The sequence below is a fragment of the Nymphaea colorata genome, chromosome 10 (assembly GCF_008831285.2).
Source record: "Nymphaea colorata isolate Beijing-Zhang1983 chromosome 10, ASM883128v2, whole genome shotgun sequence".
Classification (NCBI taxonomy): Eukaryota; Viridiplantae; Streptophyta; class Magnoliopsida; order Nymphaeales; family Nymphaeaceae; genus Nymphaea; species Nymphaea colorata.
Window position 1 is genome coordinate 10241256 of NC_045147.1, and position 144179 is coordinate 10385434.

The 144179-nt window shown below is 37.2% G+C and overlaps 8 protein-coding genes and 1 non-coding gene across 9 annotated transcripts; 6 read left to right on the top strand and 3 right to left on the bottom strand.

The window, feature by feature from the left end:
- Positions 1 to 27125: 27125 nt before the first annotated feature.
- LOC116263455 (U6 spliceosomal RNA) lies at positions 27126 to 27228 on the bottom strand. Its single transcript, XR_004174663.1, has one exon. It is a non-coding gene; the product is annotated as a U6 spliceosomal RNA (small nuclear RNA).
- Positions 27229 to 33256: 6028 nt separating this feature from the next.
- On the top strand, positions 33257 to 40865 carry LOC116262599 (probable WRKY transcription factor 9). Its single transcript, XM_031642090.1, has 5 exons — positions 33257 to 33502; positions 34589 to 34744; positions 34843 to 35208; positions 39664 to 39777; positions 40170 to 40865. Exons 1-5 carry the CDS (start codon positions 33278 to 33280, stop codon positions 40863 to 40865), a joined length of 1557 nt encoding a protein of 518 aa, XP_031497950.1. The 5' UTR covers positions 33257 to 33277.
- A 13191-nt stretch (positions 40866 to 54056) lies between these two features.
- On the top strand, positions 54057 to 57729 carry LOC116263275 (peroxidase 1-like). The gene is made up of 3 exons (XM_031642947.2): positions 54057 to 54413; positions 56267 to 56899; positions 57444 to 57729. The coding sequence occupies exons 1-3, from the start codon at positions 54198 to 54200 to the stop codon at positions 57627 to 57629; spliced, it is 1035 nt and encodes a 344-aa protein (XP_031498807.1). The 5' UTR covers positions 54057 to 54197; the 3' UTR covers positions 57630 to 57729.
- An 11015-nt stretch (positions 57730 to 68744) lies between these two features.
- Positions 68745 to 69444, top strand: LOC116262961 (Bowman-Birk type proteinase inhibitor-like). The gene is made up of 2 exons (XM_031642511.2): positions 68745 to 68959; positions 69104 to 69444. The coding sequence occupies exons 1-2, from the start codon at positions 68827 to 68829 to the stop codon at positions 69301 to 69303; spliced, it is 333 nt and encodes a 110-aa protein (XP_031498371.1). The 5' UTR covers positions 68745 to 68826; the 3' UTR covers positions 69304 to 69444.
- A 10038-nt stretch (positions 69445 to 79482) lies between these two features.
- LOC116261992 (peroxidase 5-like) lies at positions 79483 to 81154 on the top strand. Its single transcript, XM_031640964.2, has 3 exons — positions 79483 to 79770; positions 79957 to 80580; positions 80713 to 81154. Exons 1-3 carry the CDS (start codon positions 79555 to 79557, stop codon positions 80902 to 80904), a joined length of 1032 nt encoding a protein of 343 aa, XP_031496824.1. The 5' UTR covers positions 79483 to 79554; the 3' UTR covers positions 80905 to 81154.
- Positions 81155 to 87233: 6079 nt separating this feature from the next.
- LOC116261863 (peroxidase 1-like) lies at positions 87234 to 89482 on the top strand. The gene is made up of 3 exons (XM_031640772.2): positions 87234 to 87601; positions 87837 to 88451; positions 88996 to 89482. The coding sequence occupies exons 1-3, from the start codon at positions 87389 to 87391 to the stop codon at positions 89185 to 89187; spliced, it is 1020 nt and encodes a 339-aa protein (XP_031496632.1). The 5' UTR covers positions 87234 to 87388; the 3' UTR covers positions 89188 to 89482.
- A 1806-nt stretch (positions 89483 to 91288) lies between these two features.
- Positions 91289 to 94668, top strand: LOC116263161 (probable beta-D-xylosidase 5). Its single transcript, XM_031642777.1, has 6 exons — positions 91289 to 91615; positions 92066 to 92371; positions 92646 to 92815; positions 92931 to 93031; positions 93117 to 93869; positions 93965 to 94668. Exons 1-6 carry the CDS (start codon positions 91322 to 91324, stop codon positions 94579 to 94581), a joined length of 2241 nt encoding a protein of 746 aa, XP_031498637.1. The 5' UTR covers positions 91289 to 91321; the 3' UTR covers positions 94582 to 94668.
- Positions 94669 to 95056: 388 nt separating this feature from the next.
- Positions 95057 to 103538, bottom strand: LOC116262819 (triacylglycerol lipase OBL1-like). Its single transcript, XM_031642326.2, has 5 exons — positions 103134 to 103538; positions 101207 to 101406; positions 98897 to 98930; positions 96874 to 97484; positions 95057 to 95671 (listed from the first exon to the last, which is right to left on the bottom strand). The coding sequence occupies exons 1-5, from the start codon at positions 103447 to 103449 to the stop codon at positions 95414 to 95416; spliced, it is 1419 nt and encodes a 472-aa protein (XP_031498186.1). The 5' UTR covers positions 103450 to 103538; the 3' UTR covers positions 95057 to 95413.
- A 1519-nt stretch (positions 103539 to 105057) lies between these two features.
- Positions 105058 to 110160, bottom strand: LOC116262030 (triacylglycerol lipase OBL1-like). The gene is made up of 5 exons (XM_031641037.2): positions 109670 to 110160; positions 108242 to 108441; positions 107841 to 107874; positions 106430 to 107040; positions 105058 to 105626 (listed from the first exon to the last, which is right to left on the bottom strand). Exons 1-5 carry the CDS (start codon positions 109989 to 109991, stop codon positions 105342 to 105344), a joined length of 1452 nt encoding a protein of 483 aa, XP_031496897.1. The 5' UTR covers positions 109992 to 110160; the 3' UTR covers positions 105058 to 105341.
- Positions 110161 to 144179: the final 34019 nt, after the last annotated feature.

Consider the following 144179-nt stretch of genomic DNA (forward strand, 5'->3'; position numbering starts at 1 on the left):
TACCAATTTTTCAAGTGATCTTGGGCATGAAATTCTAGACAGCTAGCAAAGTATTTCCAATACCACAACTCAATGTTGTGAGCTTCATAGAATAAGATGCTCCTTACACCAAATCTTCAGCTACGGTCTCAAGTTGCAGACTGTAACCTCTGCCTACTTACACGTAGTCTAAAAAGAGAGATCATTTAACACTTACTAGATGCATCGTGCCAATATTATCGTTATGGCAGCACTTTTTATCTTTGTTGTGGGGCTATTGCAGCATCACAGTACCTTGCTATAACTAGGTTAGACATCTCTTTACTATCAACTATGTGTTTGCCAATATATATGCAAAATCCTACTATTGAGCATTGGAAAACCATGAAATGTATTCTTTGATCTATCAAGCACGCCTTGGAGTATGTGCTTCTTATTCGAACCCACCACAATTTTCAGTTGAATGCATAAGCCCAAGCAGATTGGGGCAGTTTTCTCAATGAATGGCATTGAACAAGAGCAGATGCAATCCTAATTTCTTGGACTAAACTTTATCAGAAGCTCTAGCTTGCAAACTGCCATGGCCTGATCGTCCATTGAAGCTCAGTACTGTGTAGTTGCTAATACCACTGCTGAGCTTTTATGGTTATGCTATTTACTTATGGATCCCAACATTTGTCCTCCTAAAGTAATTCAGAAAGTATGGCATGGTAACATTCCTAATCAGAAAAAGAAACACATTAATGAATTGGACATTCACTTTATTCGAGATCTTGTTGCACAACTACACGTACACATCCACACACATCTTCCAATTGTGAACTGAGTGAATAAAAGCTCGCGGCGTTGTATGAGGACCAAACTTGAAATAATTTTGGTACGTGGTATAAAGAAATACGACGTATAAATTTGAAGTTACGACACGACCAAATTTCATGACTTTCTAAAGTTTTATAAATTTGTGCATTATGCGGGTGTGGTGACTATTTATGAAAGTTTTAACGATGACTTATGGCTTTTTTACCGACAAACTTTTTAAGTTTTAATCGTCCAGCAAACATTTGGCAACATTGACTTTTCTTTTATTTAATGAATCCAAATAAAAGATTTTTCATTATCAATTCAAATGATGACCCTTCGATGAGGAGGGTCATCATTTTAACTAGTCCCAGTGTTCCTCAAATGGATCTCTTAGTTGTTGAGAGGGTTGCCCAAAGGCGGTATATAAGGCATACCCGTAAAGCTTACAAGTAAACCAGATATAAAGATGGCGTCTAGAGTTGCAGTTTTCATTATTAAGTGATTTCAAGACCACGATGGATCTACGATAAGATAGTTTATTTATAACGGAATCGTATACAAAGTCACCAGACAAACCATTGAGGGTAGTTCCAGATCTGGGCCAAGATTCTACCTATGTAGTCATTTCCCCATCTAAACATAAATGTCGATGGATAGTTGAGAGAAAAACAATGAGAAAAAAGCTAGATGATAAAAATAACTATTACTTTTTTCTGTTTGTTTTTCTATTAACTGCCTATCATGTTGAATTGGACATCTCTGTTATGGTTGAATGAATATATATATATCCAACAAAATGAGAATTCATTCAATAAAAAACAGTGACAAGGGTCATCAAACAACAAATAATAAAAGAGAAAGGAAAAAACGGCAAAAGAAAAACATGACAAAGGAAGCATGCAGAAATAGAAATCTGAGCATGAACACAAAACAAGAGGAGAGAGAGAGAGAGAGGCAGAGGTTTTCTTGATAGTCACCAAAATTGCCATGTATTCATCACGCACAATCACTGGTATTGAGACATATTTAACACGCAAATAGATGAGGAAGGTTTCCAGGCGAGTAATCCTGAGTTCCAATACTCGGTCAACGAGATCCCCAATTTAGAGGACCATATTTCAAACTTCGAAAGAACGTAAATGAATACATCGATCTCTAGACTTGATTTCTTCTGTTCTATTCCCGCACCGAACGAATAACATAGACTGCAACCCTTACTTTTTTATTCTACAGAAACTGCAACCCTTACCTTTTTATTCTACAGGAAGTTCTTCTGCCATCCACAGCATCCGAAATCGCTTTCACACATGTCTAATCAGAATCATACCGTCCATGGATCTGTTTGCAAGATGCTTAATGGTGAAGGTCTCTGCACCTCAATATTCTTTAGCGTTCTGTTGCCAGACCTTCTCTTCCACAGACTGCTGTCACTACCTTCCAGCACCACAGGCCCTGAACTGGGCACCGGCTGATCGGCCATAAGACTCGATGCAGCGCTGCCCTCAGTTTGCTTCGCATCAAATTCCTCGGCGGTCGCTTTCCTGCGGGACTTCTTGCAGGAAGTTTTCCCGTTTCCCGAAGACTTCTTCCATGGCCACATGGCGGAAAACATCATCTTGAGGTTCACAAGAGGGCCACCTTTCCCACGACGATCCGCACTTGGCCTTGGCTTTGAGGGTATAGAAGCACAACGTTGGAAAACAGGTGGGTACTTGACCTGGCCCATGCAGCCTACTTGAGGTGATGTAGGCTCAGCGTCGGCCAGCCGTCCGCCGGCAGACTGGAAGATCTGCATTCTTCCGGCGGTTTGCTTAGTATCCGTTTGAGAGACGACGAATAGCGACCGGAGCTGCACAATTGGCGAAAGCATAACATCGCTGGAATATGTATCGCTGGTGATGCTCACTGCTGGTGCTGCGTCAAACGTGGATCTGGTGCACTCCTCTTTGCAACTGCCATGAAAGAGATGTCGAGGTCGTGAGGGAGACATCAGCCGCATTCACAAGGTACCAACGAAGCGCGTTTTGGGTATCAGTTTGGAAGTTATAGTTGCATGGTGGGAGGGATGAAACCCTTTCAACCTTCAGAGAAAGGAAGGAGGAGATTCCAAATCCTCGTGAGGGACTGAATTCTTTTTCTTCTTTGCACGGGAAGAAGGGAACTTGTTGGGGAGATGAAATCTTTTGGGGAGCAGCTAAGTGATTTATGGCTGACAATCTTGTGGGGATCGGAGTCCCAGTTTGCCCTTTAGATGATCCAATTAAAGATGGTGGCAACTGATGCTTTTCCAAACAAATCTTTTTTTTCCTTAAAAGAATTTCAACAGGTCACCAATCCATTGATCCCCAGAATGGATGAGAAATTTGATGCTTTTTAAGGACTGCTCCTGCCCTTTGACTCGCCTGTATCATCATGAGTCCTGCTTGTATTATTGTGCTTCCGACAACTGATGCTTTTCCAAACAAATCTTTTTTTTCCTTAAACAATTTCAACAGGTCGCCGATCCATTGATTCGCAGAATGGACGAGAAATTTGATGCGTATTAAGGTCTTCTCTTGCCCTTTGACTCGCCTGTATCATCATGAGTCCTGCTTGTAGTATTGTGCTTCCGACGGATTAAAAGGCGCTTCAAATTTTTGTAACTGGTGCACAGACTTTAGTCTTCATGTTAATTTGAGGAAATAAAGTTTCCTATGGGGGTGCTTTGTCTCTAAATCATTAGTATGCTTTGCCTTATTGGTCAGTCTAGCTGGTTGATGAAAGTCTGATAGTGAGTTCCATTTTTGTGGGTGTTACTCATTTGCACCATAAATAGTGGATACATGATATTTTAGTTGACCGGTGAACTGCTCTTCACCCAAGTCCTCAAACAGTCATGGAGTTCGTGTACAAAAGAAAGGAAGAAGGGCTTGACCTGTTCAAATTGATCTTTTTCATTTTAGCAAGTGAAATTAACTTGGAGCAAACTTTACGAGGGCATTTAATAAAAAGGATCCATCGTGTTTTTAAATACATATTCTTGTATGTTTAAAATTACCATATAATTGTATCCAACATTTTATTGTTATATTTAAAAATTGATACTTTTATCATGTTTCCTAGAATCAACATGCATGATGTTCTCAATTCATGTGTTCTATGCATACATATTTCAAGAATATAGTGTTTTTTTTGCCAAACGCGTCCTTTATATAATCTATCTAAATTGTTTGAGTTGGGGGAGATCGAATGGTTGTATCAAAATGCCTTTGATTACTTTTTTTTTGAAATTTGAAAATAGTTGCATATGTTAAATTATAAATACTGCCTAAATTCATAAAATTGTAATTTACGAACACACATTCCTTGAATGCATTAAAACATATCGAAAAAGACTGCTTCACCATTAATAAAAAGTACTTTTAGATACACAGTTGTTTATTTTCACAGTTTTGTTTGTTTGTTACGTTCAACTTCCCCTTTTCTTTGTGTGATTGTAAAGACAAAAGACAAAAAGAGGAAAGTATCAAAATATTAAAAGTAAAGTAAACTTTTTCTAAGTGTCTTTTAATGGTTTTCATTGATAATTGTTGATTATATGCGGTTGCGAATTATGTTGCAATGTTAGGGTTATTTATATTGTGTAAAAAAATCTTTCAATTATTTATAAACATGCATGGGAAACATTGGGCCGTTACTTGTAACATTTTTTCAATTGTTTCTTCCCTGCCAGGACGAGGATTCTGTTTACTTCATCCTGTTACTTTTTCTCCTACCTTCTTTCCATGTTGCAAATAAGGTTATAAATATGCTTAAGCATGTACTTAGAGTAGACCTTAGCACCAGGCCAGGTCCAGGCTGCAGTACTTGTGGCTCATGGGCTGGCCTGACCTGTTAACATTCTAGGCCGAGCTTTGCTGGGTCTAGTACTGGGGCCCAAACCCATTAACACTCGAACTCATGAACACCCTTTTTTTCATTTGTCCCTTCCCCCCCCCCCCCCCCTCTCTCTCTCTCTCTATATATATATATATACACACACACACACTGGTTCCAATGTGCAAAAACTCATACTAAAACAAATAAGGCAAGATTTAACGTGGTTCTTTAGGTCTACCTCCACAAAAGAATTTGTTCTCTTGCTTATTATTTTCTCAATTCAAGAGATTTCATTATATACTTAGATTACACATTTATCAGCTCCCCAATTCTTGGGATTCACTAGATTTACACAATCGTGGGTTTCCGCATTTTGTGGAATAGTTACCAAACTGGGATTGTTTTTATCATCGTCAATCTTTCCTTTAATGGCACAGATATTATCTTGAGCAACAATATTGGATCTGATTTTGTTGTTGCTGAGTTTGTTGTCATGTGTCTTATTATCCCCCCACAAGATGAATGCTCGAGAGAGAGTGTTTAGCTTGAAGCAGTGGTTTTCAAAAGCGGTTTGAGCGAGAGGCTTTGTAAGAATGTAAGCCAGCTGATCAGTACTAGGAATATAGTGAACTTCAAGATGATTCTTCACAATATGATCCCGAACGAAATGGACGTCGATCTCAGTGTGCTTGCTTCTATTATAAAACCACATGATTTGCAGAGAGGGATGTTGCGCTTATATTATCACAACATAAACGTGGAGCGTGTGGCATGGTGATGTGCAATTCCTAAAGTAAATAGGTGAGCCATTACACCTTAGTGGAACAAGAAGCTAAAGCACGATATTTTGCCTCGGTAGTGAATCGAACAACAGTAGGCTATTTGCAAGTAGACCATGAGACAAGTGACGAACCCATGAAGATAGAAAATCCTCCAGTAAACTTTTGATCATCAACATTTTCAGCCCAGCCTGCGTCAGTATAAGCATCAATTTGAAAATTGGTGGCTGGTTTTAAGAGAAGACCATAGGATAACGTTGCCTTAACATAATATAAAATACGTTTGACTGCAGTCATGTGGACTGTAATGGGATGCTGCATGTATTGACAAACTTTGTTAACAGCAAAGGAGAGATCAGGCCTTGTAAAAGTGAGATATTGCAGTGCACCAACAAGTTGCTGATAGGGAGTAGGATTTGGTAAGGGTTCCCCAACAAGTTTAGACAGTTTGAAGGAAGTCGACATAGGCGTCAAGTGTGGCTTTGCATCAACCATGTTAGCTTTCATGAGGAGATCAAGCATGTATTTTTCTTGAGAAAATAGTGAAGGAGTCCAAGGTCTTTGATGTTGAATTCTTGATCTAGAATATGAATAATGGACTCAATCATAGTAGCATGGTTGTCCATAATAATGATGTCGTCAACATAAATCAAAATATATAGCACAGAATCTTGCCGAAACTGCATAAAGAAAAAAGGATCAACCTTAGGCCCAACGAAACCCAAAGAGACAAAAAAGTGGTGAGGCGATGGAACCAGGCGCAAAGAGACTATTTTAAACCATAGATGGCCTTATGCAACTGACAAACGTGGTAGAGAAATTTGCCAACATTGAAGCCAGGGGGCTGAGCCATATATACCTTAGTGAGAACTCCATGAAAGAATGCATTGTGAACATCAAGTTGACGAACATTCCATCCATAGGTGATGGAAATCTTGAGGAGGGCTCGTATAGATGTGTTTTTGACTACTGGACTGAAGGTTTCAAAGTAGTCAATACCATGCTCTTGGGTGTAGCCATTGGTGACTAAGCGTGCCTTATACCGTTCAAGTGTGCCATCAACTTTCCTCTTAATACGAAAGACCCATTTGAAACCAATGATATTAGCAGAGGGCATCAGCGAGACAAGAGTCCATGTTTTATTGTTGATGAGAGTTGCAATTTCTGCTTTCATGGAGTTGACCCATTGAATATGTTTCAAAGTTTGAGACACACTATGAGGTTTGGTTTCATGGTTTAGATGAGTGAGATGGATTTCAGGAATAGGATATTTGGAGATTGTATATGTCTTGGGCTTTAGAGAACCAGTTTGCGAACAAGTGAGCATGGAGTGGGAGCGGTGTGGTTGTGAAGGGACGATAGAAGGGTCGGGTGCTATTGGTAGTGTAGGTTCTATTGGTGGATCACGGGTGCAGGCGATGGTGGGAGATGAGGAAGAAATGGGAGAAGTTGGTTGGGTTGAAAGATGAGTAAAGTTGGGTGGATGTGGCACGGCTTGGGTTGGCATGGTTATGACCAAGGGTAGTGTAGGTGTAAGTTCAATGTGGGTAGGTTTGGCTATTGACGCCGTGGTTTTGAAAGGATATAAATTTTCATCAAATTCCACATGTCTACTAATAAGAAGTTTGCTCGTCTCCCGATCGAAGCAAATATACTCTTTGTGCTGGCTGCTGTACCCATAAAACACATATTGCTTGCTGTGAAACTGCAATTTCTGAGAGTTGAAATCACGTAGGCATGGATAGCAAGCTCATCCAAAGACTTTTAAAAATTTATAATCTAGGGATTTGTTGAACAGGACTTCATATGATGACTTCATATGAAGAACCCCAGTTGGCATTCTATTAGTCAAGGACACAACAGTTTTAAAAGCAAAATTCCAATATTTATAAGGCAAACTAGCATGTGCAAAAAGCGCCAGCCTTGTGTCAACTATGTGCATGTGTTGGATTTCTATGCTACCATTTTGTTGATGAGCAAATGGACAATCAACTCTATGAACAATGTCAATCTGTTTGACATAGTTAGAAACAATTCGATACTCTCCTCCCCAATCACTTTGAATGGCCTTAATTTTTCTATCAAATTGTCGTTCTTTGAAAAGTTTTAAAAATAGAGAGCACATCTTACTTATTTTTGATAATATATATCCAAGAAAATCGAGAGAATGTATCCATGAAATTGACATAGTAACTATAACCATGTAAAGACGAAGTAGCCGATGGTCTCCAAACATCAGTAACAATTAAATCAAGTGGAGCATCAATCTTATTTTGTGTCGGTGCAAAAGGAAGAACATGACTTTTTCCTTTTTGACATGCATTGCATGTCTTATTGTAAGTCTTGCTGCCAATTGGTAAGTCAAATTTATTTAAAACATGCATCACAGTTCGAAAGTCAGGATGCCCCATCCGGTTATGCCAATCATCAACTGAGGCCTGTTCTCCTATAAGTGTTGTGCATCACACTGCCTAACTTGTTGTAACTTCAGCTGATATAAATCTCCTTTATTTGCTTCTTTCGAAAGTTTCTCCCCTGTTGTCCGACTTTTAGCATAGCAATGATTTGCATCAAATTCAAAGACAACATTATGATCACATGCAAATTAATGCATAGATAGTAGATTCTTGGAAATAGTAGGAACATGCAGCATATTATTTATAAAAAATTTTGAGTCTAAGCTATACAGAGAAACATTACCAACATTCTTGATTTGAAGGCCAGCACCATTTCCAACTCTCGATTGATCTTGGCCACGATATTCTGAGTGCATGGATAAGTTGTTTAGGTCTGCGGTCACATGATGGGTAGTGCCGGTGTCTGGATACGAAAATCCTTGGTCGGTTTGAGGCATAGTTTAAATGTGATAAGCCTCTCGAGAAGATGATTCTTTTAGAAATTTGTGTATTATGTAGTTCAATGCACCATATCCTGTATTCTTGTAAGCTTGACATACAATTCACATTTAGAAACAAAGTGTCCAGATTGCCACAAGCATGACAAGTAAGCATTTTATCCTGAGGACGACTTCCTAAACACCCTCTTTACTACTCAGTTTTTCCTCGGTAGTTGTGATTCTTGAAATTCTGTCGATGCACTGTATTGGCTGATGGATCTTCAAAACTTTTAGACTTTGAAATTTCAGATTCGTGGATCAGAAGTAAAGGATATAACTCTTTCATATTTATGGGATCGATACGAGTACGCAAAGAAATTTTTAGAGTGTAGTATTCCTCTGTGGGAAGACTAGAAAGGATATTCATAACAAGATCTTCTTTGTCGATGGCTTTGGAGGCCATAGCTAACTGATGACCTCTACCTTTGGTCTTGTGAAAGTATGTGTTATAGAATCAATTCCCTTTTTCAGATTTTGCAATGCAGATTTGAGTTGCTGCACCTTTACTCTAGACTGAGCAGCGTAAATACGCTTTATGGTGGTCCAAGCTTTGTAAGATGATTCAAGGCCTACAACTTGACTATGTACAACTTCACTTAACGATGAGATGATCCAACTTAGTACGAGTTGATCACCTCGATGCAAAAATGTTGGATTTAGGATAGTTCCTTTGCCCTCTTCGATGGGCAAGAACTCATTTGGACACTTGAACGGTCCATCAATATATCCATCATATTGTAACTCTTAAGCATAGGTATAAACTAAGACTCCCAAAGTAAATAATTGTCGGAAGACAATTTTATGGATAAGAAATGCTGAAGACTGGTGGGAGCAGGTATGATGGAGGAAGTCAGACCTAAAAACGGCGGATTCATAGTGTCTAATCTGGATTTTGGTGAAGCCGCAACTGTGTTGTAGGTGTTCCTTTCTGGTGTTGATGGTTGAGACACCATTGATATATGCTGGTGCTTTGATACCATGCAAAAATTTATACTAAAAGAAAGAAGGAAAGATTTAACGTGGTTCGACCTTTAGGTCTACATCCATAGAAGAATTTGTTCTCTTATTATTTTCTCAAGCCAAGAGATTTCATTATATACTCAACTTACACATTTATCAGCTCCCCAATTCTTGGGATTCACTTGATTTACACAATCGTGGGTTTCCTCATTTTGTGGAATAGTTACCAAACTGGGATTCTTTTTATCATCATCAATCTTTCCTTCAATGGCACATACATTATCTTCAGCAACAATATTGGATCTGATTTTGTTGTTGCCGAGTTTGTTGTCGTGTGTCTTATTACGGTGGATCTCTAGCACCCTTCGAAGTACACAACTCTCTCTTGGTCGGGAAGGGGTACATCGCCTGTTCAATTCCTCTGAATGCTATTCTTACTTAATGTATTATACTCTCTCCTCTTCTCTCTCTCTCTCTCTCTCTCTCTCTCTCTCACACACACACACACACACACACACACACATTTCAGGGTTTGAAATGAATGTACTGTTTTTGATGACCATCCACTATGAAATCGGCTACTTGACTACCTCTTTTATTGTAGAAATAAATCTAACTATATGTTGCCATGAAACCATGGGTTTTATAACCCTTCTAATTATGGCTTACTTATTGATGGATATCACTTAGAGGAACGATGATCGATAATTTAAGCGTAGTCAACATTGTTGTAGCTCAGTGAAATTGGATCCATTTGGATTCTACTGTAGGATTTAAATTGACTTGGGACCATTTAGTTTGTTGATCCAACAAACGAAACCCAATAATTGCTTTCATAAAGTTCCATGCTTTTGAATGGCTTTTGAATGGTTTAATTTTGACTTAAGTTTTGATTCATCGAGATCATGTTGAATTATTCTTGTGGATTATATTAGTTACAAAGTTTGAATTGGCTTGCATCCATTTGGACCATTTTGTAAGGGTTGGATGTGCCTGGATTCTTTTGACAAGCAATCAAACAAAAGGAGCCAGACTTGAATCACGTGATTGGTTTAAATATTCAGAAAAATGAAAGCGTGAGAAAGTATAAAGTTTATAAATATATGACTTTGTAAGTTTTTAAATTAATATAATGGTCTGAATTGTTTTGTAACTATAACACATCTATATACGCAAAGAAAAGAAGATATTGTTTGCATCCTCAAAATTTTTGGTTGGTTTTGGAGTGCTCCAGAAAAATGAGGTTTTGTTTTAAAATAGAAAAGAAAGTGACTCGCCCATCGGTACGAGGATCAACTGTTCCCATCGCCTTTACTGGGGGTAATCAACCCAATGGCTATGTTTATCATTGATGCATTTTGTTTTAACTTAAACATCTTTTTTATTTTAAATACGGTGTAGAAAAATATTGAAAGTTTGATGTTTCAAACTTTTGAAAAGATTCTTGAAGGAACACTTGAGAATGTGAGACATTTTGGGAAAAACTAGAATCAGAAAATCCTTATGAATATTATTTAGAAAGCTTGAAAAATCATTTTGAAATCACTTTAGTATTCTCTTAAGATATTAAGTAGGTTTGAGATTTTGCTCAAATTCGGTTACCACCTAATTAGAGCTTCATCTTAAGTTTTTTTGGAGAGGTGTTTGTGATCATAAGTGAAATAAAGTAGGTGAGAATGCATGAATGCATTGATCCTATATGATTGCAAAGAAAAATCATTCATTCCTACCATAACATTCATCTAAGAGCATTCATACCATGACATTCATCTAAGATTTTTTGTTTTGATAAATATCATATATAAGAAGAGAAAGTTTTTGAAAATGGATTGGGGTTTGTAATCACCCCAAATTTTTCAAAAAAAGGGGGCTATTAAAATTTTGGTTCTATTATTTTTAAAATAAATTTTAAATCCAAATTTAGATCCAAAATCCAAGTTTAGATCCAAATCGAGAATTCCAAACTCAAATTCCAAAGCCGAATTCAAATTTTGAATTTTGGCTCTAAAACTACTTCCTCTCGAATTCAAATCTTGAATTCAAATTTTAGCTCTAAAACTCTTCACTCTTGAATTCAAAATCTAAATTCGAATTTTGAATTTTAGCTCTAAAAATCTTCCCTCTTGAATTCAAATCTTGAATTTGAATTTCGAATTTTGGCTCTTAAAAGTTTTCCTTCTTGAATTCGAATTTCAAATTTTGGTTCCAAAATCCTCTATAAATACCCCTTACTTCCCCCTTTTTAGACAAGAGTTTGCGTTGGAAGAAACCCTAGAGTATTCTCACTTGAAGACTTAGGGTTTCTCTTAAGCTCTTTCTCTCTCCCTTTTCCTCTTTCCATTTTTCTTCATCTTCAACATCTTGGGAGCTTCATTCAAGGTAAGTCCAAGATCATTCAAAAGAGGGCTTATTTCCAATATCAATCACATTCGAGGTATTTAATCTTCTTTTATTTCTATTTTCATTTTCTCTTCTTTCCATGGCATTTCCAATATCATTCATATCCGAGGTATGTAAACCTCAATTTTCATTTCATCCTTTTCTCTCTTCTTCCTCTCCCCATGGTCATATGAGATAGCTCTCAATCTCTATTTTTAGAGTCAAGAGGCTATGCTCAAGTGCACCGGGAGCATGAGAAGATGAGATGATATTTTATGTTCATGCTTATATCATGCAATCTTTCCTTTTCATATCATCATTTTTCTCTTGTCATCTCCCCATGGCCACGCAAGATAGCTCAAATGATCCGGAATCAAGAGCTACTCTTGAGTGCACCGGGAGTATGAGCAAGACAAACAAAATCCATATCTTCATATCTCCAAAAATATACTTGATATATTGTCTTCATTCATCATTCATGCTTGAAACGCCCTAGTGCGCTCCTCCAAACAAAGACCAGAATACCCTTAAGTTGTGATTAGACTTTTCCACGATCAGGGGCAGTTGGGACCATGCCGGAGTTGACCAAAATCCGGTCGGAATCACTTGAAGGTTCACCGGAGTTGCAGAATTCAGGCCGAGGCTAGAACATGCGATTAATCAACCGGATGAATCTCGTTTTTCACTATTTGATTCATCTTGATGGGGCGTCTTCTTCTTTGTAATCTTTTCTTTGTTCTGACGCCTTTTGATGCACTTTGCAAGCCCTTTTTGCTTGCTGGATTTGTGCATCCGTTATGCTCATACATGATATTCTAATCTTCCATTTATATGAGCCAATGCACGATGAGAGTGAGTGTTTGGGGTTGAGATTTTTTCTTGTAATTTTTGAGGTTGAGACTTGTCCAACTCGGGGAAACCTTCACAAAATATGTACATGTTAATATGCATTTGCATGTCATTTTGCGCTAGTTTCTTTCTTAATCACCCCATTAGGAACCCTAACGAGTACCTCGTTATATTGCTTGCTTTTCTTCCATACCCAATGGTGGAAGAAATATATCCATTGTGGCAAACCAAATCATAACATTTCATGTTTAGATATGAATCATATTTTCCAAAACATTTTCAAAAGAAACTTCTCTAATACGGCCTTGGAGACTTAACTTAGGTTCTTGCATGAGCCCAAGTTCCCCTCCGGCCTACATCAAAAATTGAAGTCGGCTATTTTCAATTCATTTCTTGATTTTAATACTCATGAAGACGTATGCGTATATACATGTTATATACGTATGTGTGCACATGAATATCTTTTTTTGTCATTCTCTCTTTATGATTTAACATATCCTTTTACAAACACTCATATACGTATATATAAATATATATACGTGTATTTCATATACAAAAACAAAATTCTTAGATGCATGTGAATGTTGTGGTAGGAATGTTTTACATTCTTCCAATCATATAGGATAAATGCATCCATGCATTCTCACCCACTTTATTTCACTTATGATCACAAGCACATCTCCAAAAGAATTTTAGCAAGAGGGGATGAAACTCTAACTAGGTGGTAACCGAATTAGAGCAAAATCTCAAACCTACTTAAAGTCTTAAGAGAACACTAAAGTGATTTCAAAATGATTTCACAAGCTTTTCAAATGATATTTACTAATTCCACTTTTTTCTCAAAATATTTCACATTCTCAAGCGATTCCTCAAGAATCTTTTCAAAAGTTTGAAACACCAAACTTTCAATATTTTTGAACACCGCATGTAGAATCAAAAAGATGTTTAAGTTAAAACGAAATGCATCAATGATAAACATAGCCCTTGGGTTGATTACCCCCGGTACAGGCGCCGGGAACGGTCGATCCTCATACCGATGGGCGAGTCCCTTTCTTTCCTCTTTCAAAACAAAACCTCATTTTTCTGGAGCACTCCAAATATCAATGAAAATTTTGGGATGCAAATAGGATTGTAGACCATCAAGCATGAATCCACGTCTGTATATCACTCCTGCGAGAATAAAGTATCTTGTTGACATACATTGAGTTGTTTTCTGCTCATTTTTAGGCATTTCAGCCGGAACTTCTCCGCTTTCAATGTACCTTTTGATGTCATGGAACCAAGGCGTATTCCCCCCTTGGATACGATGAACATGTGTCATTGTTTCAAAAGCAGGGTGTTCTAATCTTCCAATCTCAAAAGAACGAATTGCTTCATTGGTTCGAAAAGTGATGGTGGATCCTAGACTCGCGAGGCCATCCGCAATAGGGTTACCTTCTCTCTTTATGTGAGCCAGTTGCACTTCTTCAAACTGATGGATTAAGGAGGTAGCGATCTCTTGATATGGCACCAACTTTTCGTCTTTCACTTGCCATTCTTCATTCACTTGGATTATAATAAGCTGAGAGTCGCCGAAGGTATGCACCCTTTTCACTTGAAAACTCAATAACGAACAAAGTCCTTGAATGAGGGCTTCATATTTCGCCATGTTATGAGTACATAGAAAGTCAAGTTTCAAAGAATATGAGATCATTTCATCTTATGGAGTGATGAGTAAATTGCCTATACTGTCTCCCATCACGTTCCTAGATCCATCAAAGTACATCTTTCATATCGAAATTGTTTCCAATCTTAGTACATGTTTATCTGGAAACTCATCATTAATTCTGATTTCTTCGTCCTGGGGAAAATCTACTAACTGATCCGCAATTGCTTGTCCCTTGATTGACTTCTGGGACATATTCAAGATCATATTGCATCAATAAAACTTACCATTTAGCGATACGCCCATTAAGGAATTGTTGTTCCAAGATGTACTTGAGAGGATTTAGCTTGGAGAGTATGTTGACCTCACAAGCTAATAAATAATGTCTCAACTTCTGACACGTCCAGACCAATGCCAAACAAGTTTTCTCTATTGGAGAGTACTTCTTTTTGTACAGGACAAAAGTTTTGCTAATGTAATAAATTGCATGCTCGATACGACTTCCTTCCTCATATTGTGCCAAAAAACCACCACATGCTAACTCATTTACTGCAATGTACAACAATGGTCTACCCAACACTGGGGGTTTTAGAATTGGTGGATTTAGAAGGCATTTCTTGATCTTTTCGAACAACTGTTGGCATTCAAAACCCCATTCAAACTTGACACCTTTCCTCAGCAGCTGGTTGAATGGTTCGTATCTCATGGCTAGATTGGAAATGAATCGTCCGATGGACTGGATTCGCCCTTGCAACTTCGCAGTTCCCTGATATTGGTAGGTGGTGGCATATCAATAATTGCTTTAGCTTTGGTAAGATCAATTTCAATCCCCTTCTTACTGACCATGAAACCCAAGCCTGACTCAACCCCAAACACACATTTTTCATGATTCAAACGAAGCTTATACTGTAAAAGCCTCTCGAATACTTGGGCAAGCATTTCAATATGATCTTCTCTCGTCTTGGATTTGATCAATATGTCATCGATATACGCATCCATGATTTTATGCATCTGGTCATGAAAAATGGCCGCCATAGCTCTTTGATAAGTTGCTCCAACATTTTTCAATTGTGGCTTTGTTCAGGTCTCGAAAGTCGATGCATAACCAGACTTTACTATTTTTCTTGGGGACCACCACGATGTTAGCCAACCATTCGGGGTAATCGGTGGCACGAATGAATTTTGCCCTTAGTAGGTCCTCTAATCCTTCTTTTACAGGCCCTTCTAGTCGAGGATCAAGCTTGCACAATTTTTGTTTAACTAGCTTGCAACTAAGATTTAAAGGCAAACGATGTTCAACCAACTGGGGGTTCTAAGTCTGACATATCTTCATATGTCCATACAAAAGCTTCTTGGTTACTTATAAGAAAGTTCATCAATCTTTTCTTCTCGTCTACTGTCAAACTAGTACCAATTTAAAGGATTTTAGGGTCCTCACTGGTTTCAATATTAATCTCTTCAATTGGATCATTAACCACAGACGATGGATGTCTTGTTTCTGAATCTGAGTGAATTCTAGTAATTCTGACTCAAGTATTGTCATAGATTCCATTTCAATGACTGTTTGTTTGACAAATGCTTTCTGAGAGACTTTTGAGTTAAAAGAAGAAATTGAGATACGTTGAATTCCGACATCCTGTAAAGAGGAGGATAAAGGGAAAATTGAACAAAATTAAAATTGATAACAAATGATTACTTTGCATTGCATATCAAAAAGAAGTTCTTAGTTCATAGAGGGGTCTTCTCATGAGACCAGACAAAATAAGTTCAAAAGAAATTCAATATTACAAAATTCGTGGAAGGATTTGAAAGGTGAACACTATTATCCCACAAGATCTTCTTCAAGATATCATAGTCCTCTGGTGTTCACCTGAAAAGGGATACTAATCGGCTGTAAGATGTCATCTTCATTCTTCTCGAGGCCAATGAATGGATAATGACCACCTTTCAGAAGCAACTGAAACCCCTTAGGGTTTTTCATGAAATGAACATATAAGGGGTGTTTTTGGTAACTTGCACGATTGCTTGAAACAGTATAAGCATTCCCGGATGGTTCGCCTATCCCCATGTTTTGCATTCATTCTTCCAAAGGCCTGTCCTTCGTCTTCCTTATGTTGGGTACATCCACCTACTCAATCGGCTTAGGGAGCATTGGTTGCACTAACCTTTCAACCGGATTCTCAGCACATATGGTGATGACCGATGGGCAGGAAATCCATTTGAAGCACTGATGAAAAGTGGATGAGATTCCTTGTACTTGGTGGATCCAAGGTCGTCCCAAAAGTAAATTATATGTTGGCGACACATCCACCACATGGAATACAATGTGATGGCTAGTATTTTCGATGGACACGTTCATATCGAGAGTACCTTTGTTGTTCATGCCTCGGCCGTCATATCCATAGATCATGATATTATTAGAGCGATATTTGTCTTCCTGAAACCCCAAAGTTTTGGCCATAAGATTGGGGCAAACATTTAAGTTGCTTCCTCCGTCGATCAATACACGTGGCACAATCATTCCATTGACATGGATGACAATGTAAAGTGCATCTTTATGAAAGTATCCCCATTTTGAGAGGTCATTCTCTAGAAAGGTAATTGATTGGTCCTTAGAGGGTCGAATCCATTCTCCCTCAACCAAACGCTCTTCCAAGGGGAGATCATCCAAGTAGCATGGGTCTCCATCCGAGGAGTCCTCTGATGATTCATCGCCTCATAAGATAAAAGTCTTTGGAATAATGAGAAGTTTTTTGGGTGAACTTTCTGTTCTGTTGTTCATCATAGCAATGAAACCCAAAGGTTTCTTACCTTGGTCTGCCACCATGACTTGGTGTGAACCACTTTCAATACAAGGTCCGATGTGCTCTTGTGGATGATATGGGAGTAGAGTGCCTATGGTGGTTGTGGCTACTGCCGCCTTCCCGTGATCAGGAAATGGATTCCTTAATATCTCAGTGGTGTTATCATCACAAATCTTGATATCCTTGTTGATGAAGTCTTGAATAATATTTTTAAGGACAAAACAATCCTCATTGTCATGACCATGGGTACGATGAAACTTATAAAGTTTTTCTTTATTTCATCCCATCATTTTCGAAGGCTCTGAGACTTTCGACAAGACGTTCATTTGGCGATGAGGTATTCCAGGATCTTCTCACGAGACTGACTGAGAGGAGCAAATTTTCGGTCATAGCCCCAAACTGGGTGCTTGTTTTTCCTTTCATCATCACCTTTAGGAAACTGTGTATTCTTCTTGAGACTGGCTTCTTTGTCCTGCTTATAATTATTGTCATGGTCCTTTATAGGCATTGACTATAAAGTGTGTAGGCCACTGTGTCTTTCTTCCTTTCTTTCCATCTTCTTTGTACTTAGGAGTAATAATTCCATCAAAATCTCATTCCTTAATTCATTCTTCTATCGAGTCTTGTTCAATCAACTCAGCAAAAGTTTTGATCGAGGCATTGCAGATGAGACTTTTCAAGGGCTAAGCATGATTCTTCCTGACGAGTGACAAAGCTTGTGTTTCAGATATGAGCTCCTTCATTTTGTTACAATGAATTCTCCATTTTTGGACGAATTCTCGGGCTTTGTCTCATTGTTTTTAACAAAGACTGCAAATGGTACTGAGAATTGGAGCCAAGGGAGCATTTTGCTCAAATCTTTCGACAAACATGTTAATCAGTTTGTCAAATTCTTTCAGTTTAACTGGGTTGACATTTTCTTTGTACCATTATGCAGCGATGCTTTCAAAAGTTCTTAGAAAATAGCGAAACAAAGCTCTGTTGTTTGCCCGAATTTTGTAGCAATCATTGAAGAAGACTGAAAGATGAACATGTAGGCAGGTGGTTCCATCATATCTGGCGAACTCCCTGGGTAAGCCTTTCACGTCCTCGTCCCCTTCAATACCGAGGTAATAATCCTCACATGAATATGAGTGTTTCCCTTTTCCCCTAAGTTTAAGATTGTTCATCCTTTTCTCCATTTCATAGAACCTGCGTTTAGTTGGACTTTCATCGTCACTTGACTCGATTAATTTTGGCTTTGTTTTTTTCTTTTTGCTCTTGATCTCTTTTACTTTCTCTGCTGAACTTTCACTATCCGAGCTGCTGCTAGGGATGTATTTCCTTGCCTTTTTGCCTCTTTTGGTGAGCTTTTTCTTTCTTTTAGGTTTCTCTTCTGAACTTCCAGTGGTGATAGGACTATGTGAGCTACTTTCTACCATAATTTCTTTTCTCTTCTTGCTTCTCTTGTTTTTTTCTTCTTAAGAGAAAACAACACAGGTTTTTTCTCCTTGCTAGTTGCTAAATCTGAACTCAATTGAACTTCATCCCGATCTGTAGGAGAAGATTTGTTGTTTTTCTTCTTTCTCTTCTGCTTGGCAGCCTCTTCATTTTCTGGTTCTGGAGCAATCATCAAGGCCTTTTGTTCTTCTTGCTCTCTCATAAATCACTCCATGAACAACCGAAACATATGGTACCCTTCTGGCTCAATTGCTAGGAGGCCAAGTGTTTCTGGCCTAAGCTCGAAAGATGAAGCCTTGTTCTAAGGAGCCTGTTTAGCTTGCGATTTAGTTTCAACCATCTTGTTGGCTTTCAAGTATTTACCTTATGAGACAAGAAAATGAAGAGTCATTGGAAGAAAATGATGACAAACTGAAGGTTCATATTGCATTAAGAGTTTTTAAAAGTTACATCCAAAGAAAATACTAACAAAGATGACAAACACTAAAGATGACATAGGGAGTGCAAGATTGACAATATAAACTTTTAAGGAAGGATGAATGGTGGTCGGTTGGCATCCCATCACTCGGTATATTCCTTCTTTACCATTGGGCCTGCAAATCAAGTGTAAGATATCTGCGCCTTCCATTCTTGTCGGGCTACTGCAAACAATGCCGCCAATTGAGGAGAACTAAGGTCGAATTCGGGAAATGTTCCAATTGGTGTATGCACGGAAACCATCTTCTGTCTTTGAGAGAACTGTCTCATGCATCTATCAGCACAATAATCAGTTATGAAATAGGGGCCCAAGAGTGTAGTACGCCCATGAGGATGGTGAGTGTAATGAGGTGAGCTCTCAGGATGATTATAATAGTCCCAAATGATCTCATCTCCGTCTAAGCGTTCGATCATATAGCAGTATGATTCTAAGACTGTCAATGCTCCATCAACGTTCTTTAATAGACTGGCTTGGGATCCCGCATGCTTGAGAAACTACAATTTCAAAGCATATGTGCATCATTCTACGAAGTCAATATCTCCAATGGCGAAACGAGTAAGTCCTCGATAAAGGAAGGCTAAGGCTGTCATTGCTACTGACAAGTGTCGGGTCCCACTATGCCCTCATACCCAAAAAAGTTGGGTAATACAAACATCTATGAGGTCACTTCCATTGGTGAAAAGGGTCACTCCTACTGTGCAAAGCATCATACAATGTTTAATTCTTCCTATGGGTTTCCGAGGCAAAGTGGAAGGTTCAACATAGGCTCCAAATTTTTCATACAAGTTTTTCAGGTTGATACTTTGGCTCTCGTGGTTTTCTATTAGAGGCCAAGTTTTTCGTCCAGTAAAATTGGCTATAAGTTTATTTGAGTTACCTTTAGTCAGGTTCATGAGGAATTGTTTTTTTAATAGTTCATTGGGGTCACAAGTTGGGGTAGGAAGGTCTAGTGTTTCGGCAAATTCATCTAGTAATATTGTCATTTCTTCCCATGAAAACCAAAAAGAGGAGGTTCTTGGGTTCCAACGCTCGACGATTGTATGTACCAAATTTCCATCAACTGACTGCATTCCTTCGGCTGCAACTGTCTCTAGCTCACATTCTTCGAAGTAAGAAGGAAACATCCGAGAGAAGGTGAGATGCAAAGACCGATACCATTCGGGAGCCAAAGGTTTATACTCAAAAGAGATGTACGTAGACCATTCGGGTCCTTCCCCGAAGAGGATGTGATCATAAGGGAAGGTGACATCACGTTGGAAAGAATACATCTTGAAAGATGACTCTAAAATAAAAAGATTGAATTAGTAGAAAAGATTGTCTAGGTTGACAAAGGCACAAGGTTTTACGGACATCCATATGTCATTTGAAATACTTTTCGTAAAAAATGAGTACAGGTACCTAATTGAGATAATTTTATGTCACGATGGTCCAATGTCAAGTTATGCTTATACACCTTAGCCAAATGGCTTAGTGCTAGCATAGATTCTTCTTTAGGTAACTAAGGGTAGAGTTCATCAACTTCTTCTTGATCGCTCGTTGATATACCACAAATTACCACTCATGGTACTAACGAGGGGGCTTTTTCGCCCAAGGTGTGGTCTAGTTGTAAGGCTTAGTCTTGTGGTACCACCTAAGACTAGGCCCGACAACATGATGACCGGGACAAATAGGTACGAGGAATTTTGAAATATGAGAAATCATACAAAGCCTCTAATGCAATGTTGCATAAGATGATGATTAAAATAAATAAAAGTGCAAACATTGTCTTCAAACAACTCTTAAATTGAGAATGGTTGTATTTCATCCTAGATCTAAGTGAACATGATTGATCCTCCTCAATTAGTCTTATATACTAGAAAACAAATACAATCACCAAGAAATGTAATGAAATTCCAATCAGGTTATGGCCAAAGTAGGGACATGCTTTCTCATTGACAAAAGTTATTAAAAAATGCATCAATTATAATCATAGTCAAACGATGACGGGTCTCATCACGGTCGTCATCTGTTTACATCTCCAAAATTTTTGGTTGGTTTTGGAGTGCTGCAAAAAAATGAGGTTTTGTTTCAAAATAGGAAAGAAAAGGGCTCGTCCGTCGTTACGAGGATCAACTGTTCCCGGCGCCTTTACTGGGAGTAATCAACCCAAGGGCTATGTTTATCATTGATGTATTTTGTTTTAACTTAAACATCTTTTTTATTTTAAATGAGGTGTAGAAAAATATTGAAAGTTTGATGTTTCAAACTTTTGAAAAGATTCTTGAAGGATCACTTGAGAATGTGATACATTTTGGAAAAAATTTGAATCGAAAAATCCTTATGAATATCATTTGAAAAGCTTGAAAAATCATTTTGAAATCACTTTACTGTTCTCTTAAGTCATTAAGTAGGTTTGAGATTTTGCTCCAGTTCGGTTACCACCTAGTTAGAGCTTTATCTCATCTTGCTTAAGTTCTTTTGGAGATGTGCTTGTGATCATAAGTGAAATAAAGTAGGTGAGAATGCATGAATGCATTGATCTTATATGATTGCAAAGAAAAATCATTCATTTCTATCATAACATTCATCTAAGTTTTTTGTTTTGATAAATATCATATATAAAAAAGAAAAATTTTTGAAAATGGATTGGTGTTGTAGACTATCAAGTATGAATCCAATATTGAGTCATTACTTGAGTTATGGTCTTAGTGAAGTCGGTAAATGATCTTAAATAATAAGAGAAAAATATTGAACGAATGGAAGAGAAGAAAAACTTCTGTAGAGATAGAGAGAGAGAGATAGAAAATGATGTATATATATGTGTATATACCATCACATATGCATATATATGAAAATTTATAACAAATGATATTGATTTGAATATATAGAGAGATTTTTAAAGGAAAAGAGAAATATGTATACATACTTGTATGTGTATGTATAAGAAAATTTGTAAGAGAAGATATTTGTCTTGAAAAGAGAGAGAAAAGATTCAAGAGATAGAAATTAGAACACATATACACATGTATTCATGTATATATGAAAATTTGTAAAATATTGAAACATAGATAGAGAGAGATGAAAAAAAATCATCATGTGCACATATATGTACATAGCATGTATATATATATATATATATATATATATATATATATATATATATATAACTTCATGAAATTAAAAATAAAAAAATAAAAAAATAAAAAAAATAAAAAAATAAAAAATAACCGACTTCAAGTTTGATGTAAGCCAGATGGGAGCTTGGACTCATGCAAGAGCCTAAGCTAAATCTCCAAAGCCACATTAGAGAGGGTATTTGCTTTTAAAAAACTTTTGTAAAATATGATTTATATACAAGCATATAATGTTATTATTTGGTTTGTTACAAGAAAAAATCTTCCACCGTTGGGTATGAAAGAAAATCAAACAACATAACGAGACACTCGTTAGGGTTTCTAATTAAATGATTAAAAAGAAAACCATACATAATGACATGAGAATGCATTTTTAATGTGTATATATTCATGAATGTTTCCCCGGGTTGGACAAGTCTCAACCTTTGCTCTGACGTGACCTTCATCAGCTTCAGTAATTTGAAGTTGCAAGTGCTTTTTGAATGGACGAAAAAACGAAAATTGATATCAAGATAAAAATAAAGAATATCAAACCACACTCTCATTCCCATTATACATTCACATATAAATGGAAAACCAAGCAACTATGCACGAATAATATATAGACAATATTCATGGAAGGAAAAAAAGAGAGAGAGAAATGGAGAGGATGATGGAAAGAGAAAAGTTCAACTAGGAGAGAGGGCATGATCTAACTACGAAATGATATACCATCTCATCTTCTCATGCTCCTGGTGCACTTGAACATAGCCTTTTGTCTCTAAAAAAGAGGTTGGGTGCTCTCTCCTTTGGCCATGGAGAGATAAAGATGAGAGAAAAATGAAGAAAGAAACAATGCTATATTCAATAAAGAAAAAACATGATTTAATCATGAAATAAAAGATCATCTCATCTTTTCATGCTCCCGGTGCACTTGAGCATAGCCTCTTGTCTCTAAAAAGAGGTTGAAGGCTATCTCCTTTGGCCATGGAGAGATGAAGATGAGAAAAAAATGAAGAAAGAAACAATGCTATATTCAATAAAGAGAAAACATGTTTTAATAATGAAATGAAAGATCATCTCATCTTTCCATGCGGTCCGGTCCAAATCTGATTTGAACTGCGAGAATTCAGCCGTGCTCCCATTTGACTTGAGCATAACCTCTTGTCTCTAAAAAGAGGTTGAATGCTCTTTCCTTTGGCCACTGGGAGATGAAGATGACAGAAAAATAAAGAAAGAAACAATGCTATATTCAATAAATAGAAAACATGATTTAATCATAAAATTAAAGATCATCTCCTCTTTCCATGCTCCTATGTACTTAAGCATAGTCTCTTGTCTCTAAAAAGATGTTGAGTGCTATCTCATTTCGTCGTGGGGAGATGAAGATGGGAAGGAAAAAAAATAAGAGAGAAATGAAAGGGATGATGATTACATACCTCTAATGAGAAATGACTTAAGAAAATGAACAATAATGCTTGAAATGATCTTGGACTTACCTTGAGAGAATCTCCAAGAGAGTTGTAGCTTGCTCCAAGTTGGAGAGAAAGATAAGAAATTGAAAGAGGAAGATGGAGAGAGAGAGAGCTCAAGAGAAACTCTAAGTCTTAGAATACTCTACGGTTTCTCCCAAGAGCCACTCTTACCCAAGAGGGGGGATTGTGGGGTACTTATAAAGGATTTTGGAGCCAAAACCCACATTTTGAATTTTTTTGAATTTTACAACATTTTCATCCGAATTTCACATAATTTTGAATTATTTTGAAAAATGAATGGTTTGAAATGAGTATTTACAGGCCACTAGGCCTGTAAAAAGATTTTTAGAAGTGGGCTGGGTCTTTGCTCATCCAAAAAAACCAAAAACCGCCACCTAAAGGTCTATTTTTCGTCAAAAAGGAAGGGTGAAAGGAGAAGACGATAGCCCCGGACGCAATAACGCCGGGCGCTGTCGCGCGCGGGGCACCGTTGCCCGACCGCATGGTCAGGCGAAGAGAGCCGGTCGCGTGACCGTGTTGTCGTGCACGGTCTTGCTCGCGCACGCGCGATCGGGTGCGTCGCTCTTTTGTGCATGCGTGTGCGTGTTTCACGATGCGCGGTCGCGCGACTGTGTGTCACGTGACTGCGCGTCGCAGGACACGCTAAAACATAATAATTATTATTTTTTAAAAAAAATTTAAGAAAACGTAATTGAATAAATATGAAATAAAAATATTTTTTTAACATTCATTTTTAAAAAAGTTCTTTGTTTAAGAAAAATGGGCAGTCGACTCCATTTTGAGCGACTCCAAACTCGCTCCAAATTCTATTTTGGTTTAATTAGTTGTGGACTCGTTCGAGCATGCGACTTGGGTTTGAAACTCATTTTGACATGAGAAATGAGTTTTTTTTAAAACAAAGGGAAGGTCTTTTCACGCGCAATGCTCAAATTTTGTCGTTTTGAATGCGATTCGAATTTTGGATCTGAAATGTTCAATTTGGATCTATTTTGGATCTTCAAAAATTTTGAATAAATTTGGGGTGATTACAGATGCCCCTCTTTGTTGCTAAGCTAGTGTTAGCCGTGTTTAGTGACAAAGATAAACACCACAAATTTTTCAAACAAAATATGTGTAGAGTGATGTTTTAGGCTTAACCTCTCACCTGAATGGGTTGTCTGAGCTTTAATTGCAGGTTTCACCCCTTACCTGTATGGGTTTGCTGATTTCCAATTCAGATTTAACCCCTTAAATGGGTTGCCTTGACTTATATCACAAGTTGAACCCTTTAACTGTTTGGGTTGCTTTGGCTTGTAGCACAGGTTTAACTCATTTATCTGCATGGATTGCTTCAGCTAGTATTGCAGGTTTAACTCCTTGCTAGCATGGGTTGCCCTTATCTTGCAGGTTTAACTCTTTACCTGCACGGTTTGCTCTCAAGCCCTGAGCGATAATAATAATAATAAAAAAAACCTCAGTATAATTGTCATGTTTTATGATTGGGAAGAATCGACATTAAATAGTAGATGTGCAAACACAAATATTTGACATTGATTGGAAATGAATACAAGAGAATTAGACATAAAATTTCTTGAGGTGAAAAGCATTAACAGGATTGGCAAGTTCCACCCCATCAGCATCAATTAGTCAGTATGAATTGTGGGGCAAGGCTTCCTCAATGACATATGAGCCTTCCCAATTTGCGCAGGCCTTCCCAATTTGGTGCCCACTTGCCTCGTGGTCGTCTTCTGAGGTACACTGCAGATCATAGGACCATTAGGCCTGTAAAAACATTTTCAGAAGTGGGCTGGGCCTTTGCCCACTCAAAAAGACCAAAACCGCTCCCTAAAAGGCGGTTTTTCGTCAAAAAGGAGGGGGTGAAAGGGGAATACGATAGCGCTCGAACGCAACAGCATCGGGCGCTGTCGCACGCGGGCCACCGTTGCCCGACCGCACGGTCGGCCAACGAGAGCCGGTCGCGCGACCGTGCTGTCGCGCACGGTCGTGCTCGCACGGGCGCGTTGCGGGAACACGCGCGCATGCGCGTTTCAGTGCATCGCGGGATGCGCAAAAACGTAATTATTATTATTTAATTTTTTGGATAAAATTAAATAAAATTTATGAAAACGTAATGAAATAAGTATGAAATAAAAATATTTTTTTTTAACTTTCAGTTTTATTAAAAATATGTAAAAAAAAAAGCTCTTTGTTAAAGAAAAATGGGCGGTCGACTCCATTTTGAGCGACTCCGAACTCGTTCCAAATCTGATTTTGGTTTAATTCATTGCGGACTCGTTCGAGTGTGCGATTTGTGTTTAAAACTCATTTTGATTTGAGAAATGAGTTTTTTTAAAACAAAGGGAACGTCTTTGCTCGCGCGATGCTCAAATTTTGTCGTTTCGAACGCGATTCGAATTTTGGATCTGAAATGCTCGATTTGGATCTGAACTTAGATGTATTTCGGATCTTCAAATTTTTTTGAAAAAATTTAGGGTGATTACACATATTCATGTCAACTTTTGAAAAGCAAATCACATGTGCATAATACACTTTTTATGAAAAAACTACAAAAAATGAAGGATGTGGGCAGACCAGGCCTGGCAGGCCACTGTTTTTAGCCGTCTGGAGGCTGGTTCGGTCAGATTTCAGACAGTTTTATGAAATCTCACTTCGTCAATGGGTGTATCTGGAATTGTCGAATGTTTAAAAAAAAAAAAAATCTAAAATACAATCAAACTATGGAATTCATTAGGTCTGGAACCTCTTCCAGAGGTGGGAAAAAAAAGGCATGGATACTGTGTCTGACTTTTGGTATCAATCTCTGACATCTTTTTGCTGCCATTTTGTCGTCTGATCTACTACAATGTAGGGGTAGAGCAAAAAAAATTTCATGAGAAGGGCCAATTATAGTTTCAAAATTTTGATAGGGCTGAAATATCAATTTTCAAAAATTTTATATATGACAAGTGATTTTTTTTTTAAATTTACATGTTATTTTTTTTGGAGGGGAGCCCAGGGCCTGCCCGTACCCGCTTCTTCCGCTTCCTTAATGACCCTTGCAATTGAACAGAGAGAATCCACCTTCGCTTCGGCTGCAACGTCTCTAGGGCAATCCTCTTAAAAACCTCATATAGGTCACGGAGGTGGTGGCCGGTGTCGTGATATATATATATATATATATATATATATATATATAATCATCCATCATGATAAACTGGATGACTTTCATGAGTAACTAGATGATTCGGGATATCCAGCGTTATATAAGAAAATTGAAATGGGACACTACCTTTGTTGCCAAATGGGTATTTTTTTTTATTTTATGTTGTCAAAACCGTCATAAAAGGTGTATTCCATCATTAAATCTCTGGCCAAGCAATTGGTCATGGCAAACATTCAATGTAATGGTTTTTAGTAACACAAAATAAAAAATAACCATCTAGCTACATAGTTAGCCAATCAATTTCATTTGATAGGAGCATAACCCTTACATGCATGACTTCTAAGGAATCATCTTGCCACGACGGAAGGCTGAAATAAAATAAAAAATGAAAAGTTAAATAATGTTGGATGACTAAAATATCTTTATCTACTTTTTCTCCTTGATCTCGGTCTTCCATCTTAAAATCAGAATGACAACCAAGATGATTGATTATTAGTCATGCATGCACGAGGGTCACATACAAAACAAAAAATTTGAACCATTTCTCGATTTGCATATACCATTTTTGTGCAAAGGACAAGTTAATCTTCTCTATGTCGTTCCAATTTTATTGGATGTCTCCAAAGGATCAGAAAGTAATTCTAGAGAAAGTCATATGACAATTACTTTTTTTAGTTAACAACACTTTTTTGGAGTTGATGGTTTTTCTGGGCACACCAAGGCTCATATTTGAGAAACTATACATGTGTTTTATATATTTTAGTTAATTCTATTAATTCTATACATGCCAATGATATAGAATATTTACTTTTGCCCTTCTGCGATTTGAGTTTAGAACCGTAATTTGCACGTATGAAACTACCAACCAATAAGCTTTGGAAGGGCCATTTCTTTGGATTTATTTCTAGCTTGTTGAAACGAAAGATAAAAACTGGTTTCAGGGAATTTTGAGAAACAAGGTACATAACCATTTGGGGAGAGAGAGAGAGAGAGAGAGAGAGAGATAACTAACATTAACAAACAACTTCGATGCATAATTCATTGTATGCAAAGGGGTGCATATAACCAGCTTTGGCTACAGGTAGCTGATAATAAAGAAGAACCTTAATCAAGAAGGGAGGTCCATTGTTGACAAGAAATTTTAAAGCATAAAATGTAAATAAAAAAAAAATGTGATGAGTCAGCAAGTGCAAGGAGCCTGGGCGGTAGGTGATGCTGTTGTGAATGCTCCATAAGTGCTTATCTGCTGCACATGGCTGTTCACTAGGGATGTCATATATCTGATTTGAATCAGATATTTGACCAGACCGATCCAAAAAAATGGATATGGAAAAACATTTAATATTCGATTCAAAACTTGATCGGATTCGGATTTAAGAAATGACATTCAATTAGATTCAGATATACAAAAAATATCCAATCGATTTGGATATGGTTTCGAATCGAATTTATTTTTAAACAAATATCATATATCTAATGATGAAAATTGACAAATTTCGGCTCAAAATTTAGATTTGGGTTCAGATATAAACATAAAAATCGGGTTTGGATCTAATTCAGATTGTAAAATCAGATTTGGATTCAGATATGACTTTTCTTTATTTGTATTCAGGTCTGAATTCGAATCTGAATATGTAAATATATGATAAAGCAGATATGATTAAGGGTATATCTGATCTAAATATGATCCATTGACATCCCTACTATTCACTCTATGGTGGCACCTATCTTTGGTGCTCCATAGGTGATGTTTATGAGAGAGAGAGTCGATAAAATGAGAATATATAACAAAATTTGGGGACAAGAGGTTCCCTAAATACAAAAACAATCTGCAAAAAAAAAAAAAACATACCGCAAAAAACACAAGCAGGAAGAACAAATATACAATACAATGCACAGAAAAATAGGAGAGAAGAGGAAAGACGAAGCGGCACAGTCACCCAACCACAGTCAGGCGGCGGCGCTTTAACCGAATGGCGAACTGGATATCCCCTTGCACAAGACGAGCCACAGAATCTGGTGAAGAGAAGGTGCCCCTGAAGACCCTGTTGTTGCGCTCCACCCAAATGCGCCACCAAACTGAAATGAGCCACGGCCTCCAGACATGACCCTAGGAAGCAGTCAGGTGGGGGATGGACAAAAGATGAAGAGAAGACGAATGGATAGTGGGTTTGGAAGATTACTAACAAGGGAAGGCCAAATAGAAGCAAGGACACTAGAGAAAAAAAGGAAAGAAGTAAAAAGGTGGACCCGAGACTCAGTCGCAACAAGACATAGGGGACACTGGTTAGCCAAACTGATGTTAAGGCGCTGTAGATAATCAAAAGTGTTGATAAGGCCATTCAGAAGAAGCTAGACAAAAGCAATGGCACGAGGAGATGGGCCAGGAGACCAAAGAGACCGGGGGGGGAGTGACGCGATAGAAGGACCAAAGGAGGCCGGGTAGCAAGAAGAAAAAGTGAACTCACGGGTAGGTGAAAGGAGCCAGGATGGAGACGTGGACGATGAGAGGTCAACAAGGTGGAGGAAAAGAGGAAGGACAGAAAGCATGTCGAACCAAAAGTGAAAGAGGGAGGAGTGAGAGATAGAACTATGCCAGACGCTAGGGGAAGGCAGGTCGAATTTTGAACTAATGAATTGGGTGATGGGAGAATGTTCAGTTGCTAATCGCCACTACCAAAAACACAGGGAAGACTCGTAAGCTCGACTAAGGTTGGTAACCCCAGCACCCCCGAGAAGACGTGGAAAGACAACCACATCCCAATGCGCAAACCTATGCAAAACAGCCACAGGAGGCCGAAAGAGAAGGAGAGAGAGAGAGAGAGAGAGAGAGAGAGAGAGAGAGAGAGAGGGAGGATCTCAATATCATTTACAACAATCCCCAATAAGAGATTAGGGGAATACAAAGTAACGAACACCCACAATACAACAAAGCAAAACAAACCAACTTTCAATACACAAGCTAACACAACCAAACCAAAAATGGTTGGGTGGGGGCTACAATTAGTGACAATGTCAGAAATTTCAGGCAAAAAAGGCACACAAATGTACAGTTGGGCCGAGTGAGGGCATCTCATATGGCTGGACCCAAGACCCAACTCCAACCTGGCCAGCGTGGAGTCATCCACAGACACACATGTAGCTCTGTCACAAGACCAGAGAAAAAGGTACAGGCTATTCAACACTTGCCCTTAATTCATCAACTTGCATGAATGTATTATGTGAATGCATCTGTCAAGCTGAGCCTGCTAATTTTGATTTTCAGTCATGAAGAATAAATAAATATACATATATATATATATATATATATATATATATATATATATATATATATATATATATATATATATATATATATAGTTTTTTTAGAGTCACCCAAAACTAGGGTCTCAATTTATTATGATGGATGGTTAAAAAAAATAAAACAAAAAAGGTAATTAGTATTTTCATCATATAATATTAGTTCACATCTTTTTCTCTTTGATCTTTTATCAACCATGCATCATCTACTTTAAATAGATGGTTCTGGTTAGATGCTTCGATGATATATATATATATATATATATATATATATATATATATATATATATATATATATATATATATATATATATATATATATATATATATATATATATATGCACTCTTTCCTCCAAGTTAATTTGCCAACACATAATATAATGAGGATAATAAAGGGTGATCGTGGCAGGTTTCTGTTCGTATAAAACGGAAGAAATTCTATGTTAATGAGCTTAGTCATGTGACACATAATGACCAACTTGAGCATATAGTAACTTGGTTATATATTCGAGGGAAAAGCACATCTGCCCGTCTGCCAAATCACATTCTTAAACACATCTTACCTAGTCATTTTTCATGTAAATGGCTGTTTCTATTAAATTTGTGCCTCATTAATGATGTTACCAGGAGTTGTCCGTTGCCCAGACGATATTTATGAATTTAAAACGAAAAATAATGCGTTTAATTCTATCACAGGGAGATGCCATTTTGCTACTTTTATGTTTTTAGTGACACAATCTGACACGCCCTAGCAACAAACACGGACTCTTACTGTTGCTATTTTAATATTATTTATTCATTTAATGACCTGTAGGTAAATTTAATTTTAAAAGGTTCCCACGCATATCACTAAAAGTTCATTAAAAAAATTATGTTCCTCTTTCTAGGAAAACTTCTATTATATGTGAGCCAAAACTAGCATCACAGGTTGTTCCGATCACGTATGCATGCAATTGCAAAATAAGAAAACATTCCATATTTATTTAAAAATGCGATTTGACTGATGGTATAGGTAGTTAGAGTTTGCATTTGAATATTGAGTCATCCTTGGCTGGCACATAGCCAAAACAAGAATGGCATGTGCTTCAAAAAATAAAAAATGAGTTGCAGTTGCAGTTGCAATTCTAATTAATTCAAAACTATTAGAAAAATAAGTACAAGAGTTGAAATCTAGGATGAGGAAAGGGGCTTGTTGTTATTAGGCGCATATTTTAATTGCCTATGCTTCTATAAAAGGTGGTCAAGTAGACTACTATTTTTTATGATAATCCGGTTTTTAAAAAGTTTTCAATTGATCGTGAAATGTTGCTGCAGCTAGGTTGTTCAACAAGTCAGGCCAACTCTGGGTCGACTCAAACTTATGTGGTAAAACTTGTCTCGAACTCGATTCATTATTAAACCATTCGAGTTTGAGTTAAAAAAAAAAAAAATGAACTTGTTTAATATAATAAGTCGAACTTGTGCTAGGCAGGCTCAACTCAATTAAACTCCACTAAACTTATGAACAAAGAACATGCAAAAAAATACTTCTTTTTATCACAAGTGAAAAGTTACCTTAACGATCTTCTTTGAGACTGCCAACATACCATCTCTATAGTAAAAGATAATTTTTTATCTATGGCTTGGCTAAGCTCCAGCCAAACCTCGGGTCAAGCTTAGCTGAGGTGAATTCAAGCTCTATCGTATAGAGACCGAGCCCCTTAAGACCGGCCCTGTGTCCACTTAGTTCAATTGGCTCAAACTCAGCTGGTGAACAACCCTACCACGGGATCTACTTGAATGGGTAAAAAGAGGAGCACTTGGAGGAGAAAATTTTCTATAAAAGCTCTATTTTTTTTATTGGGAGCGTGCGTGACCTTCGAGGACTTACAGTACACAATTATCCATTAAAAAAAAAGTAAAACTTCTCGATTGGCAATTAACTAAAGTATTTGGTGCCCGTAGATAATATTTCATAATAGAAGGGTGACGCAAGCATGAGGTCATCAGCATCTGTTTAACCGATTTTTGCGCCTCGCGATAAACGGCAAAACAAAGGAAAATCATAATCTTTTAATGAAGCATGTAATTGGAACATATATTTATGACGGTGGTCCCTGGTGGAATTTAATGAAGATTCCCTGCAAGACTGACCTTTTCCAATAAGAGGACTACTAAATTTGAATTATGTATATAAACCAAGTAACGGTTCGTGGAAGATGGTCCTTCACAGGGCTTGGTCCTTACAGTCTTCCTCACTTACAATCACTTCTTTAAAAGCCAAACTAAGCTCTCTTCCCGAGACATATAGACTAAGTCACAGGGACACGCCAATTTTACCTTCTTGTCTTTCTAACAGTAGGAATTTTTTTTGACAAATTAATGAGAACATAACTATGTACATGTGATCATTTGTTTTTTATAACTTTAACAGTTGTCTCGTCCTTTATTTTTAGCAACATTGGTCGGTTATAAGAAGATCAAAAATTCCATATTTGAGGTGCATCTTTTCGCATGAAGTGAACCTACTAACTACTATTTTAGATTGTCTTCTTCTTCTTCTTTTTTTTTTTTTTTAAGTGTGATGCCTCGAGGAGCCCGAGCTCACAGCTTCTTCCCCTTCTGCAAGGGGTTGATACATGTACCATCTAAACTAGCAACTGACTGCCTACCAGCCACTGGCATATGTCGGAGCACCCAAACTCGTAAAGTTCTAAATTGCCTTTCATAAACTGTTTTGAAAATAGCTATAAATTAGACCGGGGCTTCACTAGTTCACATACAAATGCATGGGCAGCTATCTTAGAAATGTGTTGTTTAAGTTGGTGTAAGTCACCATGGAAGAGAAATCTGGGCCTTTGTGTGGTAGGTGAACGTGGGAAGCATTGGTAATTTAGTATAGATAATGAGCCAAAAAAAACTATCATGGTCTTTTAAGTTTATTTAAATTATTAGACAAGCATCTTCTATGCATTTGACTATGAAAGAGAAAGATGCCACAAATTAAAATGCAAAGAAGACCACTACTTGGGGGGCCATAGAATAAAGAAATAATAAACAAATAGAGATGGGTGCAAGTGCAGGGACAATGAAAAGGGGTGCTTATGGTTGACATTTGTTAGGCCCAATAAGTGATAGTGAATTAAAAGGTCACGGTTTTGGGATTTCGTACAGAGTTCGTATTCAAAAAGTAAGTGGAAGCAACATCTTAGGATTTATTATATTATTATGATTACAGTTTACTTACTTTTCCTCCTTGTTTTTAAAGCAACAAAAGTCAAATTTAGATGCTTTCTTCTCTCTGCGTGTGGTACATGATTACATGAAGGAACTGACCTTCATGTGCTCCTCTTCTTCCAAGAGAGGGACAGAGGAAGAGAGAGAGAGGAGGCAAGGGAGAATGTCAATCAACGGGAGAGAAGACAGAGTGACAGAAATTGATCTTTCAGTAAGCATGTATGAAGACGTAGAAGGGGAAGAAGCAGATGGAGGAGGAGGAATAGCGGAAGAAGAGAGAGAGGAAGAAGATGGGACAAAAGAAAGAAAAGAAATTGAGGAGGCGGAAGAGAAAGAGCAATTAGAAGAAGAAGGCGCATCAAGGAGACAAAGCTCAAGGGAGGATGAGGTAATTATTTCACATACCTGTAATATACATACGGATAATTTAACTACCAAGATTTAGTGAATCCTTAATTTATCGATTCCTGCACTCCATACATATTATAGGCATATTGTGGTCAATTGATCAGCGATGAGTTTATAATCGAAATCCCAAGATATCGCCACTTTCAAGTAGGAACAGAACGCAGTCGTGAAAGATTTTGCTGTTCAATTACGAGTTCTATGATCTATAATGAGGCTGAATGATCCAACTGAGATGGTTGATTCAGAAGACAAGTATTTCCATCATCAACTGTGCATCCATTAATAATAGTTGCGAAGGGTTTCTTTCATCCATGGCTGTGCACTTGCCTTTGAGAAAATTGGAAGAGTCCCGCCCGCAGTTGCTTCCTTTTTCTTTTTATTTGGCAAGCAAAACGTCACCAAGTTGATGAGATGCGACAAGTTTGAACCCAATGAAGGTGATCTTTGCTGCAAGGCCGAAATTGTGTGTGCTTTAGTTGACAATTAGGACTGTGGCAGAAGAATTTTACCAATTACAGGTTGCGCAGTATAGTCAATATTAGAGGAAGAGTAGCAGAAGAGCCTTTCAGATTATGATGGAAGGAAAAAAACAGAAAAGAAGAAAGACGCTACTAATATAATGCGTCTTAGAAAGTAATTTTTTTTTCCATGGTCACATTTTTTTTGGGCCTTTGATGTATTTGATAAAGCAAAGATTTCATTCATGCATGGGACAAAATTTTGTGCTTTGTAGAATTCTTTTACATGCTCAATAATCTGTTCACAACTTGGCCAAATTCATGATCTAGAAGATGTCTAGAAGTAAAACTGCTGGTGTTCATGAACATGGCCTTCCCTGGATATATCTTATTGTCCCTTTGATGTGGAAACACATTTCCTCTCGCATAACGTTCTTGGTGTAGACCATTGATTTCTTGAGGAAAGAGCTAACATGAGGTCTAACATATAACGTTGACACTTATTAAAAATTGCAATCAATTTGCCCAATGCATGGCACACATGTCATGCATTAAGATATTTTTGCCTTCTCTAATCTTATAATCTCTCTCTATCTCTCTCTCTCTAGTTGTCTGCCTTAAAAAGCGAGATGGGGAGGATGAAGGAAGAAAACAAGGTGCTGAGAATGGTGGTGGAGCAAACCATGAAGGACTATTATGATCTCCAAATGAAGTACCAAAAGCACCAAGTTGGCACCATCTGTCCAACACCACAAGACAGTCAAGTAACTTCCACAAACCCTCCACACTGAGAGAGAGAGAGAGAGAGAGAGAGAGAGAGAGAGAGTTTAAAAGCAGATGATCACATGGTTCTTCGTTGTAGTTATCACAGGATCAAATATCTCTCTCTCTGGGAGCAAACTCCGCCACCCATGTGAACGATGCACAGGATCGCAGGGTGCAGAACTCTCCACCAGCAGAAGTCAAGGAAGCAAAGGATTTGGAGCCATTGGTGGAAGAATCCAAGGAGTTGGGGCTCTCACTGAAGATTCATACAGGCAGCAGCGCCCCAGCTGGATGGCCCTTGTTTTCCGAGAAGAGAAAGGACGAAGAGAGCGATCCAAACGTATGGAGTCCGTGCTCCAAGTTGCAGAAGACCGCTGAGCCTCTTGCGATACACAACCAAATTTCTTCGCCTCAGTCAAGGAAAGCTAGGGTTTCAGTCAGAGCAAGATGCCAAGGAGCCACTGTGAGTATAGGACGCCCCATAGTTATTGCATACTACTAAGTGTACGTATCTTGTTACATATATTAGCAAAATAAAAGGAAGGGTGTTCCCAAGAAGATCGAGAATCAGGATTTTGTAAAACGTAATTGTACAAAAAAGCGTCCAATTACGTTTTTAAAAGCTAATGTTGGTTCTTTTTCTTAGATTCTTCCTTTACGGATTCGATCCCTATGAGTCAGAGCTGAATCCACTCTTAAATCAGTTTATTTAGACTAATAGGCAAGTTCCCATGATCAACCAAAATTTGAAAATTTTAGCAGTTTTAGATCTTCATCAAATCCTAATAAAAAAATATGCACTCAAATTAAATAAACTCATCGAAAATACTAATTATGTATGACCTAAAGAAATCAGCTCTGTATTGTCATAATTTTTGAATAGGAAGGAACATAAAAAATGGGTTTATTTTGTATTGACGTTCTTGCTGTGCCATTTACTCACGAAGCATTTATTCTATTGGTGCTTGCTCCACCCCTTGAACAATGTACATGCCAGAAAATTTTGACATAATGTCAACATATATATACATTAGCATAGGTTTCATTATTTGGATAACTTTTACTTCTATAATATTTATTTTCACCGTACTAGAGGCAACCAAACACATGGTGAAGAAGTGCAAGACTTTGTTCATTATCATGCAACCTTTTTATGCTTGAAATGGTGCGAAGAAGAACACATGGTGAAGAAGCGCAAGGCTTCCTTCATTACCATGCAACCTTTTTATAGTTTAAATGGTGCGAAAAAGGTCAGTAGCTTTGGGAGAGGTCTGTCTTTCTTCATTCAGTTTTAGGGTGTAATTGTTGGTTCTCCCATGTTGCAAAGACCCAACTTGCTTGTTTCTACAGAGATATCCTCTCTGTTTAAATCCTTGGTTAGCACATCTACTAGTTGCTGTTTACTGTTAAAATGTTTGGTGCCGATCAAGCCGACTGAATTTTCTTTCTATGAAGTTGCAATCCACTTCAATACGCATGGTTCTCTCATGGAATACCGAGTTATTTCCAATATAGATTGCAGCCTTGCTATCATGATAACTTCATGAAAAGTTGACTTGAATTCCTAAATTCCTATATCATTTAATAAGTATTTGCACATCAATTCACAAGCTGTCAATGCCATGGATCGGTACTCTAATTCTGCATTAAACCTGGCCAGCACACCTTGTTTCTTGCTTTAGTAAGCCACTAGACTGTTTCCAATAAAGCATCAAAGACCTGAAGTAGAGTTGCGGTCATTTGTTACACCTACCCAATCAGTGTCGCGATACAATTTCACATTAATTTTGACAACTTTCTCTTCTCAACAGAATGCCTTTACTTGGGTTCTTTTTTCAGGTACCTCAGGACCCTATAAGTTTTGGCAGTGCATAAACTACCTCAAAACATTGACTGAGTGAGTCATGTCTGGTCTAGTTGGAGTTATGTAAATAAGCCTTGATCAGCCTTTGAAAACTACTTATATCAGTTAATATTTCACCTTCATCATTGTGGAGCTTCAAGTTCACTTACATGGGTGTATCTGCTCCTTTCGCCCCCATCGTACCTTCTTCTTTTAACACATCTAATGAGTATCTTCGTTGACATATGAATAAGCCATTTCAGATTGCTTGACTTCGATGCCCATGAAGTGGTGTATGTTTCCTAAATCTTTAATTTTCAAAACACTTTCTCAACAACCTTTTCGTTATATCTATTTGCTTTGCATTACCACCAATTACTATCATATCATCTACATACATATGGCAGTTCTTTCAGCTGTTATTGAAGTGAAAATGGAATTGTCTATACTGGTCATCTTGAATCTACCCTCAATCAGCATGTTACTTAGCTTCGAGTACCAGGCCGGCAGAGATTGCTTTAATAATGATTTTCTCATACAAATGATTTCTTGATTTCTTTTTCAGACCAGGGATAATTCCATGTTTGTTTCCTCATCCAGATCTCCATGAAGAAATGAATTCTTCATTTAATTGGTATAGAGGCAAACTCTTGATAGTTGCCATGGCAAGAATTACTCTCACAAACTTCATCTTTGCCACGAGGCCAAAGCTTCCATGGTAGTCAATGCCATGAATGTGTGTGAAACCCTATGTTACAAATGTTACCTTGGAGATTCCAGTTCACCCTTGTTATTGTATTTTATCCTATAAGTCCATCTTACACCCTACTAGTTTGTTGTCCCCAGGCAGCTGTACAAGATTCCAGGTCTTATTTTCCTCGGCACTTAGTTCTTCATCCATGGGCTCTACATCTTATTTTCTTCCAAGGCACTTAGTTCTTCATCCATGGCCTTTCGAAATCCATGGACTTACTTTAATCATGTTTTTTTAACAATAATAAAAATAATGGTTCTTATAGCATCAAAATTTTGATCGTAGAAAAATTAAAACATGATTTACATTGAATTATTGTTCATGAACATGTTAGGATGCTCATGTTTGTTTACAATATTTTTAACACAAAATTAAGAGATTGGTTTTTACCTTTTACCTTAGTGGTCAGGTATTTACCAATTATATATATATATAATTTTGGAATTTCTACGTCCGGGTTTGCTCAGAGAAATCTTCCTGCCTTTCACAATGTATGGTCTGATACATTGCATCTAGCAGCTGTAATCGATCTTGTTAGCAATTCCTAAGCGCATTTGCTCAAGATCTGTAAATTTATATCTGCAACCAATGCAGCTGACCTATATGGATGAGTATGCCATAACCTTTCTTTGGCATTAAACCTGACCTAGCTGACCAACAAAATTCATGTTTACTCTTATATTCAATATACATTTTAGATACGCTTTAAGTTATAGCTACAGAAATTTGTCCATCTCCGCACCTAATTATTGGGAACAGGCAGCCGGATCCAAGTAGTTACTTGGCGGGGAATAGTCGAAACTCTGAATTTGTAGCCCCACTTATAAATTCTGCCATCGTTTACTTCTCATGGGAATTCATTGCTCTTTTCTGATAGTATGGTTACGAACAAAACTTTCATCACATTTAAGATCATCACCATCAATACATTCATCATAAAATAAGATAAAGTTAAACGTGTTGTTGTAATTCTCACAATTTTAGTTCAATATTATTTTTCAGTTGGATATGGTGCCATCATACTTTTGTACGTGATACTTCATGAAGAAGGAAAAAAACTAAAGCATATATATGTATGAAGTAGCTTTATACAACTCCAATCTAGTAGCTAAGACAACGAAAATTCTCTATCTTTTTCCTCATTCGCTGTTGAATACAAATGATATACTGAAACCTAATTATCTCAATGTACGTACTGGTAAGTTTTTATCATGCCTAGTACATATTTTTTTCACGCATGGTTACAAGTATAGTCTGCCTTTTACTACAAAAGTTTGAGTAGTAGACTATCTACCTCTATATAGAAGCTGAAATCCTTCACCCCTCGTCCATCCAGATCTCTTATACACATATCTGTGAGGGATTGGGATGGACAGATGGCAGTATATATAAAAGAACTAAAAGCTTACGGTCATCTTCAAGTCTGTCAAATCACAACCTTTCAATGCAAGAGTGGGTGTTATTAACTGCACCATTTAATAAAATGCATTGGGCAATGTGCTACGAGAGGCCAAAGGATTTTGGCGTCCAAACTTCGATACCTAATTTCACAATCTCTCTCTCTCTCTCTCTCTCTCTCTCTCTCTATATCTATATATATATATATATATATATATATATATATATATATATATATATATATATATATATATATATATGGTTGTTTAATGTTGCCGGATAAAATAAAAATCATGCATCTTACCTTTTCCCTACAAATGGCCTATAGGCATGAAACAAAAACCATGTCAAATGTCTACATGTACGTAGGATTATTTTTGTTCGGTTTTGATGATAATTATTACTCGAATATCGGTTTCTGAAACGGGACCAAAGCTTGTCGCTATAGTCAGCTTTACTAATGGCATCATTTTTCTAAGTCAAACTGATTGCAAGATACCATCAACTTCAAGAACAAGTTAGGCAAGTTAGGGATATAGATCTTTCTAGTTATGAATGGTCCACTTTCTAACTGGTGAAACTTAAGTGAATGGCAGCAAGAAATTTACAATTGATAACCCTTCTTTTTTGTGTTTTTTATGATTATTTGCCTTCAATTTTGATGAAATGAATTTTAACCGAAGATACACATACTGCTGCCAAAAATTTCGTATGACTAGCTTTCAATGGTTGAAAAGTGATCTCCTTTGTACACGAACTGTATACTCAAAGCTGTTGTAATCTCTTTTAGCTGTATTTTTTCTGATAGGATTCTCCAAGTATTTAGCTGATTTACATTTGTAACATCTACATCCTTAACAAAAAGGAAGTAATCTCATCATCTTTTTTTCTTCGTCAACTTACTTGACTTGACATACTTGCAGATGAATGACGGTTGTCAATGGAGGAAGTATGGGCAAAAGATAGCTAAAGGTAACCCATGCCCTCGGGCATATTATCGTTGCACGGTTGCACCAGGCTGCCCTGTTCGGAAACAGGTTAGAGAAACAACCATGACTGAACATTAGAAGCTCAAACTTTCTGGTTTTCTTCTTTATAGCCAACAAGATACATATGCTTTCAGTTCCGAAACTTGGGGCACGTTATATGGCTTGCCTCTGGTTCTGACTCTCAGGGTGCTATGTTCCTTTATTGTAAGGGAAATGGGGTTTTATGTGCAAGTTGAACCATGTCGAAATTTTCCCACCTGGTACGGATACAGCTTTGGACCTAGGGGCAATGGGAAGAAAGGGGCTCCGGCTCTTGCTTGGGCAGTAGAATTAATTTTGCTGCTTACCTAGAAAAGATCTACTTCCAAGTACTCAAATACATGAACAGCCGAATCATGCTTGCATTGTATGAAGTTTTAACAATCCCTTGCTTTATACAGGTACAAAGATGCCTAGAGGACATGTCTATTCTGATAACAACATATGAAGGAACTCACAACCATCCCCTCCCAGTGGGTGCAACGGCCATGGCCTCAACAACTGCAGCTGCAACCTTCATGCTCCTCTCTGAAATGAACCCTACAAGTCAAATCCCACAAGATCCAAACAATTTCTCCTACAACCCTTATGTCAATTCAGTTGTTGATAGCAGTGCCAGTACTGAGAACGCTATTAACCCTTCAACTAAAGGGATAGTCCTAGACCTCACGAAGAACCCTATGCCTTCTCAATCGTCACCATCATTATCGTCTTCAATAGTTCCTTCTTCTTCATTCACGTTCGGCAACTCTAGGTTAGCCAGTAGGCCTGGTGGTGTTACAGTTGGGTACCCAACAGGGATTAGATATGATCCGAGTTCAATGAACACTCCATTGTTGGGAAGGTTGGTGAATGAACATGTTGGGAAGAATTGGGTGGGGGATTGCTCTGTGGCTGAGAATGTCAGTGCCATAACTTCAGACCCCAAGTTCACTGTGGCCATTGCTGCTGCTCTCAGCTCCTTCATGAACCCTATAGCAGGCCAACTCCAGAGCGCAAGTTCAAGCAACCAAGCAGATGTTGATGCTTCAGCGGGGAAGGGATGGGTGGGCGAGCAGTTTCCTGCAACCTCTTCAAGACATTCCCACCATTTGTAGCATTTTCTCTTTCTTTCTTTCTTGTTCTTTTTTCTCTTGCTTCCTGTTTTGTGCTTATTTTCATTCTTCTTGTTCCTTTAACTCAAGGTGTAAGTTGAGCAGGTAGTTCCCGAATATTCAACTTGTTGGTAGTTCATGTTGGAATTGTACATAAATTTAAGGACATATTCGTGAACTCCAAGTAATGATAAAACATGGTTAATTTTCAAACTTGTAGAGCAATACGAGTTATCTAGATGCACAAATTTTTTTAGGTAGTCATTCTATGCCAAAAAATTGATGATGAAACATGTAGAAGCATTCAAGCAACCTCAAGACTTCTATTTAAGTAAGGTCACTCTGACTTATGGTTGTCAGATGCATTTACATGGTGGACTCCATCTCGAATGCATTGTATTGGCAACACTAGCAGAGTGGGAACTGTAAAATATGAAGAAATGAGATGAAGAAAGACAAGAAGGTGGCACAAAACAATTGTGGTTCGCCAATTAGTGAGCCTCTATGCACTTCTTTCTCAGTCTCTTTATTACTTATTCACGAGAGGAGAGGTTTCACTGTTTATAAAGGAGGAATTATCCTTATTTTTAGGATCTATATTTGAAACAAGTGCATTTCGATTTTCGGTATATTCTTTTAATTATAAGTTCAAACTTATCTCCAATGTTCCTCTTCTACCCAATCTCGATTCTGTCGTAGATTGAGTTTGTTTGGGGAAATTGAATGTTGGTCCTGCTGGAAGAGCTTTATGAATATCTCTGTAATTTGATTATCTAAATCAATGAACTTGATTTTCTAGCTCTTGTTTTGCAATTCTTTCTCTAGGAAATTAGTAAAACATGTTTTATCCTAGCAAGGAATACAGGAGCTATGGACAGCTCCGGGATCATCACACCCAAGAATTGGTGTCTGCCTTTCCTTTAAACCTAATTGTTTAAACAAGGATTTCATGCATAAGAGCTCAATGTTGTGCCATCCAGAGCCTTGCATTTGGCTTCCGTGGAAGAGTAAGCCATGGTATGCTTCTTGGGAGACGACCAAGAAATCACAGAATATCCACCTAATTAGAAAAGTGACATACCAATTGTTCCATTTTTATCATCATTTAGGCTAGCAACCAGCCAACCAATTTCAGATGAGTATCAATTGAAAAATGTAGACCATAACTGATTGTTTCCTACAAATATCTATAGAATCCTTTACATAGCTTGAGTCTTCATGAGAGTTTTCACATACGTAATATCAAGTCAAGCAAGAATAGCAATTGAAGAACCCCTAGTATACTTATATAAAGGGTCCCATCTTCAAATTTTAGTTGCAATCATGCTAAGTCACACTTGTTGCCACCAGATGCATCACGTTAACAATTTCCCATAAGAATAATCTTGAACAAAGTCATGAATATGTTCCCTTTGACTTAGGTAGAGTTCTTGAGAGCCATGTATCGCTTCAATTCGTAAGTAAATATGTGGAGACCAAAGATCCCTATTTGAAAATTTTATAGTAGAGTGATTTTTTAAGCCTTTGAATATTTGAAAATGAACTACTAGTGATAATGATATTATTCACATGGATAAGAACATACATGACCTGATCTTCATTTGTCTTGAAAAACAGGGATGTGTGTGTGTGTGTGTGTGAGAGAGAGAGAGAGAGAGAGAGAGAGAGAGAAAGAGAGAGACTTTGATGTGTCAAGTAAGATTATACTCATTCCAATGGCACATTCTTTGAGGGACTATTTTAAGTCTTGTTTCTTTCTATAATTTGAAAATGTAATGAGGAAAGGATTTGAATTCAAAACTAGGTGTTGGGGTCATATGTACACCTTTTCTTTAAGGATACTAGGAAGAAATTCATCATTCTGGCTGAGTGGGGCTTCTCACTGCTAGGGCAGGAGGTCGAAGCTTCCACCGAACCCCTTATTCTCCTAAGGTACATAGCTTGCTTTCGGTGCATCAAGGTGTTACCTCCACTGTATTTCAGATTGCACATCAGATGACCCTTTTGCAGAATAGAAAAAATTCGTCATTCACTAAATCACAAGGATACAGCTAAACAGCCCTAGTATTCATGTTGGTATGCAAGCCACCATGAGGAGACTGGTGTAGCAACACAATTCAACACATATCCGATAAGTTTCAGGTTATAACCAATCCAAAATATATGTCTTAAAGAAATAACAAAGTTCCCCGATGCCCGGCAACTCCTTGCTCATATCGACTGTTCGCCTTCCCCTCACCGGAGTTTACACTGTAAGCCAACTATTATGGTTTTGCAATGCCATTGGTGAATCAAACTGGGATGATATAACCATGTTTTCAGGATAAAATAGTCAGTAGTACTCGATGTGATTGGCTTGCTTTTGTTCAAAGTGGGTAGTTAGGACAGTGCTGATATTCAAATGAGAGGGCCGCCGACTCCTTAGTTCACACCATCAACTTCAATGCACGATGAATGCCAAGAGATTTGCTTAGCCCTAGCCTACGCTTTTTGACTATATGGTGAAGTTGAAAACGATGCCGATGGAGTCCTTGAACAGTTATTAATTCGTCCACATGTGAATGATCAATAAGAAATGGGAGCATGAATTTGACAAAGTACACTGAAAATCGGGTTAGGTAAGACTGAAGATTGTCCAATATGAGAAAAAAAGTCTAAAGTTTTCCCCCGTTTTTGAAGCAAAAGAGTGAAGAGAGGCATCCGTCGAGGCATTGTACAAATACTGTTCTTGGGCTTTAAGCGGTCATGTTTTTCTCCGATATTTTGTCGATAAAGTTGCTTTTGTCAAAAAATCTAGGCAGTTTTTAAAAAAATTCTAAAAGTTAGGTAAAAATAAAATAAGAAGAAACTAACAAGAAAACAATAAAAAACTAACTAGGATACAAACGGTGTTTAATAACAATAGAAATGAAGGTAAATCATTTGGATTAGTTTTTAAAGTTTAAAGCAAAAATAACACATTAAATTCATTTTGGCATTAAAAAAAAAGGGTCTTTTTCCAGTTTTATTCGCTTCAATCATTTTTAACATAAATATCAGCAATTGTGACAGTTTTATGTAGAACATCATACAATATAAGAATACCATTTTACCCTTGATTTAAAATAAAATATCCTTAACAGAGAATTTTTCTATGATCCACGCGTTTTCTACAATTTCTTCACGACATCATGTTCCTGCATGTCACGTGATTGTAAAGATAAAAAGATGGGGGGAGGGAGAGTCTGTCAGTGCGAGAGATATAAAATTGTTGAGAAATCAGATAAAAAAAATGTGATCTCTGAATGTTTTTAAGAAATTAGCTTTCTTTTAAGGGAAAACCATGTTTTTTTAGGTACATCACGACAACTTTCAATCCTAATGCACGTGTTTGTGAATTAATTCGTAAAACTCAGGTGATCAATTGTAACTTATCATGTTGAGAAGTTATTTATAAACAATGCATTGGAAGTTGAACAGCTGTTTGTAAATTACTTCAAATAGGCAGATTTGACGAGGGAAAAAGGAAAATGTGACATGCTTATAAATTCAAGGATATTGAAAATGGTGGATGAACTTGCTAATTGGTTTGATGTTTGCTTCGATTCATGTAATGATGCGATTGATATGTTCAAGCTATGGTGGTTGCAGTTTTTTAAGTAAGGATGTCAATAAATCTGGTTAGGATTTAATATTTGATTGAAGTGTTTCAGAAAAATAGAATATGAAACAAAATTAACATCCGATTAAGAAATTGGATTGGATTCAAGTTTTAAAAACATGTTGTTGGACTTGGATTTCATATTTTAGCTTAAATAAATATATGATTAGGCTCAAATTCAGATCCGGATCACACTTAATTTTAAATATCTTATATCCAATGTCCACACATTTTTATAGTTAATTGATTTTAACATATTATGGTGCAGCACCCATGGATTTTTTTTTTTTTTTTTTTTTTTGTTTCAAGTGAGTGGGTTTTAACTCACTACCTGAAGAAGGCCTAAACCTACAGCTAACCCCTATCCTTTAGAGTAGAGCGCCTGCATGGGTACCTCGAGCTGCCTTTGTAGTGCTGCAACTTGCAAGTCGGTGGCTCTTCATGTGCTGCACAGAGAGTTGGCTCTTGAGGAATCAAAACAACGATTGGTTGCTTGTCAGATGTGAATTTAAAAATCGGACTTGATTGAGATTCAGATTGCAAAAAAATCATATTCGCATTTAGATATCATATAGATTTTTTTAGCTTGTATTCAGGTCCAAATATATAAACATCCTTAAAAATGGATATGATTAAGAATACATTTGATTCGAATCCGGTGCATTCATATCCCTAGATATAAGCACCGCTGGTTAAATATGTAGAAGGCCTGCGGAGACTATGTGAAGTAAGGGGCCAATCAACGTTCACAAACCAAAGTCTTTTATGGTGGAGAAATCAACAAATACACTCTTTAAGAGAGATCGTGAGTAGAAGTTGCTCATTAATTTGGAGTAAAAAAAAAATGGACTGTCGTCAGAGGCGGAGACAAGGGGCCCGGCAGTGGTTGAATTTTGCGAAAACAAAAGTTGAAAATTTACAAAAATTTCCATTTGGCCCATGTAAAAATTTTTAGAAAATTATATAATGGAGGCTTGGAGGAAGGGAATATATATTACACTTGTAAATCCTTTTACATTTCAGATCTATATATAATTGTGGAATCCAACAACAGGAAAATGGTACTGAAACTTAGTTTCTAAGCCTCAAATATGGTAGCAGCCTTGTCAATATATACACACTATTACATTCATTCCTAGGGGAAGCATGAGTTTTAGCTGAATTTTCTCTTCTTTCGTGTAGGTCCTACGCTAATAGTTGATGGGTTTGCTTTCCTAGTCTTTGTGTAGTTATTGATATTGCTTTTTCTTTTGCTTAAACTTAGGGATCGTTTGGTAGGACTAACTGTTTATAAGTGTCTCATAAATTTGTTCCAAAGATTGAGGCATGTCCATGGTAGACACGCTCTAAAACGATATGTGAGGTCACATTTGTATAAGTGGTAATAAAATGTCTTAACATTAAAATGTCAGGCACTTAGTACTGGGTAGTCGTCAGATGAAATACAAGTTCTACGTTCTAGCTATCACATCTTGTGTGAAGACTTCAAACTTTTGTCACACTTGTTTAGACGAACTCTATTGACAATTTCTCTCTTTTTTAGAAGTTCCATATGTTTAAGTGGAACTCTAATGTTGAAACAAAGGCAAAAGTTCTATGTTTGTCTTTCCATGGAACTTTGATGAATTTTTGAGTCCTAGTTCCACTTTTATAGTGGAATACTATGCATTCAAACTGTTAGGAATGATGTTTTCTCACTCTCTACCTTACGGTATTAAGAGAAGAAAACCAAAGAAAGAAAAGACGACCAAGACACTAGGATTTTAAGTGGTTTGAAGACAATGTTCTCCTACGTTAATGATCGCATAGAGTTTCCATTGCTCCCTCATAAACATGGGGATTATGGGAAGCCGGCAAAATATAATTTACATGAAGAAAGTAAGTCTAGATATGTGGAAATTAGAAAACCCATTAATTATTGGTCAGGTTTCACGCTCGAACACAAACCGGACATGAGTGGTATATAAATCTGTCTCACAAACTGGACATGAGTGGTATATAAATCTGTCTCAAAGATTGAAGCAAGTTGATAGAATACTAAGTATTGGAGCTACCAAAGTTAGTGTCATTTCGTTTGAGAGAGAAATATATTCTTTTCGGCAATCATCGGCAACATGTGAGCAAAAAATGATAAAATAAAAAGGGTGCGGTCCTACATGAGCAGTATAACAAAATCACCGGTCCCTGTTTTTCTTTATTTTATTTTTTTCTTTACCTTTATTTTATTTTTCTTTTCTGACAGTGTACGGGAGAAAAAAAAAAAAAAAAGGAAGGAGAGCACCTCTTTTCATTTTCAATTTTTTGGACCGAATCTCCACATTTGTGTGTGTAGCTCGTATTCTTCTTCGTCTTTTACTTGTAAAATAATCACAAAAGTCGGCAGCCTAATTTTTCCAAGGTTCTGCTTCAAAGGAGAATTCCAGGATTTGAGAAAGCATACACCTACATGCTTGGGAAAACCTTTTCTAACATGAGCTGAGAACAATAAAACGAGAAAACCACATGAGAGGCGCACTCGCGCCTGTTCACAATTACCCTCTATACACTTTCATCACCATCGTTGAGGAAATGGAGCCACCATATATGATTTTGAGTCTTCTGTTTGTTAGATATCTTTCATCCTAAATTGAACATGAGAACTTCAAGCTAAATCACACCAGAAAGTTCATGAACAGTTGAATGCATCCCTATAGCACAACATAATCTTGCAAGAATCTGCCAAACTTTATCTTGAGCAGCGAGAAAATGAAAGAACAAGATCATTCTGCCAAACTTCAAGGAATGCGAATATGCGAAAGAATATTTTCGAAAGGTGGGGAAAGAACACACCTTTATATTATAAAGAGAAAAAAAAAATGGAAATCACAAATTGGTGGTGGTAGGCAGCTGTCTCTTTGTATGCTAAAATCTTGGGCCTACTAATGGGACCATTCGGGTTTGGAGCACACCTGCATCCATTTAACTATGGGACTTCATAAATCAGGGTAGATTCAAGTAAAACAAGGAATCAGATCCAAGAACCGACCCTACAACCAAATCTGAATCGATGGAGGTTCCAGGTCCTATACATTACGAAGCTCGATTCGAGTTCGAGTTCGAGCTGAGCTCAAGCTTTAATCTTTTGAGTCTAGTCAAGCTCAAACTGGCTCAACTCGACTTGGCTTGTATGCAACTCTATCCCCCTCCCCTTCTCAAACGATAAAAGGTGGAAAGTGAAAAAGATGGAATTTAAAAACATTTGTCTTTTTGTTTTCTCTCTTTTTGAAAATGCTTGTAATGCCTCAAAATTTTATTTTGGTGCATATAGTTGTGTGTAGAGGCGGAGCCAAGGTAGGACCCACTTGAGCTTGGGTTTCTTTCTCATAAAAAATTTCAGGCTCCGCCCCTGCTTATGTGCACTGCGCTGGTACACACATCTCAGTCTAAAGAGACACACATGGGTTCAGCTTCCACATAAGGCACGGACTCTCGTGTTCAGGCCTGGAATATATAACCAGCTAATTGTCGACACCGTTCTTGCTTTCATCAATTAAGTTTGGATCGTGTAAAGCTGGTTGCTGAATGATGGGGTTCCAGAACATAGAAGCGAACTTGTTTTTCATGATCCGGATGGAAGTCTCCCACGGAGGGCAAAAAAGGCCAACCCCAACGCTCACCTAACATGTATGTTATAGGTCCTCTTTCATAGAGCTTAAGTTAATTCAAAATTAATAGTGAAGGAGAACGAGACTTATATATATAGCCGTCTACACAGCTTTAATCTCATTCGCTAATGACTTTTATTGAGGAGGTCTAAAGGTGACGTCCTCTACCTCATACATGAAATTTTATATAGGTTAGCTATAAGGAGCGTGGCGTGGTGGGGCAGGCCACGAACCTTGGTGGACAGTCCAAAATTCAAACCTCATGGCGTCAGGCCCTCACCCTCTGGCTGCTAGGTAAACATTATATATATATATATATATATATATATATATATATATATATATATATATATATATATATATATATATATATATATATATATATATATATATATATATACCGCCCCGAGGTTGCATGTGACAGGTCTGCCACTGGTTTCAGGGACATACGCAAGCATGGTGATGTCACTCATCTTGAATTGTGGTTTCGGCAACTAAAGTTAGAAGAAGAATGAAATTATCTGAGGCTTGCGTGAATACATCACAAACTTGGTAAGTTCGGAAGTTTACAGTGGGAAGGTCCACATGTACAGTTTATATCTCTTTTATGGTAGAACGTAAACATCAAAATTTCATTGTTTGGCGTGTGAAGGACCTCAGCCACATAGATATATAGTACAATGTCATAATCAACACCTTATCCAGATAGATATGGAACATGATGTGCTCATCTTGAACATTTAATGTTTTAAAAGGAGTTGGTGCTGTGGGTCGACAGACTGTGAAGCTGTCATGCTGGAAATTGCAGTCTGATTTTCATAGACCAAAAACCATAGATGGTCAAGACATATGTCCATATAAGCTTGTTAAACAATATAAAATTATATGTGCACTTTTACCATGTTCTACATTCTTCTCTCCTTTTAAACGGTACCTCCCTCTTGCCTGCAGCAAATCTTCTTTCCATATCTCATTCTAATATTTTCTACTTTAAGTGTCTACAAGTTCCTTTTTTTTGTTCATAATGTTCTAAGATCATGACTAAAGCAGTCACGAGCATCTGCCTGAAACAATCTTTATAGGTAAAGAACAGTAAAAAGAAAAAGAGAAAAAGTACTTCCGAAAAGCATAGGCATCCCTTCGGGTAAGAAAAGATAATTAATCATTAAAAGGAGTAGGTTCCTAAAGAAAAGTTGGTCTGTCATCCCTCTTTAATTGTCCGCTGCCCACTTCGATAACATGACATGAAAGGGGGTACCCTACCACGACGACGTACCAAGAGACATGTTCTAAAGTTATTATAAACAATTTTGAGATAAGGATTTTTATATTGGAATCTCATGCCCTTGATCTTGATCTTAGCCAAAAGGACGAGAAAAAGTCTTAAAAAATTGAAACTCAGACTTTCGAAATTTGAAGTTACTCGACACACAACGATGAGCATGCAAATTTGCGCAACCATTAGACAAGGAAACAACAGTTTGATTGACATACTTGATCACTCAAGGCCCACATTTACTCACGGTCCAATCTCAGTGATGTTATCTTTTCTCGTGTTCCATGGCAATCAAACGACCTTTAAAGGGACATTTGACTGTAGTAATTTTTGTTCTTGGGGTTTAAACTCAGTTAGACTTGTATTGGGGAGTTTGCACGATAGATAAGACTAGCGGCAAAGGCAAAAGTTTTTAGCTGAGAGCAATGGCAAAGCCAAAAAATTTTGGAAGAGAGGCACTAACTGATCTTTTGCTTAAGAGAATGAGTAATTGCATGGCATTGACTCAAGTTTGGTGTGGGCACCAAATGCGGTTGGACCTACCTGTACTTAAGTACAGCTTAATCACAATACAAAATTTTAAGAGCTAGTCACACAGTAGCTCCGCTATTAGCTAAGAGGCACTCTTTCCCACCTAAGTCTACTTAAAGCACTTTATTCAGTTATGTTGTAGCGTATATAGATGCAAAACACTACGATGACTACAATTAACATAAAAACTTTCGAAATAGTACTTTAAGATATACTTTATACAACACTAGGTAACCTTAGGTGGTAGTTCTGAGATGAAGCACAAAGTTCACCCAGTTCTGAATCTTCTGATGTAACTCTGAACCAGAAACAAGGAAAAAAGTAAGTGTTTCGGCCTTTCCTTTCAGGCCAGAAATTTCATACAAATTAATAATCACTCCATTTTTTTTTTTAAACAAGTAGAGTAAGAAGAAGAGGGAGACCTGCTGGCTGCAGGACTGCTGCTTTCACGTGCATTATGTGTGTCCCATTATCAGCAATGTTTTCGGATAGTGAGCAAGGCAGGTGTACGTGAATGTGGACATGTCTCACATGACAAGTGATGATGACCACTTAGAAAAACCGGACAACTTGTCACTACTCCCAAAAGAGAGATCGATGGGGAGCAAGGGGATTAGGTGGGAACTGAAAACTGCAATCAAGCTACGATGATTTTTGCCAATCCATTAAAAGTGCAGCGGGGAAGTCGAGAAGGGATTTGATATCTTGGGTCCGCTTTGATAAGAAATCTCCGACCAATTATGCAACCAAAATTGCCTTCCCCGACTCTCCCTCCTCTTTTTATCACTCTCTCGCTTGTGCAAAAACTTTTCCTTCCCTTTGATATCATGTACACGAAAAAAAGTTCTGGGACAACTCTCGGCAGGACTAATCGATTGCTCAATCTGTCTCTTTTCTGCTTGGTAAGACGGGTCATCTTCCATGCTCAATATTCAATATGTGACTCATTATCGTCAAATTCGAATTTGATATACCCTTAACTATATCGGTTTTTTTAAATATATTTGAAGTTGAAGAATAACAAAAACATAATCACGTTAGAATCCAAATCCGAAATTCGATTTCACAAAACCAATCTGATTTTTACATTCATATCTGCCATCCAAATTTTGAATTGAAGATAGCCTATTTTCAACATGTATGATCATTAGATATAGAAAATTTGTCTAAAACTAAGTCATTTTTAACTCTGAATCTGATTGGATTCTTAATCGGATATTAATTTTTTTTTTTATATCTGATTTTGTTGAAAGGTTTGATCGAATATTTAATCCAAAATCAGATATATTGACATCCTGAAATACAAAAACAAAGATTTTGGTATTTGTTCTCAAGGATTTCTGTAGAAAAGAAAGCAAGCGGTTTGTCAAAAACTTTGATCGAATTTAATGTAGTCCAAATGATAATTCCAAACTCTTTTCCAACATTAACAGACCTGATTAACAAGATGCCGACCAAAGACTCATCAAGATGGCTGAGGATTAATTGGTCTCTTTCGACGCACATGCATAGATAAAAGAAACCATGGCCGATGAGAATGAAGGTAAATGGTGGATCGAAGTGTTGATTGGCCTCAGACAAACTGTCTGCGACGACACTCTTAGTGCACAGATTGGGGAGAAGACATTGTAGATCCAAAGTTTTAGCATAAGATTGGTGAGGAGAAGAAAGTGGCTACTGTTGCAATCTAGGGTTGCATCAAAAGAAGGGGAGCTTTAAAAAAAGGAAAAAAAAAATGTTAAAGCAGATGTCGCCGAGTGCGTGGCCGCATTGATTTTTGCGAGTTATGGATATCTGTCGCTTTCCGAGCAACTCCACTGCGTAGCTTTTGGACGCATCGGAGCTAATGCCGTCCACCATTTTCTTCTTTATTTCGCCATTCATTGTTTATATGTTGATATGAGCAAACTGTAGACTTTTCTCGCCGTCGGTGGTCCTCCTCCTTTGTTTTTTGAAGATTCTCTCTCTCTCATATTATTATATTGACTAATGGACAGATAGATACACAATACACCCAGCGAAAGATACACAATACTCTTAAAGTTGTATCTCCTAAACTATTTAGGAGTAATTTGACAGTAGATATATATTTAGTTGGTGTTTGATGAATCTGTTTTAAAAATTAAAAAAGGTTCATGAAACAATAGTCATAGTATTCAATGAACATTTCTTAATTTTTAAGATAGATTCGTGTGACATTAACAAAGTGTCTCTACTGTCACACACTCAGTTATAGAAGTGGTTTAGTAACAACTATAAATTGTTTATGTTTCATAAACTATCATAAAAATTGGTGTAAATTTATTAAAAATTATATATGTTATAAAGATTCATGAATTTATCCCAAAAATTGGACTAAACAAACCCATATAAACTATTTAAAACTGTGCTGTGAACTCCATTTTGAATGCGAAATCGGATTGAAAGATTAAAAAGAAAGAAACTGGTTTGCCAACTGAGTTTGTCGCCTTGACTTCCCAGTACAGTGGCCCATGTCAGCCTTAATGGGATTTGGAGTACTGGCCTATGCAAGAGTGCCACATGTCAATTTTTTAATTATTTTGAAAATATCTTAAATTTATTAGCACATTAATTTATCTGTATTTTTAAATCTTATGGACGGCATTTTTAATATTTTTATGCCTATGTATATGATCCAAAAACCTTGAAGTTCCTTGCCTTGGCCCATCAATTTATCGGGCGATATGTAAGTCAGTAAGTGAGCCTTTATGACGTTAATCTATGACAGTTTAAAGAAGTTAAACTATTGCCTTTTTTCTTGTTTTTTTTTTTTTAATTGTTATTTGCACATCAAAATGACTTGTTCCAAGGGTAGGGCTTGGGACAAAAGAGGATGGGATTAAATGCACCAAAGTTGGACCGTATCAGACACGGTGCACCCAAAAGATGCGACAATTTTGCACCTTTGTTTTGAGCAACGGAAATCACGCCCATCGTACGGTCAAAAATTTTAAAAGCACCTTCGGAGAAGGATCTCCACTTTCCGCACTAAATGTAATTGCCAAAATTTTACATTATTATTTTGTAATATTTACTTAGGTTGTGTTTGATATCATTGTTCTAAATCAATCTTAGATATGAAACGGCATAAAAAAGTGTATTTTGGGAGATCTTCAATTTATATGTAGGATGGATTTTAAGTAAGTACTACATGTTAAAAACCATGGATGGAAAAAGAAAAGTCGGATCTTCAATCCATAGATTTCAGATCATTGCAAATCTCGCAGTGAAACAAACACAACCTTAAACTTTTGGTCTACGTGGTTTATTTTGCAACATGTACATTTTTTATGCAACATTATATGATGAAAACAAGAGCCCGTATTGCATCAAAACTTGTAGATGAACAAACAAAATTTATCTTGTTATGGCTCTTTGAAGCACTTGCTTAGAATGGTAATAAAGCCCCTGAAAAACCATAGGCAATGGAAAAACTACTCGGCTTAGTAATCCGCATGCGAATTCAAACCACATATAAAACCCCCAACGCCATTCCCTTAAATTATGCTTTATCCTAGCATGCGAACCACTTACTCGTGCTGACCCAACCAGCTACACTACACCTCATTTCATTTAGGCTATCAGCTTCCACTTTGTTTGGCCGTGATCCCAACCCAAATTCAGATTTGAATTTTTTGAAAACTGAACGCAGATCCAATGTTGGATATTTACCAAGATGCAGATTTGGACATTCAAACTCTATATAGTTTCCATGTGCGATTAGGATTCGGATCGATTTCGCTTTATCAAACCTGACCGATCCAATCCGGATCCAGGACGAGTTAAGCAAACTAGACAGTGGTGTGAAATGCAGTACTTCTTAATAATATCCATCAACAATTATTGATGGTTCTCAGGACAAAGGCTGCAGCACGGTTTCAGTAGGTCAGAGAGAAGGGCATGTCCTTCGAATCTTTCTAAAGATATCACAACTCCTCTGCCTGCAAGAGAGTTTCTCTCTCTAGCACTCACTCTCTCTCTCTACTGTAAATTGTAGCCGCCTCCCCCCCCCAATGGAGCTCTTCATCCATTCGTATTTGAACAAGTCAAAAGGAGGACGGTATTTTTTTCTACCCGCCTATGTGGATCTCTCCACACCACATGTGGTCACCATTTTCTTCTTTTTGAGCCTTCTTGGGGAGTGAAGTCATGGGGAGCATTTTATAAAAGGGCATTAGCCAGTGAGCCAGAGTTACGGCTGCTAGCCCGGAGCCTGATCAGCCATGGCCGTCGGCAAGTGCCTTCTCTTCCTGCTGCCCCTCGTCGTCCTCCTCCTCCCCTCCGGCCATGCCGCCGTGAGCCTCAAAATCGGCTTCTACAACACTTCCTGCCCGTCTGCCGAGAGCATCGTGCGGGCGGCCGTGGCCAGCGCCGTCGCGGCAAACCCCGGCATTGCCGCCGGCCTCATCCGGATGCACTTCCATGACTGCTTTGTGAGGGTAAGGTGCTCTTTCCTCTCCTGCTTAATTTAAGACCACTACTGATTCACTGCAGCAAACTGAAACAAAGCAGCAGGAAGGAAATAAGAAGCGTGTTTTTCAAAAAAGAAAACATGATCTTGAGCCCGACAGTAAAGATAAAAGATCTTGTTTGCGAAAAACAGTTCTATTTAAGACAGATGATTGAAAAGGGCAAAAAGAAATGAATGATTCCTAGAGTGGCATTGCTTTTTTCCTCTTTTTATTTGGTTACAGAAATACTGTTTCTCGCTTAGATGTTGTTTGCTCTCTTTTTTTCTTTCTTTCTTAATTTGGAGAAGGAAGCTGAGGTAATATCTCAAAGCAAACACGATCGATTAATTGGTATCCTCCAAACGGAAGACTTGTTTGGCCAAAAGGAGTGGACTCCAAATATATTATTGAAACAGTACATCTTTATGATAGCAAAGAGCAAGCAAATATTGGAGTATGTGTCAACCTTGTTAGAGTGCGTGAGTCCGTTCCTTGTTCTAATAAGCTTCTCTAATTTTAGCATTTTGTCATAGATGTAGAAGAACTTTGGCCTTCGAACTATTGTATGTTTTCTTCGTCTTCTTCGATGCTCCATAGACAGTTTTCTTAGTCTTCTTTGTTTTTTTTGTTGACATCGTGGTTCCTACCAACCCCCTCACACTAATAGCCGCAAATTTTAGGTGAGCAGATGATTAAAAGACCGACTTTTTCTCCAAGTTTGGAGTCCTAAGTTGTATAAGCATGAAAATACATATTTTTATTTAGTAGAAGATTAAAAGACCGCCTTTTCTTCAAAGTTCTCTCATTCCTGCTGCTTCTAGAGTCCTAAGTTGCTCATACTTTAGAAGTCCTAAGTTGTATTTAGAAGTCCTAAATTATATCGGCATCAAAACTCATACTTTTAGGTATTATGCCGCAAAAGTATAATACCTCGAACTTAACGCCTTTCTTTTCATAGACCCTTAACCCACCAAATAGCTGTGCTAATTGTGAATAAACTTCTAACGTTTTAATCTGATTATCTTGAGGCCCCGTAAGGTGAAATTTGAAATGTTAAAGTTATTATGAAAAAAAAAATACATGGTAAAAAGTCACGGTAAAATTACCATGTTCCATCTAATTTACCATTTGTGTGATTTGAAAAGGAAAAGCTCTACAAAAATTTTTAGTTTCCCTCCATGCATAATAAAATTCCTGTGCGTAAGCCGTACAAATCTTTTAGCTTCACTCGATGCGCAATAAAACTCGCATCAAATAGGACCTGAAGAAAAAAATAATATATATAAATATATGCCATTGGGTAAAGGATAAAAATGAGTCAGCTTAATTCAGTTTAGTTTTGTAAAAAATTGATTTTTGTACCATCAAACTTTGATGTTATAAGTGCCATTCATTTTTTAATTATAAAAAAACATTATTAAAGTAAAAAAATTTCTAATCTAATATATATTTCTCACCAAATCACTCTTAGGTTCATACGCTAAATTGTAAAAAACAGAAAAAATTTAATAATTAATATTAATGGGTCTACATGTGGTCTTTTTTGGCTAATTGCTCGATCGATGGAGTCCTTAATCAGGAAAAACGATGCACTCCCCAAACATCGTCTATTTCAGAACAAAAAAGATCTAAAAGGCTTCAAGGAAAAAAAAAAGAACAAAAAATAAGAGCCAGAAAATAAACGCCAAATGGGGTTTAAAAGTAAAAAAAGGAATTGAATATGATGCTTTTAGGAGTTAAGGGTATAGATGTCCCCTGAAATTTAACGTTATTTTAAAGTCGGCACAAGTTATTTTGGATATTGGCGCATATATAATTGTGACGTCTTGACCGGTCTGCAGGGTTGCGACGCATCGGTCCTCCTCAACTCGACCAACGGCGACGCAGAGAGGGACTCGCCCCCTAACGCGAGCCTCCGTGGGTTCGAAATCATCAACGCGGCCAAGACCCAGCTGGAGTCAACCTGCCCGAACACGGTCTCCTGCGCCGACATCCTCGCCTTCGCGGCCCGTGACAGTGCCGCCCTGGTCGGCAACATCAGCTACCAGGTGCCATCGGGCCGGCGCGACGGGCTGGTCTCGAACTCGACGGAGGCACTGCTGAACCTACCCCCACCCAGCTCCAACATAAGCGACCTGGTCACCTTCTTCTCAAACAAAAACCTGACCGAGCGGGACATGGTGGTCCTGTCCGGGGCGCACTCGATCGGGGTGGCTCACTGTGCTTCCTTCACCGCCAGGCTCTACAACTCCAGCAGCCCCACCGGCGTGGACCCAACCCTCGATGCGGCCTATGCCGCCAGGCTTCGGGCGGTCTGCCCAAACAACACCGCCGCGACCGACCCGACTACGGTGAACATGGACACCATCACCCCCAATGTGCTCGACATCAACTACTACGTGGGGCTCAACAGGAACCTGGGCCTCTTCACTTCCGACCACGCCCTCCTCACCTCCAACACCTCACTTAACATCGTAAGTACCAACTCAGACTCACGGTGGAGTCAGAAGTTTTTGATGAGGAAGTTTACAAAATTTTTATATAAGACAAGTGAGAGGGAGGCCGAATTAAGTTTTTAAATTTTGACATGAATCCAAATATCATTTCACAAAATTTTTATATAAAACAAATAAAGATTTTTAAAATTACATATAATTTGTTTTTGTGTGGTAAGGACAGGGCCCTTCCCAGTTGACATTTCTTTTTTCTCTCATTTTTTTTTTATTGTTGCAATTTGGGTGAACTTAGGTCCATAATAAATGATCTTCACTTGTTAATTGAAAATTTGTTGTGCCTCATGATTTTTTTTCTTTGGTTTTGCCCCCAAACCTGAACTTCATATTTTAATAAGAAAAATCGGTCTCAAAGGGCACGGCTCCTAGCTTGGACGCTCTTAAATAAGAGGAAAGCATTATTATAAGTCGATTAGTTTGTTAAATATACAAGAAAAGAACGAGACAAGCATGCATCGTATATATAATAAGACTGAGTCATGTTCTGAAAATTTGGTGGGTGCAGGTGAACAACAATCTAAAGAATGCAACCAAGTGGGCGCAGCTGTTCGCACAGGCAATGGTGAAGATGGGGAAGATCCAACCTATCACCGGCAAAAACGGACAGATCAGGAAGAACTGCGCCCTCATCAACCCCTCCTCCATCGAACTCGTGCCTGAAGAGGAGGGTTCCCAAGTTGCAGCCAGTTGAGACCCTCCTTCTGCGTATCTGACAGTGTTTTAATGGGATTGCTGAGGCAATCCTATTTTTGTATGTTTAATAAGAACTGCGTGACCCGTCTTCTTAGTAAGCTGTTGGTTTTGTGTTTTTTGTTTTTATTTTGGGTTTGCTGGAAGCTACACCTGAGCCTAAAGAACGCCCAAACGACTTAAAGCACTCTGCTTAATATCTGTCTGCTTTGGCTTAGATTGACGCCTAAAAACAATTGAACAAGTGGCTGATATAACCAGCAACTCTGAACCCCTAAAGAATCTTTTGTCATATAAGGGTTTGCTTGGTTGTAGTGGCACTTTGTGAGCGTCTTATCAATCTATCTGACTGCAAAATAAGGCTAGATTTATGGATCATTAGTTGAATCTGTCCTAATTCTTGGAACATATTCATAAGACACCGACAGTGGGGGTTGTTTGACAGTATGAATTCTATAGTTAGTCCCATAGATTAGAGCATGCTCATCGATTAATATAATTAGCGTTTTATGAATCTGACTCAGTTTGTAAGTTAGATTCATGGAACACTAACAAAATGTCTTTGCTGCAAAACAACCCGGTTTCCCAACGAATGCATGCTCCTGCTTCTTGTTATGTGGAGAATGCTAAAATGGCAATATTCCAAACACACGTAATGCCAAGGGACCACCCAGAGTGGAGACCCTTGTTCCAAATGCCTGTAGAGATCCGTCATCTCACCTTTGTCGGCACTTTCTTAGACCACTCAGCAAAGCAAATCAGATTCTTTAACATAATTCCACCCCTTTTAAAGCAAATAGCATTCCTAGAAATACTCTTTTCATTATATGCTGTTGCCCATTCCTGGCCTTCCAAAGATGCCATATAATCATGGGAAGCAGAGACACTGGCACCTTTTAATCCTTGCTGCTTTAAGCTTCTCCTCCCCCAACCAATCTGACCATTATCTAAGAGACTCATCAAACATAATAGCATGATGTTCCATGAATCTAACCAAATTTATGAGACATATTTATGGGACAACAACAACTTGTTACTATTGCCAAACTGGTGTAGATAATGAGTCAACCCAACTCGGGCTCAACTCCAACTCTTTTCTGTAAGCTCAACTTCTTTAATAAACTAGTCAAGCTCGAGCTTGGGTTAAAACTCGAGTTATAAATTAGACGAGCTACATGAGCTTGACTAATTTAAACTATACTATGGTCGTGTTTTCCATGTTTGTTAAATTTCAAGGGCATGTCAATAATTTTTGATGTTTTTTAATCCCCTTTTGTGGTTTTCATTTTCATTTAGAGAGAAAAAAAAAATGGTTCAAGTAACATGAACTTAAAAGAGTTAAACTTTAGCAAAGCTGGAGCTCGGTCACTTGTGGTACATTCATGTTTGGCAACAGCAACACATTATTACTGTTCCGTGAGTTATATCAAAAAATTGAAGAAAATTCAAGAAATGTTTACGAGTATTTTATAAAGGCAAATTCATGGACAGTAATAATGTGTAGCTTTTGCCAAAGGGCCGGACTGGCGTAGGTCATTCCTGACTTTATTGATATCCAGGTGCAGGTGTCTCAATAATACCGGCTAGCGTACACTTTTGACTATATGGTTAGGTTGAAAAAAATGCTGTTGGAGTCATGCATTGAGTAGTTATTGGTTTGTCTACATGTGAATCAATGAAAAATGGGACCATGAATCTGCTAAAGTAGACCGAAAATTTAGCTGGGCAAATGAAGATAGTCTGAATAAAAAAGAATCTATAGTTGTTCCTTTGTTTTTTTATTAAAAAGAGAGAAGAGGTGCATGTGTCAAAGGTGAAAACTAGTTATAGCTATTATAGAGTGAAATGCTGAGGGCGGGGTTTTTTTAAATGTCCATGATAAGGTTGGTTTCAGATTGTTGATTCTGCTTTCTTGTCCAAATTAAAAGAAGCAGATACGTGCCTACAGAAGTCAAGAAAGTTTTGCGCTTAAAGAAGATGATTTTTTAATTCTTTCAAGGGAAATATACTGACTTTGGTGACCGACGTAATGAAGATATATATATATATATATACATTTCTTTTGATACGGGTCATAAATATGTTTTATTAAAAACCTAAGCCACATAAGTAGGACAATTTTGCTCAAGTACCAATACTGGTATGGCAGGACGGCGGTACTGGTACGTGGGTATGACACTGGTACCTTTGAATGGGCTCCGGTTGAAACCGATCTAAACTGCAATTTTTCTTTTGTTTTAAGTTTTAAACGTTGTGTTCATGATGTATTGAGTCTGAATTTTGTTTTAAATTATGTAACTTAATTATGCATTTTAACAACTTATTTTGTTAGAAAAGTTTAAATTAGAATTTGTACAGTCAACAGCGTTGCCTGTGATCTTAGAAGTGTTTTCTTTGTCGTGGAAAGAAAAGGCAATCAGACACTTGTTACACACAACTAACCCCATGAGAGAGTGCACTCATTCCCCGGCTTGTTTTTCAAGTTTGCTTCAACTTAAATTGGAGTTGAGATCTTCATGCTAAATTCACAACAAAGAGCACTTTGATCAAAGTTGAAGAAGCTTTTCCGTCAGCATAACGTAGTCCTGCTGCCCAACTCTATCTTGAGCATCAATAAAATGGAGGAACCAGAACATTCCACTCACAAGTTGAGGGAGTGATTCGTTTTGCAATATGTGAAAGAATAGTTCCAATGGGGGCAAAGAACACCACTTTCTGCTGAGCACTAAAACATGGAAATTATAACTTGCTGTAGCAAAAGTCCTTTGTGAATAATGCAAAGGTGTTTGTATGATAAAGTGCTGGGCCTAGTAATTAATGGGATCGATCGAGGTTTGCATCGGGGAGCGTATTTTGAAAGGTTAGAGGAATCCAGTTTATATATATATATATATATATATATATATATATATATATATATGACTATGCTATCTAATGAATGAAGGTCGTCCATTTAAACACAAATGGATAGTTGAGAAAAAAAAAAGAAAAAAGCTGTGTGCAACAGATCAAGTTGGATCAGATGGCTTTAGTTAGATGATTGATTAACTTTAAAAAACTAGAGTCACTATTCAATATATATATATATATATAGTTTTTGTAGTCCTCCCATGGTTGGAAGGGATAATTCTCCCAACCTGATTTCATCAAAATACATCAGAATTTTATAGTAAGAAGGCCTACATGGTATATATCTCAGTGTGGTAGAATTTTAACATCAAAATTTCATTGTTTGGCATGGGAAGGTTCTCAACCACATAGATATACAGAACAATGTTATCATCAAACACCTTATCCAGAGATATGGCACATGATGTACTCATCTTAGACATTTGGGTGTCAAAGAAGTTGGTGTGGTGGGACAGAGCATAAAGCTGTCTTGCAGGCAATTGCAGTCTGATTCACATAGACACTAGTTATGCAAATCCAAAAAACCATAGTTGAATCTGACAGCTATATTTCCTTCACCTGTTACCTTTGATAAAGGTATGTATGTCCACATAACTTGTTAAAAAATGTAAAATGTGAATAACCTCTCCTCACTCAAAAAGTGTCAATAAGGAAGTTTTTTTTTTTTTTTTTTTATAATATTCTAATGTCCTGACTAAAGCAGTCACGGCCATCTCCCTAACCCGATCTTCATGGAAAGAACATGAAAAAGAGGGGGAAAAAAAAAAACTAGGGAACAGCATAAGCGTCGCCAGCCAGAAGATATAATTGATTAATTATTAAAAGAAAATAGTCTGTCAACCAAATAGCTGTACATGGTCCACTTGCCTCTTTAATTGGCCAGTGCCCCTACTTTCCGATGCAATGAATATGAAATGGGTACCCTACCACTATATGAGACATGTCCCAAAGATATTATAAAAACAGATTTGAGTTATAGAACTTTCAAATTCGAAATCTCGTAAGAGTTTTGAACTTTGAAGTTCATTATTGTTACACAATGATGGGCATGCGAATATGCGCAACCATTACGAAAGGAAATAAAACTTCAATTGAGAGAGCTCAGTCGGTTGTCGTTCGGAAGCATAACAGCTAACACTAATGGCAGAGTTAAAAAAAATTTAGCTGATTCGGCTGCATTACCCGATTCTCGCCTAAGTTTGCTTAACGGGAGCTAGCACCTTGTAACAGCACCATGACCACACAATTTAAAAGGGATGTAATGTACCACCTTTAATATATATTCAAGGGGGCCATTTGGCAATGGAAACAGTAGCTAGCTCCTTTACTCATGCAATATAAATTACTGCTCCATGGTTAAACGAAAGAGAGGTCGATAAGAAGCAAGGTTAGGTGAGAACTTGTGCTTTTTGTCGCGAGAGCTTAATTATAGCTTCAAAATTTTAACAGGGGCCAAAATAAAAACTTTCAAATTCTTATATATATTAAACTGAATTTTTAAAGTTCTCCTTTCCTTTCCATTGATCACCCCATAAAAGCAGCATTGCCTAATTGCTCTATCCGTTTTCCTTCTTCCTTCTCTTTTGATTGGTATGACAATTCATCTGAGATGTCAAATATCTGGGTCGTCCGGCGCTATTCATGGGACGTAAGAACAAATTTAGGATTTGTTCTCATGGATTTCTACTGAAAAGAAAACAAGTTGTTTGTTTAATTGAATCAGAGACTCCGGCTGAAAATTGTAAAGTGCTCTTCTTTCATAAGATTAACGAACGTGAGAAAAGGAAAAGAGCAAAAGCTCAAAGACTCATCACGATGACAAAGTGAGGATTAAATAGTTTCTTTAGACGCACATACCTAAAAAAGAGATCATGGCGTATAAGAATGAAGATAAATGGCGATAGAAATTTGCATATCTTGAGATGGTGACTGGTGAGGAGGAGAAGGTAACGATATCCCCAATCTAGTCTAGGGGAATAATTGAAAAAGAAAAAGCACACGTCGTTGGGTGGTGGCCTTTTTTTATATTTGCAATTTATGGATATTTGTCACTTTCCAAACAACGTTACTGGCTTTTGGATGCATAAACTTATAGCCAGCAATAAGCTCAGTAGACAACACATAATATCAAAATACATCTTAAGTAATACTAGGCATTGCCGCTCAAATGTCTGAATATACTATATCAATCAAACCACTAACTGGTGTTGAGGTCTTGTTGTAGGACAAATGATGACTTTTCCCCATTTGACAAGCCTTATACACTTTATTTTTAATAAAGTCATCAAAAGGTAAAGTAAATTTATTTAAAATATTTTTTACAAGACTTGGAGACAAGTGACCTAATCCCTAGTGCTAGACATTGATTAAGTCCTTTCTAGACGTTTATGCTTGCCGGTCATCGCCACATTATACAAATCATCTCCACTTTTCCCTCACAGTGGATTTTTCTTTGACACTCGATCCTTCAGATAATCAGATAATATGACAATAGCAATCCAGGTGAAACTCAAAACACATATTATTATCTCTCGCAAACCTTTGAACGGCACTGTCCATATCATCGACAGGTCATGTTTGTGAATTAATCACATTGGTTCTGCCTCTTTTGATTCTTTTATAATGAATGGTGTGTTACATTTTTCCTTATGTGACCAAGAAGCTATTGTCGGTTCGAACATCTGCTAGAGATAATAATGCTCATTTTGAATGTCATGTCTTCACACACCTCGATAGAACAGAGTTGTTTAAGCGTCGACATCGTCAAGTTGTAGAACGTGTTCTCACCATGATGGTTGAAACTGATCATATACCACAAAAATATTGGTTGTATGAATTTTCAACTGTCACTTATTTGATGAGTACATAAAACTTCAACAATGATCTTGAATGGAAAAAGTCCTATTGAGATGATTTTTTGAGTTCACTCCCAACTATGAGTCTTTTAAAAGTATTGAGACGTGCATGGGACCCTTATCTTAGAACGTCTCGCAAACATAAGTTTGAAGCAAAATCGAAATAATTTGTGTTCATGAGATACTTCCCAAGGCACCATTGTAGCAAAGTTAGTTATTATCCCCACATGAAAACTTTTGCTTTTCTCTAGTTCATGAAATTCATCAAAGACCCAGAGCTCATAATAATTGTTTATCCCCATTGTAGCAAAGTAATAAGTTTCGGAGAATGTATATTTCCCGACATATCATATTTCATAAATATCATTACCCCTCCAAGAATTCTAATGCTATGAATTGTAGCCAACATGTATTACGTAAATTATATAGTGAACCTATTATTTCAAGCAAAGCAAACTGATGAACATCAGTTTCCCACAAGCTGATCATGAAGTTAAAAAATAAAATTTTAAAGTGGTGCAATAGTCAAAATCTACACCCGCTGCTCTCAGTACTCTACCGCTCTTCTTGCAATTATTTGAAGGACTCACTGTATTTTTCAGCGAACCAAATTTCCCAAAATTTTTCACAGGTCTCACTATATTTTTCAGATTTTTATAAGGCTTAACCAAATTAAAAAAATTTGAACACAGCCAAATTTATCAAACAACTCCCCTTGGCTCTACCCTGCTTATAAGGGTTTTGGACTCGACAAAATAGGCCATCACAGTACTTTAATTTGTTCATCAAGTCTTGCTTATTCCTACAGTCACTCCAATCTCTTTTGATGTACTTTAAATGAGAATGGATGAAATCTGCCACTTGAACAGGCTGCATGGGACCGGATTGAAACAAATAGTTTGTTGGCTGAGTTTACAAGTTATATGTGTGTGTAAAATGCACTCAATTGTTCCCATTTCCGAACTGGCTTCACCAATTCCTAAATTTTATAGGGTTTTACAGATTAATAATCTAATATATAGGCGTGACATGCATGATTAAAATTCTACAAAATGATATATACATAGATTTTTACTTTTTCCACCTGTAAAAAATGAGTTTTACAAGAAAATTAAAATTTCAGAGCGTTGATTTAAAATCTTACATGTAAATACAAGACATGATCACCTTTCTTATCCTAACCTTTTTTTTCTTAATGTAAAAATCACATCTACAAAGTAAATTGTAGAAAATTGAGTGAAAAACAAAAGGACGAGTCATTAGACCTCTAGATGTATGTACGTGCTTTTCCTTTCTTTCTGGCAAAACGGCAGTGTAGTAACATTAAAGCTTTCTCTGTATGTATATAGATATATGTAGATAGTTAATGGATGTCTCACAGAGGGAGAGAGAGAATTGGATTGATCAGCCTCAAGGAAAAAACAAGAAAACAAAAAGAAAAAAAATAAAATGAACTAGAAACAACAAAAACCAAGGAACCCAAATGTTGCCATAGAAGGCAAAGTTAGTTTGATTATTCATGAACAAGCTGTTCCAGTTATAACAAGAAGCATAACAGGTAGAGGGGAATTAGAGGGGAAGAATCACCAGTAAGAAAGCGAAAGAGTTTGTGTCCTGTGGAATAAGTGCAGATTGCCCTCTTCTTCCCCATCTTCGTCTTGGACCCATATCTCTCTCTCTCTCTCTCTCAAACCATGCTGATGGAAGGAGGGAGGCTCCTCCCATTCAGCTCGAAGGTACCAGAATGGCACCCTTAAATCCATATGGCAGTCGCTGACATCATAGAGGCGCTCTTACCACGCCAGCAGAGCGGAGAAGAGAGAGGAGAAGGAAAGACGGAAAGAGGGAAAAATATTGAGGCGACAGGGAGAAGAGGAGACAAAAGGAATGAGGGAAGCTGTGGGAGGAATGTAAATCCGGCGATGGCCGTCATGGACTTCCGACATCATAGAGGCGCTCTTACCACGCCAGCAGAGGGGAGAGGAGAGAGGAGAAGGAAAGTCGGAAAGAGGGAAAAATATTGAGGCGACAGGGAGAAGAGGAGACAAAATATACACATAAATCCTCACCTCATCGGCTCGCCCAGAATCGTTCCCTCAGGTCAACTGAAATTGGGCGTAAATAGAAAAAAGATGGTTTTCTAATTTCAATCTGAAGTGGAACCCAAAGCTAGTTGACAAATTTAATTATAATTTAATTTTATTTTATAAATTTATATTTTAATTGTTGTATTCCCAAAACAATTGGTAAGTTTATCATATATAAAAAAATTAAAAAATTATGTTTTGACTTCACTCAAAATTTTAAAACAACAGTTCAACTTTTGCAACAAAAAATTCCTTAATCAACCCTTACCCCTATATATTAAAAGAAATGAGTTTAAATGTGTCATCTAAACATCGAAATAATTATTCAAATCTAATTAAAAATTATTTTTCAAACATAACATGCAGGTGCATAAAAAGCAGACTAAAATTTGAGGGTAGACATAATGGAAAAATCCGCTTGTGCCTGTCCGTCCCCCAATAGAATGACTCTCTTTGTTATGCTGCGGCTTGACCTTAATTCTCACTTTCACTTTTATCTACCTACAAACCAATAATATATATATATATATATATATATATATATATATATATATATATATATATATATATTAAACTTAATTTTTAACAGAGTAGACTACATTTGAAACCTATATAACATAAATGCAAAACTTGTTGACTAAGAATTTTCTCATTTCATTGAGTTAATTGGAATAATATGTGTTACATTAGTAAAAAAAGTGTTCAATGGTATATAAGATAATTTATTAGTCATTTTTCCTTTATTACAATTTTATGTTCTTTTATATAAAATTGTATATTAAATCTAATGATTAATTTATTAAATCGAACAATTTGTCATTTTCCTACTAGTTAAAGGTTTTTGTTTTCAAATTTATAAATTATGTGTTATATATAAAAAAAACCTAAGACTTTTGAATAAATTATATGATTATACAAATAATTTACTTGATTGATTAAATAAGTAATTGATAATTCGATAAATAAAAACTTGGAGTTCAGTAGTTTTTTATATTAAATATATTTGTTTGAGATTATGCAAGTAAAGATGGTTTCAACTTTAAATGAATATCATAATGCGTTTAAGATGTTCTATGTATTATAAAACATATTTTCTTTTAAGTTGGTTTTAAAAAAAAAAGTATATTTTTTGCTATCAACATTTTTTTTCATACGTGTGACGTACATGCAAATATTTTTTTTTTGAAACCTGCCATTTTTTAAATACATAATATAGCTATTCTTGTAACCAATTTGACATAACGGTCCACTAAAAATGTCTTTTTTATATTTTTAAAAATTTCCATTTTGTTGAATTTCTTGGTTGAAGTTTTCTTTATTATTTCAATTACATAAATATATTATTTAAGATATAGTGCTTAGTTGATGCCTTAACTATAATAGTTTGTTTGATTACAAAAAAAAAAAAACATAGTATTATTTAATTAATTAATTAGTTCTATATGAAATAGTTTTAAATATTTTAAGTTAAATGGTGTATATGATTTCAATAACAATATTATTATATGCCACTCCATGTAAGTCAGCTCTTAGTAAGATTATGCTATATATAATATTTCTCTTGTGTCATGATGTTAAGTTAGTGCGTTTAGTTAGACCTTTTGCCCAAAAGGTCATACCATTGTTATAGGGTGCAACTTACACACCAACTCAGCATTTGGATATTAGATCTCATCGTTCGGATTTGGATATCGGCTTACACGGTTTGTTTTCAGATATGAAGCCACACGATTCGGATATCAGCTCTTGCTGTTCGGATTCGGATATACCTGTTAAGATAGTTAGTATCCGATCAAATATTTACTTAAAACTGAATCCGAATTCGATCGGATATTATTTCTTAAATTCGAATCCGATATAATTTCTCAATCGGATGTCAAATTGCTTACCATGTCCGATTTTTAAAAGCAATTCGAATCTGATCCGTTGATGAATCCATTTTCCTATTATCTGTTTTGACTAAGTTTTGCTTGGTTACCAATTGGCAACTCATGTGAGGAGAAGGCACAGCATAGTTAATTGGGTTGATGAGCTAGTAAAGTCTCGTGATCTATTTTTGTAGGTGCTATTCATTTAAACTATAAATGATCATCATTATCGAATTAAAGGGTATAACTCTATGTTTCTTTTAAGTTCCAAAACAACCCTAAACCTAATGAGTAAAAAAAAGAGGGAAAAGAGTTTCGATCTCTTCAGTGTATCTCCTCCCCATAACCCTTGAATCAACCCATCATCCTTGAAGACCCTAACCTTCAATTAAGGTTCTTCGCCTAAACCATCTATAGATCTTGCTCAACTCCGGCACCTGGCTGATTGAAGTGTTCAGTTATCTTACAAGTCTGTTGTCCCTCCCTTACTTGAAGGCCATAGTCGATGCACACTTGTCCTTTATTGCGTGCTCAATAAAATGGTCAAGTTACGTTCTATACGAAGCTGTGAAGGGAAATAAAGTTATTAACTAAATGTTACTTCATCATCGACATTGTTTCGTCATTTTTTTTTATTAAGCTTTTCAATTCCATTGCCAAAACAATTTACTTTGAGCTTTGATCTAATTGTGATGGCTCGCGAAGCTGGTCATATGTACATCTTTAACTCTCTGAATTATTAAGCTTTTCAATTCCATTGACAAAACCATTTACTTTGAGCTGTGATTGAATTGTGATGGCATGCTAAGCTGGTCATATGTACATCTTATGTAATGGTCAAAATACATTTCGTAAGTTAAAAAAAAAAAAAAAACTTTTGTAGGAAAAAAAATATGAATACTTAAAAAGATTAAAAAACAATTTTTTTGAAAAATCTACAAAATACCCTTGTTTCAACTCACTGTCGATCGCACGACCTTTTCCTCCATTGTTGTTTGTTCCATTACTTTTGGCGCCATATTCCCTCCATTGCTCTTTGTTTCATTCATTTTGGCTGCCATTGGCCCACATGATGTAGGAAGGAGAAGAATACCTCGGGGGGCACATCTGGATAAACTCATCCACTGTCCATACACGTGGTTTCATCTTTTCTCACTTCTCATTAATGCTTCCACACCAACGTGGGGTCTTCATGCTCAAACGTCAAAGCATATCAATGAAGATGGAAGCCAAAAAGACGAACGCCATTAATTCTGAAGGAAGCGACAAAGACTTCTTGCTATAAATTATTCAGGAAACGGAAATTCGTCAGAAATTGCGGCTAATTCTTCAAAGCATTAGGTCCAGGATTACGGCTTTATGTACTATAAATACTTCAGACGAGATCGAAGCTGGTCATGGTGCCAGTTACGTTTGCTCTCAGAGAAGAAACGATTGTCTTCTGGTGCAGTTGGAAGAAGTAAATCAGTCGGCAGAAGATGGAGGGGAAGAGAGTTGCGTTTCTCCTGCTTGCGGCGACTCTTGCCATCTTTCTTGCTTCCTGCAGGGTTAAAGCGGACAAAGTTGACGTGCCTTACGTTGTGGGCGTCAATGCTAATGGCTTCTATGGAGGTCAATATTAATCTCCAGCATTTCTCTTCTGTTGTCTACATACGTTTCATCTTTACTTCCTCAGATTCAAATGGTTTTCATAACTCTCATTTGTGTGTACTTACAACTGTGTGGGTGACCGACTTAAATGGAATATTGGTGCAGAATCAAAGGCTGGAGCAGACTGTTGTGATCGATGCGGTTGTTTCGAGACCTTGCCTTTGCAGTGCTTCTGTAACGATATCAAGAGCTACTGCCCTCCTTCATGTGTAAAATGCGGCTGCACCAAATCCATTCCTCCCCAGTGCAAGTGTGCAGATGTTAATCCGAGCTTCTGCTCCACTCCCTGCCGACCAAAACCGTGAGGAAATCGTCGCCTAGGAGGCCAATCAAGACATCGCTGCAAGAATGTTCTAAGCGTCTGATAAAGAATGTTAAGTGTGTAATAAATGATGACTTGTAGTGTGGGTCAGAATAAAATGAACTTTTGAGTTGTTTTCTCTTTATAGTTGAATTGGTTTTTATTGGATGTTGAGTTTTGCTGAGTTAATTTGTTTTTTTTGAGAGAATAGGAGGTTAACAAATCATCGCCAATAAAAAAAATGCCCAAAGTCTCTTTCATTCCTCTTGCTTCTAGGGTCTGAACTGTTTCTAGGACCTAGATGATGAGATATGGTACACCCTCTTTATTGAGCTTCACGATCCAAAACTATTTCTGCTCTCAAAATAATGTCACCCATAGGAATCAAACAGACAACTCAATTGAAGCTGTTAGGTTTGTCATTGTAGTTTTGATTTTCTTGAAGCATTTTTTGGGTTACTTTTTTCTTCTTTCCTATTATGTACTGATCAACTCTCAGAAAATTCTATTTGAGAGAAAAGGAAAGATGTAGATGAGATGAAAACTAAAAGGAAAGAAGAAATTAACTATACCAAGTGTGCGGTACTGGTCAAAATTTCTTGACCAGCCATCTCAATTTCAGCAACTTTGACCGTGAAGATATGTTTTGACTTGGGTGCTTCTCTTTTGTTTGTTCTTCGTTTACACAAGCCACAGTCCTTGTGTTGTGAAGATTGTGAATTTGATTATTTTTTCAGCCCAAGAGTGGGGCGATTAAGTTTTCTATAGAGCTGTTTGACAATAATAATATACTTGGCTTTGCAGCAATAAAAATATTTGTTAAACATAACATTACATGCCTCAATTTTTATAGCAAATACACGAAATAGTAACATAACGTTTGCTAAACTACCCCTATAGTACTGTAACTGTGGAACGAAACTTAGAGAGCAAAAGTAAGCCCCAAATAAGCATAGGGTTTCAAGAGAGTTGGATTTCGAATGTAAGATTCTTTTTCATTTCCTTGTTGAATATAAGACTAGTCAAATCTCCAAGAGGAACGGGTCAGGAGCAGTTCTTTAGATACACATATAGGAGACATTTATTCAGTCATATTGCTTGGGAACCATAAAAGCGTGAACCTGGGTTTGATGGTTTCAGTATCCATTTGCATAATATGGTCCAGAGTCCAAGTGGGTACTTAATACGGCTCCACATAATATATTCTGGTCCTAGAAATCTACAAGTCTGGTTAGAATCAGATGAGGTAGAATGAAATTGAAAATGCGGGCCAGAACTGTACCCATTGCCATCTCTAGTACTACTCAGTCTTCATGTTTACATGTGTCGAGATTTGGATTTTTAATTCAACCTTGTATTTGATTTAAACTCAAACACATAATGTCAAGCCTGAATCGAACTAGAAATCAGACTTTGTTGTCTTTGTTAAATCTCACTCTCGTCATCATGTATGGATTTGAGCCAGTACCTAGATATACAATACCTGGTTCGATTACCGGAACCAGACCCCAAAAAACTGCAACAAAAAAGTGACTTGTATAACTGGGTTGGGCCTACTCGAGCCAGTATGAACCATAAAATTCTACTTGCTCTGGATGGAACTTGTTTTCAAACTGATAAGAAGAGCGCACGCGAGAGAGAGAGAGAGAGAGAGAGAGAGAGAGATTGAAGGTAGAAGAATTGGCTCATTGATGTTATAATTGGGGAGTTGTGATAAACAACTAGTGCTTGATTGGGTGGCACTGGAAGGCTACTATTACTTCAACACCGGAATGGAAGAACTTGAAGAATTGTTTGGTTGGAGGTCTTTTCCCTCCGCATTTATTCGAAACCCTGATCACCCGCATAGTAGCTTCTTGCTACCTTGATAGAAATTGATGATAAATTAAGTATGTAGAGAACTTATGGCTTTGGAATTTTTTAGGTGGACCTGGAGCTTCGACTTAGTGATTTTGGTTTTTGAGACTCACATCACATCAGGTATGATGGTTGACGGCATTTCAGGCAACTCTCACCCTCGTGCCAAATTGTAACAAGTATCTACCTCTCCAAGATTTGAGCTCTTAGGGCTTCTGGTTTTTGAAATTAAAGGGTCCTTTTACTAAGAATGAAGAAAGAATGAGTGTGTTAATTTGTTCAGCCACGGCAAGACCCGGATGTCGTAATGTTTTTCTTGGATTTATTAATATATGTATTTTTGTTTACTTTAACTTTATTCATATTGACACAATTATTATGGTGAATAACAAGTTAAGATAGTCTTAGGTGGGTTATTAAGTTGAGTGTCTCATCGATCCTGACCCATAAGCATGCTGAGTTTGTTGTCTTTGTTAGATGTTTGCCCTGACTAAGTTGCCGGAGATGGCCCTTTGAGGCTTCGCCTAAAAAAAGTTAATTCAGGATTGTTCTAGGATCGTTAATGTATAGATGCCTTCCATTTTCGCATGAATGCCATTCCCTGTCCTTAGCCGCATTCCCTGCTAATCCAACCTCATGACGCGAAATCCTAGCAGAAACTTCACCGATTTTGCTCTTCGGTGCTATCTGTGATTTCACCGTCGACCGGCGAGGCTGGCTGGAGTTATATATAGTTATCGGGATTCGGATTTGCTAAACATGGCTTTTGAGCATGCTGGTTTTCTTCCAGCACTCTTCACCTTGTACAGATTTCTCATTCATTAATTTTGTGATAATAAAGCTTGGAGAGGGTTCTGTCCCGCAGAGTTGGCGCCGAGAAAGGGTCATCCTTGGCTGGCTACGAAAGTGTTGAATCGTTCAGTCGGTCAAGTTGGCCTTGTTCTTGGAGTCTCGTGATCAAAATAGGTGAGGAAATTCAGTTCTTGTTTGGAGCCGCACTTGCTGAATGGACTCTTTTCCTATGTGGGAGGAAGAAAGCCGCAGAAGTAGATTATTCAATGCCCAAAACAATACATGAGAAAAACGAAGAGGGAAAATGAAGGATTTGAAGTCAACATTTTAACGCTTCCAACCAAAGTTTTTGCCACCGATTGAATTCCCCTAGATGCGTCTGCAAATGTAAGAAAATTAAAGTCATCATGCTCTATAATATTGAACCAATTCAATGAAACATGAGAGAATTCCTTAACCTTTTGACAAAGAATTTAAACATAATTTCAACAATTCGGTTTTCTTATTCATTTCCTTGCTCGATCACATGTCCATTTCCTTTTTTCTGTCATAGCAGTGGAAGAAAGAAATATATAGCAACAAACGGCATTTAAGTTCAACAAAAAATGTCCTCTGTTTTTCATTAGCAGCGGAATCTTTCTTGAAGGAAGAGTAGAACTTCTTGGCACTAAATCTTAAGTAAAAAACTAGATTGAGATTTGAGGACTTCATTAGACAAACTAGTTTAGGAGAAGAAAAAACTTTTATAATTTGGACTTAATAATGAGCAGCAACCTTGTCCATAGGTAATAAACAAATCACGTAGAAACAGGTTAGGTGACGTAAAAGCTTCATCATTTTAAAGTTAAAAAGGTTATCGTTGTCTGGTACTGCCATCATCAAAGTATCTCAGCTATAGATTATAAAGTGCAAATTAAATAATATCACCATCTCCATATCATAAAACATATTACAATGCTGAGAAACTTCCGGGAAACTGCTGCTAACGAATTGGACCGCTGGCTCTTTTTGAAAATTGACCACTTTTTCCATTGGTAGGGACATGAACTTCTACTCTCAATTTGCGATTAAGTCGAATACAGCACAAAAATGTTGAGGTCCAGTCAGAAAAGAATCTAATACAGTGAAAGATCGCAATACTCTTAAACCACAAATTCAACTCTTTTGTATTTTTCTTAGTTGCAGTGGTCTGCCATTACCTAGATGGGTCCTACTTGTTCGTTTCTTCTTTTGTTTTTCATTTAAATTTTAGCGGTAGAGTTTGACACCTTTATATATATAAAACTATGACTTTGTAATTTATTTGTCAAATGAACAACTGATTAGACTTGATTGAACAGCTTTAGGCTGTCCTTTTTTTTTTCACACACTCTCTTTCTAACTCCCCACTCCGGTCCCAACTTCATTTACCAAGACTATAACACTATAGGAATTCTGCTCTAAAAATGAGTTATATTAATAGAACACACTAGAACTAACTTCCAAAGAATATGCCTGAACTTTTGGAGCACATTCATGATATAGTCACTGAGTGATTCTAATGTCAAAAGCAAAAGTAACACTCTCCCAAAAGTAACACACTATTACGGTTGCATGAATCTACACGAAAAATATGACAAATTCATAAAATGCTATGACAAGTGTTTCATGAATATACTCTATTTTTTGTGGCATATTTATAGGGTAGTGATTTTTTGTGGCATATTTATAGGCTAGTGATAGTGTTATACTTTAACTAAACAGCCTTCTAGGATGTTTGATTGACTCCGGTTTACTTGCTTGATTGACTCCGGTTTACTTCTGTTTAGCAATCCAAAACATAGGATGGGGCTTTCATGTACAAATGTTAAATTAAACCTAAAATTCTAAATGAGTCATAAATTTTAGTCCCATAGATCCTGTCGTACACTAGCCAAAAGCAAGCAACACTAGATCCATACATTTTACATCGAACTCAACCAAGACACTCCTTAACGATCATTTGACATCTATAGTAGGTTTAGGGTTCTATAAATCTACCTTAATTTTTAAGGTAATTTTTACTGAATAAAAACAATTTATTACAGGCGCCAAACGGTTTGTTGTGTTTGAAAAAAAAAAACACTTAGCAAGTTGTAATCGGCCGCCCGGAAAATCTGAATAATACGACTGCCCATCTGACCGAATCGGAACTGTTTGCTTGTGGAAACGGACAATGTGTCCAAGACGAGACAATCTTTGAAAGATAAACTGCTCCCTTTGATATCTGTCAATGAAATGATGGCGATAAGGACAGGTGCAGCTGCTTTAAATTTGGAACCCACGTTCTTTGGACGTATGGAAATTAATATCTTTCCGTGCCCGGTCATCTTCCCCGCCGGCGGCCTCTCCCCATTTTCCTCGTCTGGTCTCCTGGCTTGCTTTAATGGAATCGAGCTTTTGACTTCAACTAGAAGGGTCTAGGAAGGCGGAAGTCTAAATTTTGGCCGGAGTAGCGTTAATTTAATATCTTTAATTCTTTTTAAGAGCATTTATATATATGAGCAATCTAATATAATAAAAAATTAAGCAAACTTTGCCGGCAGCCACCATGTGCCTTTGCCAATCCTGCATGTAAAGATTCTAGACTTTCATTAGGTCTCAAAGTCTCGTTACATATGTATGTATATCCTATTGTTCGGACTTTGGGTATTCTGTGGATCATGTATATAAATATAATTAATTATAATAAAAATATATAATGATATATAATAATATTAAAAATAAGTTACTGGGGAAGTTTGAAACTGTTTCTAATCGGATCATGGTGCTTAGCAATGAAAATTTCCAGTTTTTCCAAACAAAAAAACTGCTGCTGCAGTTCAGGGAAATTTAATCTACCTTCTCCCCTCGTAATCAATTTCTAGAATCCGCACAGAAGTCACCAACTGGTTGGGGAATTAACAATTTCAGGATCACGTACATTGTATTCGTTGAACTGAAGATAGAAGTTATGTCTAGAATCAATGTGCGTTAGGTTTTTCTTTTTCTTGACGGGTCTCACGCTTTCAAATTTTAAAACACGTGCAACCAAGTTTTTCATCCTAAGGAAAACTTTTAAAGGAGTCCAAAAAGTAAGGCTCTTCAACGACTCTTGAACTTCACTCTAACTCGTTCCGTAAACTAGACTGGGGCTTGACTTGTTTATTAAATGAGTCGAGCTGGAGTTGAGTGGGCTCGGTTAAGGTTGAAAAAGAAAATATATAAAATATGTTTCATAAAAATCATCCAAAAAAGAAAATTAGCTCAAGTATGCATGTTCAAATCTATAGGCTGCTTTTTTAAAAAAATATATATATAATTTTTTTAATGAAATACTTTGCTCAGCTCAAGCCAACTCGAGATTAATCAAGCTGATTTTAAGTTTTAAGAACTCGAACCGAGTCGCGCTTGAGCTATGAAATCGAACTCGACTCGAGCTCAAGCCAAGTTCGAATTCGAGTTTCTTTCACGACACTCGAGCTGAGTTCGATTTGGCTCAACTCGGCATGAACAGGTACCAAAAACCTACTGATTGGGTAGCATATAAATGCCTCTTTATTTTATAATTAATTTCAACGTAGGTTTTTTGTTAAGAATGCTTTGCATCATCCTTGTAGTAAAGAAATCATGACCTTTTGATTTATAAAATTTTGATGCATTTGGAGTCTATACTTTTGAACAGCATGTCCGCATACACAGACACATAAGAAAGAGAGAGAGAGAGAGAGAGAGAAAAAGGCAACCTTGGTTGGCTAGATCGGCCTAAATATCATGCTGGCAATATGTCATCAGTTTGATTCTTCATTATGGCTGCTATTTCTTTGAACTGCAAACGATGATAGAAGTCTAGCCAAAAGTGGTTGAAGAGAGTGGACACCCTTCATTTTCACGTAACCCCTTTCTTAAGAAAGATTTGCCTAGGTCAAGGTTTAATAACAAGCACCAAATGTTTGAGTTGAAGAGTGTATCGTAGAGCCACACAAATCCTTAGGGTGGAAAAAGGGGACGGCTTTGCTCCTTCACAAACTACTAATACCACAGGACTACCTAGATCTTGAAGTATTCTTGGACCCTAAAGGCAGGGAAAGGAAGGACCACCAATGAAGTTGGCCATGTTTTCTTAAACATTCAATTCAATTCTTGTTTTGAAGCAGCACTTGCCCGATGGTTTCTTCCCCGATGAAAGGGGTAGAAAGTATGATAGGGATGGAGGCAGGGGGTTGGCAGAAACCATGGCCTCCTCTTAGATTAAAAAAAAAGTCAAAATTTTGCTTTTAAATTTTAAAGATTTTAGTTTAACATTTATGAAAATTTTGAAAAATTATATCTCCGTCCTTGTTAAAAATATAACTCTGCCCCCCTGTCCATAGGCGATCAGCAGCCTATTGAAGCATATATTTGCTACTGACTGGTTAATTCCCTTGGTAAATTTGTCGTGGTTAATAAAAAAGATGAAATAAACTAGTTTTGGGGAAAGGAAACAAATAGGTCTAATTTGGCTTGAATAAGGAACCAACTTTGTCGTGTGGGCAATAAAGGGACAGGGTAGAGAAGGAATTCGGTCAAAAAGATCATCCTTGCTTGGTATTCCCACCATCGAAGTTTCTCGAACAATGTGCAAATTAAATAATAGCATGATCTCCATGTTATTATGCTGAGAAACTTGCAGGAAACTTCTCCCAACGAATTGGACCGCCGGCCCTTTTGAAAGTCTTACCATTATTTTCCGTCGCAGTGAGTATTCTCAATTTGCCACTAATACTCACACAAAAAAGTTCACTAATACTCACACAAAAAAGTTGGAGGCCAAATCACAAAAGAATCTAATAAAGTGAAAGATAGGCAACACTCTTGTACCCATATTGGACACATGTATTTTTCTTAGTTACAGTGATATATAGTTAGGTCTTACTCTGGGGTTTTTCATTTTTATAAAAATTATTTGTAGTGTTTGCTGCCTCTTCCTTACATTTATATATAAAAAAAAGAGCCTTAAAAAAGAAAAGGAGTTGGTGTGACAGCTGGTAGGCAATTGATCTTTGTCTCAAGTGTAGAAATATTTATGCTCTTATGCTTGGAAATGAAGACCACTGATTTGCAAGTTAGAGTATAACGAGATTATACCCTAAAAAAATAAAAGGTTGAGTTGAATTTTCAGCTTTTTGCTGGGCATTTATGTTACATATAAAAGTGATAGCCAAGTTTTGCAATGTAAAAAAACACAAATTTTGAGATTGGTTTTACTTAGATATCCAGTCTAAGATATTAAAAGTAGACCCTATGCCTAAAACGTTGAGTGAGTTCTTCAACTTTCCACTAAGCAATTATGCCACATATAAAAGTGATTGGCAAATTTTACAATGATTCTGAGATTGGTTTTATTTAGATATCCGGTCTTCTGTCTTTAGTTTTTCCTTTTGTTTAATAAGTGATTCTACCTAAGGCCCTCGTAGATTTCAAGCTTGCTTTGAAAAAGAAGGGGGTTCAATTTGAAGATTCTTACTCGATTTTTTAAAAATTTCTCTGTTACATTATCCTTTTGCACTTTTGCTCACTTTTGAAAACGAGCTTCATGTTCTTTATTTTATTCATATGACTAAACTTCTGGTTTTTATAACAAAGCGTCCATTACATGGAAACCCCTAAAAAAAAACATTTTAAATTTCAAAATTTAATTTAACTTATCTAAAAATTTTGAAAAATTATGTTTTAGCTTCTATTAAAATTTTGAATCTATAATTTATTACATGCAATGAAAAATTCCTAACTCTCCACACGTGCTTGAAAGCCCCTTGGAATGTAAGTTTTATGTTTGACGATTAATTTTGAGCAGCCTATAATATCAAAAATTAACCCTAGCTTTTTTGGCAGTAAGATATATATATATATATATATATATATATATATATATATATTATAATTGACATTGTGACTTAACCTAAGATGTGATTAACAAATGAACTAAAGTGATATATTGCACAAAAATTGGGGACCCATTTTGCAAGTGCTTCAAAATCTCTACCATGCATTTCTGACAAAAAACAGCAATAAAAATCCGCTCACTAATAAGTTCCTTTAGTGGGTGTTTGATTATAAACTTCGATTTAGTTCTAGAACCAACATTTTTTAGACTCAGATAGTCTTGGTTTTAGTATCGGACTCTTCCCTTTCTAATCTTAGACCACACTAGCTTTTGCTAGCAGTGATGGGGATTTCTTGTGTAAATCTTAAATTAAACCTGAAATTCTTAATGAACCATACATTTTATTACTATACATAGTTGTTTTTTCTGCACCAACAAAAAGCAAGTTACACTAGATCCATAGATTTAACATCAAACTCAATATTCAGGAAACCCCTTAAGTCTTATCAACTTCTTGGGAAAAATAAGCTTATCGATTTTTAAGCTATGCTAGGAAATCAACGAAAAGTTGCAAACGGGTGATCAGAAATTTTAGTATGATGTTGAATCTTTTCATATGATTGAGGGCTACCCCATAACATACTTAGCCCTTGGGTTATCTTACGTATGAACCGTCTACATAAAGCAAGGCTAACAATCGTTGCGAAAAGACCCTAAAACCTTCGTTCTCGGCCTGCAAAGCTATATGGTATGTCAGCATCAACAATGGCAACGATACAATTTTAGTATTATTAATTGGCAGCTCACATGTGAACGATGTGACTGTTCATCGAACCCAAACAGTCCGCATGTGGGAATCGACAAAATAATTTATCTGGAAGCGGAGAATATTGGAAGAACAAACTGCTCCTTCGATAACTGTCATTAATGGTGATAGGAACGGCGCCGGCGGCCGGCGTCTTTAGCTTTGGTGCCCACCGTTGTTTGGACTCGTCTAAATTAATACCTTCCCCATCATCATTCATCCCCGCTGGCTGCCCCACTTTTTCTTCCTTTCCTCACTTGCTTTCAAGGTTGGCAGCTTTAATTTGCTCGAGTTTTTAGAAAGATTGCCATCGACTCGAGACTTCAACTAGGAGCGCGTATCTTCTTAATCATGAGTTTGATATTGGCAAAAGCGTAACATGAACTTACCTCTTCGAGATATTTATTTGAAGATTCTGGAACTTCCCCGCCAGTAGCTCTTCTTGAGGTTGCCAAACGCTTATGATTTCAGCAACATGGCTATCCAATTTTAAGTCATATTTTAAAAACTATTTAAGGTTTGATGAGAGGGTGATCCAAATTCACGTCATATATATATATATAAGAAAAACCAATAAATTTAAGCTCAGATAAGGGTGTTCGAGCTTAGTGGACCACAATGAAGCAAACTCACTTTAATATACTGTATACAAGAAAATCAAGATTTTGTGGTTCGTGTGTTTTTCACAAGAGTTCTTATCCGTACAGTTCATTTGGAAAAATATTCCCGACCTGTCAATTTTGATCAGAAGGTTTATATATATATATATATATATATATATATATATATATAAAAGATACACAATTGCCTTACGCCTCTCTCTTCCCTTCTCCCCACCCACTTTCTTGTGGTAGGTTGCTATATATGAGGAGGCAACCTCATGCCAATTGGTCGCGAGTTGAAACGACATTGCTTAGCTTCACCATCATATCACCACCATGGATGTTAAGTCCTCCCTCGTCTTCCTCCTCCTCCTCCTCCCCCTTCTCCAGCTCCTCCCTTCCAGCCACGCCACTCTCACGGTCGGTTTCTACGGCACCTCATGTCCATCTGCGGAGAGCATCGTCCAGTCCGCCGTCGCAGCAGCCGTGATTGAAAATCCCGGCATTGCGGCCGGCTTGATCCGCTTGCATTTCCATGACTGCTTTGTCAGGGTAAGTGTTTGCAACTGTGAGAGCTCTGAGCTAGTAACGAATGCTTGGTAGAATTCACAGTTACACTACTAATTCGCTATTGAAGGATTGATGAGCAATGTGACTATCTGGTCTTTCTAACCAGGACATTAGATGAGACGTCGTTTTAGATATTTATGGGTAATTGGCGTTAAATCGGTTTTTCAGGGCTGCGACGCCTCAGTCCTCCTGAGAAGCGCTAATGGGACGGCGGAGCGGGACGCGATTCCGAATGCGAGCCTCCGTGGGTTCGAAGTCATTGACTCTGCCAAAGCCCAGCTCGAGGCAGCATGCCCCAACACGGTCTCGTGCGCCGACATCCTCGCCTTCGCAGCCCGCGACAGTGCGGCACTCGTCGGGGATATCGACTACGAGATTCCGGCCGGCCGGCGTGACGGAAGCATCTCCGTCGACACGGAAGCGCTGTCGGACCTACCCTCGCCGAACTCCACCGTGGCCGAGCTCATCAACGCCTTTGCTGTGAAGAACTTGACGGAGCTGGATATGGTGACCTTGTCGGGAGCCCACTCGATCGGGGTGGCCGGCTGTGGATCCTTCTCCAACCGGCTCTTCAACTTCAGCAGCACCAGCCAAGTTGACCCAACGCTGGACCCCGACTACGCGGCCTTCCTCCTGAGTCGGTGCCCCAACAACACCGCGACGGCCAAAGTCGACTTGGACAGCATCACGCCAGATGTGCTGGACAACAACTACTACTTGGGGCTGACCATGAACCTGGGCCTCCTCACCTCTGACCAGGCACTCCTCACCACCAACTCCTCCACTGCAATGGTGACTACCCCTCTCTCTCTCTCTCTCTCTCTCTAATATATATATATATATATATATACGTGTCTAACATAGAGAAAAAATGGATGAGTAAGGATCAGCATCATGAATCACATGTTGTACGTGTCAATACAGGTGATGGAGAATGTATACAACCCGTCTAAGTGGGCAAGGCTCTTTGCTCAGTCCATGGTGAAGATGGGCGCCATTCAAGTGCTCACAGGAACACAGGGAGAGATCAGGAGGAACTGCAACGTCGTCAACCCGACCGCGGTTGATCTCCTTCTTCCAAAGCCTACAGAGACTTCTCAAGTTGCCAGCAGCTAAAGGCAGGAACAGTTCATGGATTTTCTGCAGGAGACCGTGTCGAATACACAACACGTATCGTGATCACCCTCGCAGCTTTAGTCGTCTTTGAGCTTCCATTGTTCGTGTCAGTAAAATAAAATTGCAAAGGCAGAGTATAAGAGTGAAGTTCTTCTAAGAGTCTCTAGCGAATGCTGCATGTGAGATTCTATAGTTTCATCAGATCTTGAAGTCGTTGTATTCCTATATGTATAACAGCAACTTTTTTTTTTTTTTTTTGGTTTAATGCTTGGGCCATTTAAATGTGGCCGTTCTTAGAAAGGCAATGCTAAATGAATGATTTCCCAAAAAATGCTCATAAAATCTGCCAAATCCAATCGAATAATGCTTTATTGTGTACATGAAAAATTTTAAAGATTGGGATTTTAGAATTTTCTGACAAATACTCAAAATGATTGCCCATATGTGTCTTATGGAGTAAAAATTAATACAATCTGTAAGCAGACTCCTTGATATGAAAACATTCCATTCTTAATTTATATGTTTTAAGAACGCCATGTGATCTTATTGCAAAAAAAGACATGCTGGGGGCTGATACCGACAAAACAGAACTTTCTTACGCCGTGTAAGAAGATGACAGACAGACCTGAGCTGGGGACCACCATGGTAGCAGGAATAGGGTTTCTCCCCTTAGCCATCACCAGTAGGATAAAGATACGCGGCCAACCTGTGAGTCTGTGACGAAGGCTGAAAGGAACATGTGAGACATTCGTATTCATATTTCGCTTGTGAGATGAAGTCCGTATAATCGCTTGTCTTTGTATTGATGCAGGACTATTCTAGTGGATCTGGATCCAACACGACCTAACAATTTTCTACTAGTGCTAATCAATACGAGTGGATAAAAACTTTGTCAATGAATTGTCCTAAAGATCCATTCTACGGTTTTAAGTCATTGTTTTACATTCCTCAAACAACAAAATAACGAAAAACTTTATGTAAAACAATAAACCAAACTTCACAAGAATCAACAAACAAACGATATGTGATCACCATATTACATATGGTGTGTTTACATTGAAGCAAAGAGACCCTTCTTCAGGGGAAGAGTCAAGATGGAGCTTGTTTGGGCTTGGCTCTATCTCAAATTTTTTTTTAATTTACATATAAATTTTAAAAATTTTGTTTGTTTTATATAAAAATTTTGAAAATTGATATTTCGGCCCTAGTCAAAATTTGAAAACTTTAATTCAGCTTGTCTCATGAAAAATTTTTGGTTCCACCTCTGCGGAACAAGGTCAAGATGTTAGCTCTTTAATAAGAGGTATGCGACCATATCTTCACTATTGATGTATTGAATCTCCACAAGGTAATTTTCTACCCTCTTTTTATCAACATAGTACTTTAATTCTATATGCTTACAATAAGTTGCATTATTATTTTTATTAGAGAAAGACACAACAACTTTCTTGTCGAAATAAACTTTATGTGGTCTCCCAAGAGATTCCACTATCTTGAAATAGAGTTCTTTGTCCATAATGCCTACGAAGTAATCTCATATAATGCAATAAACTTCACTTCCATTGTATGAGCAATAGTAATGGTTTGTTTTTTTCTACTTAGGAGATGGACCTCCAGCTAAAAGAAAAACATATCCTGTTTTTTGATTTTTTACTATCGACACATGCTCTCAGTTTGGCATTGAGAAGCTAACTACTTCAAGGTGATCTATCTTGTCATATGTCAACAATCAACATATAGTCCTTTGAGCCTTGCAAATATGGCATGACTTTCTTTACAACCTTCCAATATGTCACATTGAAATCTCTCAAGCACTCCAATAACAAAGAAAATATGCTATGCATATGGAATGTTATTCATCTATTCATCTGAGTCTTTTTATGTTCATCATGTGAACAATCAGTTAAGTTCAATTTACCTCAATTTATTTGTGGTGAGGGTTGAACGGTACAGTCCTATTCATCTTTAGTTTGTCCCTTTCATTACGGGACACTTTGTATTTATTTTTCTCTCACTCAATGAAGTCGGTTTAATCGGTTGTTTTCGTATTGATGCATGACTATTTTGCTGGTCCAATTAGAAAAGACCCAACAACATACACATAATTGTGGATATGTTTTTAAATTCATAAATAAGACATAATCACATTATGTCCCTTATAACAAGAACACAATATATGTTCAATCGCTACACGTAATCACCAGGTCCTACCTCACCCTTTTTTTTTTCTTTCTTTTGAAAACCGAGGCTGGTTAGGCTGTTCTTTCATTCCCAAATCGTAAAGATGATGCTAAATTCGCGCCAGAAAATTTGAAATTTCCTCCGTCAACTTGAAAGTGTGTTTGGTTGCTCCATTAAACTGTTTGAGATTCAAGCCCTACAGTACCCATTGAAACATGAACTATTTTGTTCTTTGATTATTGATCACCAGACTTAGCACACATCATGTCTGGCTTCTTTGGAGTTTAATCAGTCAAATCCTTTTCAAAATTGAACATCTGGAAGAGATTTTTGAGCAATCAAACACGCCTTAAAAGGTCTCAAATGATCTAATCCCCAGTACCCGATCGGATCGACCTTTGTGGCCAAAGTCCTGGCGGTCTAACTGGTTGAACGATAGAGCTATAACATTAATATCTTTAATCCAAGCCCAGCAGTACTGGATCCGTCTGGATTCATATTATGCCCATTTGTTAACCGGGTGAAAGTGAAACAATATTCCCCACCTTTTCTTGATTTTGCTATGTAAAATTTTTGTTGACAGTAACTCTTTCTTACCATATTTAGCTTAGAAAAGGAACTTATCTTTGTTTCTAAAAACACTGGATCCTGATACGTAAAAAATTAGAAGGATGCAGTTGAATTTTTTGAACGATATCAATTTCCACCATTTTCTGCTGTCACACGCGGTGCTTGCCTAAATCATAGTCCGAATGAAGAGCACATATCTAATTCTGCAAATAAATTGTTGATAATGACAAAATGTCGTTCAGTGCCTTCCCATATCAAAAGATTTACTATTATCTTCAAGCGACGGTTGTGCTACTTAAGGGATTTTAGTAGATAAACTTCAACCCTCACGAAGATGACGACACAGGCCTTACCATTTCACTACATAAATAAATGGTAGCTGCCGACAACTTCTCATTCGAACCTAAGGCTTTCACCATTGTGATTTGCGTTGTTTTGTGACACAATGGTTAAGGCCAAGCAGTTCCTCGCTATTCTTCTTTTGTCAATATTTTTCCTGCTTGCTTCTTCTTCTGCTTCAAGACATCATTAGCAGTAAGCATCATAATTCTTCATCTTCATCATCCTTCCGCTCAACTGATGGAACAAACAAATTTTGGCCAATGGGGCACTAACCAATATTTCTCGTTTAAGAGAATGAGTGCATACTACATGCAGTTAGATCTAACTGAACCTACATCCACCTTAATCTACATCCACCTTAATCATAATGCAAGATTTCAAGAGCTACCATAGTCCCATCATCTTCGTTGATGGACTTTTGCACCATTGCCACTGTGGGCAATGACATTTGCAGCTTCCCCTTGTGTGATAAGTCCTTGCCTTTCCCTGTTCGAGCTAAGGACTTGGTAGACCGGACGACACTCGATAAAAGGTGGGTCAGCTGGGTGCTCAAGGTAGAAACGGATTGAAGCAAATGACTAGTCAACTAAAAGTTATGGCAGCCAAAAAGATCATCCTTGTTTGGTACCGCCTCCATTCAAGCTTCTCGAAGAAAGTGCAAATTAAATAATAGCATTATCTCCATGTTATAATACTGAGAAACTTACAGGAAACTTCTGCCAACGAATTGGACAGCCGGCTCTTTTTGAATGTTTACCACTTTCTCCTGTGACAGTGACATGAACATGTATTCTCAATTTGCCATGAAAGCGGATGTAGCGCAAAGAAGTTGGAGGCCAAATAAAAAAAGAATCCAATAAAGTGGAAGATGACAACAATTCTTTTGTACCGTATTGGAAACAAGTATTTTTCTTAGATGCAGTGATATATATTTCGGTCTTACAATATTGTTTTTTTTTCTTCCCCATTTTGGGCAAGTGGCAGTCAAGTGGTGGCTGCCCCTTTCACAAGAAAAGAATAAGTCTTTAAAGGAGTTGGTGCTTTAAAAGAGTTGGTGCAACAGTTGGTAGACCGCCCATCTTCATTTTGAGTGTTTTGGGGTATCAACTACTGCAAAGTAAAGAACATAGTTACATAAATGCGCAAATTACAGCTTAACAAGACGACATCCTGAGAAAGAATAAGAGGTTGGCAAAGTAAAGAACATAGTTACATAAATGCGCAAATTACAGCTTAACAAGACGACATCCTGAGAAAGAAAAAGAGGTTGGGTTCGGCTTTTTGCTAGTCAATTATAACACATATAAAAGTGATTGCCAAGTTTTGCAATGTATTTATAAAACTAATAAACCTTGAATGAGAAAGTATAATACATAAAAAATAAAAATTCTGATGTTGATTTTATTTAGATATCCAGCCTCTATGTTTCGTTTTTCCTTTTGTTTAATGAGTGATTCTACCTAAGGGTCCGGTAGATTTCAAGTTTGCTTTAAAAAATAAGGCGGTTCAATTTAAAGATTCTTATTCGATTTTTTGAAAATTCCAGTCAGACCATCCTTTTGCACTCACTTTTGAGAACAAGCTTCATGCTCTTCATTTTTATTATGACTAAACCTGTGGTTTTTAAACTCAGTTTTGCATAACCATTCCTGTATTTTCTGGTTTTTAAAACTCAGCGTCCACTACATGGAAAACATCGCCCCTAGGCAGGCCTTCTGGTCGCATTAAAAAAAAAATTAAAATTTTACTTGTAAATTCTAAAAGTATCAGTTCAACATATATAAAAAAAAATTAAATTATGTTTCCACTCCTATTAAAATTTTGAAAGTATAATTTGATCCAAAAATTTTCTAACTCTGCCCCTAAGCAATGTTTGAAAGTTCCATGAAGAGTGAGTTTTAAGTTCGAACTCCAATTTTGAGCAGACTATTGACCTTAATTTCAAAAAATGACTTAGTTTTTATATATATATATATATATATATATATATATAATTAATAGTAAAACATTTTAATTGACATTCTGACTTAACAAGTTAACTGAAGTGATATATTTCCCAAAAATCAGGGACCCATTTGCCAAGTGCTTCAAAACTCAGGGGCCCATGCAGTTCTCAGAAAAGTAAAAGTAAGAATTCGCTCCTTTAAGGGGTGTTTGATTATAAACTCCGACTTAGTTTTAGATCCTACATTCGTTTTAGCATCGGACTCTCCTCTTTCTAATCTTAGATCAGACCAGCTTTGCTAGCAGTCTAAAACAGAGGACCGGGTTTCCATGCATGTATCTTATCTTTGGTTGAAAAAAGATAACAATCGACCACTTGAAAAAATGTACAAAGACATCCCCAATTTCCCTTGACTCTTCTAATCGATATCGATATCTTTTGTGTTGTTATATTTATTAGGTAGCAGTTCAAATCTGAAAAATGAGACTGTTCATCTGACCCGAGCCGTTCACATGTGGGAACGAACAGAACGATTTGTCCTGAACGGGAAAAACTTCTCCTTCTATAACTGTCATTAATGGTGATAGAGACAGACGGCTCCTGCTCCTTTATTTCTGGAGCCCACCGTTCTTTGGACTCGTTTAAATTAATATCTTCCCTATCATCGTTTTTCCCCTCTGGCTCGCCCCCCACTTTTTCCTCCTTTTCTCACTTGTTTTCAAAGTTGGCAGCTTTAATTTGCTCGGGTTTCCATAAAGATGCCATCGACCCGATACTTCAACCAGGAGCACCTATCTTCTTAATCACGACTTTGATATCTAGGTCTCTCAACGTTGTTAAAAGTGTAACGTGAAGTTACTTCCTCGCTACATTTATTTGAAAATTCACGTTGAATATTGGAACTTCCCAGCCAATAGATCTTCTTTAAGTTGCCTTCCTTACTACGCTTATCATCATTTCAGTAACAGGGACATCAAATTTACGATATATTTTAAAAACTACGATGAGAAGGTAGTCCAAATTCACGTTATATATAAAAAGTTATGGATCTGAGGGTTCGACCTTAGATCAGAAGACCACAATGAAACAACCTCACCCTTATATATATATATATATATATTGTATAAAAGAAACTGCGGATATGATAAGTAGATTTTGTGGTTGTTGTGTTTTCCTCAAGATTTCTTATCCGTACAGTCCATTTGGAAAAGTATGTCCAACATATCAACTTTGATCGGAAGGTTCATATATACATATATAAGTCGGCAACCATGTAGCCAGTCAACATACTCAATTGCCTTACGCCTCTCTTTTTTCTCCTACTCTCTTCCCTTCTCTCCGCCACCCACTTTCTTGTGGGAGGCTGCTATATATCAGGAGGCAACCTCATACCAATTGGTCGCGAGTTGAAACCGAATTTCTTAGCTTCACCATCATATCAACGCCATGGATGTCAAGTCCTCCCTCCTCCTCCTCCTCCTCCTCCCTCTTCTGCTGCTTCTCCCTTCCAGCCACGCCACTCTCACAGTCGGTTTCTACAACACCTCATGCCCATCCGCGGAGAGCATCGTCAGGTCCGCCGTCGCAGCAGCCGTGAGTGCAAACCCCGGCATTGCGGCCGGCTTGATCCGCATGCATTTCCACGACTGCTTTGTCAGGGTAAGTGTCTGCAACTGTGAGAGCTACATAAGCAAATGAACCCACCCTGATTATATATATATATGTAGGCAGGCAAGAGGGAAACGAATTTTGCAATGGGCTTGGTAGAATTGACATGCACACTAGTAATTTGCAATTGAAGAATTGATGAGAAGTGTGGTCATTCTAACGAGGGCATTAGATCAGTCGTTGTTTTAGTTATTTATGGGTAATTGACGTTAAATTGGTTCTTCAGGGCTGCGATGCCTCAGTCATTCTGAGAAACGCCAGTGGGGGGGAGCGGGACGCCGGCCCGAATGCGAGCCTCCGTGGGTTCGAAGTCATTGACGCGGCCAAAGCCCAGCTCGAGGCAGCGTGCCCCAACACGGTCTCCTGCGCCGACGTCCTTGCCTTTGCAGCCCGCGACAGTGCGGCACTCGTCGGGAACATCAGCTACCAGATCCCGTCCGGCCGGCGTGACGGACTCATCTCCAGCGCGTCGGAGGTGGACCTACCCCCGCCGAATGCCGACTTGACTGAGCTCATCCGCAGGTTCGCCGATAAGAACTTGACGGAGCTGGATATGGTGACCTTGTCGGGAGCCCACTCGATCGGGGTGGCCGGCTGTGGGTCCTTCAACTTCCGGCTCTTCAACTTCAGCAACACCAGCCAAGTTGACCCAACGCTGGACCCCACCTACGCGGCCTTCCTCCGCACTCGGTGCCCCAACGACACCGCCACGGGCACAGTCAACATGGACAGCATCACGCCCAATGTGCTGGACAACAACTACTACGTGGGGCTAACCAGGAACCTGGGCCTCTTCTCCTCTGACCAGACCCTCCTCACCACCAACACCTCCAATGCAATGGTGCCTATCTCCACCCTTCTCTCCCTCTCTTTCTTTCTCCCATTTTATATATATATATATATATGTCAACAGATCAGATAGGATATACCCTAATAACATTTACTTTTTGGGTATTTAAATTTGAATTCAGATTCAAATACAAAATATCTGAATCTGAAATCTGATTTCACAATTCGAATCTGATCTAAATCCAATGTTGATGTGTGTATCCTAATATAATTTTTGAACCCAATTTAGCCTATTTTCAAAATATATGAGGATTAGATATATGATATTTGTTTAAAAAGAAATTTGATCTGAATCTGTATCTTAGTTCGATCAGATATTTATGTATATCCAATTGAAAATCTTAATATGATCGGATGTCATTTTCTAAATTCAAAACCAATCCAATTTGTTAATCGGATATTTTTTTTTTTTATTAATTCAACTAGATTTTCATACAAATCAGATATATTGATATGCCTATATATATATATATATATGTGTGTGTGAAAAAAAAATGATCAGAATCATGAATCACATGTTGTACGTGTCAATACAGGTGATGGAGAATGTAAACAACCCGTCTAGGTGGGCAAGCCTCTTTGCTCAGTCCATGGTGAAGATGGGCGCCATTGACGTGCTCACAGGAACACAGGGACAGATCAGGAGGAACTGCAGCGTCGTCAACCCGACCACTGTTGATCTCCTTCTTCCAAAGTCTACAGAGACTTCTCAAGTTGCCAGCAGCTAAAGGCAGATCAGTTGATTCATCTGCTGAGGGAGACCGTGCGTGTACACAACATATATCCTGATCACCCTGGCTGCTTTAGTCGTCAGTAATCTTCCATTGTTGGTGTGAGTAAAATAAATTGCAGAGGCAGAGTTAGAAGAGTTAAGTTGTTCTAAGAGGGTCTAGCGAATGCTGCATGCGAGATTCTATAGTTTCTCAGTTCTTGAAGTCGTTGTATTCCTATATATATCTAACAGCAACTTTTGGTTTAATGCTTGTGTATTTACATATGGCGGATCTTAAAATGGCAATGTTAAATTCGCTCTTTAATGAATGATTTCACGGAAAATGCTCATAAAATCGGGCGAATCCAATCGAAACATGCTTATTTTGAACATGAAGATTTTTAAAGATTGGATTTTTTTAATTTTCAGAAAAATACAAAAAACAATAAGAGAAAAGTGTGTTAGGCTAATCGGGGGCGGTCAGACGCTGGTTGAACCAGTCATATTTGACCGAGGGGTACTCATCATACATTTGAGAGACATTTTATATATAAACATGTAAAAATTTAGGGCCTACCAATAAGTAAATGAGAGGATTTTATTGGACTGTATAAACATTCAATTGCCAACACATGGTCACATGTATCTCCCTTCCTAAGCTCAGACCCATTCAAATTTAACTAGCAACCAGCCATGCCTAAGCCCGATCGTATTCCTTACGTTCTGGCGTAACAATTAATACAAGCTGTGCGCTGAATGTTTGATATGAAAAAAACATTTTTTTTTATTGTTAAGTACTTGTTCTAAGAACGCCATGTTCTTATTCCAAAAGAAGACATACACATAATGTGGATATGATTTTTAAATTCAAAAGATAGACATAATCGCATCATTTTTCTTATAAGAAGAATACATTATATATTCAATAGCTGGACATAATCACAAGGTCCTAGCTCACCTCGTTTGTTTCTTTCTTTTGCAAACCGGTGCTGGTTAATGCTACAATCACGACAGAAAATTTGAACTTTTCGCCTTCTTCAAGTTAAAAGTGTGTTTGGTTGCTTTGTTAAACTGTTTGAGATTCCCCTTCTATTCAAGCCCTACAGTACCCATTCAAACATGAACTATTTGTTCTTTGATTATTGATCACCAGACTTAGCGCACATCCTGGATGGCATCTTTGGATTTTAATCAGTCGAATCCTTTTCAAAATTCAACATCCGTAAAAGATTTTCGAGCAATCAAACACGCCTTAAAAGGTCACAAATGATCTAATCCCCATTAGCCGGTCGGATCGGTCTTTTGTGACCAAAGTCCTGGCGTTCTAGCTCCTTGAACGATAGAGCTATAACATTAATATCTTTAATCCGAGCCCAACACTACTGGATCCGTCTGGATCCATATTATGCCCAATTGGTATCAGCGTGAAAGTGAAACAATATTCCCCAACTTTTATTGTTTTTACCATGTCAAATTTTGTTGACAGTAACTCCTTGTTACCACATTTGGCGGAGAAAAGGAAGTTATCTTTGTTTCTAAAAAGAAGGGATCCTGATACGTAAAAACTTAGACCGATAAAGTTGAATTTTCTGAACGATATCAATTTCATACCTTTTCTGCTCTCACACACGGTGCATACCCAAATCATAGTCCAAATGAAGAGCATGTATTTAATTCTGCTAAATAAATTGCTGATAATGACAAACTGTTGTTTAATGCCTTTCCATATCAAAAGATTTACTATTATCTTCAAGCAACGTTGTTGCCTCTTAAGGAATTTTAGCAGATAAGATTCAACCTCACGAAGAAGACGATACAGGCCTTTACCATTTCACAATATAAATAAGTGGTTGCTGCAACCAAGTTCTCATTCGAACCTAAGGTTTTCACCATTGTGATTTACATTGTTTTGTGACACAATGGGTCAGGCCAAGCGGTTCTTCGCTACTCTTCTTTTGTCAATATTTTTCCTGCTTGCTTCTTCTTCTGCTTCAAGACACCATGGTTCATCTTCAATTAGAAGCAGACATCATGTTTCTAAGCATCATAATTCTTCGTCTTCATCATCGTTCCCGGAATCTTCATGGAAGAATTTTTTCAACATTACCACTGTTTGCAATCAGTCAAGGTTCTCAGACTTGGGCTATGACATGAGCAGCTTCCCCTTCTGTGATAAGTCATTGCCTTTCCCTGTTCGAGCTAAGGACTTGATAGACCGGATGACACTGGATGAGAAGGTGGCTCAGCTGGGCAATACTGCTCAAGGTGTGCAGAGACTAGGCCTGCCCATGTATGAATGGTGGTCCGAGGCTCTGCATGGCGTGTCGAACGTCGGTCCGGGGACTCGGTTCGACAATCAAACAGTGCCTGGTGCCACTAGCTTCCCCAATGTCATTCTCACTGCTGCTGCCTTCAATGAAACCTTGTGGAAAGTCATTGGTCAGGTACTAACTACCAACAATGAAGCTCATATTGGCTATTATGGTGCTTTCCAATGATGAAATATACGTTTGAACCATATCTGGAAATGTGGAAATATCTCATTTGAGATGTATAATAATGTATCTGTTTTTGAAGGTACGTAAAATTTTGTGTGCTGATCCTTACGTTTATTGTTAAACAAGGGAAAGCTTTTGAAGATCTTGTTCAGACCTTTTTGTGAATTCCTTTCCTTTTTCTTTTGTCACCGTAAGAAAATGGCAGTTCTTCTATAACTTCCTTATATTTTATTTGTACAGGGTGTCAATTAAGTGGAAAGTAATTGTCAATTACTTTACTGATTTAATCAAGCTAGACTCTAGGAAGAGATTGGAAAGACAGTTGGTGCATGGATGATATCATCGACATATTCTTTGTAAGCTTAAGTTTTCATTTTGTTATGTCTAAAATTGCAGGCTGTTTCCACCGAGGCTAGAGCCATGCATAATGTGGGTTTAGCCGGCCTGACCTACTGGAGCCCAAACATCAACGTTGTTAGGGACCCTCGTTGGGGACGGACGCTTGAGACACCTGGTGAAGATCCATTTGTGGTGGGTCGCTATGCCGTTAACTATGTCAGAGGCTTGCAAGATGTTGAGGGGGCAGAGCAGACTGAGGATCCCAATTCTAGGCCACTCAAAGTTTCAGCATGCTGCAAGCACTATGCTGCATATGACGTTGATAATTGGATGGGTGTTGATCGCTACCACTTTGATGCTAGGGTACTAAAATTTTTCCACTTCGTTCACCTTAATTTGCTTATTGTGTTTTAATTTGATGCCAACAATGAATTTTACCTATCTGATTATACAGTCTAAGATTACTGATCTTATAAATTCTCTTAATTCATTTCTGCAACCAATAACTTACGTACCACTTAGCTTCTAAATTAGTCAGATATATAATATTTTTTGTTTTGTCCATTATCTCCGCTCATCTTTCAGTCGAATTATCGATTCACTTGTTGATGAATTTGGTTTGTGGAATACTGGGTAGGTGACTGAGCAAGATATGGTAGAGACCTTCCAACGCCCATTTGAGATGTGTGTGAAGGACGGAGACGTTAGCAGTGTGATGTGCTCCTACAACAGAATTAATGGCATCCCAGCATGTGCTGACCCGAAGCTTCTCTCTCAGACTATTAGGGGTGAATGGGATCTTCATGGGTAGGCCACTAGTCTTCCGTTTATGTGCTATTTTTCAGCTGTTTCGCTCACAACTAGTACCCATGTCTGTAAATCGCTTTTCTGACATGTCATTTTTCGTGCTTGATTTCTGTAGATACATCGTCTCTGATTGTGATTCAATAGAGGTCATGCTCCATGGCCACAAGTTCCTCCAAGATACAGAGGAGGATGCCATTGCCCAAGCTCTTGCCGCAGGTAACTGTTCAATTGATCATGGAGAAATTATTTGTGTTGTCACTTCTCCTTTAAGGGGCATTAACTGATCTTCTGATTCCGCCAGGTCTTGACCTTGATTGTGGATCATACTACCCAAAATTTGGCAAGTCTACGGTGTTGAAGGGCAGAACAAGGGAATCAATCATAGACAAGTCACTGATGAATCTATATGTGGTTTTGATGAGGCTTGGCTTCTTTGATGGCAACCCTCTGTACAATTCACTTGGCATGGCTGATGTCTGCAGCAATGAGCACATTGAGTTGGCAAGAGAAGCAGCTAGGGAGGGCATAGTCCTACTCAAGAACAACAACACATTGCCTCTGATTTCTAGCAAGATCAGGAGCCTGGCCGTTGTTGGTCCACATGCCAACGCCACAACAGTTATGATCGGCAACTATGCCGGCATCCCCTGCGGATACTCATCTCCTTTAGATGCCTTATCCAGATACGGTAAGGTTCGGTATGCAACAGGATGCGCTGATGTTATCTGCAGAAACGAGAGCCTCATCTTCCCGGCCATGATGGCAGCCAAGCACTCTGATGCAACACTCATTTTTGCTGGTTTGGACCTCACTGTTGAAGCTGAGAGCCTGGACAGAATTGACCTCCTCCTTCCAGGATATCAAACCCAGATGATCAATCAGGTTGCAGAAGAAGCCAAGGGCCCTGTGATCTTGGTAATCCTTTCTGCAGGAGGTGTTGATATCACTTTTGCTAAGGATAATCCTAAGATCTCTGCCATTCTCTGGGCTGGATATCCTGGTGAACAAGGTGGCAGTGCTATTGCTGATGTTGTCTTCGGACACTACAATCCAGGTGCCCTCATGAACAATGCTCATTCATCACTTGATTCATAATTGTATAAATTTGATTTCTGTAGTGAGTCTAATCTTGACATTCTATGGTTTCAGGCGGTCGATTGCCGGTAACATGGTACAATGCTGATTATGTTGACCTGCTTCCAATGACATCTTTGAAATTGAGGCCGGTCGATGAGCTCGGTTATCCAGGAAGAACTTACAAGTTCTTCAATGGCTCCACTGTATATCCATTTGGGTATGGTCTTAGCTACACCACATTCAACTACACCATCCTTTCTGCAACGAGAGTCCTGAAAGTTGCAATGGAGCCACACCAGCAATGCAGAACAGTGAGTTATGATCCGGACGTAGCAGTCCCACCCTGTCCTGCTGTACTCGTCGACGAGTCGAGTTGCAAAGAAGAAATCGACATCCAAGTGCAGGTGGAGAACTCTGGCCAAAGAGATGGAACTATTGTGGTGCTGGTCTACTCTGTGCCTCCTAAGGAGATCTTGGATACTTACATCAAGCAATTGGTTGGATTCCAGAGAGTTTTTGTCCCTGCCGCTAGCAGCAAGACTGCCAAGTTCAGTCTTAACGCCTGCCGCAGTCTGGGGATCGTTGATGGCCATGCAAACAGAATTTTGCCGTCGGGACAACATACTATCATCATTGGCAATGATGATGAATCTGTGTCTTTCCCTCTTAATCTCACATTCCATTACTAAGTTCAGTTCCACAGTAACTGTAGAATAGATTTAGGTTTAGAGCATTCAACCAGCTTGTTGAATTCCGTCTTTATGTTTGGGGTCAACAACTAGAGCCTTTTTTGTTTCTTCCTTTTCTTGTTTTTATTCGTTGGCAGAAATTTTTTGGAATAAACTATTGATCAGCTTTCAATAAATATAAACAATTTTTTTCATTTGTTTCTATTGATATTCATAATTCATGTATCTCTCGTACATTTGTAACATAAAATCAGCCGCATTGCTGAACGGTAAGCATGGTTATGGACTTTAGTGATACTAGTTCACAAACGCGACCGAAGGTGGCATCACTATAGCATCTTCAGTGATGCATTCAGTCTTGTAGCAGAATAAACTATTGGATTATTCTGCTAAACTAATCATACCCTGAGTGTTGAAGAACTCTAGCCAGGTTCGTCTCCAAACTTCAACTCGATGTCATTTTAACGACAAAAGAACACCACACCAAGAAAAAAAAATCATTACAAAATACATAATATTCAGCATCACAGTTATTCCTGTAATTAGCTATTCATGATTCACGCACAAACTTTGGATCACAAACCCGTGAAACGCATCTCATGACTCTTGGACATCTTTCCGTAGGCATGTACATTAAGCATGAAATTATTTAATGAGGACTAATGAATCATTAGGGACTCCATGAGTCTAAGTCCACCTATCACTGTAACTCAATGCAACTGCTATATTTTTGAGAGGCAACCCAATCGTGTGAAGCTCTAACATCAATAAGTCTGAGTTCTATGATTAATTAATACTTAGAATGGCCCCTTTGCATATGTAATAAGGAGACTTAGGATTGCTTGGACTTATCAAGCTTGGCTGCGCTCAGTCGGGTAGAGTTGATATAGTCTCTAGGGCCATGATCTGGTAAGCCAGGGATGACCAGTCCCACGCATCGAAATAAGAGTTGGAACCATCCTTCTTCATACTCCTTCCCCACCACCAGTCCAATGAAAATGCCCCTAAGGATCTCCCAAATTGCATTCACGAGCTTGGGGACTACGTACATCAGTGAAAAATAGTTCTTGTTTGGCTCTTCATTCATCATCTGCACAAAAAGCAAGGAAAGCAAAATGTATCATTACACAGCCGAGTATCCAAGCACTGATAATCTTTGGAAAGCCTAGCCAGGTAATATTGCAAAATAAAATCCTTGAAAAGTATGAATGCAATATGGAACATTATTAATATTGTTTCAGGAATCTCTACCAATATTTGGGACAAATTTATGGAATAGTTCTTGCTTTTAAATGATTAAGTTTGGATTATAAAGAAGAGTTAAAAAGGTTCGTGTTTGAGTTGGGGCTGGCTTTCGCACCAAGGAAATTTGGGAGTGAGAAGCAGGCAAGATAGTTGGAAAGGCAATATTTAGAATCAACACGCTCCGGACAGGCACACTATTTCGTCTATATTGCCTGTAAGACTGCTTCCAACTCATGACAAGCTTAGAAATGGGTTTTTTTCTCTTCCTAATTACAATTGTTGAACAAGACAATGTTCAGCATCAACATGCTCCGGACAGGGCATGTTAGCTGCTCTATTGTCTAGAAAGAGGGGCTGGTCTCTTCTTTTCCACAATTGTTTTTCCTATACAGAAGTGATCATATTACGATAGGCTGTCAGGTGGCTGGGGTTGTTTTATCATTTTGGCTGAGGGAGGAATCCGCTTAGGGGTCATTTAGTAGTATGAACATTATGTTAGTATTCTTTAAATATGCACAAAAGGCAGGAGCAGACTCATAGAACATTGGTTTCCAGTATTTCATATATCTATTCCAATCTTTGGGACATATTTATGAATATAACACAGATTTATGTGGCGACTGATTGCAAGAATGTAGCGGTTCTTTGGAACTCAGTATTTCATAACTGCATTCCAAAAATGAATGGAACAGTACATTCCAAAGAAAACAACATCCCTGTAACTAAGCGCCTTTCCTGCTCAATGCCGAGAAAGAATTTCAGCTATAGTACAATCTTAACATCAATCTCGATGAGGATAGCTGGCATAAGTGTTTCCAAATCGCCTTTTGTACACTGTGATTACTTCTATAGAATGACGATGTTAAGAGGCTGGAGATCAGGTATGGAAAACATGTCAAGGGTCTAAACCGGAGGGAAGAAGAGAAATGGATTGTTAACACCTAAAGAAGAAGAAAGGACTGTGACCATATTGTTTCCGCGGCCAGCAAAATGGAATGGAATTTCTTGATCATATAGATAGATTAATAGTTAGAGAGAGAAAGATACCTTTGGACGGTAGGTGCTGCTGTAGTAGACGCAAGCCCCGAAATGTTTAAACTGCAGGGTTCTATCATCATACGGTACCCTGGGAACCATGTCGTTGCAGTACACGAATCTATAGTATCTGGGAGGAGCGCCGTGCTTCAGCAGCACTTTCTGCATGTAGTCTCCGAACTTTTCGTCCCCCACCCGGGGCTGCCCGAACGTGTACACTCCCGCTAGCTTGTCCACCAATTCCTGCTCCTTGAACAATACCAGCACGGCCGGGAAGAGGATGGCCAGCGCCCCACCCAGGCTGTGTCCTGTCACAATGAACTTGGCATCGCCATTGTCGCTCAACAATTGCTTCAGCCTGTCCCTGATGGCGTAATAGGCAAGCGGGTAGCCGACCTTTTGGCTGGAAGTTATAGGACGAAATGAATCGCCGTGTGGTTCCACTCCAAGGGCTGTGAGGAAGCCTTGGTGCACCTTGCCCATGGGAGGTATCTCGTACCAAGAGACGCTCACGTCTGTGCACCAGTCGTAGGCATTGAAAGGCTCTGTGCCTCTGAATACCACTGATATTAGGTTACCGTCTCGGAAAATGAATGCTTGCGTTGATGCCTGTTGCTGGTCCTCTGAAAATTAAGCATACGAAAGTAACTGAGTGTTTCCTAGCTAGTATCTAGTTCAAAAGGGAGATGCATGAGTTTGAAAATAACATATACATACAATGTGCAAACAATGATATTAGATCGGATTCGAATTAGGTATATTCTTTATCATATCTGATTTTTTTTATGTTCACATATTTTGATTTGTGGTCAAATATATTTGACATGATAGGGTTTTTTTCTTTTCCATCTGAATTTAAATCAGAGTTTTAAGACAACCGGGTTGTCAACCGTATTTTGAAATGTTAAAAACCAAGTTTCGAAGTATATGATATTTGATATAAGATATTTATTTGGAAATGACATTTTCAAATCTGAATCTAAATACAATCAAATATTTATTAGTACACATTTTCAAAGATGTTGTTTCTTAAACCTGAATATAATCTGATTTCTTAATCGAACATTAATTTTTTTTTTATTATAACTAACTTCTTTGAAACAGTTCAATCAGATATCCCATCAGAATATGAATATGCGATTTATTGCTTATTTACACATTCAGTGTCGAACTCAGATTTGAGTATGGATAAGGAAAATTCTATACAATATCTTAATATGATTTTAGATTCACAATCCAATTATTCGTACCCGACTTCTATTCTCACATCCAAATCTCTGTCCAGCTTTTAGATGTATAACTGCATCCAAACCACATTGTAACACACTAAGAATGAAATTTCAAAATATTTAGATCGCATATAGGATATTGTTTGAAGATGACTGCAAATTTGAATTCAAATCCGAGTAGAATATAATATTTATTAAAAATAAATTCAATAGAATGTCATTTTTTAAATTCAAATTTGATATGAATTTCTTAATCATATGTTTACTTTTTTTAAGAAATGTAGTATTTTTAAAGCAGTTTTGTTGAATGCCCAATCCGAATCGATCCATTGTCATGTCTAAGTCCGACGACTGGACATGGGAGGAGGCAAGGGATCGGCCAGGGCCATCCCCCGCCACCGCACCCATCCCCAAACCCCATTTGAATTGTAAAAGAAAAAAACAAACTATTACTTATAAATTTTAAAAAATTTAGTTTAACATATATATATATATATAAATATATATATATATATATTTGAAAATTTATGATTTGGCTCCCATTAAAATTTTAATTTTAAAATTATAATTTGACCTTAAACATGAAAAAATGCCAAGGTCCACCTCGCTAAAGACAACCAGCTCAGTCAGTATAACCATCATTATAATTGCTGTCGTGGCAGAAGACTCTGCCATTTACGATTATTAGTGACACAATGGATCGTCTTGTTAAAAAGAGGAAGCTGACACCAATATCCAGTTAAAAGTAAATTTGAAGCATTTACGATTATCAGTCACACAATGGGCCGTTGAGATCAAGTTCTTACCATTCCAACAGTTGAGGAACTCCACAAACTCCATCTGGAAAAAAAGAAACCGAGAGATTTAGGTCAGGCACCGACATAAAGTGGTTTTTCTTAATGCTTCCCCTATTGATTCCTATTAATTTTTCTATTTTATCTTTCGTTTTCAGTTTCTCAAGTTTATCCGCTCTTTTTTTTTAATTAGATCCATCCATTAACGTTAAGATTAAGATGCATTAATGGGTGGAAAATTTGGAAGATCATGGGAACTTCAGTTCTTATCTTGGCAGTAGGATGAAATACTAAGAAAGTGAATATATATATACATATATATTTAGATGAATGGATGGACCAATCTAACAATCCTACACCTAAGCTTTTAAGAGTCACCCTCTATCTAATCTAATCCAACATGATAGTTTAAAAGAAAAGTAAAGACAAAAAGGCAATGGACATTTTCGTCATTTAGTATTATTTTATACCTTTTTATCTTTGTGTTTCTCTACCCTCGTTAGTTGGTTATGTGACTCTACATCACCAAAGTCATTATATAGGACCGTCAATATAAAGCAGATGGATAATTGAAAGAAAAACAAAAAGAAAAATGTATGGACTAATATTATATGATGAAAAAACTCATCACTTTTTTCTCTTATTGTCCATTACGATAGATTATACAGTCTTAATTAAATGGTTGAGTGATTATATATATATATATATATATATATATATATATATATATATATATATATATATATAAAATTCTTCATTCATCTAAATAGATGACTGGACGAATCTAACAACCCTACTCTCTGGTCTCTGACTTTTAAGAGTCACCCTCTATTTAATCATGACCGTATGATCCTCTATGATGGTTTGTTAAAAGAAAAGTAAAGAGAAAAAAGTGATGGACATTTTCATGATCTAGTATTATTTCATACCTTTAACTTTGCCTTCCTCTGAAATCTTCATATGCTTTAGATGGACTGCCTAATTAGTTGGGTGAGTGACTCTTGATAGCTAAAGTCATTATCTAGTTGTCCAAAGTCACTCAGCCAATTAACTGGGACCAATGATATGAAGCAAATGGATGGTAAGAAAAACAAGAAAAAAAAAGGTGGACTAATACTATATTATGAAAATGTTCATAACTTTTTTCTTCATGTTTTTTGCTTAATTGTCCATCACGATAGATCAAACGGTCTTAATTAGATGGTTGGGTGATTGTAAAAAGCTACATTCACCATTCAAATATATATATATATATATATATATATATATATATATATATATATATATATATATATATAAATATAAATTTTTACCAATACTTTTTTATAGATAGAAGGGTTTCATGTTTTTCTTTCTCTTCTGTATCGATGAAAGAACCATCGAAATGAATTAGTGATTAAATGTTGGATGTCGAAAACCCTAGTCACCTATAACCAATGGCCTAGCCACATTTGGGTTAACGAGAGCAGTTGGCTACACATACTAGACAAATTGGTATATTACATATTGGTGCATAATAGTCATTTGGTATACTTTTGAAAGTAAGTATGTCAAAGGATCAAATTCAAACTGGATGTCATTCTTAATATATTTGTTCTTTCCAATTTTAGCGTGTTTGTATTCAAATATGAATGAAGAAATGTCCATGCTAGATCTGAATCTAAAGTTAAATTCACAATCCAAACCAAACATTACTTTAAATGTATGTATCATGACTATCACTTATCCAACTTTTAAACCAAATCCGAACCGCATTAATATATGTTTATTTAAAATTAAATCCAATCAAACATATATTTATTTGAATGCGAATCTGCTATGACTTCTTAATTAGATGATATAACTTTTTGCTTAATACCCAATCCAAATTGGATTATTGAAATTCATATTTGACAGGTTTAATATTTTATTTTGAGTACTATGTACCTGCCATCTAGTAAAAATTTCCTACCTCAATTGCTGTTTAGAACAACTTGTGGTTGAGTTTTCAAATTAAACACTTCATAGACAAAGGAGGACAAGGGTGGAGCGGAAAATTTTTAACTAAATGGTACTAGTGATAATTTTATGGGGCATAGACATGTAAATAAAAGAAATTGCTCTAACGTGTCAATATAAAAATAAGTGTCACTGGTTCTGTGTGGGGAATTGCCCACACCTACCTATAAGCGTCCTAGCTAGGCGGACGAACCACCATTACATCTTTCTGATGACATTTTACGAGAATCTTTTGACAAGAAGTCCCGAAAATGCTTACAAAAGCGTCATAAGTTCAAGCAATAGCGACGGTTATGCTGAGAAATTAAGTAGCTAGATCGTTACCTTCCATTGCTCGCTGACTACATTACGAATGAAAGCGGCGTTCTCATATGCTATCTTGGCAGCCATGATGGAAAGAGATGCCTGCGACATGCTGTCTCCGCTCCCCTTGTAGTAGTGATCTCCCAAATCTGTACGGCTATCCATGTGCCCAAGCATCGTTCTGAAATTTGGAGACTCCTTGTCCGGGATAACAGTGTTCCCTGCACCATTTACACGCATAACCTTTTTATTTCCTTCTTTTTTGCTTTTAAATTATTTTGGATATTTAAACCTTTGTCTAATTGGTCTTCAATACTGTTTAATTTTTTACTTGAGTCCTAGCGTTACTTTTTATACCTTTACTTTACATTCAGCTTATTGTATTTCAGGCATCCCATTGCATTAATCAAATAAACAACCTTTTTCTTGTGAAAATAGCTCAAATCTACAAATTAAACCAATTCGAAAGCATTACGTATAATTTTTAAATAAATGATTTTGTCAATGAGGGCCAATCATGCCCCCACCCACTCTCTCTCTCTCTTCCCCTTGTTGATTCTCTCTCCCTGTTGATTTGGTGATGCCTTGTCAACACATTTTCCCTTTTAATGAATTTCTATTATGGCTCTTTCTCTCTCACCTTATTAAATATTAAAAATAGCCTTCGCTTTTTTTGGTAAATTCATGTCAATTTGATATGAATTGTCCTTTTCATAATTAAGGATGGTTTTTTTCTTGAAAAAAATGTACGTGTGTGTAGAGAGAAAGAGAGAGGAGGGATGGGTGCAGCCACAATCCTAGTGGTCCTCAAAGTCCCCATGACCTCACTCTCAGTCAGGGACAGAGCCAACGAGTGGCTCCCATGGATTTTGGTCTCACCTTAAAAAAAAAAAAAATTAAATTATAATTTTTAAAAATTTTACTTGTCTTATATAAAAATTTTAAAAAATGATATTCCGATGCATGTCAAAAATTTTAGAAACTTTAATTTGGTCCCCATAATAAAAAATTTCTAGCTCCACCTCTGCTCTTATCTTTGAACGCAAGTCCAACCAGTTATGCCACATATTGGTTGGTGAAAGAGAAATAGACAGACGGCAAGGACAAAGCCAGAAATTTGTTTATGGAGCACTAAATATATAGGTAACAATTTTTTAGTTGGCCTTAGGACAGTGACCTGAATCTCGTTGAAACTAATCTGTATAATTAAACTTAATTCTACCTAAATTCAGTCATTAAAAACAAGGTTTTGAAATGGGTTTGGTGGGGCAGGCAACTCAACCTCCGCCTCTGGAGACGAGGGGAATGCAATCACAATCCCCGGAGAGAGAGAGAGAGAGAGAGAGAGAGAGAGAGAGGTTGTAATTGTCACGAAGGGGCGTGTTTGATTTGAAAGGAAAAAAATAAACATGGTGTAGTGGGACAGTGAAATTTCATAAGTTCGCAAAACAAACACCAGTTGACAGTTACGCTGAAACATCTGCTTCACATATAAGCCCACCCCTTTCCTAAGGTTCCTTCCCCACGTCATAGAGCGTGAAAAAAGTCCACGTGGTACATGGGTTCAGTTGTTCCCACGCAAACACAAGCCACCGTGTCCCAGTAGGCAAAATTCCTCACGGTCACAGTGGTTCCAAAAATCACCGGAAAGTAATATCTTGCCGGCCGGATCAAGAACAATAATAATAATAAAAAAAACACACGACCTTATGATAGCAATAATTTTCTGTATTTATTGTACTCTCAAGACCCTCAATCTTGCAATCGATTGTGAGGATCGATGTAGTCATGAAATTGAATCTCCAACAATGCGTTAGCTTGTTTAAAAAACCTTTCAACCTCCGGTGACGCTTAGATGAAATCGTAGATCATCGACAACGAAGTAAATGAAAAAGAGTAAATAAAGGAAACGAGATGTAAGAACGCATTTTCTTGATCTTTAATTTACCTCGTAGACGGTTCCAAATCAAGCCAAGGAGGCCACCGTTCTCTGAGAAAAGGTTCAGTGCAAACTCAAGCGCTTCTCCGGCGGACGACAGTGGGCTCTTGACGAGCATCAGAAACTTCTGCGCGAGGATGGACACGATCAGAATCCAACGCTGAGCAATTGCCAGCATGGTTCCCTCTGGGCAGACCATGAAATTGTTCTTATTGACATTCTTGGAGAAGAGGAGGTGCACCAGATCCCACGCTCCGCCTCCTTTCGGCCGGAGTAGCAGATGGTTCCCGTTGTAGCCGATCCTGGCCTTCGCCTTTGTGGCCATTGCTGCTGCTACGATGGCAGGTGGCTTTGCCTAAACCGGTGCTTATATTGAGAGACGGCCATTGGCCGGCATGTGCATAAAGATTATGTCCTAACACGAAAGCGAAAGTTGTGTTTCCAAAAGCTGGAAAAACCTATTAAATAAGACAAGGAGAAACGCATTTATTTTCTTGTCTCTCTCTTTCTCTCTACTCCATTGAATAGTGTTTTGGACTCTTCGAAAAATGGTTTCTCCTTTGCAAATAACTTTCATCAAAGTTAGTATATAAATGGTAGTGTATGAGTATCATATATATTGAATGTTGACTTTGAATTTTAAAGTTGCCCAACCATCTAATCTAAACCTTTCGATAGCAACAGGCATTTTTGCAAGCTAATATCAGTTCATTCCTTATTTGTATTTCAGTCATCTATATGTTTCATATGGATGACCCTGGTTGGATCATTAGACAAATTTGGATAGTTAGAATCAATATTCATTCAATATATATAAACTGAAATTATCTGGATTTCTCATGGATACGGTCTGATGCAATTCATTCATCCATATGGATGTCCCACGCATGCATAAGGAGACATCTGCATGGTTACACGGTTGTAGAATTTCACTAATCCTATATATATATATATATATATATATATATATATATATATGAAGTTTTAATATCTCTTGTATCTAAGCTCAAAACCCAAGTTCCTACATATTGTCAAAATTGTTCTCCCAAGTTGAATTTCAGACGAAACCGGATGTAGATTTAGTAATCGGATTCAAACTTGGCCATAATCAGATTCAAAGATGGCGTGGACAACTGTACGGAGGTCACCAAGGGATACCGGTGAGATGGCATGGTTGGTAGGTGAAGGTGAGCTTACCTTTTCAAGGGTGACGAAAGGAATGGTTGTTCATATTTCGCTTGCCAGTACTTTATTTGAATGTGTCAAAACAGGCTCACAAAATCTTCCATTCCCTTGGTCAAATTCAACAACGTGACTTGGAGTATAAGGCTTCTGCCGTAGTCGTTATCATACTAATACAGATGCAATTGATTTAGATCCAAAAACGTAGCCAAACCACACTTGGGGCAAAGAAAAATTGACAAAGTCTGTTGATGCTACGTCCAACTACTTATGTACGCGTATTTGATTTTGCCAAACAAACCCAAGGGTGTATTTGATGCATGGATTAGTAGTAAGCTCTCTAAAGACAGTGTCTTTAAATTAAGATAGACATGCCCTAATCTTGTCATATGAACACAATAGTCACGAACCCATCAAAGAGGTCGGCGGATTATGTTACTAAATGCACCATGTTCATTATTGAACGCCTCCTTAGCCGCAGGGGCAGAGCTAAGGTAGGGCTCGCTTGGGCCCTGGCCCCACCTCAAAAATTATAAAACAAAAAATTACATGTAAATTTTAAAAAATTTCGCTTATTCTATATAAAAATTTTTAAAATGATACTTCGTCCTTAGTCAAAATTTAGAAACTTTAATTCAACCCTCCTCATAAAAAATTTCTGGCATTGCTCCTGTCTAGCTGAGTATATAAGCCCCAGGAGTTCAAGTTGATGTTTCTTGGATCACTTTGGTTGGAAATTAAAAAAACTCGCATACAAATGAAACTTACTTAAAGCATCATAATTATATATTGTCCTAACTAAATATTCCTGATTCACGCACAAACTTTGGATTACATACTATCAAATGCATCTCATGGAAGTTTGACGTCTTTCTGCAGCAAGCTTACACATGAAATTATTTAATAACAAAAGGCTAGCTAGTGCACCGATATTGGGGAATCCAAGAGTCTAACTCCACCCATCACTTTTTTACTCATACGACCATACGCCGACGCAGACCCAGTAGAGTGTTGACGTCCAACATCTTTCTCACTTCAATTTACATGCATGTAATAAGGAGACTCAGATTGCTTGGACTTGTCAAGGTTGGCTGGGCTGAGTCGGGTGGAGTTGACATAGTCCCGGGGGCCGTGATCTGGTAAGCCCGGGATGACCAATCCCACACATCGAAATAAGAGTTGGAACCATCCTTCTTCATACTCCTTCCCCAACACCAGTCCAATGAAGATGCCCCTAAGAATCTCCCAAATAGCATTCAAGAGCTTCGGGATTGCATATATCAGTGAAAAGTAGTTCTTATTCGGCTCTTCGTTCATGATCTGCAAAAAATGAAATGCAAAATGTAACCTTAGCCGAATCTTCATGCATTTATAATCTCCAACATGTAAAAGTCAGCAGGAAATATTGATATGTGGCAGTGGCAGAGCAAAAATTTTTCATTAATGGGGCACTCGTGCAGGTGACACAACCTTGGTGTGGACCCTATATGTAAATTTATAATCATAACAATGTAAGGTTGACACATTATAATAATTTTTTTATGGCCTAGTGTGGGCAGTGGTCCACCCCCAACCAATAAGTAGCCCTGCTACTGATATGCAGTTGAAATCCTTAAAAATATAACAGATGTAAGTAGTTGCAAGCCAAAGAAATGAATTAAAGAGTTGTTGGACTGATAAAAACTAAAAAGTCATTGCTAAAAATGAAAAGTTGTCACAAGGATTAACAATGATTTGTGGTTCCATGATGGTTTTATTGTACTTTTATTGACTGATTTTTAATAAAAACGAAACGTTAAGACAACTGCTTGTATTGCCAAACTTTCCACTTTCATCTAGATTCACCAGGCCATTTAATGAAAGTCGTCCATCTAATACAGATGCAGATGGATAATTGAGAGAATAACAGAGAAAAAAATGTTAAAACTAATACTAGCTAGATGTCAAAAATGTTCATCACTTTTTTATTATTATTTTTTTTTATAATACTAGCTTTTTTTCTTTTAACCGATAAGATTGATTAAATCCATTTGATTAGATAGTTGATACTTAGTAGACTCACCATTTTATATATATATATAAATAAATAAATAAATAAGAGAGAGAGAGAGAGAGAGAGAGACCTTTGGATGGTAGGTGCTGCTGTAGTAGACGCAAGCCCCGAAATGTTTAAACTGCAAGGTCCTAGAGTCGTAGGGTACCCTGGGGACGATGTCATTGCAGTAAACAAATCTATAGTATCGAGGAGGAGCGCCTTGCTTCAGCAGCACTTTCTGCATGTAGTCTCCAAACTCTCCGTCCCCAACCCGGGGCTGCCCGAACGTGTACACTCCCGCTAGCTTGTCCACCAATCCCTGCTCCTTGAACAACACCAGCACCGCCGGGAAGAGGATGGCTAGCGCCCCACCCAGGCTGTGTCCCGTCACAATGAACTTGGCATCGCTATTGTTGCTCAACAATTGCTTCAGCCTGTCCCTGATGGCGTAATAGGCAAGCGGGTAGCCGACCTTTTGGCTGGAAGTTATAGGACGAAATGAATCGCCGTGTGGTTCCACTCCAAGGGCTGTGAGGAAGCCTTGGTGCACCTTGCCCATCGGAGGTATCTCGTACCAAGAGACGCTCACGTCTGTGCACCAGTCGTAGGCATTGAAAGGCTCTGCGCCCCTGAATACCACTGATATTAGGTTACGGTCTCCGAAAATGAACGCTTGTGTTGATGCCTGATTCTGGTCCTCTGAAAGTTACAATAGGAACTGAGTGATTATAACAAAAAACGAAGTTAGAAAACTTGGGGACATCTCAGGTCCTCTGTTGCACCAACCTCACAAAGTTAGCTTATGTTAATATTTTGATATATATGATTGTTATACGTACAGACCCACATAAATTAAAGATACTGAATAATACCTTCATGAAAAAAAAAAAAAGTTCAGCTAGTGCCCTGATCGCTCCACTTCTCTCTCTCTCTTTCTCATATTCTCTTTTTCATCTTGTCAAGAGGAGGCCCACTGGCTTCTCTTCCACTGTTGCCGACATGATTGGCATGACACCACTGGACCGGCTGGTCGGGGACAATGGGGAAGGAGTCACCATGGATCTTCCTTTGATCTACCGTAAATAAGGAAGATATATATATATATATATATATATATATATATATATATATATATATATATATATATATATATATATATATATATATATATATATATATATATATATAGAAAGAGGGAGATCACGGCTTGAGGAAAGAGGGATGAAGGAAGGAAAGAGATGACAATTCTGTTATGATTATGATTAATTTTTATGAAGTAGACGGTCTTGAACCGAACCTAGTTATGAATGGACTTGTTTGATTGGAAGAAAGAAATTTTTGTAAAAACAAAAAAGAAAATTAAAAGACTGAAAAGACAATTCTTTACAAAAATTTGAACAACATTCCCTTTTTTTTACTGCGTACTTTTGTGGTGTGCACCTAGTGGCGCACGCAACTAAATTCTTCTTGGCCGTTGTGGTAGAGAAATTGGTGCTTACCATTCCAACAGTTGAGGAAATCCACGAACTCCATCTGAAAAAAAGAGACCAACAGTCTTCAGTTAATATCCATCACTTTTTTTCCTTTGTTTTTTTTTGTCCATCATGATAATGGCCTTACAAGGACAAGGAGCAAGGGTCCTTATTTGTGGGGCCAGCAGTGTCCGCCAACAACAAGGGTCCATGACAGGTCGACGTCGTATTCTCTCGCAAGGGCAATGGTGATTTTTTTAGTTTTTATTTTTCAGAAAATAATTTCAATATATGAAAGGTTAATTCATAAGATAACTGATTATTTTAAATTTTTTTCTTTTGTAAATATGAGCAGCTGTTTGTGACTTCATTTGAGGCAAAAGCGACGGTTCTGCAGATAAAGGAGCAAGATGCAATGAAGGCCTTACCTTCCATTGGCTGCTGACAACATTACGAATTGAAGCAGCATTCTCGTACGCTATCTTGGCAGCTATGATGGAAAGAGATGCCTGAGACATTTTGTCTTCACTCCCCTTGTCGTAGTGACCTACCAAATCCGTTCGGCTGTCCAAGTACCCAAGCACCGTCTGGAAATTTGGAGACTCCTTGTCCGGGATAACAACTTTCCCTGCACCATTTAGACATGAACGTTAATCTCTCTAGTTTGGCGTATGAATATGTTATCTACCTCATAACTAATTCTTATTTCATTTTTCCTTTTATTTTTCATAATATATGTAGGCGTTTATCTAATTAGACTTCTGATCTACTCTTTGATTGTTACTTGAATCCCTCTCTCATGTCATGCAAAAGCTCATAATTAGTACAATATCATTTGAATCGTTTGATATCTGATCAAAATGAAAGGTATGTATGTAACTTGAGATTCATAGATTAGAGATGCAAGGATTACAAATTCATGGTGTAACTTGTGTATCTATCATTCACAAAATCTGAGATCTATGCCATGAAAAACAAGAACAAGTTGTCCTGGTTTTTGTTAACTATCAGTTCGATGTAAAAATCGATGGACTTACTTACCCTTCTTCTTCGAAAGATTTACTGTTTGCTTTTACCTCAGACATGATGTTGGAGACGATTGGAGATATCTGAGAATCCCATATCAGAAGATTCGAGGTGAGGCCTCCGCCCATGTGATAAGAAAACCCAGCGTTTCTTTACTGGGTTGGTCTCACATAAAAGGTATTTTAGACGAGCCTCAAATCCAAGATATAAAGATATCAGACACCACCGATTATCTTGAAAGATGTATATTGGACATGAACACAACAAAGGTGTTCAAGTGCCTGAAATTACTAAGTTGGCCCTAACACAAAAGAAGTTAAAAAAAAACACACAATCTTGCAAAAATTTTACGGGCAAGAGTGCATGGTTTTAGAATTAGTGTCTCAAGACACACAATCTTGCAATTAATCGTAGCATCAATGCAGAGATTAGTGTCTCAAGACACACAATCTTGCAATTAATCGTAACATCAATGCAGAGATTAGTGTCTCCAGAGTTTATTATCCCAAGCAGGTTCAATCCGTCGGCTCCATCTGGCATCATGATGGGACTCGGCAGACAGATGCCGGTTCGAGATCCGGCAGATCGTCTGCGCACTGGACTGAATCTACCTCATGAAAGGAAAGAAGCATATCGGATATTAAACTTTTGGATTCATTTTAATCATAAGGTGTTTAACTTCGCTTCATATACAAACACTTTCAGAAAACCTGCCAACCTTTCCGGAATTTTGATAGAATTGCAGATCACCAAACAAACAGAGTAAGACAAGGGAAATGAAGAAGAAGAAGACAAATAAAAGAAAGGAAGAAAACCATGCAAGTTTATACCTCGTAGAAGGTTCCACATGAAACCAAAGAAACCACCGTTTTCCGGGAAAAAGTTGAGAGCAAACTCTACCGCTTCCCCGACGTATGCCAATGGGTCCTTAACGAGCATGAGAAACTTTTGACAGACTATGGAGACGATGAGAAGCCAACGCTGAGTAATTGCCAGCGTGGTTCCATCGGGGCAGCCCATGAACCCGTTCTTGCTAACATGCTTGGAGAAGAGAAGGTGCAACAGATCCCAAACGCCTCCGTCTTCCGGCCGGACGACCAGATAGTTCCCGCTGTAGCTGATCGTCCTGCCATTGCTATTTGTTGTGGCCATTGCCGCTCGCTCTACTGCTATGAGAATGATCGCTAGCAGCTTTTGAGTCGTAGTGCTTGAGACTTGATAGCTTGAAATGGTGCATATATAGGGAGAGGAGTCGTCATGTGGTTGTCAAGCACTCAACCCCTACTGGTTTAAGACCTTCTACGGCGGTATTACACAATACATGGCTGACAATGGCGGAGTCGTATGTGGGCATGTATGGGCCATTGCCCACGCGGTGTTACAGAACTGCTTTATTTACATACGAATGTCGTCAACTATTTGAGTATTCCCTTGTTTGCTCTTAAGGGGGTCGTGTTTGTTTATGGGAATGGTAATGAAATGTTTCATCAATTTGCTTAAAAAATTAGATGAGACCTTCAAAAAATATGTTTTATGAAAATTATGGTTACCTAAGAAACGAGTTTTCTGAGCAGCTTTCGTGTCTGGTTTGTTGTCTTTGGTCACAAGACAACAACCAGGAGGAGGGCAAAACTCAGTTTTCTGTAGAACATCAGGGGAGTAATAGATCTTCATGTTTCGTGTGAAAATATAAGTTTTGTCAAAGCTGGGTTTTTAGCAATCCCAGTTTTGATGTCTAACATGTCTGGCTAAAACTGATTTTTAGAAGTGAAACTACACATTTTTGCCTCCAAGACGCCGTGTCATTCAAGCAAAAGTCTAAGAGATTGTTTGTCAAATATGTAAGTGTTTGATGAATTTGTTAAAAATATTTGAATAAATTTATAAATAACTAGATATAGTATTTTATGAATCTACCCAAACTACAAAACATGAAGGAGGCTAAATTAAAGTTTCTAAATTTTGAGTGAGTCCAAAATATTATTTTTCAAAATTTTGATACATGAAAAACAATTTTTTTTTAAATTTACATGTAAATTTAAAAAAAAATTGAGGGGGAAACCGCTCTCCGTTGGCTCCGCCTCTAAATATTCCAATTGTCAAACAACCCCAAAAGATCAGCTGAATGACATGTTTAAAAAACTTGCTTTCGTGATTGTGTAAACCTAGTTAAAAATTTATTGTTTGGCTGATTGGATGACGAGTAAAGAACCTGATTAGTTTTCCCCCAAAAGTCTCAAGAAGACAGGTTTTTGAGGCCATTTATGAAAACGAGCTTTCGTCGAAACTAAGCTTTGACAAAACTCAATTTGATATCATCCAAAACACAAAACTAAGCTTAAACTGGTTCTTAAAACACAAAACCAGGTTTTGCACATCATCGAAATGTCCCTTGAAAAAAAAAATGATTTCATGTCTCACAAATATCGATATTTTTCTCACATTTGTGTTTGTTAGTCGATAATTAAGACGTCCCATCAACTACGCATTTTCATTATTTGTCCTCGCTCGAGTTATTGGACAATAATTATAAGGGCGAAAAGTTTTGCACATTTCCCTTTTTGCCCTCACCCTCTAGGTGCGTACTTCTTGGACCCACGATACTTGAATCTTCCATGCACCTCAAAAATATATTTCATGTTAGAAACGTGACCATCAAAGTTTAAAAACATATCGTTGATGAAGTACGTATTCGTTTTTAATGACTAGTAATTTTAGGTTGGCAACTTACTGACGAGGTCCGAGACTTTTACCACATGAATTTCTTTGTTCGGGCCCAATAATTAGAATGGCGACGAGTTTTGCACATTTCCCTTTTTGCCCTCACCCTTCTAGGTGCCTATTTCTTGGACCCACGATGTTTGAATTTTCCTTGCGAATCAAAAATATATTTCATATGAGAAATGTGACCAACAAAGTTTTAATACGCATATCGATGATGAAGTACTTATTGGTTTTTAATGGTCAATAATTTTAAGTTGGCAACTTATTGACAAAGTCCGGACGCTATGTAAAAAACTAGAGAGTCTGAAGTGAACGTTGGTTCTGCAAATTCTTTTTTTTATTTTCTCACATTAACGTCTACTAGGTTATATTTAATTTTTACCTGTCAATCTTACCATTTCTAATTTGCAATCTAAAAGATAAGATGTACTACTTTATTCATAAAGGACAATATAAAAAAAATTGAGTATAATATTTGGCCAAAGTTGGTCCTCTTGTCTAACAAGTGGGCAGAAAATCAGGCTTAAATTAAATCAACATTTCCCTTTCATGAAATAATCCGTGTGAGATTGTCCCCACCATTTTATTGAAAATTTTATATTTACAAGGTCAAAAAAGTGGGGCTAGAAAGAGTTCAAAACCTGCAGTAGTTAGGTTGGAATGAGTTTGTGTCCCCATTTCCCATCTTCCAGTCAGCCAGCCGGCCCCTTGTTTTTCAACTCTTTCGAAAAAATCTTTCGCGCACGAATGTGACTTCATATCTATAGTCATTCTTGCATCTTCTTCCCAAGAGAGTTCAAATCTATCAAAGACACTGAATGTTGCTGGATTGTTAAAAATTAAAATTCAATTGTTAAAAGTTAATTATAATGTTTTTAACGACAATTTATGATGCTTTTAGCAATATATTTTAAAATTTCTAGTCATGCAATAACAGCATGCAATACATTAAAAATTAACATATAACGTGCATGATAGATCATTGGGACCACAACTTTATATATCAAATATTCCTGATACTTCAACTCTGATTTTGTGCATCACAAAATCAAATATAACCATATTTCTCACCATACTCGTATGAGATCCATGCCAATCGAGATGATTCAATACTAAGTCAATATGGACGAATTGATTAGACAGCATATAATAGACGATTGACAATATAAATAAGCCCAGAAAATAGTTTTACGATATTTGTGGTAGCGTTGGTGGTCGTGTTACCGCATGTGTTAGTATTCATGCACGCCCGAGAAAGGAAGTTGCTGGTACAAAATGAAGTTGTGGTATGATTAGATAACAAACACGTAAACTCGGGATATACTGTGTAAAACGCAAAGGGAGGCCACGTGAAATCTGAAGACACCAACAAAATGGTAAGTAGATGTCGCAGACCACGTGAAATCTGGAGACACCAACAATATGGTAGGCAGATGGCGCAGAGGAGAGCACGTGAAATCTGAAGACACCAAAAAAATGCTTAGGCAGATGTCACAAGGGCGAAGCCGCAGGTGCCGTGCCATCCTTCAAAATTAAAAATATATATATATATATATATATAAATTTTAAAAATTATAAATTAATCTTACATAATTTTTTTTTAAAATATATAAAAAAGAAAAAGATCTCAAGTTTGAAGAAAAGAGAAGAGTTTCAAAAAGAAGTGATGATATCATGACCGACACGTAGGACAATGATCGCCAGACATGACATGATTGAGGGCGTGCCCATGTTAGAGGGTAGAGACATCGAGTCCCCACCTTGTACCAAGGCATTTCTTCAAAGCATCTTACATGATGACGAAAAAATACTCGATCACCTGATGATACAGGACAATCTTTGTCGTGTTTCACCAGACTGTTCAGCCTTTTCACTGCCACATGTTGTTGGAGGGTGAGGACTTTGACTGTTGTTGGTGATAACCATAACAAACAACTTATTCTGACACATAAAGGAGATAGGTTTTCCATTCACAAATTTTACATGACCAGGCCACTAGCGTAGTTAATTTATTGGGCACAACTATGTAAGGAAAGACTCTTCATAAAAGTCATCAACAGAACTTTGAGCAACGGTTCATTAGTTGCTCCTCATTTACGGTATTGTTATATGATTGTCTTATTAAATTTTGATGTATAAAAGCAAGCTGATTGTATTAACTCAAGTAATAAGAAAATTGTCTTTCTCTCCCTCTCTTGTGTATGTAGGCTCCTTGCCGGACCACTTAAACTGTGTGCCTATTTCTCTTTCAGCATCTCAATCGGATAAGAACTTTGGATCAAGCCTTGAACGTGGTTCCTGCCAATGATTGAAAAATCTGGCATCAATGGAATGGACATCCATCATCTAGAATTTTTTTATTATTTATTTATGAATCATTGTTTCAATGATAGTGAGTGTGATATTTGCAGACTTTCTAGAATGACTAAACCTAAATTCTATTTATCAGATTCTATTAGCAAAAAACCATTTGATTTGATTCAATACGATGTTTGGGGCCATATGCCCATTGACTCTATGGATAGATTTTGTTACTATATGTTTGTTCTTGATCATTTTTCTAGGACTACTTGGGTTTATTTTATGAAAAATAAGTCAAAAGTTGTCTCACACTTTAAAAGTTTTTACAAAATGATTAAGACCCAATGTTTGGATTTAAATGTTTTAGATCTAACAATGGTACTGAATATAAAAATCATGATTTTAAAATTTTTCTTGTTGAACATGGTATTAGACATGAGACATCTTGTGTATATACATCCCAACAAAATGGTGTATCTGAAAGGAAAAATAGACACTTGCTTGATGTTGCAAGAAATTTTTTGTTCCAAATGAATGTTTCAAAAAATTAGTGAAAATTTGTTATTTCTACTGCATGCTATTTTATTAATAGGACTTTGAACAAGCGTTTGAACTACACTAGTCCTATTAGACGTCTTACTGAATCTCAACCCAAACTTTATCATCTTCGAGTGATTGGATGGGTGGCATAAGTACAACAACATCAATAAAAAAGAAACAAGTCAAGTTCACAATCCATTATATGTGTTTTTTGTGGGTTATGATATGCAAAGAAAGGGTACGTTTGCTATAATCTTATCTCTAAAGAAGCATTCATTTCTCGCGATGTGCATTTCAATGAGAAATTTTCTTACATTGGTGCTAATCTTGAAGGTAAAAAGTAGGTGAGAGTCTATTACTCAAACTTTGCATTATTATGATGACTTGTTTATAATTGTTGTTGATGTACATGGGACAACTCATGAGACTCATGTAGAGAATTAGAGCACCACAAATAATCTTCATATTACTACAGGTGCCGAAGATGTTGAGACTAACTCAGCACCTCTTAGAAGAGTAGAAAGAATTAGGCGTACTCCCCCTTGCCTAGCTGATTATGAAACCCACTCCATCAACAAATATATATCCTACAATAAAGTTTCTTCTCACCATGCTAAGTTTATTAGAAATCTCGATAAAATTCAAAAGCCCAAATCTTTTCAAGAGGCTCAAGAAGATCCTAATTGTGGGAAGGTTATGGGTGAAGAGCATGAGGCTTTAAGATGAAACAAAACATGGGATATTGTAGTTGCACCTATAAACACAAATATAGTGGGATGAAAATGGCACTATAGAGTGAAGTACAAAAGCAATGAAACCTTAGAAGATACAAGGCCTGTCTAGTGGCCAAATGGTTCATACAAATTAAAGGGTTGGATTATGAAGGAACATTTATTCTGTTCGCAAAGATAAATACATTGAGAGCAACTTGATTTGGATCCTTCATCAATTAGATGTCAACAACATTTTCCTACAAGGAGAATTGGGTGAGGAAATCTATATGTTTCCATCTCCAAATCTCCCAGATGAAGGGAAATGGAAAGTAAGCAAACTCAATAAGACCATATACGGACTAAAACAGTCTCCCAAAACTTGGTATATAAAGTTTAGTTAGGAACTAAAAAGAAATAGATATCACAAGTGTCACACAAATAATAACTTATTTGTCAAAAGGTTTGGAAAGGGAGTCATTGTGGTCCTAATCTATGTGGATGACATAGTGGTTGTTCGCATCCTAAAAAATTTTTGGTATTTGGAATACTCCAGAAAAATGAGTTTTGTTTTTAAAATGAGAAAGAAAGAGACTCGCCCTTCGGTACGAGGATTGACCGTTCCCGGTGCCTTTACTAGGCTATTTTTATTATTGATGTATTTCATTTTGGCTTAAACATATTTTTTATATGCGGTGTGGAAGAATATTGAGAGTTTGATGTTTCAAACTTTTGAAAATCTTCTTGAAGAATTGCTTGAGAATGTGAAACATTTTGAGGAAAACTAGAGTTGAGAAATCTTTGTAAATATCATTTGGAAAACTTGGAAAATCATTTTGAAGTCATTTTAGTGTTCTCTTAAGACTTTAAGTAGGTTTGAGATTTTGCTTTAATTCGATTACCACTTAGTTAGAGCTTCATCCCATCTTGCTTAAGTTCTTTTAGAGATGTGATTGTGCTCATTTGTGATATTAAGTGGAGGTGAATACATGGATGCATTAATCCTATATAATTGAAAGGAAAATGACTCATTCCTACCACAACATTCATCTAAAACATTCCTACCACAATATACATCAAAAATTTTCTTTTTCATAGTTATCATATATAAGAAGGATTTTTTTTTTTTTTTAAATTGATTGGGGTTGTAGACCTTCAAGCATGAATCCAACATTGGGTCATTACTTGAGTTTTGGTCTTAGTGAAGTCAGTAAATAAAAATGATCTTGAAGAAGAAAAATATTCAAAAGAATGCAAGAGACGAGATACTTGATCATAAGAAAATATAGAGAAGGAGAGGGAAAAAGAAATCTTAAAAATCACAAAATCGAAGATTTAAAAAAAATGGAGATATTCATTAATATACATATACATTTGTATATATATGTATATCTAAAATGTATAGATACATATATGTAAGTTTATGAAAATGATGTTTGAAGTTAAGTGAAGAAAAAAAATGAAACTTTCAAAAGAAATGGAGAAAGAGAGGGAGATGGAGAAGATGCACATACATGTGTATATACCATCACATATACACATATATGGAAGCTTGTAAAAATAACATTGACTTGAATAGAAAGAGAGATTTTACATAAAAAATGGAGAAATATATATATATACATATGTATAGGGGCTTGCTATTGCGGGCTCCCTTCCTTTTCCTTGCAAAACACAACCCCTTAAGGGTGGATTTGATTTCTTTGGGTGGGCAATAGGCCTGCCCACACCTCAAATGGGTGTGTGCAGGGGTAGTGGCCATTCTAACTTAGTGAAAACCTATTTTTCTAAAAGAAATTGAAAATAATTTAAAATTCTTTAAAATTCGGATGAAAATATCAACAAAATAAAAAAAAATCAAATTTTGAGTTTTGGCTCCAAAACTCTTTATAAATACTCCCACAATCCTCCCTCTTGGGCAAGAGTTGGCCCTTGGGAGAAACTCTAGTGTATTCCCACTTGAAGACTTAGAGTTTCTCTTGAGCTCTGTCTCTCTCTCTCTCTCTCTTCCTCTTTCCATTTCTTTCCAACTTGAAGCAAACTACAACTCTTCGAGGGAGCACCAAAGTTCTTTTGGAGGACTCGTCTTCATCATCTTGGAGCTTCATTTAAGGTGAGTTCAAGATTACTTCAAGCATGATTGTTCATTTTCCTTAAGCTATTCTCACTAGAGGTATGTAATCAATATCTCACCTCTTTCTTTCTTCATTTTTCTCTCTTTTTTCTCTTCTCATGGTCAAAGGAGATGACCCTCAATCTCTATTTTAGAGACAAGAGGCTATACTCAAGTGCACTGGAAGCATGGAAAGATGCAATGGTCTTTCAATTTATGACTAAATCATCATCCCTCTCTTTTCTTTCATATTTTCTTTCCCTTCTTCTTCTTCCCCCTATGACCAAAGGAGATAGCTCTCAATATCTATTTTAGAAACAAAAGACTATGTTCAAGTGCACCAAGAGTATGAGAAGACGAGATGATCTTTCATTTCATGATTAAATCATATTCTTTCTTTTCTTGATTATAATGTTGTTGTCTTTTCTCTTCATGAATATATTGTTGTGGTTATTACTATTTCCTTTCTTGAATAGTCTTGTTGTTGTTCACTTATTTCATCTATTTTTCTCTTTTTTTCTTCTCCCCATGGCCAAAGGAGATAGCCTTCAATCTCTATTTTAGAGACAAGAGGCAATGCTCAAGTGCATCGGGAGCATGAGAAGGTTAGTTGATCTTTTATTTTCATGCTTGAATCATGTTATCTCATTTCTTAAGTACATTCTTGTTGTTCTTTTGCTTCATTCTATTTTTTTCTCTTTTTCATTAACCCATGGCCATAAGAGATAGCTCTCAACTCTATTTTAGAGCCAAGAGGCAATGTTTAAGTGCACCTGAAATATGACAAGATGAGATAGTATTTCATTTCATAGTTGAATCATGTTTTATTTCTTTCATTGATTATTGCTTATATATTATACATGCGTAGTTGCTTGATTTTTCATTTATATTTTACTTCTCCCGTTTTCTTTCTTCCTCACTTCCCTGTGGCCATATAAGATCGCTCAATCTCCATTTTAGAATCAAGAGGCTATGCTTGAGTGCACCGGGAATATTAGAAGATGAGATTTCATTCCATACTTGAATCATGCTCTCTTTCTTTTCTTAAATATTGTTTTGATGTTATCCATGCATAGTTATTTGATTTTTCATTTATATGTGAATGCACGGTGAGAATGAGAGTATGGTTTGAGAATCTTTTTTTTATTCATGTAATTTGGATGTTGGGTTTTGTCCAGCCCGGGACGAACCTTCACGAATTTGTACACGTTAAAGTGCATTTTCATATCATTTCACGTTAGTTTCCTTTTAATCAACTGATTAGTAACCCCAATGAGCACCCTATCATGTGGTTTGAGTTTCTTCCATACCCAACGGTGGATGAAACATATTCCCTTGCGACCAATGAAATAACTATATTTTATGTTTATGTTTTCCAAAATATTTTCAAAAGAATCCTTTCTAATATGGTTTTGGAGACTTAGCTTAGACTCTTGCATGATGTCCAAGCTCCCCTCCGGCCTACATCAAACTTGAAGTCAGATGTTTTCATTCATATTTAATCTCATGAAGACATACATGTATATATATGTCATATACATATGTGTGCACATGACAATTTTTATCATTCTCTCTTTATGTTTACATATTTCATTTTATAAATTTTCGTAGAAATATGAATATATATATATATATATATATATATATATATATATATATATATATATATAAATCTGCTACTTTCTCTCTCTGAAATCTTTTTCTCTTTTCAAGTCTAATGCCTTCATCTACAAATTATATATATATATATTTCTCTGTTTCTTTTTCTTTAAAATCTCTCTTTTAATATTCAAGTCAATGTTATTTTTACAAGCTTTCATATATGTGTATATGTGATGGTATATACACATGTATTTGCATATTCTCCATCTCCCTCTCTTTCTCCCTTTCTTTTGAAAGTTTTATTTTTTTTTCTCTACTTAAATTCAAACCTCGTTTTCATAAACTTACACATATTTATCAATACATATTAGATATAAATATATATACATATGTATATGTATATGAATGCATATCTCTCTTTCTTTTAAATTTTTGATTTTGTGATTTTCAAGATCTCTTTCTTTCTCTCCTTTCCTATATTTTCTTATGATCAAGTATCTCATCTCTTGCATTCTTTTGGACATTTTTTTTCTCCATGATCATTTTCATTAACCGAATTTATTAAGACCAAAACTCAAGTAATGACCCAATGTTGGATTCATACTTGATGGTATACAACCTCAATCCATTTTCAAAAAAACTTTTCTTTCTTATATATGATAACAATAAAAATAAAAATCTTAGATGTATGTTGTGGTAGGAATGCTTTAAATGAATGTAGTGTTAAGAATGAGTCATTTTTCTTCCAATCATATAGGATCAATGCATCTATGTATTTACCTCAACTTAATATCACAAATGAGCACAATCACATCTCTAAAAAAACTTAAGCAAGATGAGATGAAACTCTAAGTAGGTGGTAATCGAATTAGAGCAAAATCTCAAACATACTTAAAGTCTTAACAGAACACTAAAATGACTTGAAAATGATTTCCGAAGCTTTCCAAATGATATGTACAAAGATTTCTCAACTTTAGTTTTCGTCAAAATGTTTCACATTCTCAAGTAATTCTTCAAGAACCTTTTCAAAAGTTTGAAATATCAAACTTTCAATATTCTTCCACACCGCATACAGATAAGTTGTTTAAGGCAAAATGAAATGAGGCTAGTCCCTTTCTTTGTCATTTTAAAAACAAAACTCATTTTTCTGGAGTACTCCAAATACCAAAATTTTTTGGGGATGCGAACAGATGGCGACCGTGATGGAACCCGTCATCGTTTTAGCTATGATTATAATTGATGCATTTCTACACACTTGAATATCTTCTATTGCCAATGATAAAGCATGTCCCCTATTTTGGTCTTGACCCCATTGGCATTTCATTGCATTGCTTAGTGATTGTGTTTGCTTTCTTACACATAAGACTAATTGAGGAGGATTAATCATGTTCACTTAGATCTAGTATCAAATACAATCCTCCTCTATTTAAGAGTTGTTTGAAAATAATGTTTGCTCTTCTATTTATTTTAATCATCATCTTAAGCAACATTGCATTAGAGACAACTCATTTTACATGATTTTTCATATTTCAAAATTTCTTATACATATTTTTTTTGGTCATCATGTTGCTGGGCTTGATCTTTGGCTGTAGCACAAGAGTAAGCCTTACAACTAAACCACACCTTGGGCAGCGTTGGTACCATGAGTGGTAATTTATGGTATATCGATGAGTGACCAAGAATAAGTTGATGAACCATACCCTTAGTTGCCTAAAGAAGAATCTATGCTCGTACTAAGCCATTTAGCTAAGGTATATAAGCATAACTTGACATTAGATTATCGTGACACAAAATCATCTCAATTAGGTTCATATACCCAATTTTCTACAAAAAAAAATTATTTCATGGTAGATGTTGATGTGCATAAAACCTTATGTGATGATTTACAACCTCATTTCATACCTCTACTTCATGTTGTCTTGGTCAACCGAGTCAATCTTTTCCACTAATTCAAATTTTTGTCTATTAAAGTCATTACTAAAGATATATTCTTTTCAACATGGTGTTACCTTCCCTTATGATCAGATCATCTTCGGGAAAGGACCCGAACAGTCTACTTACATCTCTTTTGAGTCTAAACCTTTGGCTCCCGAGTGGTATTGGTCTTGGCATCTCACCTTCTCTCGGATGTTTCCTTCTTACTTTGAAGAATGTGGGCTAGAAACAGTGGCAGCCGGAGGAATGCAGTCAGTTGATGGAAATTTGGTACATGCAATCGCCGAGCGTTGGAACCCAAGGACCTCCTCGTTTTGGTTTACATGAGGAGAAATGGCAATATTACTAGATGAATTTGCCTAAATACTAGACCTCCCTACCACAACTTATGACCCGAGTGAACCATTTGAAAAACAATTCCCCATGAACCCGACTAAGGCTAATTCAAATGACCTTATAAGCCACTTTACTGGACAAAAAAACTTAGCCCCTAGTAGAAAACCATGAGAACCAAAGCATCAACCTGAAAAACTTATATGAAGAATTTGGAGCGAACGTTGAAGCATCCACTTTACCTCGAACAGCCATAGGAAGAATTAAACATTGTATGATGCTCTGCATAGTAGGAGTGACCCTCTTTACCGATGGAAGTGATCTCCTAGATGTGTGTATTGCCAAACTTTTTCAAATATGGGGCATAGTGAGACCCGACACTTGTCAGTAGCAATGACAGCCTTGGCTTTTCTTTATCGATGACTCACCGCTTCACCATTGGAGATAATGACTTCATAGAAGGGTGCACATATGCTTTTCAATTGTGGTTCCTCAAGCATGCGGGACCCCAAGCCAGTCTATTCAAAAACACTGATGGAGCGTTGGCAGTCTTAGAACAATACCGACGTTTGATTGAGCAGCTAGATGGAGATGAAATCATTTGGGACTAATGGGATCGTCGTCAGGGTCCGCCACGATACGCTCACCATCATCATGGGTGTACCACACTCTTGGGTCCTTACTTCATAGTTGATTATTGTGCTGATAGATGTGTGAGACAATTCTCTCAGAGGCAGAAGATGGTTTCTATGCATGCACCAATTGGAGCTATTCCGGAATTCGACATCAGTTCTCCTCAATGGGTGGCATTGTTTGCAGTGGCTTGGCAAGAATGGAAGACAAATATCATACACTTGGTTTGCAGGCCCAGTGGTAAAGAAGGAATACGCCGAATGGTGGGATGCCAACCGACCACCATCCATTCTTCCTTAAACGTTTACATTGTCAATCTTGTACTTCTTATGTCATCATCAGTCATTGTCATCTTTGTTAGTATTTTCTTTGGATGTAACTTTTAAAAACCCTTAATGCAATATGAACATTCATTTTGCCATCATTTCCCTCTAATGACTCTTCATTTTCCTGTCTCACAAGGTGAATACTTGAATGCCAACAAGATGGTTGAAACCAGATCGCAAGCTAAATAGGCTCCTCAGAACGAGGCTTCATCTTCCGAGCTTAGGCCAAAAACACTTGGTCTCCCATCAATTGAGCCAGAAGACTACCATATGTTTTGTTGTTCATGGAGAGATTTATGAGGGAGAAAGAAGAACAAAAGGCCTTGATGATTGCTCCAGAACCAGAAAATGAAAAGCTGCCAAGCAAAAAGAGAAAGAAGAAAAACAACAAATCTTCTCCTACGGGATGAAGACCATTTGAGTTCAGATTCAGCAACTAGCAAGGAGGAAAAACCTGTGTTGCTTCTTCTCAAGAAGAAAAAGACAACAAAGAGAAGCAAGAAAGGAAAAGAAATTATGGCGGAAAGCATCTCACCTAGCCCTATCACGACTGGAAGTTCAGAAGAGAAACCCAAAAGGAAGAGAAAGCCTACCAAGAAAGGCAAAAAGACCAAGAAGTACATCCCAACAATAGCTCAGACAGTGAGGGTTCTGAAGAAATCAAGAGCAAGAAGAAAAAGACCAAACCAGAATTGGTCTAATCAAGTGATGATGAAAGTCCGACTAAACACATATTCTATGAAATGGAGAAAAGAATGAACAATCTTGAGTTTAGGGAAAGAAGAAAACGTTCATATTCATGTGAGGATTATTACCTCGGTATTGAAGGGGACGAGGACGTGAAAGGCTTACCCAGGGAGTTCGTCAGATATGATGGAACCACCTACCCACATGTTCATCTTTCAACTTTCTTCTATGATTGCTACAAAATTCGGGCAAACAACAGAGCTTTGTTTCGCTATTTTTTGAGAAGTCTTGAAGGCATCGCCACACAATGGTACAAAGAAAATGTCAACCTAGTCGAACTCAAGGAATTTGACAAGTTGATTAACATGTTTGTTGAAAGATTCGAGCAGAATGATCCCATGACTCCAACCCTCAGTACCATTTGCAGTCTCCGTCAGAAACAGGGAGAAAAGGCTCGAGAATTTATCAAAAAATGAAGAATTCAATGCAATAAAATGAAGGAGCCAATTTCTGAGACACAAGTTTTGTCACTCATCAGGAAAAATCTTGTCCGGCCCTTGAAAAGCCTTATTCGCAACGCCTCGATCAAGACTTTTGCTGAGTTGATTGAACAAGCAAATTCGATAGAGGAAGGAATTGAGGAAAGTGATTTTAATGGAATCATTGTTCCTAAGTACAATGAGGATGGTAAGAAAGGAGGGAGGACACAGTTACCCGCACACTTTATACCTAATGCCAGCATTCAAAAGTACAACGGCAATAGCTATAAGCATGATAATGAAGTCAGTCACAAGAAGAACACACAGTTTTCTAAAAGTAATGACGAAAAGAGAAACAAACATCGAGGCTGGAGTTATGACCGAAAATTCACTCCTCTCAGTTAGTCTCGCGAGAAGATCCTGGAATAGCTCTTTACCAAAGGAACTGTCGTCTTGCAAAAATGTCAGAGCCTCCGAAAATGATGGGAGGAAATAAAGAAAAACTTTGTAAGTTTCATCGGGCCCCTGGTCATGACACTGAAGATTGTTTTGTCCTCAAAAATATTATCCAGGACTTCATCAACAAGGATCTCGAAATTGGTGATGACAGTATCCCTGAGGTGTTGAGGAATCCATTTTCTAACCACGGGAAGGCAGCAGAAGCCATGATCACCACAGGCACTCTACTCCCATATCATCCGCAGGAGCACATTCGACCTTGTGATGAAAACAGTTCGCATAAAATCATGATGACAGATCAAGGTAAGAAACCTCTGAATTTTATTGCTATGATGATTAGCATGACGGAAAGTTCACCCAAAAAACTTCCAAAAATCCCAAAGACTTTTATCCTACGAAGCGGTGATGATGAATCATCAGATGACTCTCTGGATGAAGATTCATGCTACTTGGGTGAAGTCCTCCCCTTAGAAGAGCGTATGGTTGAAGGAGATTGGATTCAGCCCTTTAAGAACAAGTCAATTTCCTTTTCAGAGAATGACCTCTCAAAATAGGGATATTTTCATGAAGATGCTCTTTACATCGTCATTCAGGTCAATGGAATGACTGTGCCACATGTATTGATCGACAAAAGAAGGAGCTTAAATATTTGCCCCGATCTCACGGCCAAAGCTCTGGGATTTCGTGAAGATAAATATCGTTCCGATAATATCAACATCTACAGATACGATAGCCGATGCATGAACAGCAAAGGGACCATCACATTGTATTTCATGTGGTAGATGTACCACCATCATATAACTTGCTTTTGGGACGACCTTGGATCCACCAAGTACGATGGATCTGATCCACTCTTCATCAATGCCTCAAATAGAATTTTGGCCCCTTAGTCATCATCGTACGCGCTGAAGATCCGGTTGAGACCTTTAGAAGAATGGATGCAGAAAATGAAGATAGGTGAATCATCAGGGGGTGTCCATACCATTTCAAGCAATCGTGCAAGTTATCAAAGACATCCCTTATATGTTCATTTCATGAAAAGCCCTAAGGAATTTTAGTTGTTTCTCAAAGGTGGTTATCGTCCGTTTAGCGGCCTTGGGAAGAATGAAGATGGCCTCTTGCAGATGAACACCAGAGAACTGGGATATCATGAAGAAATTTGAAGAAGATCTTGTGAGCTGAGAGTATTCACCTTTGTCTCAAATCATCCCATGAATTTTGTAATCTTGAACTTCTTTTTGTCTGGTCTCATGAGAGGACCCCCTTTAAGAACTAAGAACTTTGTTTCGATATGCAATGTGAGTAATCTTTTGTTATCAATTTTAATTTTGTTCAATTTTTCCTTTATCCTCCTCTTTATAGTATGTCAGAATTCAATATGTCTCAATTTCTTCTTTTTCCTCTGAAGTCCCCCAAAAAGCATTTGTCAAACAAGCAGTCGGTGAAATGGAATCTATGACAATACCTGAGTCAGAATTACCAGTATTCACTCAGATTCAGAAACAAGAACATCCCTCATCCATGGTTAATGATCCAATTGAAGAGATTAATATTGGAACCAACGAGGACCCTCAAATCCTTCAAATTGGCACTAGTTTGTCAGTAGATGAAAAGGAAAGATTGGTGGACTTTCTTATAAGTAACCAAGAAACTTTTGTTTGGACTTATAAAGATATGCCAGGCTTAGACCCCCAGTTGGTCGAACATCGTTTGCCCTGAAATCTTAATTGCAAGCCGATTAAGCAAAAGTTACGGAAGCTTAATCCGCAACTAGAAGGCTCTGCAAAAGAATGATTAGAAGACCTGCTAAAGGCAAAATTCATTCGTGTTATCGATTACCCCGAATGGTAGGCAAACATCGTGGTGGTCCCCAAGAAAAATGGCAAAGTCAGATTATGTATCGACTTTGGAGACTTGAACAAAGCCATGCCGAAGGATGATTATCCACTTCCAAACATTGATTTGTTGGTAGACAGTACTGCACGTCGTGCAATGTTCTCCTTCATGGATGGATATTCAGGATATAACCAAATCAAATTCGCAGTCAATGATCAACTTAAGACCGCTTTTACTACATCTTGGGGTACTTTCTGTTACACAGTGATGCCGTTTGGATTGAAAAACATTGGAGCAACTTATCAAGGAGCCATGGCCGCTATCTTCCATGATCAAATGCATAAAATCATGGATGCATATATTGATGACATATTGATCAAATCTATGACAAGAGAAGACCACATTAAAACTCTCACCCAAGTGTTTGAGAGGCTCATACAGTACAAACTTCGTTTGAATCCTCAAAAATGTGTGTTTCAGGTTGAATCGGGTAAACTTTTGGGTTTCATGGTCAATAAAAAGGGGATCAAGATGGATCTTACCAAAGCTAAAGCTATCATCGATATGCCACCACCAACCAATATTAAGGAATTACAAAGTTTGCAAGGGCGAATCCAGTCCATCAGACAATTCATTTCCAATCTGGCCATGAGATGCAAACCATTCAACCAGTTGTTGAGGAAATGGTGCAAAGTTTGAATGGGGTCTGGAATGTCAACAATCGTTTGAAAAGGTCAAGAGAGACCTCCTAAATCCATCAATTCTAAAACCCTCGGTGTTGGGAAGACCATTGCTGCTTTACATTACAATAAATGAGTCGGCATGTTGTGGTTTTTTGGCACAATATGAGGAAGTCGCATTAAGCATACAATTTATTACATTAGCAAAACTTTTGTTCAATACGAAAAGTACTAACCAATAGAAAAAACTTGTCTGGCATTGGTTTGGATGTGTCAGAAACTAAGACATTATTTATTAGCTTATGAGGTCAAGATACTCTCCAAGCTAAATCCTCTTAAATATATCTTGGAACAGCCCTTCCTTAGTGGACGCATTGCGAAATTGCAAGTTTTATTGATGCAATATGATCTTGAATATGTGTCCCAAAAGTCCATTAAAGGAGAAGCAATTATGGATCAGTTAGTAGACTTTCCCCAATACGATGACATCAGAACGAATGATGAGTTTCCAAACAAACATGTATTAAGATTAGAAACTGTTTCGATATGGAAGATGTACTTTGATAGATCCAGGAATGTGATGGGAGAAGGAATAGACATCCTACTCATCATTCCTGATCTCATACTCCTTGAAACTCGGCTTTTCATGTACTCATAACATGGTAGAATATGAAGCCCTCATTCAAGGAATTCGTTCTTTATTGAGTTTTCAAGTGAAAAAGGTGCATGCCTTCAGTGACTCTCAGCTTATTATAAACCAAGTAAATGGAGAATGACAAGTCAAAGACGAAAAATTGGTGTCACATCAAGAGATTGCTACCTCCTTAATCCGTCAGTTTGAAGAAGTACAACTGACTCACATAAAGAGAGAAGGTAACTCTATTGAGGATGGTCTCGCGAGCCTAGGATCCACTATCACCTTTCTAACCAATGAAGCAATCCGTTCTTTTGAGATTGGAAGATTGGAGCACCCTGCTTTTGAAACAATGAAGCATGTTCATCATATCCAAGAGCTTGGTATCATGACATTAAAATGTACATTGAAAGTGGAGAATCCCTAGCTTGAATGTTCAAGAATGAATAGAAAGCAATTCAGCGTATGTCAGCAAGATACTTTATTCTTGCAGGGGTATTATATAGACGTGGATTTAGTACTGAATATTCTCGATGCCTTGATGAAGATGAGGTAAAGGAAGTCATCAAAAAATCACATAAAGGAGACCGTGGGGGCCATGTTGGTTACCAAACCCTCACCAAATAGATAATTCGAGCAGGATATTATTGGTCTACTATGCAAAAAAATTGACACCAATTCGTCAAAAGATGCAAAGAATGTGAACTGCATGCTCCAGTGATCTATGTCGCAACCTCTCACTTGCATTCGGTGACATCTGCTTGGCCATTTTCAATGTGGGCATTTGACGTGGTCGGACCAATATCCCCTACAGCTTCTAATGGTAATAAGTATTTCCTTGCTGCAACAGACTATTTTACCGAGTGGGTAGAAGTCGTTACACTAAGAACAGTAGGAGGACGTCATATAGTATCCTTCATTCACAAAAATCTTCTTTGCAGATTTGGAGTCCCTCATGATATAGTATATAACAACGGGACTAATTTCAAAAATGAAAAGATGAGGCAGCTGTGCAGCAAATACCGTATCATGCACCATTTTTCAGCTCCTTATCACCCCCAAGGTAATGGACAAGCAGAGGCTACCAATAAGATCTTGATCTGCATCTTGGAACAGACAGTAGAAATGGGAAAAGACTGACATGAAAAGATGCATAACACTCTGTGGGCATATCGCACCACTATGAGAACTCCAACAAATGCTACTCTAGCAGAGTTAGTCTATGGAACATAAGTGGTTCTGCCATTACATGTGCTGAAACCCACTGTGAAGTTCGCTTCTCTTATAGAGCTTCCTTTAAATCAATATCAGTAGAAAATGTTAATGCAGCTTGATTTGCTAGATGAAAAGAGGCTGAAAGCGGCCGAGCATGTTGAAGATTATCGCCAAACGGTGGCTAGACAATTTGCCAAGTTAGTTATCGAGAGACAGTTCAAAGTGAATGATTTAGTCCTCCGATCGATGGTATATCTCAGAGGACGACCACGTGGTAAGTGGGCACCAAACTGGAAAGACCCATATGTTATTAAAGAAGCCTTGCCCCGAAATTGATACTGACTGATTAATGTTGATGGGGTAGAACTTGTCGATCTTGTTAATGCTCTTCACCTCAAGAAATTCTATGCTTAGTCCTTTTGTATTCACTTTTCAGTAAATAACAAATATTTATGTTTTCACAACTAGTCTACCATTCAATCTAGATTCTTTCAAGTTATATAACATGACAATTACACTGGTATTTTTATTATTATTATCGATCAAGATTTAAGGGGAGAGCCATGTAGGCAAAGGAATAAACCTGTCATGTAAGAGCAACCCACGTAGGTAAGAGGTCAAACATGCAATGCAAGCTAAGGCAACCCATTTCAGGGGGATTAAACCTGAATTCAATATTGGCAAACCCATGCATGCAAGGGGTTAAACCTCCAACATAAGCTCAAATAACCTACTCAGGTAAGGGGTTAAGCCTGAAACATCTCTCTCAAAATATTTTGTTCGAAAAATTTGTGGTGCTTATCTTTGTCACTAAGCATGGTTAACACCGGCTTATTAACAAAGATGGACATCTGTAATCACCCAAAATTTTCCCAAAAGACTGTTATTTTACCCAAGCGCGAAACATAAATTTAGATGCAAGATTCAAATCCAAGATCCAACTTTCAGATCCAAATTAGATCCAAAACTCAAATTCAAATCAAAATCGATCATTTCAGTCCCAAAATTCGAATCATGTTCAAAATGACAAAATTTGAGCGTCGCGTGTGCACGGACCTTCCCTTTGCTTTAAGAACTCAGCTCTCACCCCAAATTATTTTCTAAACTCAAGTCGCACGCTCGAACGAATCAACAACTGACTAAACCAAAATCGAATTTGAAGCGAGTTCGGAGTCACTCAAAATGGAGTCGGCCAGCCTTTTATAATAAAAAAAATTTATATGCCTTTTAGATAAATTAAACAAGAAAAAAATGATTTTTTATACTTTTACTTGAAAACCCTTTTTTACATTTTAAATAAAAAATATATTATACTTCTTCTATAAATAGCATTTTTTTATATATTTTAATGAATTTCATTTTTTTTTAAAAAAAAGGCTTGTGCGTCCTGCGACGCACGACACGCGCGGGCAATCGCGTAGCGTTACATGCTACGCGATCGCATGAAGCAATCACGCGGTCGCTGCAGCACCTCTGCACGCGGTAGCACTTTGCGTGCTGCTGCGCACTGTCTCAAAGCGTCGGGCGCTATTGCGCCTGGCACACAACAGCGCCCAGGCAAGGGCCTGCTATTGCAGGCCCCCTTCCTTTTCCTTGCAAAAAACAGCCCCTTAGGGGGTGGATTTGATTTCTTTGGGTGGGTAATAGGCCTGCCCACACCTCAAATGGGTGTTTGCAGGGGAATTCAGAAAATGTTTGGAAAATAAAAAAAAATCAAAATTTGAGTTTTGCCTCCAAAACTCTCTATAAATACCCCCACAATCCCCTCTCTTGGGCAAGAGTTGGTCATTGGAAGAAACTCTAGTGTATTCCCACTTGAAGACTTAGAGTTTCTCTTGAGCTCTCTCTCTCTCCCTCTTTCTATTTCTATTTTTCTCCAACTTGGAGCAAGCTACAACTCTTCAAGAAAGCACCAAAGATCTCTTGGAGGACTCATGTTCATCAACTTGCAGCTTCATTCAAGGTGAGTTCAAGATTATTTCAAGCATTGTTCATTTTTCCTAAGTTATTCTCACTAGAGGTATGTAATCAATATCTCACATCTTTCTTTCTTCATTTTTCTCTCTTTTTCCTCTCCACATGGCCAAATGAGATAGCCCTCAATCACTATTTTAGAGACAAGAGGCTATGTTCAAGTGCACTGGGTACATAGAAAGATGAAATGGTCTCTCATTTTATGATTAAATCATCATCCCTCTCATTTCTTTCATATTTTCTTTCCCCTCTTCTTCCTCTTCCTATGGTCAAAGAAGATAGCTCTCAATCTTTATTTTAAAGAAAAGAGACTATGCTCAAGTGCACCGGGAGCACGAGAAGATGAGATGATCTTTCATTTCATAATTAAATCATGTTCTTTCTTTTCTTGATTATAATGTTGTTGTTGTTGTTGTTGTCCTTTCTCTTCATGAATATATTGTTGTGGTTCTTACTATTTCCTTTCTTGAATAGTCTTGTTGTTGTTCACTTATTTAATCTATTTTTCTCTTTTTTTCTTCTCCCCATGGCCAAAGGAGATAGCCTTCAATCTCTCTTTTAGAGACAAGAGGTTATAATCAAGTACACGGGGAGCATGAGAAGGTGAGTTGATCTTTTATTTTTATGCTTGAATCATGTTATCTCATTTCTTAAGTACATTCTTGTTGTTCTTTTGCTTCTTTCTATTTTTCTCTCTTTTTCATTTCCCCATGGCCATAAGAGATAGCTCTCAACTCTATTTTAGAGCCAAGAGGCAATGCTTAAGTGCACCTGAAACATGAGAAGATGAGATAGTATTTCATTTCATAGTTGAATCATATTTTATTTCTTTCATTGATTATTGCTTATATATTATCCATGCGTAGTTGTTTGATTTTCCATTTATATTTTGCTTCTCTCGTTTTCTCTCTTCATCACTTCCCCATGGCCATATGAGATAGCTCAATCTCTATTTTATAATCAAGAGGCTATGCTCGAGTACACCGGGAATATTAGAAGATGAGATTTCATTCCATACTTGAATCATGCTCTCTTTCTTTTCTTAAATTTTGTTTTGATGTTATCCATGCATAGCTATTTGATTTTTCATTTATATGTGAATGCACGGTGAGAATGAGAGTATGGTTTGGGATTCTTTTTTTTTTTATTCATGTAATTTTGAGGTTGGGTTTTGTCCAGCCCGGGAAGAACCTTCACGAATTTGTACATATTAAAGCGCATTTTCATATCATTCCGCGTTAGTTTCCTTTTAATCACCCGATTAGGAACCCTAATGAGGACCCTATCATGTGGTTTGAGTTTCTTCCATACCTAACGGTGGAAGAAAAATATTCTGTTGCAACCAATGAAATAACTATGTTTTATGTTTACGCTTTTCAAAATATTTTTAAAAGGATCCTTTCTAATATGGCTTTGGAGACTTAGCTTATACTCTTGCATGATATCCAAGCTCTTCTCCGGCCTACATTAAACTTGCAGTCGGATGTTTTCACTCATATTTAATCTCTTGAAGACATAGATGTATATTCATGTTATATACATATGTGTGCACACGACAATTTTTATCATTCTCTCTCTATGTTTACATATTTCATTTTACAAGCTTTTGTATCAATATGAATGCACATATATATATGAATCTCTTACTTTCTCTCTCTAGAATCTTTTTCTCTTTTCAAGTCCAATGTCTTCATCTACAAATTATATATATACTTCTCCATTTCTTTTCATTTAAAATCTCTCTTTTTATTCAAGTTAATGTTATTTTTTACAAGCTTCCATATATGTGTATATGTGATGGTATATACACATGTATTTGTATTTGCACCATCTCCCTCTCTTTCTCCCTTTCTTTTGAAAGTTTCATTCTTTTTCTCTACTTAAATTGAAACCTCATTTTCATAAACTTACATATATGTATCTATACATATATATACATATGTATATGTATGCATATCTCTCTTTCTTTTAAATCTTTGGTTTTGTGATTTCCAAGATTTCTTTCTCTCTCTCATTCCTTATATTTTCTTATGATCAAGTATCTGATCTCTTGCATTTTTTTGGACATTTTTCTTCTCCAATATCATTTTCATTTACCGACTTCACTAAGACCAAAACTCAAGTGATGACCCAACGTTGGATTCATGTTTGATGGTCTATAACCTCAATCCATTTTCAAAAAAACTTTTCCTTATTATATATGATGACTATAAATGCAAAAATGTTAGATGTATGTTGTGGCATGAATGCTTTAGATGAATGTTGTGGTAGGAATGAGTCATTTTTCTTCCAGTCATATATTATCAATGCGTCCATGTATTCACCTCCACTTAATATCACAAATGAGCACAATCACATCTCTAAAAGAACTTAAGCAAGATGAGATGGAGCTCTAACTAGGTGGTAATCGAATTAGAGCAAAATATCAAACCTACTTAAAGTAAAAGAACACTAAAATGACTTCAAAAAGATTTTCCTTGCTTTCCAAATGATATTTACAAAGATTTCCTAACTCTAGTTTTCATCAAAATGTTTCACATTCTCAAGCAATTCTTCAAGAACCTTTTCAAAAGTTTGAAACATCAAACTTTCAATATTCTTCCACACCGCATATACAAGATATTTAAGCCAAAATAAAGTGCATCAATAATAAACATAGCCCTTGGATTGATTACCCATGGTAAAGGCGCTGGGAACGGTCGATCCTCGTACCGACGAGTGAGTCCCTTTCTTTCTCATTTAAAAAACAAAACGCATTTTTCTGGAGTACTCCAAATACCCAAAAACTTTTGGGGATGCAAATAGTGGTGACTGGAAAAGCGGCTGAGAGTATTCAAAATCTCAAAGACTATTTAAAGAAAACCTTTGATATAAAGGATCTCGGTAAGTTTAAATATTTTGGTGGCATTGAAGTTGCTTAATCACACAAATGAACTATGCTATGTCAAAGAAAATATGTTTTCCACATTTTGAAAGAGATTGAAAAAATGGACGTACGACTAGTAGACACACCTATTGAACCAAACTTCAAAATTGGTCCATGTGACAATGAACCAGAGGTTGTAAAAGAGAAGCTCCAATGACTTGTAGGTAAGTTAATATATCTTTCTGTTATTCAACCTATCTCTTGTGTAGTGAATGTGATTAGCATGTACATGAAAAGTCCAAGAGAGTTACACATCAACGCCATTGATCGCATCCTTAAATATGTAAATGGTACTCCATGGCAAGGACTCTAGTACAAAAGAAATAAGAGCATTGACATTGTTGGCATTACTAATGTTGATTAGACAGGTGATACCAGAGAGATCCACCACAAAATATTGTGTTTTTGTAGGAGGACTAGTAGCTTAGAAAAGCAAGAAACAAAGAGTTGTGGCCAAATCTAGAGTAGAGGCAGAGTATCAGGCTATGGCCATACAAGCTAATGAGTTCACATGGACCAAGAACCTGCTTGAAGAATTGGGCTTCAAGGTTACCAAGCCGATGCATATGTTTTGTGACAACTAGTTTACAATACATATATCTACAAATTCTATATTTCATGAGCGGACCAAACATATCGAAATTGTTTGCCATTACATTAGAGAGAAAAGCACATCTAAAGAAATTAAAACACCTTACATTAAAGGTTGATCAAGTGGCTGATGTTTTAAGTTACAAAAATGAAGCTTCAAGTAGCAACAACCAAAGTGGGGATGTCACAATCTATACACCCCACCTGAGGGGGAGTGTTAGAAATGCTACTGTTATCACCTCAAATTTTTCCAAAAGACCGCATTTTATTTTCACCCAAACAAAATTCTCAATTATTTCAATTTAATTTTTAGATGCAAAATAAATTTGCAACTATTTGATCCAAAATAAATCTCTAAACCCTTGTTTGAACCCAAACACAAGATTCAAATTCAAATGCGATATTCAAATACGGAATCCAACTCTTGAATCTAAATTAGATCCAAAATCCAAGTTTAGATCTAAATCCAGATTTTCAAACTCAAAATCCAAAATCAAGATCAAAACAATGAAATTTGATTCTATTGAGCGCCACACGCACACGCACAAACCATCCCCTTGTTTTATGTCCCGTCCTCGTGCCAAAAATGTGTTTTTGATCTTAAACCACTCGGTAGAACGCATCAGGGACTCAATGAACCCAATCCAGATCTAAAATGAGCTTGGAATCGCACAAAATAGAGTTGGCCCCCCATTTGTAACAAAAAACATTTTTTACACATTTTAAATAAAAAATTTGTTTTATGCTTTTTACATAAACAACCTTTATTTATTTATTTATTTTATCTTTTTAAATCATGGCGCAAGCAACAAAATATGTTATGATTATGATTATTTTTTGTGGAATGGACGGTGTTGGCCTGAACCTTGTTAGGTCATACTAGTGCCCGAAATTTCCTGGTGAGTATAGTTAGTGATGAAAATGGCCTTGTTTGATAGGAAGCAAAAAAATTTTGTAAAGACTAAAAGCAAAAATTATGAAAATGAAAAGACTCAAAATTACAATTCTTTTCAAAAATTTCAACATCTCCTTTTCTTTTTTCCCTTTTGGCGTACTTTTGTTGTGTGGACCCAACGGCGCACGCAACTTAAACTCTCCATGGCCGTCATGGTAGAGAAATTGGTGCACGGTTGAGGAACTTCACGAACTCCATCTGAAAAAAGAGACCAACAGTTTTTAGTTAATGCTCCCCATTTTGTTAGTTATTTGATTTTAACCGCTTTTCATTTGAAGTTTTTGGAATTCCTGACACGCTATTTTCAGGAGTAGGTTGCATGTTACAGCCCCTAATTAGGGATTGCTCCTACTGATTAAATGCAATGTACCCTCTCCTGTAAGTAACGAAGGGAAAATATTATTTTTGAAACTTATAAAGCGTAAAAGTTGCATATGTTGTACTTCAAGAAACTAATTGCCCACATATGCACTCTTGCTGGATTTTTCATTGCCCTTATTTCATTGTCTATCAAACAACAGACAGGAACCAACATGCACAGTGACGGCGTATATAACCAAATGATTAAAAGAAAGTAAAAAAAACCATCATGACTTTCGGGTTAATATGGTAGTGGCGTGCGCTTGCCGAGCCCGAAATTTTTGTTTATGAGACATTAAGGTTGTGTTTGATAACCTCAAATGTCTGATGTTGCATTAAATGATGTGCTTTCAAATATTGGATCTTAATGATGTGGATCTTAAGCCTACATTACATGTAGAGAAAAACGCATAGATTTAAAGTCGCATAGGGGTTCTGACCTTTACTGTAGATCTAAGATCCTAATGATCTCATATCATCATGGATCTTAGATCCGCAGTGACGTATTTTAAACTTGAAGGGACATTTATATATAAATAAATAAAAATGAGTAAGATCTTAATGTATAAATAAAACAATTCATGTGGACTGCTGCGGGAGTAGCCCACATCAGCCCACACTTACCTCTGCTACTAGGCACCACTGGAACTTGCTCAAGACATGCACAATCATTCTTTGAAATAACAAATGGGTATCTAATATTTTCACAAAACTCCCAAGCAACCTCTTTTATATAGTGACTCCCATCATCTATCCAGGACAATCCATCTAACACATGCATATGGATGGCTGATAGAAAAACATGAAGAAAAAAATAAGAATTAATATTAAAAAACAAAAATATCCATCTTTTTTTTTCTTTGTTTTTCTTTTAAGTGTCCATCATGACGAATTGCCCTGCAAGGAGGATGGATCCTTATTTGTGAGGCCAGTGCTCTCTTGCAACAGCAAGGGTCCATGACAGGTCAATGTCATCTTCTCTCGCAAGGGCAATGGTGATATTTTTTATTTTTTATTTTTCAGAAAATAATTTCAATATATGAAAAGGTAATTCATAAGTTAACCGCTCATTTTAATTTTTTTTTCTTTTGTAAATATGAGCAGATGTTTGTGACTTCATTTGAGGCAACAGCGACGGTTCCACAGATAAAAGAGCAAGATGCAATGAAGGGCTTACCTTCCGTTCGTTGCTGACAACATTACGAATTAAAGCAGCATTCTCATACGCTATCTTGGCACCTATGATGGAAAGAGATGCCTGAGACATTTTGTCTTCACTCCCCTTGTCGTAGTGACCTACCAAATCCATTCGGCTGTCCAAGTACCCAAGTACCATCTCCAAATTTGGAAACTCCTTATCCGGGATAACAACTTTTCCTGCACCATTTAGACATGAATGTTAATCTCTCTAGTTTGGCGTAAAATATGCTATCTACCTCTTAACTAATTCTTAGTTCATTTTTCCTTTTATTATTTCATCTCTCTAGTTTGAATTGTTTGATGTCTGATCAAAATGAAAGGGATGTAACTTGAGATTCATAGATTAGAGATGCAAGGATTACAAATTCATGGTGTAACTTGTGTATCTATCATTTACAAAATCTGAGATCTCTGCCATGAAAACAACAAGAAGTGCTTATTTTTTGTTAACTATCAGTTCGATGAAAAAAAATCGATGGTCTTACTTACCCTTCTTAGAAAGATTTATTGTTTGTTTACCTCAGACCTGATGTTGAAGACGGTTGGAGATAACTGAGAATCTCGTATCAGAAGATCTGAGGTGAGGCCTCCTCTCATGTGACCTCAAATTTGATGTTTTAGCCACATATTAACGATAAGAAAATCCAGTGTTTCTTGACTGGGTTGGTCTCACGTAAAAGGTATTTTAGGTGAACCTCAAATCCAAGATATAAAGCTATCAAACACAACGGATTATTTTGAAAAATGTAAATTGGACATGAACACAACAAAGGTGTTCAAGTGCCTAAAATTACTAAGTTGGCCCTAACACAAAAGAAGTTCAAAAAACACACAATCTTGCGACAATTTTACCGGTAAGAGTGCATGGTTCTAGAATTAGTGTCTCAAGACAGACAATCTTGGAAGTAATTGTAGCATCAATGCAGAGATTGTGTCTCAAGACTTTATTATCTGAAGCAGATTCAATATGTCGGCTCCATCTCGCATCAAGATGGGACTCAGCAGACAGATGCCGCTTCGAGATTCAACAGATCGTTTGGGCACTGAACTGCATCTACTTCATGAAAGGAAAGAAGCATATCGGATATTAAACTTTTGGATTCTTTTTAATCCTAAGGTGTTTAACTTCGCTTCATGTACACACACTTTTACAAAACCTGCCAACCTTTCCGGAATTTTGATAGAAATGCATTTCACCAAACAAACAAAGTAAAACAATGAAAATGAAGAAGACAAATAAAAGAAAGGAAGAAAACCATGCCAGTTTATACCTCGTAGAAGGTTCCACATGAAACCAAAGAAACCACCATTTTTCGGGAAAAAGTTGAGAGCAAACTCTACCGCTTCTCCAACGCATGCCAATGGGTCCTTAATGAGCATGAGAAACTTTTGACAGACTATGGAGATGATGAGAAGTCAACGCTGAGTGGTTCCATCAGAGCAGCCCCTGAATCCTTTCTTGCTAACATTCTTTTAGAAGAGGAGGTGCAACAAATCCCAAATGTCTCTGTCGTCAATTGTTGTTGTTATAGTTGTTCTCCCCAACAACCTTGTTCCAAACTTGTAAAAGACCTCACAAAATGGATATATTCTTGTAAGAACAAATTACCTCTGCAAAAGAATACTTAGGAAGACAAAAACCAGCCAATTTCAACACTTAATGTTGTCACAAATGCTTTCAAACTTTAAGAATACTTGTATCCAATAATTACACAACTAATGGTAGCCTTTTGCGTCAATAAAACAGCCCAAACAAACTAGTTTGGTAGTAGGAAATGCACAAAACTGCTTATACCAAGTTCTAAAATTCCAATTATAAATGAACATATTTCAGGAATAAAACAATAGAAAAATGCATACCAAATATGCGGGGAAAAATCTCTAATAATGGGGTAAAAAACCACGGGCAAGGAGACTTTATATATCATAGAGGACTAAATACACCAGCAACAATATCTATATTATTTTAAGAAGAGAACACAAGAGAAGAATAACACTCTCTTATATGAATGAAAGAAAGGACCCCAAAAGAAACAAGAAAGAGATCACCCAATGAAGACTCCCTTCATTCCCTCTTTCTTTCTTGTCTCTTCTCTCTCTTCTAGACCTACTGATCAACCCACACCACCTTACTGTGCTTTCTCTTCCTCCTCTTCTTGCCTTCCTCCTCCCTTTCTGGTTTTGGCTGTGAGTGCACAGCATGAGGGAAGCCGCCCACTTTTCTTTGAAACAAAGGAGAGACGAGTGAGAGAGAGTAGGGCATAGTCTGGTGCCCTTTTAATTTTTCTCCGCTCGCTTACTTAAGTGAGCGGGTGGGTCGGGTCTTCACGTGAGGCTGGACTCAACCCAACAAACTTTCCCTCCAGCCTCAAGAGAGGGAACCTGGAAAATGAACAAACTTAATGCACTGCCTTAAAGGCAGTCACCCCAATTAGGTCTCTACACTTGTCATACTTTTCTTTACGTAGAGACTTCGTCATCATATTTGCAGGATTCTTCTCTATATATATCTTCTCTAACTACATTAGTTTTTGCTCAAACACATCGCCAATCTAATGATATCTAACATCAATGTATTTGGTCCTTGAGTAGAAAACTGAATTCTTCACAAAGTGTATAGCACTTTGGCTATCATAATACAGCACTAGGTCTTCTGGCTAAAACATGTATCATGAAGAAAACTCTTCATACACAACAACTCTTTACAAGTTTTAGTTGTTGCAATATATTCTGCCTCTGTAATGGAAATAACAACACACTTCTGCAACCTGAACTGCCATGATACAGCTCTCCCTGCAAAAGTAAAGACATAACCAGAAAGAGACTTTCTAGAGTTTAAGTCACCTACCATGTTTGCATCAAAAAATCCTTATATCTCTAGGTTAGATTTGCCAAAACATAAATAGTAATTGAAAGTATTTTTAAGATACCTTAGGATCTACTTCACTGCTGCCCAATGCTCCTTGCCTGGATTTGATAAAAACCTGCTAACTAGACCAACTACATAAGCCAAATCTAGGCGTGTACAAGCCATAGCATACATGCGACTCCTTACTGCAGAGGCATATGGTACATTCTTCATCCTTTTTTTCTCATTTGCTAAGGATGGACATTGCTTATTTCTCAATTTTAAATGTGTTGTTAAAAGGGTACTTATTGTTCTGGCATATTTCATACTAAACTTGCTAAGTACCTTATCAATATATTTCTCTTTTCACAACTACAGTTTATTGACCTTTCTATCATGAACAATCCTCATGCCTAACAATTGTTGTGTTGATCGCAAGTCTTTCATATCAAAGAACTTACTGAGGTCCTTGTTTAATTGACTAAACAAACGATAGTCATGTCCAACAATAAGCATGTACAACTGTCGTTCGATACTTCATGAGAACTCTCTGATGTGGACACAATGATATACAACTGACGTTGGATACTTTTGATTTATCATAAATGCATCAAATTTTTTTCACTACTACCTAAATGCTTGTTTAAGTCCATATAAAGTCTTCTTTAGCTTGCAAACCATATATTTCTTCCTAGCAACTACAAAACCTTCTGGTTTTGCCAAGTAGATTTCTTCCTCTAAATCTCCATAAATAAAGCAATTTTTGCATCTAACTACTCCAACTCTAAGTCTATATATGCCACCAAATAAAGTATTACTTTGATAAATGACATTTTAACTACATGAGAAAATATTTCATCAAAATCAATACCTCTTTTCTACTTGAAACCTTTCACCATTAACCGAGCTTTGTATCTTAATTTCCCTTGGCCTTCATTTTTAAGCTTGTAGATTCACTTGTTTTACAACACTTTCTTACCTTTTGGTAGCTCTACCAAATCAAAAGTGTGATTCTTATATAGATAATTCATCTTTTCCTGCATAGCTTGAATCTATTCATGCACATCATCTGGCACTTCTGCATAGGATTCTGACTCTCCACTATATGTAAACATCATATATTTATTATTAGAATATCTAATAGATAGAATTGGTGTTCTTTTACATCTCCCAAATCACTCTTCAATTGGTTTTGAATGAGGAAGAAGCTCTCCCTCCAACTCATGCTCATAATCAGTTTGAATCTCCAAAGGGCTACCATTTGTATACTGCTCTTTTGCCTCTGTTTTCTCTTCCTGTACATTTTCATCAGTTATACCATGCTCAGATGAAAGTTCTTTAAGTTTTGCACAGGCTGACTCATGAACACTATTAGCATTCACACCTGACCATTTGTCTCATGATTTCTTCAATCGTCTGATCCTCTCTAAAGACAACATCACGATTCATGTACATTTTGTCACTATTTGGATCTCATAAACTGTGGTCAAATTCATCATATGCATTGCCAATAAATATTAGAGGAATAACTTTATCATCTGGTTTAGTTTGATGTTCTTTAGGTACATGCATGAAAGCTTTATGACCAAAAACTCTAAGGTGGTCATATTTACCTCTTTATCTGACCAAACCCTCTATAGAATATCTCCATCTAGATGTACTGAATGAGATCTATTTATCAAATAAACGGCTATGCACATTCCCTTTCTCAAAAAATAACTTAGGAAACTTAGTGCTAGATAGCAAACTTGTAATTTTCTCAACTATAGTTATGTTCATTCTTTCTGCAACTCTATTTTGCTACGGAATATAGGGAACTGTTTTTTCACGTCAAAGATCATGCTTAAGACAATAATATTCTCGTAGAGAAGAAGCTATGTACTTACCACCATTATCTGTACAGAGTCTCTTCATCTTCTTACCTGTCTCACGTTCAACTGCTGCATGAAAAGTCATGAAGATAGTATTTACTTTACTTTTATTTTTCATTGTAAAGGTCTACATCTTCTTAGATGCATTATCAAAAAATGTGACAAAATAAGATGTTTCACCTTTAGATGTCATATTTATAGGACCACAAATATCTAAATAAACCAATAAACCAAATCCAAAACATCTTTAGTTTTTGAAGAGTTTTTTTTTTTAAAGATATTCGATGCAACTTACCAACCAAACAATGATCACAAGAGATAACTGTGCACCATCTGCCTTTGATAACAAATTCTTCTTAGTGAGAAAATCGATTTCTCTTTGACTCATCTGACCTAGTCTTTTATTTCACAAATCTGACAAAGTACTATCAGTAACTGCATTTACCTCAACACTACTAATTTGAGACTTCATATCATATAAAGTATCAAATCTGCTACCTCTAGCCAACACTAATGCCACCTTTGTCAATTTCCAACTAGTATGACTAAAAGAAGTATAATATTCATCTTCACTTAGTTTTCTTGCATAGATGAGATTCATTCTAAGATCTGGAGTATATCTCATATCTCTTAAAGTTAATTTGTATCTTGTGCTTGTCTCAGTGCAAATATCTCCTACTCCAATGATGTTCGAAGTGTCTCTGTTGCCCATGTGAACTACTCCAAAATCACTTGGAGTATAGGATAAGAACAAATCTCTACATAGTGTGGCATGATAAGATGCCCCAGTTTCTAATATCCATGTGGAATCACCATTCTCAATTGTAAGACAATCATTTTCTCGAGATAAAAGGAATACTACCTCATCATCTGAAGCAAATGCAATATATTATTTTAGTTTCACACTCTGTTGACTCTTCTTTTTTTGTTATTTTTCTTCTTTTCATTTCCTTCATTCAATCTTTTTTTGACAATCTTTACATAATGTGGCATGATAGGATGCCTCAGTATATAATATCCATGTAAAATCATTATTCTCAATTATAAGACAATCATTTTCCTGAGATAAAAGAAATACTACCTCATCATCTGAAACAAATGCATTGTATTCTTCTAGTTTCACACTCTCTTGACTCTTCTTTTTTGTTCTTTTTCTTATTTTCATTTCCTACAGTCAATCTTTTTTTACCTAGAATACCATAATGAGATCATTTACCTGTCATTTTGGGCTTTGATTTGGACTTAGATTTTGATATGTTCTTATCACCCCAAATTATTTTAAAAGGGGTGTATTTTATTTTCAGTCAAACAAAATTCTCAGTAATCTGGATTTAAATTTTCAAACCCCAAGCCCAATCCTATACTCGAAACAAATTCGTGACTGTTCAATCTAAAATGAATTTCTAAACCTTTGTCCTAACACAAACACAAAATTCAAATTTGAAACCCAAATTTAGACATGAAATTCAAATCCAAAATCCAATTCTCAGATCCAAAACAACAGTTTAAATCCAAATTGAGCATTTCAAACTCAAAATCCAAAATTTAATGCTATTGAGCGCTGCATGCACATGCACAAACCTTTCCTTTGCTATATGTCTCGTCCTCGCACCAAAATTAAGTTTTTGAACTTGAGCCACTCAGTAGCAGGCATCGGCGACCAATTTAATCCAATGTGGCTCTAAAACGAGCACGGAGTCGCTCAAAACAGAGTCGACTACCCATTCGAAAAAAAAAATCATACACTTTAAATAAAAATATGGTTTAATTTTTTTTTGTATGAACAGCTCTTTTTTTATTTTATTTGATTTAAAATAAAAAAAGGAGAAACGTGCAGTCGCATGAGCAACCTTGCAAGCGCATCACGTGAAATCTCAGGCCCCATTTCCATGCTTAAACTGCCCCTTGGGGGGCGGTTTTGGTCCCTTTGGTTGGGCAATCGCCTTGCCCACACCCCAAAGGGGTGTTTGCAAGGCTAAGGGCCAATTCCCCTTGGTCAAAGCCTATTTTTTAAAAAATAAAGTAAAATTATTCAAAAATATTAGAAATTCGTATGAAACTCTTGTTAAATTTAAAAGATTTCAAGTTTTGAATTTTAGTTCCAAAACTCCTTATAAATATTCCCACAATCTTCTCTCTTGTGCATGCGCTAACCATAGGGGAATTTTTAATGCTTCTTTACTTGAAGTCTTACAATTTTTCTTTAGTTTTTTCTTTCCATTTCTCTCTTCTTTTCTTCTTCTTTTTCCCCAACCTTGGGAGCAACCCACTACAAGTTCAAACTCTTCAAGAGAGCACAAGATCTCTTGGAGGAATACTTTCATCATCTTAGAACTTCATCCAAGGCGACCTTAGGACCATTATCTTGGAGCATCATTTTAAATATCATCTACATTCGAGGTATGTAGTCCTCTATTATATTTTCATTTCCCCTTGCTACTTCTCCTTGGTCATGCTAGAAAGCTCTAATGATGTCCTATCTGGAGTCGAAAGCTACAATTTGAGTGCACTGAAAATATGTGCGAGGCGAACCAAATTCTATTTCTTCATTTGTTTTAAAAAATATGCTTGTTATATTGTTCTACTCATTGTTTATGTTTGAGATGACACTTATGCATGATGTATTAATTTTCTTTAATCAATGAGCAAATGCAAGGTGAGAATGAGTGCTTGGGTTTGAGATTTTCTCATTTTTATGTTGATTTTTGAGGTTGGCACTTGTCCAACCCGGGAAGGCCATTCAAATTTGTACGTGTTAAAGTGCATTTTTATGTCATTCTCATGCTTAATTTCTTTCTTAATCACCCAATTAGAGACCCCTATGAGTGTTTTTCTATATTACTCTCCATTTCATATATGTTTGATTGTCTTCCATAACCAACGTGGAAGGAATCTATTCTCTTGTAGTAAACAATGTTTTATGTTCACATACAAAAATATTTAAAATCATATTTTCCAAAAAAAATTCGAAAGCAAGAACCCCCTTTAATGCGGCCTTAGAAACTTAGCCTAGGCTCTTGCATAAGCCCGAATTCCTCTCTGGCTCACATAATAATTGAAGTTGGATATTTTCAAATTATTTCTTGATTTTAACTCTCATAAAGACATATACACATATACTTGTTATATACATGTATGTGCACATGAATATCTCTCTTTGTCTTTCTCTTTTTATGATTTAACATATTCTTTACAAACTCTTATGTACGTATATATGAATATATGTATGTGTATTCCATTTTAAAATCTCTTTCTCTCTTTCTAAATTCCTCTTTTCCTCTCCTTTTGATTTAAACCTCTTTTTCACAAGCTTTCATATACATATCCATACGTATAGATATACATGTATATGTATATCTAAATATTTATATGAATACACATCTCTCTTGCTTTTAAATCTTTGGTTTT

Coding starts and splice junctions, on each gene's coding strand:
- LOC116262599 (XM_031642090.1), top strand. CDS start 33,278: ATGTCAATCAACGGGAGAGAAGACAGAGTGACAGAAATTGATCTTTCA. Junction 34,745..34,842: donor CAACACCACAAGACAGTCAA/GTAACTTCCACA, acceptor TCTTCGTTGTAG/TTATCACAGGATCAAATATC. Junction 35,209..39,663: donor CAAGATGCCAAGGAGCCACT/GTGAGTATAGGA, acceptor ACATACTTGCAG/ATGAATGACGGTTGTCAATG.
- LOC116263275 (XM_031642947.2), top strand. CDS start 54,198: ATGGCCGTCGGCAAGTGCCTTCTCTTCCTGCTGCCCCTCGTCGTCCTC. Junction 54,414..56,266: donor TCCATGACTGCTTTGTGAGG/GTAAGGTGCTCT, acceptor ACCGGTCTGCAG/GGTTGCGACGCATCGGTCCT. Junction 56,900..57,443: donor CCAACACCTCACTTAACATC/GTAAGTACCAAC, acceptor TGGTGGGTGCAG/GTGAACAACAATCTAAAGAA.
- LOC116262961 (XM_031642511.2), top strand. CDS start 68,827: ATGGAGGGGAAGAGAGTTGCGTTTCTCCTGCTTGCGGCGACTCTTGCC. Junction 68,960..69,103: donor TGCTAATGGCTTCTATGGAG/GTCAATATTAAT, acceptor ATATTGGTGCAG/AATCAAAGGCTGGAGCAGAC.
- LOC116261992 (XM_031640964.2), top strand. CDS start 79,555: ATGGATGTTAAGTCCTCCCTCGTCTTCCTCCTCCTCCTCCTCCCCCTT. Junction 79,771..79,956: donor TCCATGACTGCTTTGTCAGG/GTAAGTGTTTGC, acceptor TCGGTTTTTCAG/GGCTGCGACGCCTCAGTCCT. Junction 80,581..80,712: donor CCAACTCCTCCACTGCAATG/GTGACTACCCCT, acceptor GTGTCAATACAG/GTGATGGAGAATGTATACAA.
- LOC116261863 (XM_031640772.2), top strand. CDS start 87,389: ATGGATGTCAAGTCCTCCCTCCTCCTCCTCCTCCTCCTCCCTCTTCTG. Junction 87,602..87,836: donor TCCACGACTGCTTTGTCAGG/GTAAGTGTCTGC, acceptor TTGGTTCTTCAG/GGCTGCGATGCCTCAGTCAT. Junction 88,452..88,995: donor CCAACACCTCCAATGCAATG/GTGCCTATCTCC, acceptor GTGTCAATACAG/GTGATGGAGAATGTAAACAA.
- LOC116263161 (XM_031642777.1), top strand. CDS start 91,322: ATGAGCAGCTTCCCCTTCTGTGATAAGTCATTGCCTTTCCCTGTTCGA. Junction 92,816..92,930: donor GGTGAATGGGATCTTCATGG/GTAGGCCACTAG, acceptor TGATTTCTGTAG/ATACATCGTCTCTGATTGTG. Junction 93,032..93,116: donor TGCCCAAGCTCTTGCCGCAG/GTAACTGTTCAA, acceptor TGATTCCGCCAG/GTCTTGACCTTGATTGTGGA.
- LOC116262819 (XM_031642326.2), bottom strand. CDS start 103,449: ATGGCCACAAAGGCGAAGGCCAGGATCGGCTACAACGGGAACCATCTG. Junction 101,407..103,133: donor GATTTGGAACCGTCTACGAG/GTAAATTAAAGA, acceptor TAAATGGTGCAG/GGAACACTGTTATCCCGGAC. Junction 97,485..98,896: donor GTTCCTCAACTGTTGGAATG/GTAAGAACTTGA, acceptor CTTAATTTTCAG/AGGACCAGCAACAGGCATCA.
- LOC116262030 (XM_031641037.2), bottom strand. CDS start 109,991: ATGGCCACAACAAATAGCAATGGCAGGACGATCAGCTACAGCGGGAAC. Junction 107,875..108,241: donor TTGTCAGCAGCCAATGGAAG/GTAAGGCCTTCA, acceptor TCTTTTTTTCAG/ATGGAGTTCGTGGATTTCCT. Junction 107,041..107,840: donor TTTCCTCAACTGTTGGAATG/GTAAGCACCAAT, acceptor TGTAACTTTCAG/AGGACCAGAATCAGGCATCA.